General features: G+C 44.3%; 6 protein-coding genes across 8 annotated transcripts in view; 3 read left to right on the top strand and 3 right to left on the bottom strand.

The window, feature by feature from the left end:
- Pex5 (peroxisomal biogenesis factor 5) overlaps positions 1-26745 on the bottom strand; it is a 27289-nt gene extending 544 nt beyond the window's left edge. Inside the window, exons 1-15 of one of the 3 annotated variants that reach the window (XM_075684801.1) lie at positions 26572-26745; positions 26126-26378; positions 25955-25996; positions 25476-25493; positions 25063-25186; positions 23374-23578; positions 19255-19351; positions 17964-18086; positions 14260-14384; positions 11455-11515; positions 11202-11345; positions 10575-10645; positions 9190-9387; positions 6112-6277; positions 2202-2359 (exon numbers count right to left, since the gene is read on the bottom strand). In XM_075684801.1, the coding sequence (XP_075540916.1) occupies positions 2202-2359; positions 6112-6277; positions 9190-9387; positions 10575-10645; positions 11202-11345; positions 11455-11515; positions 14260-14384; positions 17964-18086; positions 19255-19351; positions 23374-23578; positions 25063-25186; positions 25476-25493; positions 25955-25996; positions 26126-26221 (1628 nt within the window). In that variant the 5' untranslated portion in view covers positions 26222-26378; positions 26572-26745. The remainder of the gene's footprint in view (positions 1-2201; positions 2360-6111; positions 6278-9189; positions 9388-10574; positions 10646-11201; positions 11346-11454; positions 11516-14259; positions 14385-17963; positions 18087-19254; positions 19352-23373; positions 23579-25062; positions 25187-25475; positions 25494-25954; positions 25997-26125; positions 26379-26571) is intronic. The other 2 variants (XM_075684802.1, XM_075684803.1) reach the window with 2 other exon arrangements.
- A 153-nt stretch (positions 26746-26898) lies between these two features.
- PrBP (Prenyl-binding protein) lies at positions 26899-34960 on the top strand. The gene is made up of 6 exons (XM_075684805.1): positions 26899-27061; positions 27281-27343; positions 27428-27453; positions 27603-27728; positions 30048-30153; positions 30633-34960. The coding sequence occupies exons 1-6, from the start codon at positions 27021-27023 to the stop codon at positions 30712-30714; spliced, it is 444 nt and encodes a 147-aa protein (XP_075540920.1). The 5' UTR covers positions 26899-27020; the 3' UTR covers positions 30715-34960.
- Positions 34961-40461: 5501 nt separating this feature from the next.
- On the bottom strand, positions 40462-47964 carry ND-SGDH (NADH dehydrogenase (ubiquinone) SGDH subunit). Its single transcript, XM_075684800.1, has 4 exons — positions 47806-47964; positions 45473-45672; positions 43126-43232; positions 40462-40737 (listed from the first exon to the last, which is right to left on the bottom strand). Exons 1-4 carry the CDS (start codon positions 47891-47893, stop codon positions 40596-40598), a joined length of 537 nt encoding a protein of 178 aa, XP_075540915.1. The 5' UTR covers positions 47894-47964; the 3' UTR covers positions 40462-40595.
- Positions 47965-48093: 129 nt separating this feature from the next.
- LOC142575429 (sperm-associated antigen 7) lies at positions 48094-54139 on the top strand. The gene is made up of 7 exons (XM_075684799.1): positions 48094-48245; positions 48327-48394; positions 48749-48837; positions 49101-49185; positions 49347-49436; positions 50017-50173; positions 52660-54139. Exons 1-7 carry the CDS (start codon positions 48164-48166, stop codon positions 52773-52775), a joined length of 687 nt encoding a protein of 228 aa, XP_075540914.1. The 5' UTR covers positions 48094-48163; the 3' UTR covers positions 52776-54139.
- A 2572-nt stretch (positions 54140-56711) lies between these two features.
- LOC142574477 (protein brambleberry-like) lies at positions 56712-78269 on the top strand. Its single transcript, XM_075683541.1, has 12 exons — positions 56712-57079; positions 58250-58378; positions 60395-60556; positions 61610-61856; positions 63701-63817; positions 64451-64630; positions 66111-66317; positions 67038-67326; positions 69140-69234; positions 69829-69980; positions 72763-72848; positions 77027-78269. Exons 1-12 carry the CDS (start codon positions 56840-56842, stop codon positions 77151-77153), a joined length of 2031 nt encoding a protein of 676 aa, XP_075539656.1. The 5' UTR covers positions 56712-56839; the 3' UTR covers positions 77154-78269.
- Positions 78270-83635: 5366 nt separating this feature from the next.
- On the bottom strand, positions 83636-129728 carry LOC142574476 (paired box protein Pax-7-like). Its single transcript, XM_075683540.1, has 10 exons — positions 129689-129728; positions 118584-118756; positions 117594-117734; positions 116682-116844; positions 92875-93080; positions 90192-90387; positions 89859-90057; positions 86182-86356; positions 84214-84446; positions 83636-83660 (listed from the first exon to the last, which is right to left on the bottom strand). Exons 1-10 carry the CDS (start codon positions 129726-129728, stop codon positions 83636-83638), a joined length of 1551 nt encoding a protein of 516 aa, XP_075539655.1.
- Positions 129729-144179: the final 14451 nt, after the last annotated feature.

Raw genomic sequence — 144179 nt, 5'->3', positions numbered from 1 at the left:
TGGTGATTAAGGGCTCAAAGTAAGTTTCTGCCAAAATTCACACACTGGTAAACATACAATACAGTAGAACCCACATATAATGATACCGGTTTTAACAATATATCGGTTATAACAATGAAAAGCTGCTGCACCGTCAACTTTTGTATGTTTTCTATGGGAAAATAACCCGCTTACTACAGTGCCCCCATGCCGCATTATCGGTTATCACGATGAAGTCTGGCTGCTGGTTGTCCGTGCCGAAAGGAAGTGGAATGTGAAATCCTTGAAAAGAAAAAGTGAAATGTGAGCAGCTGTATGATCGCCCGCCACCCCAACTGCCGCCACGTGCTTCTCTCCATGAGAGATGCACACCAGCCTCGCACATATCTTTCCCGTCACCCTTCTACCCATCCGAACATGAATGGACTGCGCCCACAGCTCTGTGCCACGCCACCCTCCAAAAGACGAATGGATCGCGCCAACTGTGCTGTCAGAGTGCTCGCTCTCGGCCCGCTCAGCCCTCGCAGTTGGGTTTATTCTCTGGCTCTCATTCTGCGCATTTCTGCTAACAGATTAAGTCGCTCATGCTTGTCTTGGTTCGTCGCGTCTAAGTCGTTGCTCCCGGCCACATTGTTTCGCAGCTTTGTTTGACTTGCCGCCAAACCGGAAGATTGCTGATCAGCCCGCTGATCATCGGCAATGCACGACGTTGCCAGTGAAAAGAAAGCGCACTGCTATACATTTGGGAACGAAATGCTTCTAACCGAGGAGGTGATCGTCGGGAACATGCTCGCATCAGATAGCGGCAGCCACGACGGCAGCGCTGACACTGTAGGGCAGGCTGCCTCAACATTGTCCCCGCGGGAGGTCCCGTAGATGATTCAGTCCCTTGTGGGCTTGTTTTCGCAAGGGACCTTCCACGTCACTGCATGGAGCACCTGTACGCCTTGGAGAAGGATGTCGGCAAGCTTCGCGTAAAGCAAGCAAGGCTGACAGAAATGCGGTTCTCTCGTGCAAGCCAGTGGAAAGTACGTGGCGAGATGCTTGTGGTGATCTCGCTAAACATTTCTTCTGTATTTCTCAAGCTGATATGTTGCCGCGGCAATCTTCCCGCATTTTTTAAAAGGCGCCCTTTGGGGCCACCAAAGCGATGCCTCAGCGGAGCTCGTATGTCAATTGCCGCTCGTGACCCTTTTTCGCAGTTGTTATAGCAGTGCCATTTTTGAACGCCAACAGCTGCAGCTTGATTAACAACACGCGATCGGAGCGTGCAGGAAGCAGAGTTAAACAGTTAAACGAGTCAGCACAATCAGAAGCCGTATGGAGGAAGGTGGTGGGGAGAACTTACATCCCCGCCAATATAGTTTTCTCAGAACATCTACGCCATCCCCTATATTAATTTATTTTTTCATGCAACCCCGTTATAACAATTATCAGTTATAACAATGGAATTTCCGTGGCACTTGAATATCGTTATAAGTGGCTTCGACTGTATAAATAAAGCCAACAGATGCCGAAGCGAAGAAAGCGATAGGAACATGAACTTCTAACAAAACGCAGCTGGACTTACCTATGAAGCATCGACTGCATTTTTTCCATGACTGGATTTCATTTAACCCCAACACATTGCCAAAGGGCAAAACATGAGAACCGCGATCCCTAGTATACTTATTTAGTGATGTGTTAGGATGCGAACTAAAGGAGAAAAAATTACAGGAACAAAGAAGAGTGTCAACGACATTATTTTCTTGTGTTTGTGTCCTAAACACCGCTGTGATCACTGGTACAGTTCTTTGACTCAGTGGAGTAATTTACAACACAATATAGCTGTATCTAACCCACCAGCAATACTTTGCTAGCTGGTGTGCCCCCATATCACAGTTGCATCCCCTTTTCATATGAATTTTCTGCTTTTGATGAGTTTCTTCTCTACAACAACCAGTGCAATAATATCTGCAAAAATGTGTCTCTATCTTCTCCTTGTAAACAGTTCAGGAGCCAACATTTTTACAGCGTAAACTGGCAGAACTCGTAAAAAGATCTTTGTTCATCAATATGTTCACTATTTCACACTTTTCACTAGGCCTGTGGTGGTATTTGCTCCGAATGCAAAGAGGTGGCGGCAAGCAAGCATTTCACATGTTGCAAGACACCAAATGATGTCACTGCAGTCACAGAATACCTGGCTGTGTGATGCAGCACAATTTTGAGCAGGCATGTACCTGTATGATCCTAAGTTGATACAGCTGATGCCGAGGTTGAATCTAGATCGAATAAAACCAGGCGAAAGCTGCAATGCCTGGCGGTAAGCGTCAACAGCCTCCTCAGACCTGCTGCCATTGGCAAGGGTGGCACCAAGCTTGTTCCACAACAGGCTGTCCTGCAAGCACAAACCAACAAGGTTAAGCTAGCAGTTCGAGAATTGCTTCGTTTAGTTCACTAGGCATCCTCAGTTTGCTAGTGTTGCGTTGTAGGGATGGTGAAGAAGCAAGTGTTTCCAAAAGTATTAAAATATCCAACCCCCTTTTGGGTGAACTTGTGCCTGAAAAGACACGCAGCACTCAAATCACAATGATAGTGGTGAGCACAGTTGTCGAACCTAAATTCATAAATCAAGATCATCCATTATTTATGCATGTATTACTGTACATTCCAGAGTAACTGTTGGTGTTCGCTTACATTTAAGAGTGTGCAGCATTATTCGCACTGTGCACATAATCTACCGTATTTACTCGCATAATGATCGCACTCACATAATGATCACACCCCTGAATTTTGTTGTCAAAATTAGATTTTTTTATTTCTCGTGTAATGATCGCACCCTGAACTTGTCGCAGTGATATGGGGTGTGCCAAGTCTAGCTAATGACGACCGCGCTTACCATCTGTCGAATGCTACGCAAACGATTCTTGAAGACATACCAAGCGGTCTGCATGCACCCAACATTATTAAGCAGATGCCCCATTTCATTCCTTTTATCACTTTCCGCACTTCCATGAAAAAAAAAGCTACAACCAAACTTGCCTCGGCTTTATTATTTGTAGGCTTCATAATGGTTTGGTCAACGACAACAACATAAAGAGCACCTTTCAATTCCTCTCATCTGCACTCGTGGGCACGCAACAAATCGCAAGTGGCAATGATAATGGCCACGTTTACACTGATGTGTTAGAAGTGTACCCTATTCATATGCCGATGCTTGTAACGCAGGTAAGATATTCGCCCACCTTTAGCGGAAACGTGCCGTATTAGGATAGTGGTGAAGACATATGCTGCAGTTTCCGCAGCATGCCAACCATGTTTTTCTATGTCACTGGCAGCCAAGCGTGCCTATCTCTGTTTCTGTCCCCTCAAAGTGGACATAGCTACATTATTGTTGTAAACTTGCCAATATTAACGGTATCATTCATTACTGATATGGAAGAAACTGTTTCAATGCGTGTAATGTACTCATGAGAAGAAAAATAATAGTGTTCAGCGCGTTCGGCTTGCTCCACAGGCCGCCATTCTTGTTTTGCCATCCCGCAGCAAATGCGGGATGAAAAGAGAGAATGTTTCTTTTCGTGGGAAATTTAACCCGTGCAATGATCGCACCCCTGAATTTGCGTCAATTTTTTTTTTACAGAAAAGTGCAATCATTATGTGAGTAAATATGGTAATTCCACAATATTCGTTCGCTATAGAATCGGCAACAACATTGAAAAAATTTATGATACAGTAGGGACATTTTGCACCTACCAATAACAAAAGAACAGTGATGCTAATCTGCTGAAAACCAGTCACTGCCATAAACCAAACAATGTACATGTGAGACTATCATAACAAATTAATGACCACATTTTGCATTCATGAAAACATAATTACTTGAAGTGTTATGGAGAAGCTATAGCTCAGGGCCAAATCTGGATTCAAGTTCAGAAATGCTCTCGTAAGAAACTACTAAATTAGCTAAAAAATAGCTTGCTGTACATCAGGAAGAAAATTAAATTATAAATTATGGCAAATCGGTTTTGCAGAAGCCTAAAGGTGGCAGAAGATTCATGAAAGGGAAAATTGTCATCCACCTGATTGTCAGACCCCCTGACTCATGATAAAAATAAGAATAAACAGTTAAACCTTGATATAACAAACTTCAATATAATGAAATTCTCGATATAACGAAGTACATATTTAACTTTTCATAACTTCTTGTCTATAGAACGCCATGTATTTAGAGCCTCAATATAACGAAGTGTGTTTGTATACGATCTCAGTATAACAAAATTTCACTGCCGCCGCAAAGGAATGCCGAGGGAATAAATGGAAACTTCTGCGGACACAAATGATCAAGTGGTCATATGATTGAACTACAAACGGCTGGTTGCAATCACTCCTCTGAAATCACGCGCCACACGACAAAGCGACCATGTTCGCGCGCCACACGACAAAGCCACATCATGTTCCGTATAAAGTCCAAGTGCAATAAGATTCTATCGGGCCTCGCGCACTGCGCTTTAGGTGCGAGTGAAAGTGTGCGAGGGTGAGACAAGAAAGATGGTGGCTTCATGAGCGCCGCCTTCCCGCACCAGCAAAGAGGGAGAGGGAAGCAAGCTCGCGGTAATGTTATCAAGCGCGTGCGAGGGGGTGGGGGCAAGTTGGCATGCGTCTCAATTTCTGGCGCATCTCCACCGTGGCTGATCATGGCTGTAAGTGCGGCTCATCGCACACACAGCCACACAACCTGCTTTAGAAGTAATCTGCTGCGTGCACAAAGTGCGTGCCGAGAGGGCATGGCACTTTGTCAGTTGTCTACCATGCATTTAGTATTGGAGGTTGCATAATTTTGTGTTACTATGACCCATTGGAGCGAGAGGCAGATGAAGTATTCGCTTCCCGCTGCCAGCTCTTTTCCTGATAATGTCATCCCAGTGCGGGCGACGCTATCAGCCGTGGGGGTGGAGTGCACGCGAACATGGCTGGCTTCGCTTAATTCGTACTGCCAATGTAAGGATATCATTGACGTATGTGGCATGAAACCATATTATTCACCGCTGGCTCCTTAATTTATTAAAACAAATTGTTTTCTCATTCAAATTTGCTTTTTTTCGATTGCCCGATAACTTGGAAAATTCTGCAGCCCCATTCCGTGCAAGAAAGATTGATGATTATTTCCTTAATATGTCGAATTTCAATACAACAAAATTTCGATGTAACGAAGCAAACTGCCGATTTTACCGACTTCATTATATCGAGGTTTAACTGTACAAAAAATTCAGGACCATTGAAAACGGAGCACTATTTTAAAAGGTATCGGCATTTTAGAGATCCCTATAAGCCAACATCATATGTGCAAGTTTTACGTCGTGATATATTGCTTGTTTATCGCAGAACAGAGGTGTGCTGACTGCCACTTACTTTTGTCGGTCAACGCTCAGTGCTATATAAACCAGTTTATCATCATTGTCATCAGCCTATTTTATGCCCATTACAGGACAAAGGCCTCTCCCAGCAATCTCTAATTACCCGTGTCTTACTCTAGCCAATTTCAAGTTATGCCTGCAAATTTCCTAATTTCATCAAACCACTCAATTCTCTGCTGCTTTATATACACTCACAAATACATCCAGCAAAACACTGATGGACTGAGCAAAAAGCGTGAAATCATGGTGGGCTATGCAAAGAAAGCTTCACTTTAATAATCGTGACCCAGTGACACAATGAGACATCTTATGCACTGTCTGGAACCACCCAGACTGAAATACACCAGCATTCTTGAACTGCAAAGTTCAGTCATAACTACGAATAACTGGATTCCGCAAAAAGGGACCTTGTCCACCAAGAGCCTTTTACTATGACAGGCTGTTCTCTACCATCAAAGAGCAATGCATTCGATTAGTTTCGACGCTGTCCACCGAAAATTTCAGGGGTCTTGCCTTTTCTTTTGTCAACTAAACATTTCGTCATCTCTCTCTCACTAAAAAGAATATACAGACAGGTAACAACACACGTCATTTACTCAATGTCTTCTAAGTGCACATGAGTAACACAGCAGATGTAAACATTGTGCTTTCCCGAGAAGAGGGCTGAAAGCGCACAAGCATGAAATAGAGCGTGCCCATGGCACCCCCATGACATGCTTGGAGAACTACTTGCATTTGGCCGCACAGTAAGTGCTGCTCGGAAGCAGTCAGCTGCTTTGTCGTACTCGCCAACCAGGTTGAACAGCACACCCAGGGCACACTGGACATCTGGGTCAGGGTCATTGGGGGACATCCTGGCTGCCTCAATGAACAGATCTCGTGTCTTGCTATGCTGTTCACTGCAACACCAACAAAATATATATATGCAAAGAAAAGTGACAAACAGTCGCACTTGTGTTCGTTGGGGTGCACCCTCCTGTACGTTCTTTTTTTTTTTTTCAATACCAGCTTAGTGATGCCAAAACTTGGAGTCGCATAGAAGGCACCTCTTCCCAGCGGTTGGTCTCGATTTACAGGGCATGGTTGCGATCATGTCCAGTGCAGGATGAAGGCCTCTTCCAGCAATCTCAATTACCTGTCTTCCACCAGCTGACCCCCATCTCATGCCTGCAAATTTCCTAATTTCATCGCACCATCTAACTATCCATCGTCCTCGACTGTGCTTTACTTCTCTTGGCACCTACTCTCAAACCCTATTAGACCACTGGTTAATTGTTCATCATGCGGAGACAAAGGAGAGGGCATGGAGCAGTGCTAGCACCCGGCTAAAGTTCTCCATCCTCCAACAACAACATGCTTAAAAATGGCTGGGAATGTAGTGCTACTGCAGTGGACCAGCGGCCCCCATACATTGTGGTGTAACTGGGCAGCCGCTATAGAAATACAGGAGGCTATGGTTGGGTTGACAAGTCAACTCTCCTAGTCAAAACATTGGCTTCTGCCTGAGGCTTCCCTCGTTTAGTCATTGTTAGTCACTATTGACCGGTGTCACTACTGCCACCGGTCAGCACCAACACCAGTCAGCAAACGATAAAGCTGTCACTGGAAGGTGACAAAGACATCTGTAGTGCGACCTACGACCGAAAGCCAAATACCTCAGGGAAGAGTGCAATGCAAACGTTAGCACTCATTTGTCTGGAATAAAGGCCATTCAGAATTCCATAAGATGTGCATATTTCTGTCAGCAGCTTGCTGTCAACATGGAGTGATGGCCACATCGCTCAAACAGTCAGTGTGCTGAGCTATCCCAAGCAGACTGGCAGAGCGCAGACAGTGGTCTTTGAGACCGGTTCATTGCACTACTTGATCTTGAAGGTCATAATGTCAGTGCAGTGGTAGTGTTCATCACCAGATGGCACCGCCTTCTTATGCTTCATAAGATTTCATTTTAGTCCTGCCATAGCTGATGCCTAGTCATGACTTATATAAAGAAATCCAGTCAATAGCTACATATTGTGTTTATTCTCGCATCACAGAAAACACAGAACCTGGCGCAAGTATTTCTGGAAGTTGACAGGCACATGGTATCTTAAGCAAAACTTCCAAGTTGCCTGCTGTGTTACAGGAATTATATTTGACTCAAGTGTTAACGAGAGCACTGCCTGGCAACTGGACTGGCATGAGATTACGCCAGCACCTTGCTTTCCAAACATTCGCCTACTCTCTCGCAAATCATCGGGCAGCACACTTTCATCTGCAAATGTCAGCGAGGCAGGAGCATGGCACCTTGCGAATCACGAAAGGGCAAGTGAACGTTCAAAAAGCGGGATGCTTCGCAATCTCATCTGTGGTTTATTTACCATATTCGATGAGTGTTGCAAGGCTTGTTTAATTTGCTCAAGACTAAACTTGGCATTTTCCTCATTTCAAACGCAAGTTTCACAACTATTGAGACGCACAAGAAGCAAGTGAGTAATGTGGCGAATCGAGCGTGTTGGTACATATTTGAAAAGGTGGCAGCACAACAAAAGACATGGGCAGAGACGTGATGACAACAACAAGCACTTGTGATTATCGTCCCGTTTGTGTCTTTTTTTTTGCACTGCCGCCTTTTCAAGTAAGTGAGCCATCGTCACTGCAGGACAGACAGCAACGGACATTATAAAACCCAACAAAAAAATATCTTGTCCAGTGCCACACTGCATTCTCAAAATAATTTCTTTGCCTTTGTGTTTCTTAGACAAAACATATAAATTAATAATCAACTTTACACGCTTTCACTGCCCCCGCAGTCAGTCTCATCCAAGTTACGAATTTAGAAATGCAAGAACAGAGCATACACTCGTAAAAGAATGCGTTTCACCTGATATTGCCCTGATATTGCTGGCCACGAAGGCTCGAACAACCTTTCTTCTTTCACTTTTGTTTTCGCACAACCTACACGTAATGAACTTTGGTTTAACTTCACAGGTGTTTCATATAGGTATATCAAACTAGAGTGCATATCAATTAAATCTTGCCCACTGCTTTACTGCTTCAGCAAAGTTTAGTGGCCAAGTCCAGCATCCTTCCTGTCTGTTCGCTTTCATTCACGAAGCTTTTTACCACTGGAAATAATGGTTCATTACTCATGGTGCATTCGACTGGTCATTTTTAAGTGCTCCAGAGTGCTCCGACGGTGCACTTTACATTCAGTTGATCAAAACCAAGTGCACTGAGCACATTTGCCCAATTCCTTCAGAGTGCTGTACTACAGCTCAAGAGATCTCAATTTTGACCCGGAAGCGCAGCCAAGATTTGGCACAGTTCTGGCGATGTGGCGGCTGCAGCGGCAAGTCTGCGCTGTTAGCCTGTCGATGCTTGTTTATAACAAAGGAAGCACTGACATGTTTCTACCTCTGGCCTCCGGCATGTGGTGTTCAAATCCACACCTCAGCAACATCTTTTTATGAGCGACAAAAGCTGATCTCAAAGGCCATGCTTTTGCTAATTGTAAGAACTGGAAGTGATTGCGGAGCCAGACACATGTGATAGAAGCCGTATTTTCGACATCACCTATTGCTCTGGCAAGCGGCTGGGCTGCACCTGGGCACGCATTCTATGGCTCCAATCTGCGGTGGGCTCAGCTCAGCTTCGTTGCAATCAGAGTCGAAGCACGATAGGAAACGGCTGAATGTATCACCAGTCAACAACTAGCCCAGCTTTCTTCAAATAAATTTTTGCACATGATACAGTTTGTTACAAGCGAGTTTTATGGCTGTAAAGCCCTGTTTACATTTCACTCGAATACGCTGAGCAAGTGGCTACATACGTGGTCATTATGGTAAATGCAGGGTGAGACGCCTTCCGATACGTTATGTTGGTTGACGACCGCAGAGCCTCGTATCGGGGATTGCACTTGAGCCATTCCAGCAGGGATTCGCATGCCTGCATCTGCAGGGCCTCATTGGTGTAGCTCACAGCTAAGGCCATGTGAGCAGTCAGGTTCTGGGGGCTCAGCTGCAGGCATCTGCAGAGGGAATCAAGCACTGCTTAAGCGATGAAGGCTAGTGAGACTGCTATTAGAAAGGCAGTGGCCAGAGAGACAAACTCTAGAGTCTGTGACAACCTCAGACTGCAGAGGCAAGCACAGCCACCATCTTATATTTCACAGAGATGTGACCACAAAATAAATGTTGACAAGTTTTCTTTTAGGAGTGATCTCTACAGATATCTTTTTTTTCCTATATCATTTGCCGATCTACGGGAGAATAGAATGATCTTTCGCCTGACCTCTTATTACTACTGAAAGTAATAATGGTTTTTACTGCTCTATGGTTTGGGATTGCTGTTGAGTATTCACAGCATGTAGCTAATAAATAAATAAGTAGACGCAGTCTAACCTCATCATAACTAGTATGTCTCGCCCGACGTGAACACCCTTCCTATATTCATGTTATAAGCGTACACGCCGATTTTGGCAAAAAACAAAACAAAATTGGGATCATGCCTATTCGAATGAAAGGAGAGCTTTTGATGGGCCAGCAAGGGTCTCCTGTTAGCTTTGATGGCCCATTGGTGGCTTGCCATTCTGGTATGCATCCGTGTGGTCTGTTTAATCACACAGGATCGGTGCATTCGGCTTAATGGCTGTGAGACAGCCAAGGCCAAGTGGCTGGACCAAATAAGCATGCATGTCCAGAATATGCAATTTCAATTTACTCTTGCTGAGTATGTGGCATTTTCACTACCAGAATACATACTTCAAGCTGCAAGTGAACAGATATCCACTTGAGCAACCAATATTGTTCTGGACTTTCGAATTCAAAAGCGTCCAACACAACCCTAGGCTTCACCCTTCAGTGGACTTGAAGAAGGCTCGATCAACTGAATCTCATTTCAATCTTAAATTGACATTTCAGCCCCAACATTGAAGCCTTATTCACAATCTGATGGGTTGGTCATATGCCTTACGAACATTGATGAAGTCAAAAGTCTAGTGAAATCTCATCTGCGGAAAAAATCACAAAAAACCATTAAAATGGTGAAAAAAGCTCTCATGTATGGATCCAAATGGCAAGTTAAATCATTTCTTCATCTTGGTCTGCGTCTGTGTTGTTAGTTCACTTTCCTTTTTGAAGAAGGCATATGATTGTGATAATTGCAATAACAATGAATAAAGCCTCGTAACTAGCATACAGAGTAAGATAAGCTTACTTTCTCAGGGCTGCAATAGCTGCTGTATCCTGCTCATTTTCAGCTTGCGTTGTCCCCAAATATTGCCATGCCTGCACCAACAAAGAGACACAAGAAAGGCAAAGGTGTCAGTAAACTTCTCCCATGACCCCTCATAAAGAGTCGCATTGTAAAAAGACTACATGATTGCAGCAAATGAGTGGCTTGCCATCACCACAATTACGTTAAATTGCTACATTCATCAAACAAAAATACTTTTACAGTAAGCTTTCATTTTAAAACTAAAATTTCTATGTTGTCCAGAACTTGCCCACAACTTTTCAAAGTATTCTACCCTGTGTGTCATCGTAATGGCACAACTAACGGTAACCATCCACTACGGCACGCAAAGTGGAAAAATCTACTTTATTATTTTATATTTACACAAAATAGATGCCAAGTTCACAAAAGTTCTGTAATAGCCTCAGTTACAAATACTAGCACATATTAAAGCAATTATAGTACATATATTTCGTCCATTTTGGGTGCTCAAACAGGTGCAGTTTATTCTTCAATGAGCATATGAACTGGGAAGACCAAACTTGAAGCTTTCGCTAGCTCGAACGGCACTCGCACATACTTCAAGCCAAGCAGCGCAAGTTTGATTACCTCAACATGCTGTGGATTTTTCTGGACAGCTGCTTCAAAGAGCAGAACTGCGCTGGGAATGTCGTTTTCTTGAAGCTTCTTAAGGCCTTCTTCAAAGGGATTCTCAACGTTTTCCAGTGGATTCACGTCAGCGAACTTGTACTCCTAATTTAGAAAACATCAAAACATAATGGCTCCATAAGAATGAGAGATTCTTCAAAGCTGCAAGGCTGGGTATCAAACAGAAGCAGTTCAGTACTGATTGTAAACTTACACGATATGGCTCAGGAAGACTTTCGTACTCCGAGAGCCATGGATGAGAATTAGGCGCCTCCCTGTAGGAGTTACAGTAAATAAAAATGTTTAAGAATTACAAGAAGACATGGCCATAAATATCATGCTTCAAATTAAAGAAATAAGCATATAAAAGTGACTAGAAAAATACCAGGTGGGTCAGGAAATATTTTAAGCGATTATGAAACACAGCACAGCATGCATCATTCCTCATTGCAGATGTCAAACTTTATGTCATAATCACTAAAGAACTGATTATGTATCTGAATTTAATCGTTTTATTGGCACATTTAAAAGTGCATGTTGCAAAAGCAAAACTGAAGTCAGCCTGTACATAAGGAATGCACATATTCTCAAAATCCCGTGCCTTGCAACGATGTCAAGAAACACGGACTTGACTCAAAACTGCTATTCCAGTTAACAATTTTCTGCATTGTATCAGAGTTGTTTGGCTGCATGCAGAAGGCATCTTACATGGTGTACAACTTAAGCACAGCAACCCAGCACAATCAATGTTATAATGAATTCGCATCGGACACAAAAATGCCTTCATTGCATCCCGCATGCATTATAAGCGTACACCCTAAAATATTCACACTATCGTATCTATGTGAAAGAAATCCCATTGATGGGCCAGTTTCGATGGCCAATCTGCAGCCTGCCAATCAATGCATGGCATGTAAACGATGCTAAATTACAAATGAAGCCTTTGCATAAACTTTAATACATGAGCATGTAATTGGAATGATTACACAAGATAGGCTTGTTGCCTTGCTGAGTGCGAGCCAGTCAAGCCAAGCTCAAGCCAAGCCACTGCCCAAGAAACCACCCACCTCCAGAATGTGCCATTTGAAGATGATCTTGTTGCATATTTCACATTCTCTACAGCTATACTACCATATTTACTGGACTATAGTCCACACCCGGTGTATAGTCTCCAGGGGCCAATCTCGGCCTAACGTGAAAAGTCTTCTTTAGATAGTTTGTAACCGCTGCATAGTCTACAAAGATAGACTTACTAAAAATAGTTTGTTTAGCTTGTCTGTAACCAGTATATAATAGGTAAGCATATGTTTTATTTTCAACCAGTAAAAAATTTGGGTCCTTTATTAGACTGCATGTGGGAGTCAATTTCAAAACCTGCAAAAATCACTCTCGTCGGGCCTATCAGAACAAAACAGGCCAAGCATGTTGAATTTGGCAAATGGTGTTACGATCCTAACTGTCCTTGTGTCTTGCGCATATATGAAACTCCGTATAAATGCGTCGTGCATTTTGTAACTATGTTTTGTGCATGTGCTCACAAATCAAATGCTGAAAAGCAGCCACTTTAAGTATTGCAAGAAGCATTCGCTTGCATATGACAAGTTGCCAGTATGAGCTAGAAATACTGCTAAAGCACCGCAACAGTTATTGCAGCGCTGGTTTTGCAATGTGATTTAAGGCAGGCAAAAATGTAAGGAGCAGTCTGGCCTCGTTTTCTTCAAGCACGCTTCAGGTCTTGAAAAATAATATTATGTATGGCCTGCACCCATTGATAGTTCATACCCTGTGAAATTTCAACTTTTAAACTAGGGTAGTCCACGGACTATAGAAAGGAAACTACAGTAAATATTTTGAGGTGCATGAGAACAAAAATCTTTGGTATAACCGATACTGTCTAAGATCTGTATAGCAGTAGAATAATCACTGAAATAAAGCTTGGCCCACAAAATTTTAGATTTTCTTATATGTATATGGTACTGCTTCGAATCCATGTTGATTGTATTGAGGCCCAGCTATAATCTATAAATGTTAACCCACATACAGAAAGAAATATGGCTATGATGTTTGTATTTTCTGAGTTCATAATTAGACAGTTTTAGTTTATTGTTAGCGTAATAGTGGGGTTAAGGAAAATAGCGTTACTGTTTCACAAACAAACTTTGCAGAAAAGCATAGTTTAAGTGTGCGATGCTATTCCATTACATTTTGAATTTCGCATACATAGTGCACCTAAGTGATTCTATCTATTCGCCAAGCTTTGTGTGTGCATCCAAAAAGTGTGAAAGACAGTGCTATGAAGGCCAGGAGCACCTTGTATTGTACCTTCTACGTCTGCTGATCAGCAGCGAAATCAGTACAAGCAGTAAATGCTGTCAGCCACAGCCTCTGAAATATCCCTATCTCAGAGGCCATATGCCGTGGCGCCTATCTCCCGACTTCACCGATAGGTGGCTCTGTCATCTCGAAAGTTTATCTCATTAGGCCTCGATGCGTTTGAAACAAGAAGCGATGTCATAATACTCCGTCGTCAACGCTGCTTGAGACTAAGCAAAAGCCGTGTACACAGTCATCTGCTACGGACGAAGTGAATACTACAAAAGCAACGCCAAATTCAGATGGCAGCGGGCGGCTGGGACCGCCGTCATGTCTTACGTAAACAACATAAAGCGCGCAAAGACGGCAATGTTAAATCTGAGAAAGAGCGTGCATACACTAAATGATACGGGTTGTTTAGGATTCTGCGCATGTGCGTTTCAAACCAGCTATTCCACTAAGCCCGCTATTGCGCTAAGCTAAAGCTGTCTATTGCTGTACAAATAAACTACACTGTCTCAACATGTTTTTCCCCCTTTTTTTTTAAATGCACACCTCTTCCCAAGCTTCCTGCAGCCCTTGTCTCGAATATAGTACAATAACAATATTCTGCACCAATAAGTTTCGTCTGTACGACAAGCAGTACCCTCAAGCTTTCACAATGTTACAAAGGAAAAAAGGGTACACTAGACTGGAAATTTCCAACCTCGTCACTTGGTCCCACTCTTTCTGCAAATTTTCCCAGAAGTCGGTGTCGTTTCCCTTTTCTCTGTCCTCTGCTGCAAATGCTTTTGCCCACTCAGTTGCCATTCCTTCAGGGGAAGTAGGGTCCTAGCAAAACAATAATTGCACATGTAATGCACTAGATACCATAGACAATTCAAAGGCACAAAATTGTTTTTATTTTTTAAAACTTGGGAACACCTTCAAAAGGAAAACAATATGACAATTCTGCGTAATTCGCTTTACACTCAACCGTACAGCCCCCAACGCTTATGTCTAAATATCAGCGTGCTAGGGTCAAAGAAATCGATGTTTAGGGAAAAATAATGGGTTTCAGGCAAAGTGCTTCCCAACTGCAAAAGTATTAGAGCACAGAACATGCAGGAGAAGATAAATAAATTTGTCATGATGATGCATCCTCCAGAGAAATAAGAAGTTTGGTGTACTCATGTAACCATTACACGGCACCTCTGAATTCATTCCAGTGGCAAATACACCGAAAAATTCTATGCTCTGAGAATTTTAGCAGTCGGCTGTACATTTTTCAAGCTTTTACATACAATATCTGCATATTGTCCTAAATTTTTTCTGCTTAAACTTATTAACTACAGCGAAATATTGCTTTCTTTACATCGCAGCACACAGCATCTGAGCTCCGACAAGTGTGCCGGGGGCCATACAGGCCAGAGCAATGTGAAAGAGAAAGCCTGAGGCCGTATCTTATAACATTTCATTTTCCTCCCTTATTACCATCCACCATGCTTAATGCCAGATCCTGGTGATGACAGCCACACTGCTTCATTTGAGCCAATCGTGAAAAGTGAAGAAGATGAAAAACTAAATGGATTGCTTGAAAATAGAACCCGTAATATTAGCATTCCAGTGCATCAAATGTCCTCGCTTTCTGCTTTGACATTTTCTTGAATGCAAGGACAACTTAGCAAGCACAAGCAGGAGATGTTGTGAATTGTACATCTCCAATAATTATTTCCTTTAATAATTCAACCCCCTGTCCAGATTACTTTGGGGGTCATTGGTATCAACATATACAGTTGACATTCTGGATGTCGACAGAGGAACTTAATTTGGACAAATCTCAAGGTACCTTGAGAAACTGTTTGCTTAAATGAAAGTTCATTTTAGTGAAACATCAGCACGTGGGTTTGATACCAATGTGGGGATGTTGCAATGGTTCATTTGTAACAGAATGGACTAATAGGCTACTTGGTTTACTTGCATCTTGAAACTATAAAAGCGCGCAAAAACGAGAACGAAGAGAAAAGACAGGACGAGACGCTTACCCACAATTGAAAAATTTTATTGAAAGGAAACAATTATATGTACGCAAAAAACACCTTCGAAAGCTTTAACCCATGATCTTTTACATGCATGTGCAACCCTCCTACTCTGTTTTTTGCTTGCACATATTTGTTTCCTTTCAATAAAATTTTTCAGTTGTAGTAGGCGCCTCGTCCTGTTTTCTCTCTTCGTTCTTGCCTTTGTGCGCTTTCAGTTTCAGAACAGGTAATTCCACAGTGCTCAATCAAGCGACTTTTGAACAAATATAATTTGCATTTGGTTGTGGCACAGGGCGCCAAAAACAGCTCTCTTTCTCTTCAAACCCTTGCATACTGAACAAGATAAGCAGGGTGTCAATAAGCATGTTTATTTGTCTATGCATCCTTCTTTTTGGCACTGTGATATTTTCATTACACAAGTGAATGAAATGCAAATCATTCACTTTGGTTGCGTACTATATTTTTAAAAAAGCATCATGGGGCCAAAGAGAAACTAAAGCAATGTGAAATTGGAACATAGTGGAGCAGACCTCCTTTAGTTGTCACTATTTCAACTCGCAGCAAATGACGGATTAAGAGCAAGCTTTAGCTCGAGGTCAATCTCAACTTGCTTTTCCAAATATGTGTGAAATGCAAGAATGTTCTCATTAAAAACACCCACTTAAACCAATTTGAATGAAATTTGTTGCATTTGAAAGAAAATGTTATGTACTAGCGACTGTCAAGAGCAGATATTTTACTTAGTACCCTTAATGTTTTTACAATAAACTGTTGAAAACCGCCAAACTGCAAGAAGTTCCAAGTTTATAATGCCATAACTCCACACCAAAAGCAAATATGTATTGCATGTCTGTAAACGGCACCTATTAGAGCATCCCAAACAAACACACAAAAAAAACATAAGCCAGAATAATTTACACTTTATGCAACATAGCTTACAAGAATTTTGTAAAAGTCCTATACACAGAGTATTGGTACATTGCATAGCAATTAACAGTAAATCAATCTTTTTGTCTACATGAGATACAGTTTAGAAACTGAGGTACATATGTCTTTAGTGCCCAATTACAGAACCGTGAACTTGGTGCTTCTTTTTTCTCTTCTTCTCTTCATACTGCTCAATATTGATAGTTTCAGCAAGACATTTGATATTCCAAGTCAGCAATTTCCTTCCAGAAGTCATTAGAACATCGCTTTTTTTTCTTTTGAACACAACAAATTTAATTAACTCAGTTCAGTAGCTGCTAAGTGAAAGCACTTTTCCATTTTTCATGAACAAGAGTTTAAGCTTCCTCGAAAGAGACAAACTCTAACTCTGTTTAAACTGACAAAATATTTTTTCAAAATTTTATTTTCGTTAATTTCGCAGCAATATGTTGACATTGACAAAATAAATGTCAAAGTTTCATTTCTTTATTTTCTTGCGGAAACCCCTGTGCCAATGAGCCAGTGTGATGGCATAAATTTCGAAGTAGTATTTCTTCATATTTTGGCAGTTGTACTTTAGCAAGCGTTTCTGGAATTTTATAAGTTAATGTTTGGCTCTTTTGTAATACAATATAGTCCATCTTTGCCAACAAAAATTTAGCTAGGCTCAAGCAGGTGCCATCAAAATGTGTGGCGTCACAGCAAGTTGGTACAGGAACTTCCAGGGCAGCATCACCACCCGCATTTAGTTTCTGCACCTTCTTCAGCTTACGAAGCCACTTGGCACGGTAAGGGTGGATTTCTTGGTACTGCTGAAGTGTAATTAACTAATACAACTCAAGTTATTCCCTTTAGTCTCTAATTAAGAGGAAGCTTCAGCTCAAGACCAACTCCAATTTCCTTATTTAAATACGCGTGAAGTGCAAACAGGTTTTCTTTAAACAGCCACTAAACCAATTTGAACAAAATCTATCGCAGTTAAGAGGGAGGGTGAGCTGTATTGTACTGACTGTAGCGAGCAAAATTTTTATGCAGGGCCTCAACTTCTTTTTAACAAAAATTGCCAAAGAGCGGTAAATTCTTTAATCAACAAAGCACAAGCTAAACAAGTCCTATCAACTCTGTTCACCTCTGATGTCTCATTAGGCACAGTTTACAGACATGTGATATCGTCTCATTGCTGAGTTATATAGAGTTGCCAACTTGATGCTTTAGTTGCTGTTGTTTCTTTCTCGCAATTTTCAAAGACTTTTGGAAGAAAATTGATTTCTTAGATAAAAGGCCTGCTGCCTGTAGACGGTAGATTCTGACTTTCCCTTTTAAATGCAACAAACCACGTAAATTCAGTGCAGTGGACATCGAGCAAAAGAACTTCTTGGCTCCCATGCATTTAGATGGAAGCTCCAAAGACAAAGCTTCCTCTTAAGGTCCCAGTGCTTCAACATGGCTCTGCATCAATTACCTTCGGCCACGACTCCTGCTGCTGCAGCCGACCGTATTGTCGAGCAAAGTCTTCAGCCCAGCTCGCAGCCCGATCCCCTAAGTCTGCGTGGTCGTCTCTTAGCCTCTTCACAAACTGCATAAACTAGCGCGTGGAGCAAGCGCCAGGGACAGCTCCATATACATGACTGCAGAAAAGCTTAGCTCCTTATTTACTATTCTTTACTGAACCAAACTATTAATGGAGCCAGAAACCTTAGCCTTAAATAGTTAGAAAGCGGAAAGAGAGATAGAGTTCGGCTTCTATGAGGACAATGTCTTTGGGCCACCCCTGGGTTCAAATCAATGAAAACTTTGGTGTTTCTCAGAGCATGCTAATCTCATGCAGTAGTGTTTCTCAAAGCTTTAGCGATCATGTGCCCCATGGCTGGCTTATAGGTCACTGACAGACTTTCTTGCACTTAGGAGTGTCTACTCTTTTTTAACTACAAAGCATGCAGAGAAAACAGACATCATGTTAAGGCCACGATAAATACACTCAGTTTCACCCATATCAGGCAACGCTATGAAGACTTGAAAGATTTCTCTCACTGCTCACATAAATTCATCACCCAAAGACTATGCATCACGTGTTAAAGAATGATACTATAGGTATACCTCATGTAATTCAGCATAACAATAATTTCATACTTCTGTGTCGCAAAATGCAACATAGTTGTCATATGAAAGGCATTACAAATGTGAACCTGTTTTCCATCGAACAAGTGGAGCAGTAGGCAGCGGCCACACGGCACCAGTTGCGCTCATCACAAAAAAGCATAATACATTGAATACTTCAAGCACAAGTGCGCACAAATAAAATACAATTTGACGTGACCTTACGTCAACAAGCTGTAGCTGTAAAATAAGAACTACAGCAGGTACTCCATACAAGGCGTCAAAGATCAAAAACAACTGCACTGCAAAAGACACAGAGTGAGACCTCTATGAACATTTCAATTGCATAGCTTCCACAGGATTGCCTGCTAACTATAAAACGAAGTATAAAAGGATACTATCTTTACTATCTCCTAAGATTAGTATGTCCTCAACATTCTTGACCATATAAGGAAGAAGGCAGAGCAGAGGGCGCTGAGTTTAAACTAATGTTTTGTTGTTTATTCTTGCAGCATTTTCACATAGAATACCAAAAAGCAAAACAATATAAGCATAAGCATAAGCAAAATGATCCCATAACTGCATCAATAAAAGGAGAGAAATGTACCAAATAAGAAAGAAGGGTAACAAATAATAGGCAGAAGAGAGTGCAGTACCTCTGTTTCCATCAATGCATCATCGTTGACACTCTTCAGGAGATCGTCAGCCACCTGAGCCATGCCTTGACTGCCTTCTGTTGCTGAACCTTGTGCACTGCATACATTTTGCCCCAATCAGTGGTGTCTCGCTGGGCGAGCAGTCTTTTAAAACCTCACAAAGCCTGCCACAATTCACAGAGGAACCACAGCGATGACTGAAGAATCTTGTGCTGCTTCTTGGAAAATGTTTAGTGTATGTACCACTCATTTCCAGAGTACAGCCCAGTAGCACACATCCTCGGGCGACTCTCTGTACATTATAATATTAATGACTTTCAATCCTTTTCAAAGCTGGAAGCGATTATGTAAAATATTCGACTCGGATATAAATTCTAATGCACGTGCAACTATACAGAAGTGGTTTAAGCGTATTGTTGCTGTTAGCTATGGTGAAAATTGACACCAATTTGCTTTAGACCACTGTGTTGTCACATATGATAAAAAGCCTAAAGGAAAAGTGTTTTTAATACCGCAAATTGAGATGAAAATCCAGGATACAGCATCAACATGTCAACCCACCATTAGGGGTGTGCGAATAACATTCACAAATTTCAAATATTGTCAACTACTAGATTTTTCATATTCATATTCGATTCAGAAGCTATGTATTCGAAAATTTTTAAATGTGCGGTAGGATATGAATACTCAAAACAAATGGAACATATTGGTAGCTGTGTGGGAGTAAACACGGTTCCTAGCGTTTGTTTCTACCTAATATAAGTGCATGTGTCTTGATGTGCTGAATTTTGTGCTGCTGAAGAAAGTTCGCCTGTACTTAGTGATTGGACGTCTATGATATGTGGAAAAGCAAGTTTCTCGATCGCAAAAGGCACAGGTTTGTGGATAGTGAGGAGGCATTCTTCTGCAGCGCCACCCCCATTTCTGAGCTTATTGCTTGACAGCAAATGCAATGAGCGACGGCTGGCACAAGGTCAAATGCTTCCGAGTTTACCGGCATCTGACATATAATAAGACAGAGGTTGGCGAGAAAAGACAGCTAGTAGGAATTACTCAATTTTTCCATGTTAACATGACCTACATACACAATATTTAAGTACTATAACTGCTCACTAGTCTAGTTAGTAACAATTGGCAATGTAATTGCAATGTTCCAACGTGTTAAAATAACCAAACTTGCTAATAAATGCATGTGCATATCATTATTCAATATTTGATTCAATATTTGAAGCTAAGTATTCTTATTCGATTCATATTAGAAAGTTTTGACATTGATGCCCCCCTACCTACCACCTACCATGCAATGTTACACTTTCAACTCTATGTTTAGGCCACGAGAAGAGGTTTTAAAGGGCCCCTCACCAGGTCTGGGCATTTTGTGCTGACAAGCGCAGTGCATACAATGTACACAAACGATCATGTCTGATAAGTATTACACCACTACGCACCACAGAAAGAGCTGAAATTTCAGACCAAATGCTGTTTGCCCTTGTCCTTGCGGGCACTGTGCTCCAAGCTGGAGGGTTGATGTATATGTGCAAGTGCACCAACGTACATGTGTCCGTACTATGACGTCGCTCATAGTGACACATGATTTTAAGAATTATTCAAGGCAGCATCTGTTATTTTTGTGGTCTGTTGCTTGAACTCATGAATTAAATTTTGGTGACATAATTTAACACACAAACCGAATGTCTGCATGTTTTTGTTTTACTTCGCACCGTAGCAAGCGAGATGTACTTTTGTTTCATCAGCTTGTTTCCAGGTCGTATAGTCGCACGCGCAGACACCAAAACTATGTCATTTTCTATTGTGTTCCACCGCACAATCATGCTCTGTGATCTGCTTGTGTCTGCCTCAATATTCGTGTAATATCGACTTATAGCGCTAGTCAGGTGTCCTCGTGCACAGCACACAAAATCACGAGCTAAAAGAAGTGAGACAAATGCAACAGCTCACACGCAACACCATCAGTGGAAGTGCGCTGCGCAGCAGAAAACCGAGGAAAACAAAATGAAGGCTGAACCTGCGACGTATGCATCACGCAATCCTCGAGCTCCGATATGGGAGAACACAGGGAAGGAATTTCACTTGTGGAGACTATACGGGGCAAGTAGATAGAGCATCTATGTTGGTGGTAAAGCTCGCCTCTTGATATCATGGGTTTGCTGCACTGAAATATTTCTATCTCGGCTAATATCTAACCAATTTGAAAAATTCTTGCAGCAGAACGCTTCCTAGAGGGCACATAACAGCATCCAGCGTATAACCGAAAATTTCTACATGGCCTGGTGAGGGTTCCTTTAATGACAAAAAACACGAGGAGATGGTTATTTTCTCTATATACAATGACGTGATGCCTTCAGCACGTAACTATGATACTTAAGCAAAACATATTTTTTTCATGTTCATTTCATGTCCCTGAGCTGTCTTTTGTGTCCGACGTGAATACTATAAGTGTCTGCAAGGCTCATTCCAGCTAAAAACTAAAGTTTTCTTTTAAGCTGTCCACATATAGCGCACAAGTGGTTTTGGTCCACATGGTTCTAACCTTGTATGCAAGGAAAATTGGCACAACATTCGAAAACGAAAAAAAAAAAAACTTTTTATTTGAGCTTGTCCGAAACTCTGCTAAGGTTCCACACTGTCATTAAAAACAAGAACTGTCTGGTCCTACTGTTCTTTCTTCACAAGGAAGACGAACAGTAGCAATCACAACCATAATTAGAAATCCCAAAAGTAAAAGAAGCGATCACAAGAATAGCTTCTTTCTGCTATTCTTGTGATTATTATGATTTGATTTGAAAACATATACACACGTGACAGGAAAGGAAAAGCAAGGAGCAGGCTGGCAACTGCCATGTAGTATACCATGCACACAACTTCTAAATAAAGATTTCTTGGGCATAAGTAGTGGGTGCGTCCATTTTGTTTTTCTATCCATGTCTTTCTGGGCAGTTCAAACATGAGAGAGAAAAAAGAAATCTTCAGGCTCATGCACAAGTATTCAGCACATTAACCTTATTACTCTGATAAACATTCCGAAGCACAATCTTAAAGGGGCACCAATAAGTATTTTTAAAGCTACAAAAATCCTACAACGTGCTTGTCACATCTAAAAAATTAACACTTATCAATTATAAAGTATGGAAAACACAACACGGCATACTTGTTGCAGTACGAGAAGATGCAGACATAGATGACGCACACAGGATGAGCACTGACTCACAACTGAAGCTTTTATTGGAGAAGATATACATATATACGCGGTTGACTCTCATTATAACGGACCCTGATAACTCAGCAAAAAACATCCATTTTATCCAAAGTCCGTAATATCCGAAACGCCTCACTGCTGAAACTTTGGTCGCGATGTCTAACAATGATACTGCAAAGAATGAGTGACGAACATCCAAAATAACTTTTTTTTAAAAATCGCAGCCTCGCTCAAAAGGCGAAGCATCGATTGCGACAGCAAATTAGTAGACAGCTATACGAAGTAAGGATAAGTACTAGTTTTATCAGTGGTATAAACTCACAAACATTCACTTACTAACTAAACTAACAAGCACGTTTTCATGTGCGGGTAGGTAAACATGGACGCATCTCGCTCAATGACAGCAAAAAGGCGCTGTCAAAATGTTGGAGTGAGAAGCACGGGAGCAGCAACAAGCGAATTGACCTTCGTGCTATCTCTCGCCTCAACATGAACTAAGCGTCGAAAGCACAGCACATACGAAGCTGGGTGCACTTTGTCCACATCGCAAACTGCTTTCAAGATACAGCAGCTGCGCGCTAAGCAGCAGCAGCCAGGAACCCCCCTCTCCCTCGCCTCACCCACCCTCCTCGTGCCTGATGCGTAAAAGAAGACAGAGTTTCTGCCCCACCTTCACTGGGACCAATGAAAGGACCAATGAAAGACAAAACAACACAGGCTCTGACCACCAACTACAGGTTTATTCATAAGAACGACTTGTATATTTACACGGTGGAAAGACATTAAAAGATAACCAATGTCACATCTGTGTGACCCCAAAGAAAAGAAAATAAAGAATGAAAGAAGGACTGACCGGCAACAGTGGTCAAGTGAAGTTCTACTCAAACATCTCTACAACTCACCTCGCACGCTGTTCACCTTCCAAAAGGTATTCTTCAGCCCACTTGATGGGGGCTTCCTGTGGCAGCATGGCCGCAGAAGTGCCTGCAAACTCCCGGGACCAAACGGCTGCGACTAGGCCAGGCTCTTCCTTCACCTCTGGCATGGAGGGAACAAACTCGTCAGCCCAAGCCTTGGAGACACCTGCATCAGCGATGCCCGGTCGCACTGGAACAAACAAGACAAAGAGCTTAAACAAGTCTTCCGACACATTCCACGCATTTCTTGAGCAGCAGTAGCCTCATCCAAGTAGAAACATTTTCGAACTTGCATTTTCCAGAAGTCCTCACGATAATACTCAATAAAGTTTCATTTGGCAATTTCCTCATTCCTCTTACCTACAATATATGTACGGCAAAAGTTGCTATGCTCTTTGCCAATGTGTAATAGAGGCTCCAAATGTAAGCTGCAAGCTCAGAGCTTCTTATCTTTCTTATGCAGAAATGGAAGAATGGAAGTAGATACAGATGTACAAATTCTTGTGGTTTCAGGAAATCAATTCCTATGATTTTGCTTCTATAAATTTCCACAAGCAGCTTGGATAGTTGATGTAGTACCCTGTTAATTGCTTATTACAATGTGTAGTTATGCCTCTATGTGAAGAAAGCCTGTACTAGTTGGCTTTGACCAGAAGTGCAGGTTCGCACTACAATTCTTTTCTACTTTATTTCATTTTTTTTTTTGCTTACTGTGTCTAGTAAAAGCATGCAAGTCAGCTTTTTCCTGTTTGTTTGTGCACAGATCTGTTACTACCCGCAGGCTGAAGATATAGACATTACTGTCTGTATAATGAGTAAACAAAAAAAATGATAAAGGCAATTATGAATCCTAAGCCACTTTAGGCTCTGCATATAAAATTGTATACCCTACCACACAAAAAAATAAAAGAGGGCAAGCTGCCCGTTGCTGACTGGCTTTAACTTTTTTCTGTGATAAGCTGCACACGCCAATGGCTCAGAATCGCAAGTATCAGTAAGAATAACAATGTTTAAAACAAGTTCATGTTGTGTACATCTTTGGACACTTCTGATCAGATCTGTGCTGCAATAAAGGTGAAATGTTTTAATTTTGTTAGAAAAATTCATTCCATACAATGCCTCGGTGGCTTGATGTCATTGCCAGTTTGTAGTCATATATACCAGTTTTGATTCTTTCAATGTAATGACAGCAATAATTGACATTAGGCAAATTTATTAAAGGGCTCAGTGTTTTTTTAATACTACACTGCACAATTGAAATGTCCAATGTTATTCCTGAACCTGGCATGTTCCTAGTAATCGAGGCAGAGGGTCCACATTTGTAGATGCACAAAGGCTCACTAAAAATTTTAAATCTTCAAGACGAATTTAATAGATACCTAAGGGGCCATGCTGGCACCAATGGCATCACAAATGATTAGCAGAGTGTTAGCCACATAACCTAGGATTCCTGGGCTTGACTCCTGGCTAAACCAGTAGTGAAGAACTTTTTCTGCTTTGTTACATTATAACAACTGACAATGGTATTGGGGTGACTATACAAGGTCAGTGGAATTCAATACGCCAATGAGGCTCTACACTAAATACATCACTTTGTGTAGCCTCGTTTTATGAAGGCATGCTGGCTGACGTCATCGACAAGCTTTTCGGGCTTGAAATCATAAACATGGTTACCTGACACTGGTGGCTGGTACATCTTCTCAATATCGTGCATTTCCCGGAGTAGGCCAGCCATGTGAAAAGTCTGTGGGGCCATCCTTTCTGGTCCATGCCTCTCAGCCAGAAATTCATCAACAAGCTGTTTTGGGCGAAAAGGTGGAGTCACAACAAAGGATCACTGTAGTCCTATTAGGTCTGATGTACATGTATCTTAACCACAAACTGCAGCAGTGGACAAGTCTTTCAGTATTTTTTGTGTTCTCGATGCTTTCGCAAACGGCTGAACATCTCTGCCATCCTCCTGTACACCAAGCACACTGAATGGCAAGTTAACAGCCACTATTCATTTTTGTCAGGCACATATCAAAGCATTAGCTTGCTATTTATAGCAACACAAATTTGCTTTCAAATATTTTTGTCATACTCACCCCTGCAGAAGTTCCAGCCTGAAAGTAAAATGGAAAGACACTGTTATTGGGGGTGCAAATTCATTGCTAAATAGCACGTAGATAGGATTACACATTTCTGAACATATGTATTGAGGGCTTGGTAAACAAGCAACGAGCTGTTCATGGATACTCAAAAAGTTACATCGGCATATCAAAAAGTCAAGCGTACAGACGATGATCGTAATGTGTGATGATTGCATGAAACATACAATCTTTCACACAGTGAAATCATTGCACTACCATTTGCTCTAAAAGCCAGAAATCTGGGCAAAAGCAAAGGGGGAAAACAACAAAATTAAGGCCGTCAGCCCATCAAAAAAACGTAAATGGTACATTTGTATACAATCTCGAGCTCAACAGAATGAACAACAGAAAGTCTGATTTCTTCAGATCCATCGGACGAGGAGAGTTCCATGAGAATGTCCTAAACACAATTATAAAACTAAGTTTGGTCTTACTGCTCCGAGCTGTCCATGGTGTCTTTGCCTCAGAAGCCCTTCCTGTAAAAAAGAAATATATAATAATAATAAATAAATAATAAAACCAAAAAGAAACGCACGGACATGAGATTTACTGAAGATGATGCTAACCAAGACTTTAAACAGAAAACTGGACTCGGGGAAACTTACTTGCTGTCGCGCTGCGTCCTGGATCGCATGACTTGAAAGTTTGACGAGAGGATTTGGCGCGCCGCACTCGGCTTCTACTAGGTTCCGGATAGACATATTGCGTACAGAAGTACACGAATGACTGAGCTACTGCTGGGCGAATTTGAGTTTCAATTTTTAAGGAGCTAAAATATTAGCCTGTTGGTCGATGAACCATGTCACGAGCACCACCTTTGTTCGAAAACGACGTCTTCATCTTCACATATAAATCAAGCTGCGGAAGAAAGAAAAAAATAAGAAACAGTGAAGCTCTTGGAGACAGAAAGCTTATCTGGCAGCAGCTAGAGTTGCTCAAACATATTAATCACTCAGTTACAAAGACCCGCATATGTAGAAGGAAATCGGCCAACAAAAGATGAGCAGCTGCGAGCGACGTTGTGCAGAATCGTGATCAAACGACTACCAACCGTGTCGAGTCGGGTCAACGTGTCCGAACGAATTAGATGTTTATTTGTAAACAACGACGCTCTCCTTTTTGCTAGACTCATGCGATCGAATCCAATAGTTTTTTTTATGGTGCATTGACTTCTTCAGCATGCCTCAGCTGATTCGCTTCGCATGGCTTATAACCTCAAACCAGACACTTGTGTCTTTATTTAAAATGATAGACTTATATACAAACGTAACGTGCTTAAAACCTGTTGACTGTATACAAAACCTAAAATACTTGCGCAAAGTACACGTTATGTGACAAAAAAGTTCTATACAACGTTTACAATCACTGCGTTCGTAGCTAAGGTTGTAAACATCGGCCGAAGCCAGAAGTTTCTCTGGCGCCGGTGGTGCTGTGAGGTTTTCGCTCGTCCGTGGCGTTAATTGTGAGGTGATTGGTTACTGTGCGAAACGGTGCTCTTAAATGCCTTCGAAAGGCGAAGATATACTAAATGGATTTAAGCTGTATCCTTCTTTTTCACAGCCTGCAGCGCATGTTAGGTGCACGCACGCAGCGTGCGTATGATTATGATTTCATTGATTGTTTCCATTTATGTGGCCTTGCAGTGCATTCTCTGGGCATAATGCCTTGATCATTGCTTTTTCTACTCGGATACTACTACTACTGCGTATCGCTCGTGAATTGTAGTTGTTTCATTTTCCTTAACCATTCCGCTTCCTTAGGAATTGGATGAATTTGAGAGATGCTGACACCGGCAAAATGCTTTGGCAAGGGACCGACGATCTGTAAGCGCACGCGCTAGAAGCAGTTTACTTAGGTCTCAATGTATTTTTAGTGCGTTATTATAAAAACTTCTCTTTTGGTTACAGGTCTAAACCGGACGTTGAACACGAAGGTAAAACCACACTAATTCGATCCGTTCAGTCATTTATTTATTTTTTTTCCACCATTGTTAATGTCCTAGGTTTGGGACGCTCGGCGGTCAGATTACGATCTTTTTTGTGTGATAACCTTTTGTACTCTTTTCTTTCCCTATTTCTGCAGCTAGAGTTCCTAAGAAGATATTAAAATGCCGTGCCGTGTCCCGAGAGATCAACTTCTCATCTGTCGAGTCGATGGAAAAATTTCGACTCGAGCAAAAGGTTCTTTTCAAAGGGCGGTGCCTGGAAGGTAGGCCGATGTCGATACTCTATTGCATGTTTTTCACATTTTTTCGCAAGTTATGTTCCGGCACGATTTGTGCACTTCGTTGCTGAATCACAAATACACATGAATGGCTTATTTATGTTATAAGCATGACACTTCTAGCTCAACTGACCTTCGTTTGAAAAATCGTGTTCTCGCCACGAGGTTTTAAAAATACACGGAGCACAGAAGTAATTCAACATCCGGCCGATTTGCATGTACTAGGCGCTATGGTCTTTAATAAAATATTGCATTTTCGAAGCCATTCATTGGGAGTGCCTTATTGCTCTGTATTTCCACACACCATGCAAAACTTAATTTCACTTTTGTAGCCATAACGGTTTCCTTATACGGAGCAGATACAGGGACAAGGATTTGCAAGTAAGATCTATTTCTATCGTATGGGAAAACTTCCAAAAATTAAACAGTTAGGGTTGAGCAGTTCTGTATGTGAGCAATGGCTGTTGTACAAAATGGTGCAGACTGATGAAAGTACTGAAAGGACAGTAAAATGAAGGCATGTGGCATCTTCTTTTCGAATAATACAAACAGCGTTTTCTGTAAGGGGTGACTGAAAGACCGTTGGTGTAGCAAAAAAAGGACATTTAGAAAATTGAAGTGATGTAACATATTTCATTATAACACTCATTTCACAAAGCACTTTTGCTATTACAATTGATGTTATAATATATTCCTTATTTATTGTTTTATTGTTTATTGTTATTGTTAGTTTTATTGTTAACGTAGTATTCATGTGTCTGTATTGTTTAACCTTATTTTCTGTAGGCCCTTTGAAGTCTTCTGTATCAGCTGAAAATCAAAAAATAGAATAGTTGAGCTGTGATTACATAACTTCACCTGAAAGAAAGATAACCACCCAAAACCATGAATCAATGCTCAGTAGAAGCTAGTAACATCGAGCTTTGCCTTTCACCACTTCCTGTTCACTAAATTCGACATGCTCTCACTCCTAAGAAGTTCACACGGTGTCACTCAACAAAAATCTGCTTTTTAAGGATGATGTCTTGCTCAATTTCTTACTGTGGATGGGTGCCAGCTCCACTACAATTTATCTTCAAATGGAAACAGCGACAGCAGAATAAGCACCAATAATCTCCCACCTCACATAACTGGTTTTGCCTTCACACAGGAGTGTGATAACATAAGGTTACCATAGCAACAGTTCACAGTGACTAGCCATAAGAACAATTAAGGCTCTCCAAAACTGTAGCAAATGAACGACTACTGCTCATAACAATGACACAAAGGTTTCAGTGGGTGGGGCGAAATGGTATCATAGGTTTCTTTTGTGTCTGGCTGCCTTGAAGGAGGGCATACAATGAGCAAATGGCTTTACTCTTACTATCCGAGGGGTCGCAGAGAGAAAGTTCAAAAGAAGAGTTGAGGCATGTTCACCATATAGGAAGCTCCTGCTTCCTAAATAATGATGCAGCTCACACACAAATGATTCCCATGACAACAGTCCATACCAGCAGCTTTCAACATTGTTCTTTGCCAAGCCTATTTGCCATAAACCTCTTAGATAAGTTTTTCTTTAGAAGCTAAGTAGTGGCAGCCCTTGAAGCATTTCCCTCAGCCCTATTCTTCCTTGAATGTTCAGATATGTGGATATGGTCAGATAGGGAATTCAGTCAAGTGAATCCAATGTTTTTTAATAGCTAGCACTTGTCACGTTGGACTTTCACCTCCTTACCCATTTGAAGAGAGCTGTTGCCAGCAAATGTTTTTTGGATGGCGGTTATGTTACTATGCCGTAGAGGCACTGTTAGATTAACAGTCCAAGGAGATTTCCACCAATGAGAAAAGACAGCGTCAGCATTGCTGTAGTAATTTCATTCTCTTTGTCAAGTTTATGCATAAAAATAAAAGCATACAGGTTTTGTGCTCTGTTCGATTTTCTTGGGGCTCAGTATTCGACACACTTTACAAAATCAAGTTGAAATATGACAGGACCCAAAAAATATGAATATGACTCAATATTTCTTTTATACATTCTGTATACTGAGCAAATTTTTAATATTTATCTAATACTGTTATAGCAGTGACTGTTATAGCTGGAGGCTTCTGAACTGACTCTTGGAACTCCTTTAGGATGATGACCTCTTGTCTGAAGCCTGTGCGTGTTTAGGGTGCACTTAGCTGAAATTTTGTAAGAGTTGGTGTGCAAAGATGCCAGTAAGTCATTCTGTATGACAGTATTTGTATGAAAGATGACAGACATATTTTAATAACTTCACAGAATCAATCCGTTCTTATTAATAACTTTGTGCATTCCTATTGCAGAGTGGTTTTTTGAGTTTGGCTTCGTCATCCCCAATTCCACCAATACGTGGCAGTCATTAATAGAGGCAGCGCCCGAATCTCAGATGATGCCTGCCAACGTATTGAAGTAAGTACCACATATAGTTTGTGTCGTCACAATGTTATGAATATGCTAGTAATTGTTGAAGCCTAAAAGGTAAGAGCTCATTCCTAGCATTCATATACAAGATGTTAAGTGAGATGTCTTTGTATAACACTTCTCTCAAACCACTCCTGATAATCATAGCAGTAATAATCAGTGATAATCATTGCAAATATATTTTCATAGATATTATTTTCCAGAGCAAATATTATGCAGTGCTTTGCAAGAACATTTCACCCGTGAGGCTGATCCATAGGGGCGAGGGCTCTGTATTGTAGTGGACATAAAATACAATCTTATGACAGGTGATCTCAATACTGCCGGATGGTAGCATAAGACAGCTGTTACTATATTTAAAAAAATGTAATGAGTGGACTGCTTTCAATGTTCACTTACATTATTGATCTTCCATGTGCCATGATATTGATTTTACACCCTTTATTGCGCTCTTATGCTTTTTGCAGTGGGAATGTTGTAATAGAGACGAAGTTTTTCGATGACAACCTTCTTGTGAGCACGTCTAAGGTCCGCCTGTATTACATCTGAGCCCCAAGCACGATGTTCGGCATGGCACTTGGAAATCCTGCAGCGACACCTTCATCACCGCTGCCTCTCCCTGAGCTCACATCTGTGGCGTCTCGAACAAACAATAGTGTCTCTATTGCTTGCATTTTTATTCCCAGATTGCCAAACAGCTTCCGCTTTTTATGCATTTTTTTTTCTTTTTTTTTTCCTCCACCTTTTATCATTTTTTTCTGACCATTTCTGGAACCACTGATGAAAGTCATTTTTTATACTAAGCTTTGTTGCATTGGTGACCACTTTGCTACATTTTTTTTCCTCCATCATTTGTACATAGTATTTTGTTGATGAGCCACGAGTTGTGTGGCTGATGAGTATTTAAGATCTTGTCTGTTTCGTTTCGTCGGTTCTTGTTGTCCGAGTGTTTGTTGTTGATTGTGCTGAAAGCCCATGCCAGTGCAGAGTGAGAGATAGTAATGAGCAGCTGCAACGGGCATGTTATGTTCACCTTGTGCTATTCCAATTTATGTAGCTGCCGTTATGGAAACTTGTAGTGTCCACTTTATTTTGGGTTCCTCCAAACCCTCATGTTGTGGTTTCGCAGCTGCACTAGTCCAGACAAGAGTGTTAAACAAGGCAGGATGACCGTGATGCAAAAAAATGTTGCCTCCTGAAGCTTTCTCGCACATTTATGATGCTTATTATGCTGCTGCTTGTTTCTGCAACACAGGAAGTAAAATTCAAATGTGTGGTCCTCTGGCTTCGGGGAGCAACCAGTGCAGAGTGCATTTCATGTGAAGTTTTACCAGTTCAACCTTCAAATTTTAAAATGTTCTTTCTAACCCTGTGACTCCCAGCATCATTGAAAAAGTGCGCAAGAAAATGCCTAAAGATTATTGTTTTTTATGTTCTGCCAATTCTTTCTTTATTTTTATACCTGAGATTCACAAGATACCATACACATACTCCAATAACCAAGCTTTGCCATCAGCACTTGTGATGCTTCAAATACATTGATCTGAACAGATAAGAAAATCTATTATGTGAAGCGCCAGATATATTTCACAAGTACTGGGACTCGAGTGCAGACCCGGAACAATTTTTATACAGCTAGGTTCGTCATTGGTAAGCAAAACAAACGACCAAGGTGAAAAGCTGCAGCCTGGTTCAGTAGGACTTGCAGTGGTATTGCTATAAACTGCTAGGAAAAGTACACTTCAGGCTTGGGAGTTCAAAGGTTTCAAAACACTTCAGTGAGTATGCTGGGTCCAAAACAGTGGTTGGCACACCAGTGTTGATGCTTTTTACCTGTAAATGTGTGGTTAGGCGTCTTTCCTTCGAAGCCTCATTGCCTGAGACATGGTGCCTCGCGCGTCGTTGAAATTCTGGATTATGCATGCTGCTCAAGCATTTTCCCTCATTCTCTGTGTGTGTGTGGCACTTGAAATAGACCTGTATGCACTTGGCATGTTGTTAGGACGCTGAAGGTGAAACAAGATTGGTCAAGTGCATTGTATAGGATAAAAAATCAGTCCATCTTTATGGAAGCAGAGGCTCAGCAAGTTGTAAAGGATACAAAAATATAACATGTGGCAACATCTCCTTCTGGTTCCTGAAACCTTAGCTGCCCTGTGTGATGATTTTTGACAGATCATCTTGTGGCTACGTGGTTGTTCATACCAGTGAATATTGCATAAATTAAGCAAAGGAAAGCTTTTCTGACACTCCTCCTTCCTCACTATACACATATATATTGAATGGCTCCGACGTGTGCAAATTCCACGGCATCCTTGATGTCGTCTATGGTTTAGACGTGAAGTGCGAAGTGAAATTTGACCTTCTGCGTTCTGAACTGCTAAATTACTTTTTTTTCTTTCTTCCTTTCTTCTCCCTCGCCAGGAAAATGCACAGTTACTGCATAGGCTCGTGTAAGGGCCGCACGTCCAACTTGGCTGCCCAAAATTTCGAGAAAAACATTGCAGTGGAGAAGTAATTGCATTCGGTAACCTGATGCCGCGTGCGCACATCTGCGAATTTTCACTTGCTGCATACTTCCGCATGCCGGTAATAGATGGCGAGAGCTGCGCGTTGACCTCTCATGCAATTGGGTACATCTGGGCATCCGGGGTGTGCACAAGCCAAGGCTGTGCCGGCACCATTTTGACGAAAAGGTTCGGTCCCATGTAAGGGGGTGCACATCACCAAAAGTGTGAAAAAAAAAAAGTGCGGCCCTTAAGCGAGTCTATACAGTAGTTCTGAAAAAACTGCCACACTATTTTAAAGTGAGCTGGTGTTTGCCTTCAGCGTCCCTTTAACACTTGCCGCTCACTTCATTGATGAGCATTGTCATCACTGTTTGAGGAGTGCATCAAAGCCATAGAGACAATGTTTCGGAAAGGGCCCTGCCTGTTGCAAACCATGTGTGAAGTTTTGTCAACCAGTTTTGAGAAGGCTTCAATCCTGTGATAACCTAAGTTTACCATGCTGATCCAGCGGCTAACAAACAGTGCCAGCTCCACGCATCGCTTGCCACCTTCACGAAATAATTAAATCTGCGTGTATAACTGGTCATTGAAAGCAAGAGGCATCATGTATATAGATATTGTTCTTTGTGTTGAGCCCACTGTGTGTTCTGTAGCAGTTGTAACACAGGCTGTCACTACTTTTAACGTGGTATCCGTAACCATGTTATGACTCTCCAGAAGAAAAAAAAAATTATTTTCATGTTTGCAAGCAGATTGTGGTGTACTGAGATCCACCATCTACTTAGAAGAGCACATTCCAGTTAGACTGCACTTAGGCTTGTCTGTTTGTACTGCTCTCATCATGTCACGAGCCTCACAGCTTTTTTTTGCACCATGTGCTGTCCACAGGGTTTGTTATAGCTACATAGAGGGAAAACTAGCGCTGATGTGCCATTGTATGCATGGGAACGCTGGAACCTCAGATTGCCGCCTTTCTCGGAAAGCCAAGACACTTTAAAGACATGTAGACACTGTTCCATAGACTCAGTGGCCCATTCTTTGCTAAACCAGCATGTAATGTGTTCATTTTTCCTTATATACATAAAAAAATTATGCTTTGTTCTAATTAAATCATGGGAACTCATGCTGATTGGAGCTAATGTATTGAATGCGAACAGTACCAGCGGCTGTTAAATTTGTGTAATAATTAAAATCTGTTCGTGTTTCCTAATGAATAACGAAAAGTGCATTATGGTAAAACAAGCACTGCTGATTATTTGAAAAAAGCATTATTTCTGTGGAAATGACCATGCTTTAAGCCAAGCCACATTCAAGATGAGTCTCACACACCCACTTCTGAACACTTCCATGGTGGCACACTGGAAACTCACACAAATGGTAGTGCCAGATTTTCCTCTAGGTAATATATGAAACTCTAAGGTGCTTGCTGTCTACACCTCGACATGCCACATTGAGGTCAGCGTAAGTCTTTTCCACGTTTGATGGCCCCAGCTGTTGTGAGAATATACATAGTTGCTTCTTCCCCCCCCCCCCCCCCCCATTTTTATTAGTTATCGTGGTACAAATTTCTAGTGTATTTTTGGCACAGCATCATGTCTCTGCTTTTAATGCTGTGTAGTGATCGCAGCCAAAGATTCCTTTCATGGAACCACCCATTTATGCAGGCATCTCATGGCACAATTTTTCGGCCCTGATGATGGCATGGTTTGCTCATGGCATGAAATAGGCACACAGATGCCATGGCGAGACGTGTTCTGTTCAGTTACCACGTGATGTTTGATCTGTAGATTCCAGTCATAAATCATGTTTTAAACAGGCTGGCTACATCTGTATTAGTAAGACAATTTGTTCTTTCCATTCAAAAATTTAAATGAGAGTTAACCAGCTGTCAAGCAACAGCAGTTTGCTGCTGCTACTTTTTTTCCCCTCTGTTTTCTTTAACTTTGATAAAGCATGCAGGCATTTAGGTGCCAGGTTTTTCTAGGAAATTTCAATACGGAATGCTCTTAAGAATTTTGGCTGCTGCTTAATGTCTGGCCAGTTTGTTTTAAATGGGCTATATTAGCTGGTATTGCAAAAAGAAATATAATGTCATCAGACTAGCTGCAAATGCTACAAAGAAAATATACAGTGGGAACATTCATTACTGTGCAGGAAAAGTCATCCCATTGGTATACTTGAGGCGAACATCAGGTTTTTGTTGCAGGTTTATATACAAGGCTTGAAAGTGTGGACCGTGACAATTGGTGCACAAAAGAGAGCAATAAATTTGGTTTTCAACAATACTGCCTTGATTTGTTTCACTGCCACACTACATGTGAAGAATTTCTGATATGGTCAGGCAATGAATACAGCACAGCTTTTATGGTCAAAACTGCACAACAAACACTGACGTGACGAGGTCAATCTAAAATTTGGTTGGTCATGCTTTATTTGAATGAGTATTCTGTAGCTGAAGCAAAAAATGCAAATGCGAGACAGTTAAGAATACATCTCTTGGTATCAAAAATGTTAACTACAGTAGACACATTAATTCATCTCCGGTTAATTCGATCCCAGCCAGCGCCCATGCATTTCTATGGGTGCTTTTGCTATTTTGATGCTAAAATTAGCCTTCGCCGGATACACATGCGCCTGATCCCTGTGGTGAACCCAATAGTGACCTTTATAGTGGCAGCAATCTGTCTTGGCAGAAATTGGGGGACAGTGTATAAAAAATCAGTCCATATTTATGGAAGCAGAGGCTAAGCAAGCTGTAAAGGATGCAAAAATATAACATGTGGCAACATCTCCTTCCGGTTCCTGAAACCTTAGCTGCCCTGTGTGATGATTTTTGGCAGATCATCTTGTGGCTACGTGGTTGTTCATACCAGTGAATATTGTGCCATCTTGTGCCAAATCATCGAGCTGCGCCAACCTGCACCGATACACTAATTTCGAAATAAGTTATCAAATTCAGCAAAATGTGCTTGTAAGCACACAGCCACAACCACACAGCCATACAACATGCGTTGGTTAGCACTTAGCCCTGCAATCCAAGCCTAAGCAGTCTGTTTCAGTGTCTGCGTCCTTGGAGTGTGGGTGTATTTGGTGGCACAATTGTAAGTAGGCTACAATAACATGAAAACTGTTTTGTGCTATAGAATGTACTACGAATGTTCTATAAAAGTAGTGCATGTTTGCATATATGCGGACCAGCTAAAGATGACTTGAGCTGGTGCGTACCTCACGGGGGCCATCGGGAAGAGAAGCCACACTGAATGAATGAGGTCGTACAGCCTGCTCAGCGTGTAGCTCATCAGTTTCGTTAATACATTTTAGCACGATTTTGCACCATATTGGTACATCTGAGTCAATTAATCAGCGAACACCATGCATGTAAAATTATAAATCTATTTCGCCCATGTACAATGTGCGGTTACCGGGTTGATGGTGCGGCACACCTACAAACGACCTGCCTGCTTTCGTGAAACTTCTTTGTCACAAACATTCAATGGCAACCACAATCTTCACTCGGGCTACACTATCTTCTGCAGGGCCACGTCACACAAGATCAGGCTTTTGCCGCCACAGAAGGGAAGCCAAGTTTCATATTTAGTCAACCTTGGCAGCCAAATGGTGCTCTTTATTAAAAGTTCTGCGAAAATGCAAGCCTCCTAAATTGCATTCGTGGCAACGATGCTCACGATGTATCCTACACTGACCGAGTCCAAAAATTTTAATATACCATCTTTCGGCGTATGAAATATTGGTTGCCGTTTTACACTGGCTTTATGGCGCCTGTGGCTCAACCGCCAATAAGCCGAAATAACTGATCTTATTGAAAATATTGGTCGACTACACAGACTGGAAAGCCAGTGAACATTTTTATCCATTTATTGTTTTCAAAAATACCTTGGAGCTCTTTCTCCGCAAGCGATGTTGAATACTGCCAAACGTGCATTGACCACTATGTCACTTCATATTTGTTCTGCTACCCTAACTGCAGGTCGCCAAAAATTACAAATTACCGAAGGGCACCACTCGAACAGCGTTCACTGTACTTTGATCGGTGTTGTTCATGGTGACTACTGCAAATATTTCTCGTTCGTTGTGCACGGGTACATTTAATTAGTTAAATTTGTAGATTTACCTAATTGAGGAGATGGCAATTAAAAAGTTTTGTAAGATGGTGACAATTAAATGACCAATAACGGCATTTAAAACAACGTGGGATTTGTGAACACATTTTTTTAACGAGAAAGAAAGCACATGAAATAAATAGGTAAAAAATAAAGCGCTTTGACCGTGACAGTGTTTCTGCGCACCAAATATTATATCAATCCTTAGGGAAACTGTAAGATAGGGGCACTAGAAACAAGCGAGCGCTTTTTTTTTTTCTCGACGTGTCAGCAGTTCTTGGCGCGCGTCTTCGGTCGCTACCAAACGCGAAGTAGCATGATCTTGCAGCTGTTCAGAAAGCGAACAGTTACAAGACAGCGCCCCAGGTTTGCGTGTTCGTGGTATACACAGAGCACCGATGGCGACGTTTACACCTGAGACCACTTATATTGTCACGAGCATTTAAAAAAAATTTTTGCATGCATTTTTTTTTCCGGTAAACAGGACCACACATGACTAAGTCTCTATAGGTGCTGTTATCAGTCATTTCTCGACGTATTAAATATTAGTTGCTTATTCACACCGAAACAATTGGCTGCGGCTTAGCGAATTCGAATTCTCCTTGTATACATTTATTTACATAGGAGCACCTGAGCTAAAGCCACAGAACACCTATATCTAAAGCTTCCTCTTAAGCCAGGTTGTGCTTCGATCGGTGGCTAGACATGACTGATTAGGCTTGGGTAGACACGCATTGTTCGACGGTGCGATGTCTGGTGCCGCAGGGGAAGCGCAATTGCTAGACATAAAAAGAGACGCCGCGAACATGCACAGCGTCGAAACACAAACGGACAGGACGCGAACGCGGTCACTATATTTCGACGGTGCGGACGCCTATTGCATTCCGGATCTTCTCCAGTGAAGCAGCTCGCCGGGCGATATCCGCTGGGTGGTCAGACACCGCTTGGCGACGACGGCTCAAAGCCTCCCGCTCCCGCAAAACGCTCAGAGAAGACAGCCCAGACTCGCTCACATCCATGGCCAAGCTCGCACTAACTAGACGAGCTTGGCCATGGCGCCTGACCACGCGGCGAGCTTGGCCATGGCGCCTGACCACGCGGCGAGCTTGGCCATGGCGCCTGACCACGCGGCGAGTCACGTGGTCAGGCGGCAACCCAGCTGCGGAGAGCGCATGCGCCAAGTCGGCGGCGAAGCTCGGCCCGGCGAGTCACGGGATGCGTTACCAAGGCTACGGCGCAGCTGCGGTCAAATGATGGTCAAATTGCTGCAGGCGACGGCGAAACTCGGCTCAGCGCGGTTAGACAAGCTTTCGCTTTAAGAAAACTAGACTAGCATTAACATAAGCCTAGCTATCAACAGGGCGCTGCTCACAGAAAGCCCTCGTTTATTTCTTTCTGGCCACAGCTAGTATAGGCACATGCGATATGTAATTTAATGGTGGTTTCTGAGAAACCCGTAAGGGCTTTCATTGTAGCTTCATGCTACAGTCGGTTGGATGACAATTAATCCCCGTCATGAATTTTACTCGCCTCTTTTTACTTGCCATCTTTTTTTCATATGCCTGTATTTCACTCATATTGACCTTTACCAAGCTGCTCCAAAACGGACAATTCATGCGCTAAACCTGCTCAAATGTGTCAAATTCACGGCTCCCAAACTTCATTCGCCGCTTTTATCCCTGATACATCTCTCGTCGAAAACGCCTATTTTCGGCCCGCCATTGGGAATATATTTAGTCAATAACCGTAGCTGGCAATGTATGATTACGGTATTTACCAGATTCTAGCACGCGCCTTTTCTTAAAAAGAAATATGGGCCGAAAACTGCCTGTTTGCTTGGTGCACCGGACACAAAACCAAAACCGCCTTCGCCACGTTTGCATGCTTTGCCCCATAACTCAGGTGTATTGTGGTGAAGCGAACTATAAATGAACCGTGTGGCAAAACTGATCGGAAACCGGCCGCCAGTGTGCCATTTTTCTTGCTAAACAATCGGGTGCGCGTAAGATTTCTACATTGTTCGGGGGCTTTGATGCAATTTCTATGCTAGTTAACTAGTTTGCACACATAGAAAGTGGGCGCGCGTTTTATTCGGAGGCGTGTTAGAATCTGATAACTACAGCCAAATGAATTGGTGTAATTTGACACTTTTCCCGCATCTTAATTCGATCCACCGGATAATTCGATCCATTTCGTCGGTTCCGTCAGGGTAAGCATATTTGTAATTAAGTGTTCTTCACATGCCACGTATCAACACGGCAAGTCACCACTAGCCCTATTGGAGGCACCATGTTGTTTTTCGTTTCTTCTTAAGCGCAAAAGCACTGGATTTTACCTGTCTGTGTGAAGCCTCTTCATACGTGTGTTTTGGTGGCCCAGCCTCTCCTTTCACACATACCACATGCGTATTTGTGAAATAAATATGGAAAATGAATCGGGATTGTTGTTGGAAATGTCAAAAGAGATTCATCGCGCGAAGCGCAGTGAACGAGCCCGCTGACAGAGGCAGCGGTAGTTGACTGAGGAAGATGATGTGACCAAGCGATTGCGACTTTAGCAACAAAGACGACAATTGCATTGAAATATGCCAGCGAAACCTTTTTTCTTGTTGCAGTTTATTAGCTTAAAGAAACAAACCTTATAAATACCACTCCACCTTCTTGGATTAGATTTAACAGTCCAAAATGCACGACCTTTGGGTGCCCCTACAGTTGGGTATAGCAACGGGAAAGTTTGCGCTGCCATCCACGATTTTCTTTTAGGATCAATGAGATTTAAACTCTTAATACAAGACTTTAAGCCTCATTTTGTTCTATCCAAATTCAATTTGAATTGTCTTATTTTTTATGGTAATGGTAGAATTTTGATTTTCATAATATCATTCAAGCTCTACACTCTCAATCTTCCTATTCTAACTTGCCTATTATAAAACTCTGACCTTTTATTTTGCACTTTGACCAACCCGATTCTTTGCCAATCCCCCCGAGTGGGTATGTACCAGTATATCAGAAGGATTTACATCCATGAACTGCCGAAGAACAACAGAAGTAATTGGAGAATGACAGATTGCACAACCGTGCCACGCGCGCTGCCGAAACGTTTGAATAGCGACAAGCCCGACTAGTTGCAGACGTTCCATACCAGCATCGTTGAATGACAATTTGTGCTTCTGTCACTTACATAACAAGAACATTCCGCACATATTGCGCAAAAATATTGCACCGGAGGGCAATATATTATCAGTTAATACCAGTCAGCAGGTTTTATTAGCACACAATTGCTGAAATCACCAGTAGCAAAGTGCCTCTGTGTATATTTTGATGTGTGTTGCCGATTGCCTATCCATACTAATACGATGATGGTGCTACCACCTGTTGCTCAATCTTGCAGCAAATACAGAGGCTTCACAAAGGCACATAGTCATTACATCTTGCACAAGTTCACCATGCCATTTCAATCTACACCTTTGTGTTGAAATTTGCAACTTAAGGGGCTTTCTTACAACCTTAGAAGCAAGAGCCATCATTCACCACGTGCACACCAGATGGTGCCACAGCATAGCACAGCAGCACACAGAGAGGCTTTGCCAAGGTGTGTAGTACCTGCCCCTTGCTAACAAGTGCTTCACTGTGGCAAGCGAGAATATGTACGTCAGCGACACTGTGTGAAAACGAAACCTGAACCTGCTATTGCAAATTCTTTGAATTGCAATTTTATGTGAAGTTTTATTTTTATTTTTCTCTACTATACAAGCCATGTTTTTCTCTCGGGGAGTGCAATTGACAAAAAATGTTGGCAACTAAATCGTCTTGCAGTAGAAGTCCTGCTCCTGAGTTTGCTTCTGGTACTTCTTGGTGTACTTGCTGTCGTATGGCACATAGTACCATGCCTGGAAATCGCCACGCTCCTTTATCAACTTCTCGACTTTCCACTCAATTTCTCTGCAGAAAGGAGAGACGTCCAACATTATTACTGTATCCCTAACCTGGTGCTAAAAGGTGGGCTGAAAGAGACTGCTTTTTTGGACTGAGTGGAAGGAAATTAAACAAGAATAAAATATTTACATGACCCATGTTTCAAACTGATAATTGCAAAGTACAAGAATATCTAAACAGAATAAAATGTGACTGCTAGGAAGAAAAAAATGCTTCAAATGTGAAGTATACACAGTGTATAAATAACCCTTTCCATACTGCAGGAAATGAAAAATAAATTTGTCATGTTTCCCAGAAATGTGGCGTGCTGGTAAGCCATACTACCAGCGAAAGCATTCAAGCACCTGAATATGGAAAGTAAAAACAACAGAAGGCCATCCACTGTCAAAAACAGCAACTAGAAGTAAGTTGACAGATGTAACCATCATTTGTTCACAGTGAAGGTACTTCTGCTTATGACTGTACTGGCTATGCTTGTTTGTGGTACTGAAAAGGTTAAGTTTGAAGTCGTACTGACAGAACAATTATCTTCTTCTTTTTAAGTTCAAGTTTAAACTGTCAAACGGCCCGAAAAACTACTGGCCAGCATCAGAGCACACTAAATATTTTACTAAAATACTTCTTTCTTTGAACCTGTTACAGTCTTGGTAATCGCGAAGTGGGTGCTTCATGTCATTGTACACTGACTCACAGCATTCCTGTAACAGGTGCAGCTGGATGCCACAAACACGCAAGTGCAACCAGAAGAAATGCATGCAGCACTCTTATTTTCTGGGCAGCATCATCATACCTAGTCTTATCACTATCCAACTTCGTCAAATCTTCATTTGTGTCATGATGCCATGATAATTGCGATGACATCAGGTCATGCATTTCAAGACCGACTTTGCTTTCCAGCTTATACTTCCTAAGCTTAATCCCTTTACGTGCTAGTTAAGCGATTATTAACAAGGAAGCATTAGAAAATGACAAAATGACTTGACCTCTTAAATTTTCATGATGTTTTCCTGCACAATGCAGATGAAAAAAAAAGGGAGAGAAAGCGGTGGCACCAACATTGCTGCCACTAAAGTAAAAAAATTAGGTTTGGTCTTTGCTTTTTTTTGGTAAAATAACTTCTCATTCATTCAAGGAATTAAATAACAGTACTCTATCACTCTAATCCAATTTTTTTTCCTCATGCCCCCTTAAAGGGAAATTAAAGAATAACACTAAATTAACTTAGGCTGGTGACATATTTCATCAAGATTCAACTTGAATGTTATTTGGCTGGGAAGTTTACTAGTGGACAAATCATGAGCCAACATTTCCCTTATTGACCTCTGCACCTCAGCTACATAGCATTCTAACATTATTATGGTGTCACAGACTTCAAACTATTTTTGCATGCTCGGGTTGTTATTGTTTACAAAATGTTCTCCGAACTTGCAGGGCTCAACCATTGGTTCCTACAGAATGCAATGTAGGAGACCTCCTTTACCGATAAAATGCCGCAATTAGTCCCAAACAGATGCTGTCCAAATCTGATGACATCACAAGGAGCTAGTGTGGGAAGCCCGCCTTTCATTTTTGCATCTTTCCTGGCATACCTAAATTTCGCTCTTGGCAAGGTTGACTTTTCTGAAATTGAGGAACTTTAATTTGATAATCCCCATTTCGCCATTTCTCCCCATCACAGCAAAGATACTAGGGGGAGTTCTGCTACAGTTTTCGTGTGGCAGTGGAGGTCTACATGTAATGGCATGGTAAATATCAAACATAAATGCAATGCAACCTATGTCATAGCGCTGAATCTGCTCTGACACGTAATGACGAAACGTAATTACAAAATAAAAGTTACCTTGCATATATTTCACTGGAACAGACAGCAACTTAGGCATATGTGTGGTGTTTTTAATGAGTAATACATAACTTTTGTTTCCCACGTCGCATTATACTGACTCCACGTTGGAGGTCAGCTTGGAGTTTGTACAGCTGTGACAGTGAAAGCTGACAGCATGTTGCTGCAGTGCAGCCTGAATGGAAGCCGTCACAAAGAACAACCAACCACAAGTGCACTGGAACTTAGCCGGTAACTGCTGCTGCATTTGAGCAAGGCCTTGAGCAAGCAAACAGACCACTAGTACTTCCGAAGGATGTGAGAACTCACTTATTCAGCTTCACTGTATCAGTTGTCAGATTGGCATACATCTGAAGGACTTTTTTGTTTTTTCTCTCTCTAACAGCACTTTCTTCACACCAAGCCTGAGTCAAATGCACGAACGGGGTCACTCCAAGCACATCAGTGCCGATATGTAGCAGACACATGCACCCGCACATGACACGTGTAAAGCCACAGTTATGATGAAAAACTGGGCAAACAAAGCCTGCAGAAAGACACAACTGCTCATTTACCTCAGCTGAACCTTCTCATACTCTTGCTGCAGTATCTCCATCTTCTTTTCGTACTTCATCTGAGGATTATCCATAAACCATTTAGCAAGGAACTGCTTGATAGGGTGCTGTTCAATAAAATGAAAACAAGAAAGCACAAATTAGCAGTGCAATGCTAGCAAAGGTGATCACAGGAAAGAAAATATCAATATGTGTTGTTTCACTTGTGGTACAGACAACAGCTTGGAACAAAGGCAATGTTAGTATGCACACACTATCAGTGCGAGTAAGATGCAGATGCTATATTCAACAAACTTTGGCAACTCTGCTTTGTTCATTTATCAATTCGTCAGCACTTCGGCTTTGAGCTTGTTTCATTGGTGTCTTACTAGCCTGCTTCAGCATTTCATTTTCTTTTTGTTGTGCTTGGAATGACAAAAATGTGAGAAAAAAAAAAGGAAGAAATCGGTGGATCCCACGCACATGCGGAAATTGGAGATGAGCTAAGCTTTCCTTGATGTCTACTAAAATGCCGTCACTTCACTTCTTATTCACTTCTGTCTACTCTCGTCACTTCTGTCAATGCACACACTGGTCTTATTCTGTTCATTATACTTATTTCTCCACACTCGACTGCTTGTGATACCAACTTCTTCACTTTTTTCCTCTTGTTCTGCTTGTCTATTTGGGCACTCACCCAGCGCAACATGTCCACTTACACATACCCAGTGTGCCCAGTATACACAGTGCCCGAGCTGTCATATATTCAGCAACAAGCAACACAGTAGCAGTCAGATCCGCAAAGTGGAGAGCAGAGGCAATAAAGGCTTTGCTTTAAATCAAGGCAAACGCTGAAAGAGATGAAGAAATTATAAAGTAAGAACTTTGTGTTTTGGCCCTTACGTAGGAGCTTTGTCCACAATATTTTATAAATAAGACTCCTGTGTGAGGGTCGAACTGTCAAGTTTTTAAGAATTTCTTCCATCTCGGTCTACGTCTGTTTTGTTTTTCTTCACTATTCTTCCCAACCAGACGAGATTTTGTCAGATTCTCTATTTCATTATAAAAATGTTGCTGCTACTAATCATGCTGCAGAGAGTGAACATCTATGAACATACAGAAGACACTTTTTCAATATTTAGAAGACATTTCTACCATGCATAAACACACACAACCAGAAACACACGTGCATGCACATGTTATAATATAATATATAAAAAGAAGGAAAGGAAATTAAGGTGGTGCAATGACCAAAACAATAGAGCGAGACACCATAGGCATCAAACACTAAGAGGTAGGAAGACTGCAGTACGTGTTAGAGAGGAAAATTGCCGGTACAGCTATTATACTAGTTGAGATTTAAAAAAAAAGGGAGGAAGTTCAATTGGGAAAGCCATGTAATGCATTGGACCGGTAACCAGTGTTCTATAAAAATAACAGAATGGGTGCAAAGAGCAAGGAAACACAGTCGATGCATATAGCACGATGGTATTAAGAAATTTGCAGGTCATGTAGCTGGAAATGACTGGAAAAAGCCTTCATGCTGCCATGGACTTGGAAAAACTTCCAGGGACACTAAAAAGAGAAAGGCGCAACAACAAAATACGAGTGGCGACAATGCCTTGAAGTTCTTACACCAGCTTGCTGTGACGTCACAGATTTTGACAGCATCTGCTGGAGCCTAGTTAATTCTTTTTATCTGTAAAGGAGGGCTACATTGTGCTCTTAAGGAGCCAAGGACTGAACCTGGAGAATTTTGAGAAGTCTCATTGTGCCTCAATGCATGGCCCATATACAAGAAGATAATTTGGAATCCATGGTGTCGCAGTAGTGTATTGGCACTGGAGTTTCGAATGAAACTCTAAAGAAAGAAATGGAAATGTCGCTTTTCTTTTTCTAGTAATGAACATATTGGGGTGAAATTAACAAAAAAAGGTTTTTAACACAGTGGCTGCAACGTGGGTATCCGTTAAGTCATCGCAGTTTTTTCACCTATGCATGGCTTTCTAGCAGTGTGCAAGCCATCCTAAAAATTAACGGAAAGAAAAAGATACTTGTTTCTGATCTGGTGGTGCCATCTTACTGCATACTGAGGATGTTTCAAAGGAGAACAACTCCCTGGTGACTCACAGGGCTCACAGGCAGGTCATAACACACAAGAGCAACATGACGAGTGACCCACCAGTGGATCACACCACACAGGAATCGAAATCACAAAAAATGCTGCCACAGCAAGCAGGTTAAAGAATACTTTATCTCAACTGTTTTAGTGTTTTGTTTTAGTGTTTCTTTAATTATGATGATGAAAGAAAAAATACAACTTCCTTTTGCTCTGGTTCAATGTAAGAAATCTCATTAAATCACTCACGTCATAGTACTCCCAGTACTCTGGTTCATAGCCTTCTGGTATTTCTGCAAGTTTCGGCGGCCCAATGAAGACGTTGATGTACGTGACAAGGAGGCCCAAGGGAATAGCACCCAGGAGGATATAGAAGTGCACACTATCCTTGAACTGGTTCCAAGCAAACCTTGAAGGTGTAATCACCATGTGGTTGGACGACTGCCTCACTAGAAACACAGAGCAAACATGGCAATGTTCAACTTGGGCAACGCACCTGTGCCACACAAAGCAATGTTACTATGCTAAGGTTACTCTTATAGTATACACTGTGCACATCATGCACCCAGAAGCATAACTTTGTGGGAACACTGACACATATTTTTGAAGTTGTAGAAACACTACCACAAGCATACATAAAAGGATGACACTTAGCAAATATGAAGGATGGAAAACACCTGTGATACTGTAGATAAGACGGACAAGGCGGAGACGAGAACCAAGAATTGACGTTAAACATTTATTTTTTACTATGCCTTTGCTACCTTGCTTGTGTGTGTGTTCTGTACCACCACACTTTTCATTTTAAGCCACTACATACTCCACCACCCCTCTCCCCTAATGCCAGTTAGTAGATCAAATGCTATTAAGGGAACTATGAATATTATACTTGGTGCGGGCTGCACTTGTCGGTTCGTCATCTTTGTCCAAGTCTCAAAGGAACCAACTTCTGCATTCTCACTGAACACATCCGGGTCACCGCTGCAGCTATGATGGGGTGAGGCAGCGACGAGAACAGATAATCGATAGTAAATATCTCTCTTTACTGAACCTTTGCTATTTTGCCGTGCATGCCATTCTGCACCACTGCACTTCTTTCTCTTCATCTTCGGTTACCGCCTAGCAGTGACCACTAAAATACTTTGATACTAAAGGTTGTCTCTAAACGCCAAACCCGGCATTACTGACTTTATCAAGATGTCATGATGCACAGCAGAAGTGCTGACGAAGGGTAGCTCAAAGGCAAAGTATGACGACGTTGCAAATGAGTGTGTGCCAGGCATTACTTCTGGCAGCTGCAGCAATCACTGAGACGGAGCAAGACAGTGTATTGTCGTGGTGCACTCAGCCTCTGGGTACTACAAACCGGAAATAGTGTGTAGAAACAAGTATTATAGTAAATTATTCAGAGAAATCTGGCGCCTGTAGAATTTCTCATTTCTAGGGTTTACAGTGTTTGGATCTTTGTCCAACACAAAAAATTACAAGTGGAAAACATCACGTCAGAAGTCCTTCCAGAGAGCATATGTATACTGCACTTTTTTGTACAATTTCAATTTTGCTTTTGTAGCTTCAATTTCAGCCACGTCATCTGCCCCATTTTTCTATTTAGTGATACCGAGTCTCCACCCCGACATGGGAAGGAGCTTTGCCGTCCTCGTGAGTTATTCGTCGGCAGAGCCCTTTCAGGATACAGTCAGATCTGTAGCTCATGTCCTCAAAGAAGCACCAGTTATCTACGTCATTGAATTTTAATTTGTGTAATTTTACGTCGTTGCGAACGCAGAGGTTGCCATAATGTGTCTCAAGTACAAGTTATGAAATTGGAGATTAATTTCTAATGGATAATTTGTAATTACGTTACCATTTCAAGAAGCACACAAGTGCATCTACAGAATGCGCAGTTTCGCTGTGACACAAATGAGCAGCCTCGTTCCCGACCAAGAAGCCTCTTTCAATGCTGTTTCGGAGTATGTGCCCCCGACTGCGAGCTTTACAGCGTCATCAGTTGTACACCTCAGTCACACAGGGCATTTACGATCGCGATCGATCACAATCGGAACCGAATTTCTTGGTCTCGACTGGGCCCTTGCGCAAACTGCAGAAGGTGAATTTGATCCCGATAGCGCTCCATCGCGATCTGTGACTTGGGTATTGAGCTGCAGTGTCCCGGGTAATGACACTCGCGTAGATTACGGAAAATAAGAAAGAAAATCAGTATTAACTTCGCGGAAAAGAGTGAAAGGTCAGACAAAAGACGCTTCCGAAAGTTTGAGCAGCGCAGCTGCCAAGCGAGGCGATATTGAAAGCCTACAAGCTCGGCAGCCGCCTAAATACGGCCTTTTTTGTCATCACGCCTTTCACTTTTTACGAAAAGTGCTGCGCCTCAGACACATCGCAATATACTGAGCACTACGGCTAGCGCGAAGCGCCAAAGCCATTCATATTCTCAGCCGTGCATCATCACGCGCAGCGAAAGCTGCCGGCACTGCAACATTGAGCGACGTGGCAACCTTTCGGCATGCTCGAATCACTGCAAGTTACTGAAGACATTTTCACACGTTTGAAAGAAGCATAATTGCCTGAGCATAGCTGTCCTGGTTGCGGTGGCCTTCTTGCTAAAATCGGGGCAACACTTCTCGCAGCTCGTAAAATGCTCAACACTGCCATTTTTCCCAAAGGGCAAACAGAACGCACAGAGTTCCTTGCTTACTTAACTTTTGCGGACAAATTCAGAAAACCTAATAAACGCTACTTCAAGCCAGAACCACACTAAATAATTTGCAAAAATTATTAAAGCAAACAAATTTTTTTAGTTCGAGCAGTGTTTGTGTAAACGCGTAGTACTGTGTAAGACGTTATGCTTTCGTTTTCTTCGAGTTTACCCAGTTTACCTTTATGTGACTTCAGACGGCGTTGTTGTGCGAAAGAGAAATAATAATGGCGGATCTTCTAGGTTCGATTTTAAACTCTATGGACAAACCACCAACTGTTGGTGACAAACAGAAGAAATTACTACAAAGTAAGTAGCCGTGCAGCAACCGTGACATTGTCAGCGCAACTGTTTACGCGTTTTTATGTAAGCATTGCCCTTGTCACGCAGAACAACGTGACGAACACCAGAAGCGCGAAGCGGAGGAGAAAGAGAAGTTGAGAAAGTTCAGAGATCAGGTGAGTCGTTGTGTGATGCCAACTGTGTGTCACCTCTACTGACGATGGCGTCAGAATGAAACCGCCTTGATCATGTTTTTTTTCTTCTTGTTAAATTCACCGTGAATGTCGATGGCTGGCTTATTGCGCTGCGGCGCAGTGCCTGTGCCATCTCCTGGCGCAAGGAGCTTTTTTTGTTTGAACTCATCTAGTTCCGGTATTGTTCTCACCTGTTGACCGTGTAATCAGTACAATTTGTTCCTGTCGTTCCACTTGTGCCAACAGATCATTTGCGTGTGTCTGTGTGACTAATAAGAAGTAGGCCATCTTTATCACCGTAATGCTAGCTGCTGTTTCCGTCGTTATCTCTTTCAGGTTGAGGACAAAATCAACAAGTTTATCCAAGACCCGGAAAAGCAAAAATACAAGTTTGCGCCCATGGCAAAGGTCCACCGCACGATTATGTAAGTACAGCACGTGCGAGCGATAGGCGCACGCGAGGAGAAAGAGAGAGAGATGGTGTTGTACAAACTCAGAGATCAAAGTGTTTTCTTGGGCTTGCCACTAATTGGTGAGAAAATTCTTTGTTTAAGATTATCAATAAAATTAAAACGTGTTTGCTTTTGTTTTTGCAGACAGAAAAAAGAAAGTTTGAAAGCTATAACCTCAGTCATGCATAATTATTAACAGCAAACACCATGTGTTACATTCCTTATCTTATTTTCAGCCATGATGTTGCAGACATTGCTGGCCTCACTGCTTTTTCCTTTGGAGAGGAGGAAGTAGATCGCTATGTCATGATCTTCAAAAAGGTAATAAATACAGAGTAATATATGGAGCTTGGCATGCTGGAATCTACACCTGGGCTGTCGATTAACTTCAATGTGCATGATCAAATAGGTGACATACCATGTGATGACAGTGGATCAATCCTCTTCATAACTATTGTTTATATCTTCACCTGCCTCTGAAGGAGTTTGCGCCTTCAGATGATGAACTGGCTGCCTACCGGAAAGGAGAGGAGTGGGATCCTGAGAAAGCCAAGGCTGCTGCCCGAGAAAGGGTAAAGCTTTTTATTGTTTATTTATAAACATGCTGTTGCTGCCTTTTCCTGTATTTAGAATTTATTACTGAAAAAGTCCTCTTGAAAAACAAGCAAAACAAATCAACTTAGTGGTGTTAAAAAGTTTTACCAAGAAACAGCAGTATGGCTCTAACAGTGCAAAAAGCAGCAAAGGCGATGCAAGATCGATGTGTTGAGATGACAAGCCTTGCCCAACTTTCCCTGCGTAAATTGAGCCCTAGCTCTTTATATGTGATGGTAATTTCACATTATCTTTAATTGAGATAACTTGTTCGACACAGTGCCTTTGATAGCTGCATGTAGGAAGCAAGGGTGAGCGAAGGATGAGCACTTCTCATGAAAGTATTGTGTAAGTTGCGCACATAAGCATTTAACCAGTAGTCGAGGCCTAAGAATTGCAATTGCAGGGAGAGGTACACGATCATTGTTATATTTATTTCTGCTGCATTGACATGCTCAACTATGCAAATTACTTGTTGAAGTCTCTCCATGACATCATAGAATGAAAGGAGCAAGAAAGCAGTTGCTGTGCTGGTACAACCTTGCTGCTTGCTTGCAGGAACTTGCGGCTGCAGCACTGGCGGAACAGGCAAAGCAGTCGAGCCAAGATAGTGCACCACAGACCGACTACCACGAGAAATACGAGAAACTGCTGGGTCGGGAAAGTGGGAAGGATGCAGCCAAGATCACCACACCCAACAAACAGTTTGGCTTTGGTACTGCACTTCAACAGATAGTTATTGCTTTGTACTATGTCTGTGCAGTGTTGGGTCAAAGAAACAAAAGAATCAAGTTAAGAACCCATGTCTTTCACAGAACAAACATGGAGCTCGTTGCCAATAGTACACTCCATTTAAAACTAGGAGGTGCAGGTGCTCTCCCCACTAGTCGTAAGGCAAATCACAAGACTGCAGCTGCTAATTCCAGGCTGTGTAGCAAAGCTTGGGATGTTTCGGGAATTCTCTTTTCCAAAAGATTTTTATCTCATGTCCGTCTTTATGGCTTTCCTCTATTATCATTCTTGGGGCTCCATGTTGGAGTTGTTTTCAGCCTTCTCATAATCTGTCTCTCTTTTAGAAAAGTGTTGCTGACAGTATTACTAAAGGGACACTAAATGGAAAATTTAAAGGGCCCTGAAACACTTTTTGAGCATAAAAGAAAATGTTGCCAATCTGTAGACAAGGCTCCTGTGAACATGTGAGCCAACTATTATTCGACTGCATGTAGCAGGAAATTTACAATTTCGTATCAAGAACAGTAAAAAATTGCTTATTGTCTCCTTTGCAATGTTGTCAGAAGCTACGTCGCAAGCAGTCAACCAACCGGTATTGGTAGATTTCGTGATCGCAAGAACATTCTCAGTGATACTATTATTGCTCATTTTGAATTAAATAAATGAAAAATATATATTTCGGTGGTTTCAAAAAAGCCAAAGAGAAGTATTTCATTTTGGCACTTCTGTTCTACACACGACAGTTGTGCATTGCATGTTGATACCCCCTTGAAATTCCCACGCCAGTTTTCCGTGACTATTGAATTTGATGGCACCTGCTCAGGGCTAGTTTTTCTTAATTGATGAAGATTGACTACATTGTGTTTTATTAAGAGAGCCAAAGACTGAAGCAAGCAAACTCCAAGAACTTTTACTATGCCACAATGACACAAATGCAAGAAAATACTTTGAAATACTTGACATCTCACTGTTGTATTGGCACTGGAATTTGGTGCAAAAATCTTTCTTAAACGAAAGTTTAGCCTTCGCGTTCTTTCCCAGTAAGCAACCTCTTGCCATGAAATTAACAAAAGCAAAGTTTTGAAAGATACATTATCACTTGTGTTTTTGTTATTTGATGTTTCTCTTTAGCGTCTATTTAATATTTTGGGTTATCACAGTATCCAGGCACATGGCTATGCATGCTGTTGTCATGATGCATTGTGATGGAGGGTTGTGAAATAGCTAGTGTAAGCAGTTGCTAATGTAAAAAAAACCTGGAATGGGAAGAAAATATCATATCTGCTAAAGTGTTCTTTGTGTTCTAACACTAGGTTGTTTGAATGTTTGTAGGGGTGTGAATTTTAATGCGTTTAGCATTCCTTGCCTACTTCAAGCATTTTGAGCCTCCCTATCCATCTATCTAACCTCTTACACTGGCATAGTGACCCAAGTTGTCTATCACCTTGGGTCACTGGATTTGTGCTCGTGGTTGCATCATTGTCATTACAGCTTTGTCATCCGACTCTTCATGTCGTCATGTTCATGCCATCGTTATCATACAGTCATTCGTTGTCACACCATTGCCAGAATGTCGTCATGATCATTTCATTGTCATCACTCCAGCTTCGTCATCCAGCTCTTGTCATGCCATCGTTGTCACGCCATCATCACTATACAGGCTTCATGATGCAGTATTCATCATGCCATTGTCCATGCCAGTCATGCCATTGTTGTCATTGTGTTGTCTTCATGCATTCATTTTTCATACCGTTGTTGCGATGCCATAGCAGTCATTCCACCACAGTGATTCTAGCTTTATTACGCCACTCTCGTCCTCCTGTTGTTGTCACACCATCGTCGTCATAGCGTTATCACCGTGATACCATTGTCTATACCGTTACCATCATTGTCATCACTGTCATACCACCTCCTTTGTTTCACTGACATCAAGCCTTTTTCACCGTTCTATCATGATCAAGCTGTCCGTCACTTAATCTTGATTATGCTGCCATTGTCGCCCAATCATCGTCATTGCGTCATTGTCAGACAGTCGGTATGCACCTTTTGCCATACTCTCATCATGCCGTCATGGCTGTGCCATCGTCATATGCTCATCATTATCCCATTGCCCGCAAGTCGGTGTCAAGGTGTCGTCATTATACAATTGCCATCTCATTGTCATCATGCCGTCGTCATACCGCCTTTCTCGTTCCATCAACGTCATTCCTTCTTCGTCATCCCCCCATGCTCATGGGTAAGCTTGACAAGAAAGTACTATAGCAAAGCGGAAAGATACTGGAGTATGTCGCATATAGCCGAAGCAATGAAAGTGCCAGAATGACCACTACAGGTGTCAAATAAACATGACTTCAGAAATATGGTATGTCATTACATAGCTTGTATGCCAATTGCACTCCCATTGACAGTCATTCTGAGATGAGTACTGCCATAATTTTTTGTTCATGTCTTGTTTGTCTCTTGTTTCAGTACCCAGTCAGAACAAAAAGGACGTCCGGACGATCGAACAAGCGCTTGCCGACATTCGTGCCAAGAAGAAGCAGAAAACCGATGGCCCTAGTTCAGAAAAATCAGAGCATGACTGACATTCTGTGAACAAAAAGAAAACAATGCATGCTTGTAAATCTAGGCTAGATAAGTTTGAACATCCCTGCTTTCATCGCACTGCTGAGCTCCCATGGCCCACTACGTGTCCATCTAAAGGCTGTGTTTCGCACTTGTCATTACTGCGAAGAGGTGGATTGTTAAGTTTGTTCATCACATTTTCTTTTTAATAGCTGCAATTAAATGAGCTGCATGCTGTTTGTAGTGTAGTCTCTCTCTAGCGGAGGGACGGTGTTATAAAGTGCTCAAGACTACATTGACCCCTAATTAATATATGGAAAATTAGGGCTCCACCCGCATTTTTTTTTTTTTTCTGGCTGTAAAAGCAGTTTGCCTTTTTCAGCCACTTGCCTACATTTTGCAGAAAATATTTAATTTCAGGTTGGTAGCCTAACACTTCAGGCTTCAGCCAGTTGCGTACATGTTGCAGAACATGTCTTATTTCAGATTGTTGGCTGGATACACGCAGAATTTCTCGTCATTCGTACAATTTTATGTTGTGCTAGTCCTGCCTTATAGTTTGGTAACTGTACGAGCTTAAGGTAAAGAAGCGCAGGAAAAGTGGATGTCAAGCGTACCCGCTGGATGTACAAAGACCTATGCCTATGATTATGAGCTCAGTTTTTACTACGTGGTCAGTTTATGAGGACCTTGTATGGGTAGCATCACCACCTGTGTGTGTGCCATCACCATAAATTGAAATGCAAACCAACTGGAAATCAGCTGAAACATGCCTTTATATATGAAGTTCGTTGATGGCATTCATGGGGTTCATTGCATCTAGCTTTGGGACTACACATGAAATGAAGCCGAGTATTGCGATTTGGGCTTGTTGGTTGTTCGAGGCATAAAGTGAGGCACGGCACTGTATCATTGTGCCTCAGCTTATCTTTGTCGTATTCATGCACTGTTTTCGCATAGGGTTGGGGCTACACTATAGTATAGAGACTGGTCACTCATTCATTGCGCATTGCATTCGGGAGTATAATCATGTGCAAGTGGCATTCCAATTCCAAGTTTTAGCTTTTGCACATGATACGTACAGCACACTGTAAAAGTAATGCTGCTTTTACAAACTCTACTTTTGACCATACTGATAAAAACAACGCTAATTTTTTGAAATTTTTTTAAACCTCTGTGTAGTCTGCGATGATGGAGTTTGCCAAGAACTGTAAATATTCATGATAAACTGGGACATTTTCATTGGTGTTGCTTCTGTAATTTTGGCAAGCATTGCAAGTGTAGAATAAATTGTGTGATGTGCTTTTTATGGCGCATTTTCGTGAAGCCAGTTGCGGAAAAGTGCTTCCAAAAATGTCACAATAAAATTGTTTCTTTTGTTTGACTTTCCCTTTTTGCCATGCTGATTGGCCGTTCACGGTGGCATCGTTTCATGGACAATGCGAAATGGAATAAGAACATTGGACCCAGAGAACTATGTTTCAGGAGGTGGTCCAAGACAACTATGTGCAGTGTTCAGCTCAAGTTGCAAGTGTAGATCATGGAACATGTCATTTACTTCAATGTCGCGACATTTGTGCCATCCGTCAACAACTTTCATCCCAACCAGCATGGGTTCCGGAAAGGCCACTCATGTGAAACACAATTAGCTTTGTACCTGCATGACATTCATTACAATCTTGACTGCAATATCCCAACCGTTGCACTGTTCCTAGACTACGAGAGAGCAATCGGCAAGGTACCCCATTACCACCTTTTAGTCGAACTTTCTTTTTTAAACCTTCATTCACATGTCCTTAACTAGATTAGAAACTTTTCAACCGACTGCATGCAATTTGTTTCCACTAATGGCTTTTCGTCTCCTTACTCATGTTCTTTCAGGAGTACCCCAAGGCACAGTTCTTGGCCTTTTGCTCTTTCTAATATAGCCTTCCATAATAACATCTACAATCCATCTTTTCGCTGATGACTGCATAATCTACTGCCCTGTTACTAACGCTGACGATTCTTCTGTCCTCCAACATGACCTGAATAACACAGAAATGGTGCACTACATGGCTAATGCTCCTGAATACTCCAATAACTACTAATTTCTTTTCACCGCTGCCAAAATTATACTCGACCTATTTATAAAATCAAGGATACCACCATTATTTCCACTAGCTCCATTAGATACCATGGCGTTTACATCACTAGTGATTTATCATGGTCTTAGTTGCCACATTAACCACATAATTCATCTAATCGAACAATTGGGTACCTCTGCCGTGACCTGCGCATAGCACCTTAAAATTACTGACTTACAAAGCACCTAAACTTGAATACACTAGCACAGTCTTTGATCCACATCAGTCTAACCTTATTTCAGCTCTCGAATCAGTTCAGAATCGTGCTACACGTTTCATTCTTCCAAACTACTGGCAATACTGTAGTATATCGGGTCTAAACATTTAGTTACAACTGCCTTCTCTCGCTTCCCGTCGCCATATTTCACGCCTCTGCCTTTATCGCAAGTTTTTCCATTCGCCCCGAGACAGCCAGCTCATCCAACCAGTACGTCGAACACCACGCTCAGGCCATCCTGCGTCATCCCGCATCGTGCCCGCACTACTACGTAACAGGTCATTTTTTGTGCACACAGCTCACGACTGGAATGACCTTCCCGGCAGCCAAGCTCTTGTCCCTGATCCCGCTGATTTCAAGAATGCCATCGAAGAAGCTATGTACTCTTCATATACTATGCGACAATCATTGTTATCCCCATTCTTGCGCCCACCCGTCAGTAAAGTCCCGTCTGGGGACCCTTGAGGTTCAAATAAAGATAAAATAAAATTGAAAATGCTCTTCGAAAACCTATTCGCTAAGAAGTAGCGTAAGTGTGCATAAAAAAAAGACCAGCTCGTAGAATAAAGACCATTTAGGGTGGTGCTAACTGGTGGCATGACGAAGACGAACTTGTGTAGTGCTCGAGCTGTGTCATGGCGTGCATGCAAAGCTTGTGCATGTCTACGTGAAGACGAGTGTTTTTATTGGAAAAATTTAAAAGCGAGAAAGTTTATATTCAGCGGTGTACTAACAACCACAAACTCATCCAGGTTGACATGTGTTGCGTGACCAAGCGAGTTGTACAAAACACTGATCATGTCATCTCACAAAATACAGAGACGCGCATATTTCGGTTTAAAAAAAATCCTGCAAAATATTTTGCGCTTACTGCTGTATATGTAGCCATATGACATTGCATAGAGCAAAATGTTGCTCCCTACATATACTAGCCAATTGCGAGGAGCCGGCCTCTCCAAGGAGCAAAAGATACCGGTACGAAGCAGTGCTTTCGTCGGCAACGAAAGCGAATTGTTATTATCTCCTCGTGTTAGAAGGCGCAGATGAAGGTGAATTCGAACTTTTTTTTCTTGACAAACCAGACAAGTAACAGTGCCAATCTGAATTCCAATCTGATTGTTCAGTGCTAACACTGAACAATCTGTGTCATAAAACGCCACCATTTTGTGATATTTTCCATGCTGTAAGCAAAAGCATGGCCTTCGAGCTTGGACTTTGTTACTCGGTGGTTGGTGGGGGGGAGCCGTCGCTAGGCGTATTTTTGCTTGCAACTACATCTTACCGCACAATCAAGAATTACTTGGCAACAATTTTTTCAGGCAGAAAGTTTTAAGATGCACAATGCGGATGAAGCAAAAGCGGGCCATGGAAGCGTGCGGTCCTAAGAGCGCCCCGAAACAAGAACCATGCACGAGCTTACAGTTTAGATTGGTAAAAGGTCCTTAAAAGCGTACACCTAGATTAAAGCACTAGCTTTCAATTTTAATGCGAGTGTAAATGAATTGACGAAGAACAAGCTGGATAAAAATTATTTTTAAATGTTTTTATGAAGCATATATCATCATCAAGAAGTCAACCAATCACCTGCTTCCGGGACCTTTAAAAGCTGTAAAAGCTGCTTGAAGTTTTGTTCTGATTAGAATGCTTGCTGGTACTTGACAGGAAACCCCTGACGTAGACACTGACACGTTAAGACCTGCTAAGCGGCGTTGCATTACCAACAAGGCCCAATTCGTACACCATGCGCCCTTCTGCGGTATTGTTTTTTTTAACGGCCTTGGCTCCTGCCAACTGCTTCTTTGGTTGGTTTGCGACCAAGCCTGTGCCTGTGACTAACTCGGAAGCCGACGCGAAGGACTTTACCAAGGACGGGACGGTCGCCGTTGTTCCTTTTGAAATGAAAACGGCTGATGAAGAATTCCTTAAGGAAGGAAAAAAGTATGGCCTTCAACTGTCGACATTGGACGTATGCCACCACAAGGTGAGTCACGTTTACAATATGTCTTTAAGTCTTAGTTTTCCGTTCCGTATAACCTGTAGAGCAGTATTGTAATGTGGTGCTTTTAAATTTTGTGTCCTCATCAAAGTCATTTGCTGTGTACTCGTAAGAAAACACCATAAACGGTTAGCGGTAACCAGTCGGATTCCTCCGAAGCAGCCAGTGAAAGATAAATTCTGATCGGGATACTCTATGCTACCCTCTTGCGACTGTCTAGTTTGCTTGCATTTTCTTCACGCCGGATAAAAGTGACGCGACGAAGAGATCAGGAAATTTCGCTGTGAGCAGCCAGCACTGAGGCTTTGCGTGCCAACAGCAGCGCCGAAACGAAGGTTAGCATGTGAAGGGAATAGTTTTCACAACCCCAAGTTGCTATTTCGTGTCGGCAAATTAACCGCTCAGCTTGAGGCACATTTGTCCAGCTTCTCACCTGACTGGGCACTGGTGCGCTAAAATTTAGGAGCGCATGCGCTCCTCACAACACGTATGGCCATGGATAGAGCTTGGTTGGCACAAATATGATCCTATTGCCAAGAACACGTGGTTGTTGGCATGATCACGTATCTGGTTATGATGTGGCATTGACAGTAGTTTATTTGTGGACAGGGGCTCAGGGAGATATGAACAATAACGTGTGTGTTTGAGACTGGACATTCAGAAACTTAAGCAGCACTTTGAAAAGCTCATTGTGGGAGATTTCAGTGAGGAAATGGAGGAAATTGGTGAGAAAAGTAATGCCAATAGGTTTCTTTTTTTTTTGCGCGGGTTTTTTTTTTCTTCGTGTGTGTGTGTGTTGTGGCTATGCTATGCTGTGCTCTCCACGTTTGGCGACCTGATATAAAGAGGAAAGCTTAATCATCATTGTTATATTTGACAAATGTCAAATATAAATGTACTAGTGCCAGGAACTGACTAATGCAAACAAGCGTTATATATGTTGGTATATCACTTCGCTAATCAACACATGTTACGTACAGCACATTAACATCTACTAAGTTCTGTCTGCTTCTAGTCTGATAGGTCTATTTGTATTTGACAAGAAAAGCTAAGGCTGATACTAAATTTCACTCTACTTATAAAAAGGTGTATTGAACAAGCAAGGATAATTGTTATTGGATCAGTACACATTTGTTTCAATCTTGTTCATTACAGGTGCTGCTTGGTTTGACATCATCATGCTCGCAGCTCAACGAGGAGGACCTTGGGAAGCTGAGTGTAAAGCTGCTGAACTGTCAGTCAGCTGTTGAAGGGCGGCCTACATTTCCTTGTACGGACGAAATGGTAAGAGTATTTCCTTTGGCGCAATCAATTGCTTTAAATGATAACATTGCGCTATTAGCATATAATTTTCAAGTTATAAATATAGCTGGTTGTCTATGAATTAGCCAACTGTCCGGTGTTAGAGAATATGAAGATTTCTTACAGCAATGAAACCTATAATGACAAAGCCGCACTTTGTCAGTGTCAGGCAAATTGAAACTAGAAATTTCGTGGCTTGTGCTTTGAATAGTCCCTTGACAGGTTAAATGGAGCTGACTGCTTTTATTGTTGTGTCTACTTCCTAGCTGACAAGAGGTTTTTGAAAACAATGCATTATGGGCCTTGGTGAGTTGCGGCTGTTTTTCCGTATCATGTATGTCACTTTTTAACCTTTTTCATGGGCCTATCCTGGAGATGGTGAAGCGTAAAGCCATTTTCGTGGGCACGTGCAGTTAAAAAAAATATGGGTCGATCACAAAGATAAAAAGTTTAGGCAGTCTCGTACTCTTCCTACTCCCTTCATGCTAGGAGTGACTTGATAGTGCCATGTGCTGCGACTCCACCCCATTCTCACCCACGACTCGCCCAGTTGTCTTTCATCGACTACAGCTAGAGGTTAAATCACCTTCCATTTTTTTTATCCTTGTTTCTCTAACGATAGTCCAATTTTACAAAATATAGGCTTGTGATAGTATTTGGTCTGTCGCAAAACATTGTTTTGACATCGCACCCATTCTCCTTAATTTTAAAATGTTTTTTATCAGGCTGATGGCACTAATCAAAGTTGTCTAACTTGCACATCCAAAAGAATCCACTGTTCGCTAGGAATACTTCCAATTGAGAAAGTTTATTGATGTAATCCTGTTGGATTACAAAATGATAGACCTGATACACTGATAAAACAAATAACTGGTATTGGTCTATGAAACAGTAGACCTGATATATTGACAGCCTGAATTGTTCTATTAGCCTATGAGTGTATTGGTGTAGGTGCTGTGTACCAACAAAGGTGCATTAACTGTTCATTTTACTTTGCTGACTGTATTTTCTGCTGCTGTCTTGCAAGATAGCTCATGCACAGGATGGCACTCGTATAATGGATTGTGGCCTATATATAGCCACATCTATATTACCCCTACATATGTGCTGGCAGCCAGCTCGGTTCTCTATGAAGTGATGCAGTGCAACAACAAACTGTACCTAAATTTCCTCAGTGCAAGAAATATACAGCTTAGCATGCATAATTCCTTTATTAAAGTGAAGCCTTCTGTGCTTTCATTCTCAATGTTTTGGTGCGTCTGCTCGGCTGGGTTTTTGCCGAGCAATGGAAGTTTATATCATGATAACTACTTTATTGCATTTATTGGGACCTATAAAGCATTTTATTTGTCTTGTAGAACATTGTATTGCCCTGTATCAGAAGCTACAGGACTGGCAGAAATCTGAGACCTGTACGTCTTGCTGTTGGACCTATAATTCTTGTATATTTACAATAGAAACTTCTGTTGGAATTTTCCCTAGAGTTGCACTACCAAAGCACTGTTTAACTGCTGAAGGCATAATCTAGAATTTATTCAATGCTCTTCCACAGTCTTTCTTGTGTGTGCAATTTATTAATTATAACGTGCTCCACCTGTTCATGTCATCTTTTCACTTTTGCTTCTTTTGTAAAAATAACATAGATCTGACCTCCCACATTTAGCCTCCTTTCCCTCTTTTCTAGGCTTGTGATAGTTGTGAACATGAGGGAGAAAACAGTCGCTCAGTTCTGCACTGCAGTTCAAGATGGTATGGGTTAAAATTTCAATAAAATAGGGCAGGGACAGCTGTGGTAATTGGGCTGTGTTCACTTCAGCTTTACGGTAGGTTCAACTCTTCAAACATGACAGCTGTACATTTCATTCTTTGGGTACCCGTCTTGCAAAAGCGAGTGTTAAGGCACACCATCTATGCACCTGCTTAGTTCTATAATGCGTTAAAACTGCTATATGCAATCAACAAAAGTAGTTTTGCAGGAGCAATGCATTCCTTTTTCAGTCTTTACGGCAATGCACACAAGGCATGGATCAGCACACTTGGAACACCTACCACCTGATCAGCAACCGTGCCAGGGCAGTCTGCTACAGCACCCGGCAGCAGCAGTTTTACGCCAAGACTGAAATGACTGTCAACAAGTTGGTTTGGACCACTGACCAACAGGTATGAACTGTTGTATTCATTAGATGGATGCTGCCGTGTTGACAACTCTGGGCTGCAAGTAAAGACATTTGTAAAGCTGTTTGCACATGCTTCTGTGACACCCTGGTGCAGGGTCAAACGATTTGATTTGCTGTGTAAATGTGTCCAGGGTGAGTTTTCACACTGTCCTAATGATAACTGACTGTAATGATAATACAAGGTTAGGTAACACCTAACATTGTAATCGGTAGTCTTCAATCCAAAGTTGCAGCGATTGACATTACTTTGAGTGATTGCTCAGGCAAGAATGTGTTTTTGGTAGCTACGCCTTGTTATTTTGATAATGCTGCATTTGCAAACAAACGTTTGGTAGGGGTGCACAAAAGATTTGAATATCTTGGGTATGAATATGATACTCGCATAATAATTTGCAGTATTCACTGTTTGAAGTTTCTGTTCCTGTCAGAATATAGGTGACAACAATATTTGTTGGAGTCTACATGGAGGGAGACTAATGCAAGAGGGGAGCTGCAGAGTTGCTAACTTCTGCTCCATAATTCCCGGTCATTCAATAAAAAATCTGGCCCTGCTTTAGGCAGCTTATGAATGTGTTTTCTAAATTCAGGTAAATATTTTTACTTGGACCTTCTCAACGTGTTTGGATCCCTTTAAACTGATCTGCACTGCTGTAGCATATTGCACTTTCCTTCAACAACTAAAGCACTTTAAGTGCATTTCGGTGTATGCTGCTCCAAGTGTTTCATTGTCATTGTAATGGTATGCTGGGTACAATCGCATTTCAATTGTAATTTATAAGTTCATCAGCTGACCAAACGTCAAGATGTATCAAATGTAGGCCTTGTACTAAACAAATGCCACACAATTTCTATATTTCACTTTGCTTAGAAAATAGATAATAATATTCAATATTTCATTTAATATATGAAGCTCGCTTTTCTCAAATATGCAATTTGTTCAGGAAATTTTTTTATTCAAACGCACCAAGAGTTTGGTCAAAGCGAGCAGAATGAAGGGACCTACTGTTCTTTTCTCTGCACTTTTGTCCTTCAAAAGGTGAAAGCAATGGATCAGCTGGAGCAGGAGCAGAAGAAAGTGAGTGCTTTGACGAGCCAGACGCTGGAGACCATGTCCTCGGGCCAGAAAGCTCTGATGCAGCAACAGGAGAAGCTGAAGACCTCACAGCAGAGTGTGCAGCACTTTGTGGCAGAAAACCTGAAGGAACTGATGCTTGAGAAAGCTCTCATTGCTGCTGGCCAAAGGGAGCTTGCTCAGATGACCAACACCATTCGCAAGAAGCTCGGTGAGACAGCTTTTAACATGACAATGTTAAGGGCTCCGTGTCGCAGAAAATCCGATGTCGGCATCCCGCGTCAACCATCGTTTCAGCAAAAATCGGTGTACCAAGCAAACCCACCCACGCTTACCCAACCACGTAGGCTGTCCATGTAGCACAAGGAAGTTACTGAACTAATAGAATATCTCAAAGTAAAATACATCTGAAAAATCGTAAAGTACGACTTATGCATGACCTACAGACATGATAGCATTGGATTGTAATTTGAATATGTGAGAAAACGTAACTCTGTTACACAGAAACTCAAACCCCTTTCCAGCGTTTGTACCATTCATAGACCGGCCACAATGTTCGCGATTTGTGTGCGCCGGATCTTCGAGGCCACGGAGCAGCATGACCAGTTCCTTGCAAAACCTCTGGATGGTACTCGCTTCCGCCGCATTGTGGCCCACGGAAAAGGCTGCATTTCTACGAGAAAGCTCTCCTTCGTGCATAGTGTTCGGTGCCATCGTTTCTCAGTAAACATTACGGTTACATCAGCTGAAGTTGGCAGGAAGTGTGAGAAACACTCGGCGATCTTGGTATACTATAGAGTTCCACTCTTAAAGGCGAAGCTTAAGCATCCTCCAAATTTCCTTTCTAATATTATTGTCATAGCACTGTGGTTCCTAGCCATGAGTTTATATATACTGCATACCCAGTGTTGAACCAAAACCTTTGCCGTTTTGGTTCAGCTAAAATGGTTAATTTCTGGTTTAACTCTGGGGCAATAAATACAATTTGAACCAGTTTGTTTTGAGAACTTATAATTACAAGAAAACAGCACAAATTTATTCTGAAAAAACTTGGTGGTGCTCCTGAGCTGCATGGAAAGAAAATTAATGCTTGCTGTTCTTCATGCATCAAGCACTTGGAAAAAGATATGAAGTCATTGTGTAACCGCATGTCAGAAGGAATGTTTTAAAAAGTAATTTCAGTTTCCCTTAATGAATTTCATTTCTATTGCTACTACTTCAGTTGTTGTAACAGTGCGACCAAATGTAACTGCTCAGCTAGGAAGCACTTATTCATCTCGACCATTATATAGACCTCCCGCTACTGAAGAACTATTTGACGTTCATTCATTTCAAAGTCTCGCTAGTGTATTATACCACTAACAACCCTGGCTCCCAGAGACCCTCATTGGAAACTGGAAGTGCTGCTGCTTGTAAAATGACAGTATGCCTACATGTATATTGGCAAATTGGGTAGCCTTGTTGAGTGCAAGAAGTGCAAGCAGTACATAGATGAAACATTCTACATTCTAGTTTCCAAATGAAAACTTCTTATGTTCCAGTTCATGCAAAGTAATGTTTTAGCTTAGTTTTGGTTCGACATCTTGCTACATCTGTTCGACCTTAACTCCGCATCACACTGCATTTATCAACTACAAGCAGAACAAACATCACTCAGTTATTTTTGGTCTGAACAACTATTACAGAACGTCAAGTGTAACAGAAATGAACTTTTGAAACTTAATGTCTCTCTCACCTTGCTCAAAACATTCCTGTCTGAACGTGTTTCACAACATATCGCCATAATCCTGCACTACACTCGCAAGGATTTGTGCTACCACCTTTCATGCCCCCTATTCTCTACCATTATCATAAAGCTAGCATTTCACTCTGTAACACTCCTTCCTGCATTAATATTTTCCTCAAGCAATCTACTATTGTCGTGTGCTTAATTTTATATAGTTAAAATCTTATACTTTAACTTTTCAACTTCAGAAACAAAATAAAGCCTACAGCGGATGCTTCTTTACTTTTCATATTTCTGACATGCCTATCTTACATTGATTTTTGAAATAGATGCTGCTAGCACTATGATGCTCTCCAATGAACAGCAGCGGCAAGTGAATCATCGAGAACTGCTGAAAGACTTATCAGCTGTCCAGAATTATGCCAAGTTCTTGCAAGAAAGACTAGGTATGCATTACTTTACTACCGCTAGTATATTTTTGTGTGCCGATTTCAGTGATGCATGCAACAATCTACCCTTATGGAATTGCTTCATTTTCATGGATTGAGATCTTCGTTTGGTGTTACTTGCTCTGTCATGGCACAGCATGTCCTGTAAAAGATGTCAACAAGTATTGCCAGCACAATAGTGTGCATTGAAGAGGGCCATGCCTGTTCATTTAAATTTTCTGTGGCGGCCCCACGGATATGGCGTTGTGCAATTGAGCACAAAGTCATGGGGGCTATTTCCAGCTGTGGCATTCGCATTTCATAGGGTGCCAAATGCAAATATGCTCAGTTATTCTGCCTCTTATTCAGAATATGCAGACCTCCACTGCAAGATTTTCGTTAGCCTGTGCATTTCGCTTTGAAATGTTTGAAATGTTAAGCCGCATGAATCAATCTTCTTTTTTTTTTTTTTCTGAATGGAGGGCTTAAAGAAAAGCATGGTGTTAGCTTCAGAGTCCTAATGCTAGCATGTTTGTGCAGCTCACATCAGCAATTTGTGGAAAACATTGTTGCTTTTTTGCTAGTGCAATACATTTACATTCTGCTGGTATTGTACCAGCGTCATGTAGCCAGCTTTTTTGTACATTTCAGAACAAACAGCTCAAGTGGTGCTTAGTCGACAAGAAACTGCTGCCGTGCGCTTTGAGGAGACTCTGAGCAATCTTGGCAAGATCAACGCCAGCATTGGTTATGTCCAGGAAGTGATAGACACGATGCGAAAAGATGTCGACAGCAAATTTGGTTGGTTGGTGCGGCTCCTGCACAGCACAGGTTGGCATTTTTATTTCCTTCCCATTGTTCTTTACTGTTCGATACGGATTGAGTCTAGGTGCTCCGATGATAAAACATAAGTTTGTTGTACTTACATTTGAACCACACTGGAGGACCACATGTTGTTGAAATTGAGAGCCTTCCAACCAAAAAGTTCAATCGAGAACCAAAAAGTTAATCGTAGATAAGTTCACATATTTTTTTTAGCAATAAAGAAGTTAAATGCATTTGCTCAGCTGGTCTTGCACTGACCAGTTTGATGCCATTCTCCTGAAGTTTTCTGGGGATGTTGGTGGAAATGCTTTGGACTGTGCAGACCTGAGATCTGATAACCTTGAACAAACAGATGTCTAGCAATGCAGTGCTTTTTTCAGGCAGATGAGCATTATCGGCAAGGTTACGTGCTGGGAGCAGCGTGGCTCAGCCCACATCGTATATAAATTTAGAAGAAATGTGCTGCCTGACCAATGCTGTTTTCTATATGAAATAAAGTTTTCAACATAGGTACCTGGCAAACATTATTTTTCAGTAGGGCAAGCGGTCAAGAACAGCAGTAGAAGTGTAAATGTAGTCTTCTGCTCTTTTTTCTAGTAATTATGCCTATTTCTTTACAAACGTTAAGCTTCTCTATTGTTTTAGCACGTTAGCATTCATTGTAAATGCCCACAGTGCAAATTTCACGGTTTATTAATGCAAAGCTTTCTTTGTAGTGTCCAACTGATCTGAATGATGTGGTCAATGGTATAGGTTGAATTGTGGAGAACTTTTAAGTAGGAACATTATACAACGATGGAAGAGATACCACACGACCTGTCCTTTCGTCCTTGTATAATTTTCATGCTGAAAAGTTCTACATGAATACATACCAACTCACTCAGTTTACCTTATTTCTAAGACCGCAGAGAGTGGTTACCCTTACAAGATATTGCAAATTATTGGTAGAATGTTGTTACTGTAACTGGCTTGTGGTGTCTGTGTGTTTATCTCCACGAGGCATTATATTATATGTACATACAACTTGTATTGTGTGTATGCATGTGTATGTGTTATGTTCAGTTGCATTCGGTAGTGAAGTGTGCTTGTATTCTCACATTTAACAGATTTAGTGCTGCACTTCGTGCGAGGTGACCAGGTTCTCGTCAAGCTGCCTAGTCTTCCTTGCAACTTTTCGTCACAAAATACAAATGGCACTTCTGTTCAATAAGGGTGTGGGTTTTGAGGAGGTGGAGAGGGGGGGGGGGGGGCAGGAGGGTAACGTGTAGCACTGAGAGAAGCAAGGAGAGGTGCTGGCTGCCCATACCCATCGGTTGGCACATGCAGCGATGTAATCGGCCCATGGTAGTGGAGGGCAGACATTGAAGTTGATGTGATGCAGCAAAGCTCGGATGGCTGCAGTGGTGCAGTGTGTGCAAAAGTTCTGCTTGTACCACTCCTATTGTTTGTGGGATCTGCGCGATGTTTCGTTTTTCTTTCTCTATAGGTGACCAGCTAAGTGCCATATACTGCTGCGTCCTGCATTGTGGCTACCTTCTGGTGGCCATGTTTCTCGCTGCGTTCCTCCAGTTCCCGATGGCGTCGCGAGTGTTCCTACTCTTCAGCGTGCCTGTCAACGCGGTTGCCAGCATTCGGGAAAGTTGTGGCCTAGACTTTGGGCCTCTCACTGTCTTGCTGGCCATCTTCCTCGCAGGTGCGTGCATTGCACCATGCTCTTCTGTTTTTTTATGTGCTGACACCTTTTGAACTGCTACTGGACCAGTATGGCTAATAACATCCCAAATTAAGAGACACCAAGTCGAGCTAGCTGCCTGCCATTGTGGCTCAGTCACTGCGGCTTTGTGCTGCTCAGTATGAGGTTGGACTTGCAGCTGTGGCAATCACACTCCAATGGGGGTGGAACGAAAAATTTCTTGTGCATTGTGCTTTGCAAGGAATGTCGAAGCAAAGACCCATTTGTCAAAATAATTCATAGCCACCCACTCAGGCGTCCCAAGTAGCAGCGCCTGGCAAAATGAAGACTGCTATGCACTTTTGGAACATTAAACCCTATAATGAATTTATAAGTTAATTTATAAATTTATGAAATTAATGAATTTAATTGTAGATCATTCTATAAACTGAAATATATTATGTGCCCCCTGTCACATAGGCACTTTCATGCACATTTCAGCTAAGGTGGATTGAGTGCTGTTAACATGTTCAACTGTGTTAGTGTTTATGGTTGTCTTAGCTGCAGAATTATTTCACCTAACCTTTATATTGTACATTGCCACGTGATAATGAAAAAAGGAAAAGGCGACAACAGGTATTTCATTAAAAAAGAAAGAAAGACGCTACCTGGTGTTTGTTGCAGAGCAGTGTCAATATACACTTAATTCTGGAGCCTCCGCCTAATTTATACGTTGACCAGGGGACATGGCATGCCATGCCATTCGAGGGTTCTGTCGGCGCCGCTCCTCTTGGCTTCCTGCTCTGGATGCAAGGCCTGATGAGAATTTGTCCAGGACTGCAAATGGCTTTACCATGTCCAGGCAAGTCTTTTTCTACAGTGTACCATCTTTCCTCTATCTGTGGCACTGTTTCCTTTTTTCTTTTCTTTTTTGCAAAGCTGATATTTATGGGTATCAACGCCATTCTCACTGTTGCATAGTGTTATATGTTAACTTCAGAGTACTTAGCGTATTTTGTGCGTATAATCTGCAACAAAATTTCAACAAACTTAACGCTAAAGTTGCAGCGCAGATTATATGCGAATTTCGCCATGAAGTGTGTCTTCACGGCAGTGTGGCATGCGCTGCCGTGAAGACGCACCTCAAGGCAAGGTTCTTCACCATACAAAGTTTCATTATCTCCTAGGGAACCCCGCATCTTCCCCACCCCTGCATGTTGAAGATCCCCTCTCACCTCTTTCACGTTTGCCCATTCTCCTCCCCTTTACGAGTCGCCATTTTGCGTTTAGTAGTTGGTGAATATAGCGTATGCCATGCCGGCAAACTCGTATGTCATCATTCCCGCGGCCCTCCCTCAGTCTGCACAAAGGGCTTCGCGATACAGCAGTGAGCCAGAACACCATTCGGATTTTCGGCTTGGTTGCGTTTGCTCCCGTGTTGATGTGAGAGCTTCACCGTCCATGCTGTCATCCGCTGTCATCCGCTGTCGTGCGAGTGCTAGCTGCGAAGTGATCCGATTCACGTCGGATATTATGTGACTGATAACGACCGCGATAACGTCATACATATGAATCCAGCTTTGTCATCATCGCCGAAGAATGGCACAACAGAGTCGCTGGCCGAAGATATGACGTAGACGAGTCGTGCATCTGTGAATGGAGACTGTTCTTGGAAAGATTTGAGGAGTGTTGTATGCAGTTACTTCCACGTATTATAAGCGGGGATATGTTTTTTTATTCTTTTCGAGCTGTTGTAATTAGGGGTGTGGATTATAAATGTGAAAATATGGTATGTGACATTTGTTTGCTGCTTGTAATATTTTAAAGTGAAGGTTGAAGCCCTCTACACCCTAGAATATACTGGTAAGTGTCGAAGCATCTTGTATAATGCAAATCACTAGTGCCCTCTCTATCTTCGTTTGTACTTTGAATAAGCAAGCCTACATTTTACTGGTAGGTGCATAGTTAGTATAACCAACTCGCAGGTGAAGCCCATGCATGGATTTGGCAACTGCGCGAGTGCCACCGTGACACCTCAATGTGGTACTTCCATTTAACTCTAGCTAAAACTAAAAAGCAGTAACAGTATACAACTTATCGTCTCCTCTCATCTTGACCTTCGCTCACCTTATCAGTATTTTGATATCATGCCGCTGGAACGCTGCAAGTCCCTTCTTTCCTACAATTCCGGTTGGTGGATGCAAGTGAACAGAGACATTGCAGAAAAGTAGAGGCTTGCAGGGCTCTGGCGGCATGGAATGCAACGATAAGGTGAGCCAAGATAAAGATGGGATTGGGACGCAAAGTTGTGCACACCATAAGTCAGCTGCAGATGTGCAGAGCTTATAGTGGCCATGGTTACATGGTGCAACATGTACAGACAGCCTCACTGTCTCTGTTCATGTTTCACTCCATCGTGATAGTACACTCTCTCCCATCATCTTCTCAGGTAGATGCTTTTATTGCAAAATATTAAGATTCACTTGACTTTACCCATGCGAGAGACGGGGCTTTGCATTGTGGATTTTTTATTCGTACAGTTGAACTTCATTAAAACAACATTGAGTTTGACACAAAAATGCATTCATTATATTCGATATTCTTTATAAGTGTATGCTTGCTGCACACTGATGTCGGGTAGAAATATTTATTCACTTTATATTTGATAATTCATTATATTGGGGTTCCAGTACAAGACACTCTGTAAAGTGCAAAGTTTCAATGCATTCATGCAAACAATGTCCTGTGTACTTGTGACCAAGACTTTACATGTGACTGCTACATTTCTGTGCAGCATTGAGAGTATGCATTCTGCAACCTGTCGCCTTCTTTCGTGCTTTTAGAAGTGAGGCAATGTATACCAAGGACAGTACAAGGCATGAAGACAAGTGCCGCGTGTCAGGTGCCGCGACACCACTGAACGATGGTGTGCAGAGAAGTAAGTCAATTTGCTGTAACTGACAATTGTTGATAAACTTCACATTGCTTACAATTATGCACATGGCAGTTGAGAAATCGTTTAGCTTTCTCAATATAACAAGGTGTTTAACAGCTCATCCTGATATGGGGCAGGAGTTAGTGTGAATATAGTTAGGAAATGGTCACCATGTCTTGCTAGATATATGAAAGAAGTTGCAGTCATAACTATAAATGATGTTCTACTAGCATGCGATCAGCTAAAAAAAAAAAGTCAGTTATGCTTCAAATATCTGTTGAAGCCATTTCACATTGTTGTTTAAATATGAAAACAATTTACATTTGAAACTCAGACCTCTCGTCAAAAAATTATAAATTGTAATTAAGGTATCACCACCCTTGGCATGAATTTTGACTGTTGTACAGCGCAGTTTGCTTGTAGAAATGTTAAGTGAATTGTTTAGTCATTAGAATTGTATATTGGTGTATTAGACTTTTACTGCCTATACTGTGTACTACATAAAGGCTACTCTCGTAGCTAACTCGTATATGCATACCTTGATTCAGAATCCAGACAGCACTAGTTGTAATCTTCTCTCATTCAACCCTTCAACAGGTTCCTCAAGACATTGCAGCCGAGTGTCTGCTACAGGGTCGCGAAGCAGCACGCCACTGCTCGAAGAACGGCAGTCGACGCCTCCTGTCAGCGACACTGAGGAAGACAGCAGCAGTGCCAATGTGTCACGCTGGCTGCTGAGAAATGCTGAGGTTGGTACTATGCCAGACATAGTTCCCGCCACTTCAACTCCCGTGGCCAGCCCAGTAGACCCCTTGTTGCAGACATCCAGAAAGGCGAGTTTTATGCCTTCATCAGTATGCTTGATCACTCAGCTGATTTGTCTTTCGTTAAAGAAGTACAACACATATTTTCAATGTTATATACATGTATTGTGACGTCATAGTTAAGGGTCGACCTTTATTGAGCCTGAGAGATGCAGCGAAGGACCCTCGGCCCAGTCCACTATGATGATGCGAATACCCGCACAATGAAGAAGAGGAGCATACACATGATGATGATAATGTACGGATGATGAAGTGCACAATAAATGCCCACAGTATCGACTGTCAATGGTGGGAGGTGCGCTTGCAAGATATCTCGAGACTGGCCTCAGTATCAAATTGAAATATTGGACTTGGCTTTAAAATTATCAAGCTGTGACACAACAAAACTTGCGAATGTCTTGTAGCTACAAGGCTAGTTAAGATTTTGGTAATAAAAGAAAATATTTTGATATACTTACTCATGAGCACTCATGCTCACTACAAACTCATTTCACAGGCTTGAGATGGAGTGTTAGTGAGGGACTAAGGATATGAATAGGACGCGAGTGTGAACAGGAATAAATGTTGGTTAATGTAGGTGAGGTAAGTATGAAAGAAAGTCATTATACTACTAATAATAATAAAACATACTAATCCACAAAAAGGGAGGCATTGAAAAATTCCAAAACTATAGGCCCATTAGCTTCCAATATTATATAAAATATTGATCAAGATAATCTCCAATAGAATAAGGGCAACACTGGACTTTAGTCAATAAAGGGAACAGGCTGGCTTCAGGAAGGGATACCTTACAATGGATCACATCCATGTCATCAATCAGGTTATCGAGCAATCCGCAGATTACAATAAGCCTCTCTATATGGCTTTCATAGATTGCGAAAAGGGCATTAGACTCTGCACAGATACTAGCAGTCATAGAGGCATTATGTAATCAAGGAGTACAAAATGCTTATGTAAAGACCTTGGAAAATATCTACAGAGGTTCTGCAGCTACCTTAATTCTACACAAGAAAAGCAGGAAGGTACCTATAAAGAAAGGGGTCAGACAGGGAGACACAATCTCTCCAATAATGCTATTCACTGCATGCTTAGAAGAAGTATTCAAGCTATTAAACTGGGAAGGCTTAGGAGTAAAGATCGACGGCGAATATCTCGGCAACCTCCGGTTCGCCGATTGCATTGTTCTATTCAGCAACACTGGGGACAAGTTACAACAAATGATTGAGGACCTTAACAGAGAGAATGCAAGAGTGGGGTTGAAGATTAATATGCAGAAGACAAAAATAATGATGAATAGCCGGGTAAAGAAACAAGAGTTCAGGATCACCAGTCAGCCTCTAGAGTCTGTGAAGGAGTATGTTTACCTATGTCAATTACTCGCAGGGGACCCTAATCATGAGAAGGAAACTTACAGAAGAATAAAAATGAGTTGGAGCGCATTCAGTAGACTGTCAGCTCCTGAGTGGAAGCTTACCATTATCATTAAAAAAAAGGTGTACAATCAATGCATTCTACTGGTGCTGACATATGAGGCAGAAATTTGGAGACTGACGAAGAAGCTCAAAAACAAGTTAAGGACTGGCAAAGAGCGATGGAAAGAAGAATGTTAGGCATAACTAAGAGACAGGGAGAGAGCAGTGTAGATCAGAGAGAAAACTGGGATAGCCGAAATTCAATTGACATTAAGAGAAAGAAATAGAGCTGGGCAGGTCATGTAATGCATAGGTTAGATAACCGGTGGTCCATTATGGTTACTGAATGGGTGCCAAGATAAGGGAAGCGCAGTTGTGAACGGCAGAAGACTAGGCGGGGCGAATGAACTTTGGAAGTTCGTGGGCACTAGTTGGAATCTGTTGGTGCAGGACAGGGGTAATTGGAGATCGCAGGGAGAGGCCTTCATCCTCCAGTGGACATAAAATAGGCTGCTGCTACTGATGATGATGAAAGAAAGTCTGCGACCATGATTTTGAGTGGACATGAGTGACTGTCGGCAAGTGTGAGTGGCGTATGCATGTGAGCGAGTACACAGCCTCCAAAAATATTGGTGACAAGTGAGTATTTCTGCTGACCTATGCAAAGAACAATTGAAGACCGTATGTGTTTCTTCTGGCTGTGCTGGTGCATGGCAATTGCAGGTGTGGAGCAAGCCAATGTGCCATGATGCATCTACCTTCTGGGTACCAAACTTTTAATTGGTTTATAAAACGTATTCAGTACTAAATTATCTTGGTCATTCTAACTGTTGGCCATTATTCTTTTTGGGGCATAGAGGGGCTGAGTGACGAAAATGTCATATCTACACTCCTTTAATGCTGTATAAATAATGTGCATATAGCTCTTCACTTGCTGCATTAGCTGTGTGCTGTCTAATTTAGCAACGACAGCAGCAGGTGCATCCTACATGAGCTTAAATGCTTGAGCTTGTTTTTAGTATGGCACAATTCACTGTACAGTGCAGGAGATAGAGGACAAAGGCAGAAAGGACAATGCATAACATTGTGTGTCGTTCAATCTGCCTCAGCATTGTTCTTTCTGCATTTAACAGTAAGTTATGCATCGTACAGCTGCTGAAATTTCATGCAACCAGCGACAGTGCTGTTACCATTGTTACTGCATCCTCAAGTTCAGTTGTATTAACTTTGCCAAGAAATTGTACCGGGTTGATCAATGTTGGCATCTTTTTTTTTTTTTTTTTTACTTGTTCCAGGAGAATGGACACTTGGCAAAGCAACATCTGTTCTCCAGCTTTGATAAGGGGTCTCGTGCCAGCTTTCGGGATTCACCAGACAGAAGGTGAGTTGCAGTACGAGTTGCAGCTCAAGTTCTTTTTTTTTTTGTACAGTTTTAACATATTTGAGATATGCTACTTTGATTGGGCTGGAAGCGCTGTAGTGGACTGTACCCTGTAGTCAAAGGCGGTCACGTATGAGACGTTCAAGAGATGCAGAACAGACATTCTTGTAGTGGGGCTTGTCACCAGAAGTGGGCAGTTCTGAAGTAAGTGCTGAATGTGAACTGTCATGGCCATGCTAGCAAAATGTCTAATACAAAAATTAATAGCCCATTCATTTGTTAACACTTGCATTGGAGTGTCATTATCAGGCTAGGAGGGTCAGGCTAGACCAATATAGCATGTAGTATTGGTCAGGTACGCATATTAGTGCTGGCATTGTTAGGTGTATTAGGCTGCATTCGTCAACATGGGGGTGCTGGGCAATCCGCCTTTTTCATGGTGCAATAGTGCATGTACCCTGTTCTAGCAGATTAGTCGCGAAACGTTTTGGAAGGGTCGTGCGCACCAAAAAGTCCCCCGAAAATTTTTTTAAAAATAAGCGCTCGGGCGCGTGCTGTGGCAAACACTCGTGCCATGTAGTGTGTTGAAACTTCACCGGTAGCTCGACATCGTCGTGGTGCTGAAACCGTGACACTTGCTCACTTGCTGGTGGTGGCAGCGCGTGCCTGACTTCACATATTCATTTAAGGCGCGGTAACACTGGGTCGATATGAAACCAACAAGACAAGTGTCGAAGATTGACCGACTATTCCGTACGGTGTCTCATTGAAAGCATTTTATCATACCAGGCTGACAACAATGCAACCGACGAGCGCGAGTTTTCGCGCTGCAACAGGCTTTCTTGTCGACGGCACCGACAAAATCAGCACGCTCGGCCATCAAACGGACAACGCGATAGCGACAGTGCCTTCGCTTGTATATATAATTAACCTCGCTTACAGTGAGTCAAAACTTGCCTACAAAGTTGAAGTGCACAAGCTTCAATCCTATCAAGCCGTGCACATGAAGTTTGAGCCAATGTTGATCCTGTTCAGCGAAGGTTAAGCCTGGTGCCACCGTGTTCGTGCACCTGCAACTGGTGGACATGAACTTAAACATAAGCAGTTAGGATGAAGGAAGCTGTTTTGATAGTTCAGTTCTGTCCTTAGTGAATCAAAATCTGCTACACTTCACTTTGCACGGTGCCTACACAATAAGTGGCAAGTGGCGACACGGCATTGTGCTAAAATCTGTACATCTCCATACCCAGCTGCCGGTCGCATTCGCTACGTAGATGGGTGGATCTGTACGTGTTGATATGCTGACACATTTCTCAATTCCAGAGATATACTGTTTACCTCTGCGTCAAACAGGAAACAATAGATGGTGCATTCGGTATACAGCAGCATAAACAACTGTCTTGCTCAGTTTTCACGAAAGAACAACACGGCCTAAAAATGTGCAAAATGTCCAAATAATATTTTAATGCTTAAAAAGAATACAAAAAGCGAGCTCCAAGTGCAGGAATCGGTGACAACAAACTCAAAGGCATCCGTGCCAGCAAAGGGAGCTCCACGTGGCTTCAGTGGCCTCACTGTTTGCACAACAGTGCACTCAGGCCTGCTCAACCAGTAGTTATTGAATGCTTCATGGCTTCCAGCAATGACATTCTGCCCCGGAGAATCCATTAATTGTTTCGTGATCCATGAAACGAAAAACGTATGCGCACTCAATGTGGGCGCAGGTACACAAATCAACAGGTGAGAGCCCCAGGACCCTTCCAAAACGTTTTCTTGGCAGAGGGAAGCACAGGAAAATGAAAAGGCGGATTGTACTATTTCGTCAACTGTGTGCAGTGCAACTAAGACTAGATGGCGACAACAAATGAGAGAAAAATTTATGCTGCTGCATTTCGATTGGGGCGAACCGCAGAAACGCCTCTGGTACCGTGCACTGTGTTGAAGGTAAAGATCCCCAGGTGGTAAAAATTAAACAGGAGTCCTAGACTATGACGTGTCTCGTAACCATGTCGTGGTTTTGGTACATAAAACCTCAAAATATATAGAATATATATATATAAAAATTTTCGCTCCTGTGTTCCTGGGCTACAGCAACGGTCTGCGAGGCATACAAGGCGGGTGAAGGAAGGGCTTAAATTGCCACAATAATGGAACATACAGCTCTGAATAGCTGCCAGTATAGTTAGATGTTTTGGCACCCATACTGTGACCGAAGACTGACTGACTGACTGACTGACTGACTGTGCGCGTGCGTGTGTGCGCGTGCGTGTGTGTGATTAAGGAATGCATACTAGACACTGATACAGTGCACGAGGCGTGCAAGGCATGTGAAGGAACGGCTCAAATCACCACACTAACGTTAGAAACAGCTCTGAATGGCTGCCACTGCACTTATTAGAAGTCTCGGTGCTCATACAGTGACTGGAGGCAGCGCACGCACACACGTGTAATTAAGAAACACTTGCTTTATGTCCTATGACAGTGGGGCCTCTTTCTACGCTTAATGTTTCAATGCATAACACAGCTGTAATACGACGAAGCTTACTTAAGGAAACTGGCCATTACGCGTCGCATATTTTACCTTTGCCTCACGTGTACTCTTTGATGCATGTCTGAATTAGTTCTACAGTACCTGCACAGAAATGGTTGATTTAAACCTGACTTCGCCTAGCCACCTAGTGCTTAATCGCAATTATGATGCAGCTTTACTACATGACATATATTCTTTTTTTCCCAGTGGGGTTGGGGCAGTTTCTCAGATTTATTGCCATGTTCACATAATTGAAAGGATAGGATGAAATCGGGGGGTCTCTTGGACAAATCGGGCGAGTTGGCATGTATGTCCATCAATTCAGTACAAAACATGCAGTTTTCACGCGTTTGTCATTCTAAAAAGGTTGACATGCCAATTGGTAGTGCTTGCACTATGTCGTTGTTAGTACACAAGTCTGAGCTTGGCGTCAAGCTGGTTGAATAGAAGCATGATAAAGGTTGGCAAACTAACACACAACCTGATATGTTAGTTGTTCTTCAGCAAATGTATTTGCCCAAAGTTGTTCTGTGGGTCACGTCAGCACATTTGCAAAATAATGTATTTCGTGTATTCCTGTTCAACTATTTCCCTAGCTGCTTGTGTATTATTTTACTTGGCCTGGAACACTTGTGCATGTTATGGCTAATCAGTGAAGTCACTAAATAAGCAGATTGCAATGCTTTGTTAAATGTCCTGTGCTATGACATCCACATTTTGATGGAAGCAAATTCACAAGTGCTTGTGTGCTTATTTATATGCACACTAAAAATCTCCAGGGGGTCAGAATTTTTTGTTGAAATGCTTTCACGACTATACCATAGACACCATAGATACTGTATCGACATAACTTGCACAAGCAATAAAGGTGTAATTAAGATGTAATTATTTGACAACTAAACTGCAATTGATCAAGGGTAGAATGGTAAATCTAAAGCGACATATTTTAGGACACTGTTTCTTGCTGCATGCACTCTTAAAAATTGTAATGCGTAAAAGCATGTCGTGTTGTACAATTCAGCCCTTGGCAACTACTGGCAGGCAGTCAACATTATTTGTGTGCAGGCAGACCGATAGGATTCAGTCAGCTTTTTTTTTTTTACTACTGTTTGCCAAACTGCACTGCTGGTTTCGCTGGGTAATACTTTGCATTAAACAACCATAAGTCTTGATGCTGCCGAAACCTTTGTACTTTGACTTACAATAGCGCGGGACTTTTTTGCATTCATTCAGTGCTTCTACAGCTAGGAAAGCTTGCACATTCATTTTCCTTAGCTTGCCATGTTTTAACAAACGCACCAAGCTATGCTATCGGCCAGCGGTACAAATACTGTGTGCATCTGCTGCTTGCACTGCAATTTGGCCTCGCCCAAGGCCACCAATGGATGCATATAAGAAGCAGACTGACACCATACGGTTTCAGTGGCAGGAACTGCTTGCAGCAACGTATCTCCACGGTACATTGTTGTTCAACCAACCCCCTGCCTCGAACACTCTATAACTGTTCACTTCAAGCAAGATGGTGGTCTCCACCATGAGGGAATGGTGCTGTAGTAAATGAGTTCATTTGAAGGAATGGCTGAAGTATTGTTTTCTTTTATAACCTGACTTGCCTCTGCATAGCTAACAATGTCTTATTCCCTTCCAGCTTTGCTTCGAATGCATCAGTGTTATCCAGTGGGTCTCGTCGCCGTTGTAGTGGTTTCAACAAATCCGGCGTGCCCTGTAAAGGGACTTGCCTCAAGGGACAAGATTACTGTCATCACCACTGCTAGTCAAGTGTATGGTCTACATTTACCGTACGAGCATTCGTCATGTTGTTCAGCTTTGCTGTACATGTCACTCCTTTTCCTGTCGCTGACTGTCATTGGCCCTAAAATCATTGAAAGCATGGTAGTACTCTATGGTTTTCATTTACAATATTGCGTGGTCACAGTTTATGCTATTGCTTTTAAAATGACCATTGTTCTTTTATCACTGCGCATGTACAAAAATGCCGTCGGATGGATATTTAAACAAGTGTATTGTATCCATGCATCTGTGCAAAGGCGTCCATGCAGGGGCATTTTTCTATTGCTATTGCAAAGGAATTTTTACTTTATCATGAATGGGCATTGTTCTGGGTCCCGTCAAATAATTCTTTTGCCCAATTTTATGTCCTTCACACAAAGCACTGTTGTCCTGCTGCTTTTAGAATGAACTACAGTTAAACCTCGATACAATGAAATTCAATATAATGAAATTGCCGCTATAACAAAAGTTTTAGTAACCTCTTGTCCATAGAACCCTATGCATGTAGAACCTCAATATACCGAAGTGTGTTTATATGCCATTTCAATATGACGAAATTTCACTGCCGTCTCAAAGGAATGCCGAGGCAATAAATGGAAACTTCCGCAGACGCAGATGGTCAAATTATTGAATTACAAGCGACTGTTTGCAAACGTACTCGCCAACGGGGCAGAAGCCTGGAGGCTTACGAAAAGGGTTCTACTTAAATTGAGGACGACGCAACGAGCTATGGAAAGAAGAATGATGGCTGTAACGTTAAGGGATAAGAAAAGAGCAGATTGGGTGAGGGTACAAACGCAAGTTAATGACATCTTAGTTGAAATCAAAACAAAGAAATGGGGGAGGGGGGGCATGGGCAGGACATGTAATGAGGGAAGATAACCGATGGTCATTAAGGGTTACGGACTGGATTCCAAGGTAAGGGAAGCGTAGCAGGGGGTGGCAGAAAGTTAGGTGGGCGGATGAGATTAAGAAGTTTGCAGGGACAACATGGCCACAATTAGTTCATGACCGGGGTAGTTGGAGAAGTATGGGAGGGGCCTTTGCACTGCAGTGGGCATAACCAGGCTGCTGCTGATGATGATGATAAAGGGTGCGAGGTTTAGAGATGTTGGGGGAGGGGGGGAGGGTCATGAGGGCCACGTTCCCGCGCGACAATTGGGAAAAAGTTGTAGGGGAGCGAAATCGCGGTAACTCGATCAAGCGGGCGCGAAGGGGTGAAGGTGTAAGTCTTGGCTGTGGCTGCCCATGGCTGTAAGCGCGGTTGGGTGCATACTCAGCCGCTAGTGTTGTCTAGTACATTCTAGCAGCTGCGCACCCTGCTTTAGAGGAAATCTGTCGCGTATGCAAAGAGCGGGCGTGTCAAGATGGCGTGCATCAGCTGTCTTATCGGACGTTTACTATTCGATATTGCGTGATCTCCAATTTCGGTGACCTGCTGGATCGAGATGCATACGAGGCATTCGCTCGCTGCTGCTGGCACTTTTCCTGATAGCGTCGCATCATTGCGGGTGATGCTATCGACGCCAAGAATGTATCGTTGATGTATGTGGCTTGAAACCGGATCATTCATCGCCAACTCATAAATTTGTCAAAATGAATTGTTTTCTCTCTCAAATTCACTTTTTTTTTTTTATTTCCCGATAATTTGGAAAATTCTGCGGCCCCTTTCCGTGTAGAAAAAATTGATCGGCAACTGCACTTATTTGCATAATAAAAGGTCGAAATTCAACAGAACAAAATTTCGATATAACGAAGCAAATTGCTAATTTTACCGACTTCATTGTATTGAAGTTTAACTGTCTTTGTATTTGACCACAGCTTTTTGCAAACGAAGGCATATTGTTGTTATTCTTTATGCATTTCTTTCACATTCCATGTAAATGATTTTCAGTTGCTTTGAGTGATTCTGGTCTTGTTTGGGTACTGTTGTTCTACATGACACAAGCAAAAGCTAGGGACAGACATACACAAGTATCGTGTTAGCAAGCATATGATGTGCGATCATTTCATGAAATCACCAGTTTGAGGATGGAAATAGTTACGCTTCTTGTAAAGCTTCGCATATTGCATTCTGTACTAGAAAATTACAAGGTTATGCTTATTGGATTACACATGTCATGGTTGCAACGCAAACTAAAGCATTTTCTGGCATGTAGGAGGTCCCCCTCGCATCATGTCAAGAACCTATGCCTTTTGCATTTCTTCAAAGGGTCACTTTAGCACTTGCTGGTCATGTAGTATTTGTAATTTTGTTGAATCTTTATTTTTAGTTAATAAATTGTTATTGCCATTTACCAGCGCAGCTCTTCCAGTGCATCCGACTGTTCTTTCTTTACCCTTGGTGGTTGCTTAGTGGCTGTGGTGTTGGGCTGCTAAGCACAAGGTCGTGGGATTGAATCCCAGCCACGGCGGCCGCATTTCGATGGGGGCGAAATGCGAAAACACCCATGTACTTAGATTTAGGTGCATGTTCAAGGACCCCAGGTGGTCTGAATGTCCGGAGTCCCCCCCCCCCCCCCACTACAGCGTGCCTCATAATCAGATCATTGTTTTGGCATGCAAAACACCATAATTTAATTTTTTTTAACTGTTCTTTCTTCAGAAATTCAGTTTATAGAATGGAATGAATGACTATATATAATAATCTACTCAAGTGTGGTACATTAGCCTGTGTGGCATTCAAGCATGCTGGGGAAAGGGGGTTGTCATTTACAAGTCAAATTAGTAGCAACACTCAAAACTTGCATGCAAATACAAGCAGGGCCTGCAACAAAGTGGTGCATAGACAAGCTTGTTACAGACCTTGTTACACTGACGTCTCATTTGACACAAATATCTTGATTATATATGATATTTATGTCAATATTGCACTGTCAAGAGAAAGCTCTATGTATTGAAATGCAGAGAATTCTGCCTGTGGATACATAGTACCTACTTGCTACTGTGCATGGGGAAGGGGATCAGGGACAGAAAGGCCCTAGGAGGATGATTGCAGGAAAAAAGATATGGTAAGCACAGGTTAGACAAAGGTGATGGTGTTGTCTTCAAAGATAATATAAAGAATTTTAAAGCTTGCCTGATGTGCATTTTGTTGGAATGTGCAGGCTGCAGATACCGGTGATCTTTTTATTTCGGTAGAATGGGCTTTGTTCCGAAAACCATTTTATTTACGAAGAATACTAGGCCTTATTGCCTTCTCAGCAGACTAGTTTCTAACACACCAGTTATCACAATATGGGTTGATGGTCAGTCCTAGGCAGTAGAGATAGTTATTGGTGAGTGCAGGGTTCAGACGAAATCATTGATATACGTATCATCACAAGGTGACCCGGAAGCTGATGTGGAAATCTAGATATTAGGACAGGTTCTATTGAGTGGAGAAGGGAAGTTGAAATTAAGACTACACATGCGATTCCTTTCCCTGTAGGCATGTTTCTTTACCATTGCCAATGCATCAAACTTGAAATATATACAAGTGCCTACAATACTATTGAGTTTCAGCGCTGCATTTGTGCAGGTCAAGTGTATAGTCTGTTGTGGAATCCAACCTGGTGACCTTGTGGTCCCCAGATCGTAGTGGGGCTGGCCAGGGCTATTCATTTGAATAATCATAAATGTTCAGTAAAATTTACTTGATTTAGGTACCAGGCACAAACTACTGATTACAAGCAATTAGTAGCAATCTTAAATCTGAGCACATCGAGCAGCAGGGGTAGTGTCCTGTAGGAGTCATTTCTAATTGCATGCAAAATAATTCTCTCTCCAGGGCTCTAATTGAGAAGCGATTCTGCAAAGCACCATTGTGGGTCTGTTCAGTGTACGCTATTGTTGTTGCTGTTTCTACAACTAAACAAAAACAGAAAAGTTCAAAGTTTATCTTTTATTTTCATGTCATCCACTTGCATATAATGGTTTTTATTTAACAAAAAAGTACTGTACATGTTAATGGATGAATACAGCAGGTGACATACACGTATGAGCAAAACGAAGAAGCTTTCGTGAAACTATTTGGCACATTTTCTTGACAATATTGCCCAGTGACCAAGCAAGTTTATTTACCACATTTAAAAAGCGTTGCACAGCCTCTTTACAAGATTGTCTTTTCATGCAACACAGTCATACATAAAGATAGAGTGCACTGTACTATTTGGAAGACGAAGAAAACGCAAAATGGGAAAGCACCCGTGTACTTAGATTTACGTGCACGTTAAAGAACCCCCAGGTGGTCGAAATTTCTGGAGTCCCCCACTACGGCGTGCCTCATAATCAGGAAGTGGTTTTGGCACGTAAAGCCCCATAATTTCATTTTTTTAAGACGAAAAAAAGTACAAACATGCGCAACAAACAAATGAGTTTTTGAATGTAGATGTGTGGAAATGTATGCCTTTGTACAGGAGTGACATTTGTGTTCCTAAATGAGCAGAGCTGAAGCACATAGTTTTAGAGAAGTCCTAGTGCAACGGCATGTTCCCGAGACCTCTGTCGCAGACTTGCTAGAGCCGTGGCTGGCATTTCGAATTCCTTGCACATTTGATTGGCACTTGCTCCTGCAGAAGAGAGGGGACAAACAAAAAACCTTATTATAAAAAATATTAAAATGTCAACTAAGATTACAGCGCAAGGCTGCATCATAAACTGCACACAAAGCATTCAAAGGGCCACTAAACACTAATATTCAATTTGTTTATATTGCTGAAGTATTCTTTGAAAACCCTATTTTCGCTCATTTGGTGTAAAAAGATTGATCACGCGAGCTCAAGTATGTCATTGTGACATCATAAATTTTAATATGTCTAGTCATCTGACTGTTTTGACTTGGAACTTGTTCGTTTGAATGTTTAGTTCGTTTAGAATGTTTGTTCGTTTGAATGTTTAGTTTGATAAAAAGGCCCTCACCAAGTTTGGACATTGCAAACAGACAAGCATGTCACTCTGATCATGTGGCAGCAAATGCATGTCTGAAAAGAATAAAGTAGCTGCGTGTAACGAAAATGTCTGAAATTTCAAATAGAAACCCGCACACTCTTAATTATTTGGCTGAAAACGGGGCTACCTCGAGATTAAGGTCACATTCACAAATGCCTCTACATAGAATACACTGCCTGCAGTGTCGCAGATTCCGGCAAATGACCTCATTCAATAATTCAATGCAACAAAGAAGAAAGAGGTGTGGTGCATGATGTAAACTTGATGTGGTTGCTCAGTTCTGGTATGGGAGAAGGCAGGGGAGAAATGTCGCTTGTAGATGCTAGTCAAGGCAGGAGGAGTGTATCTGCCTTAATAATTCATCTATCTGAAAAATTTCAGTAAAATGCTCCCTACATGATGCTTCACAACTTGTAGTGTATAACCAAAATTTGCAGTGGCATCTAATGAGGGGGCCCTTTAAAAATAAACCAGTATCCATGACATCACAGAGAGCTGGTGTGAGCTTCACTGCAGTGCCCACTAGTCTTTTGTTATGTCATTTCTGGGTAATCAAGCCTCAATTTGCAGTAAAAGTGTCTGTTTATGCTTCTGTGATAGCAAATTTGGTAAATATGATTTACTTTTGCTTTAAAGGCTTGCAACTAGTACATGCTTTGCACAATACTTTGTTTCAGCATTCAATTTGTAAGGAAGTCAAGGCCTATGCGATAATCTTTTCAGTGCTAAGATCTTTTACCGACTTACCAGCAGCAAACTGACTTCCGTATGGAAATGTTGGCTTCACATCCATTCCCATTGCGCTGTGAGAGCTGTTGAGGTTGTTGAATGTGCTTGAAATAAACCCTTCTGTGTTTCCAATCATCCCACTGCAAAGGAAATCAATACACATATTAATTTCTTTTTTTCATAAATGTTCACTGACAAACATTGAACTGCTATAGCTAGCTACTTACTACATGTGAAATTGATGAGCCAGGATTGGTAGGGATGTAGGATCATAGGGATGTCAATAAAGTAAGTACATAGTATAATGCTAGCACACCTCTATTGCAGATGTGATCACGTGAGCTGCAGTTGCATAATATGTGCAGCTCCATGCTCTCTGTCACTGGGTCTACTGAAGTTCAGAAATGACTTCAATGCCAATCCATCTTGTCACTGACATTGGGAATGTTTATCTAAAAACTGGTGTCATTCTAGGAATTTGTTCCAAGTGGATATCACTTTCAAAGCCACCAGCTACAATTCGTAAATTGCAATCTGTGCTGTGGAGTAATTTGTTCAAATAATTAGTGAAACTTAATTAGGCCAATTTATTTTGATTTCTAATGAAAAATAATTTCCACCTGTGGAAATAAACCAGCTCAACATTCTGCTGCATGTCACGTGCTATTCGTTCCCATTTGTTTAACGATTTAAAAAATGTATACATGTTTCTGTTGACACTTTATTCCCTTCAATATAAACGATGCAGCATGATTGAAATGAGGACACCTAGAAAAACACGCACCACAAGAGAAATGCTGGCCCTCACTCACCACTGCGAGACATTTCCAGTGCTTCAGAAGAAAAAGAAATGCCATAGAAAAACGACAGGCCAGGAAGGGCAGTAGGCATCTTTTGTTTTTTTACGTGTCTTTCATTTTCCCATGAAGTTGGATGTGTAAGCTCAAACTACCTCGGCTGTCTGCATTTAGTACGAATAACCCTCACCAAGATGTCATTACTATAAATTTATGCCAGCGGCTAAGTAGCTCATGTCCGTCATTTAAGTATTTCTGTGCCCTCTGGTTAAACTCGGCGACACAAGATGGCGCCACCAATAGTGCTACTCACGCTTACATCGTCGTTTCATGGTTTCTTTTTTTTTATTTGTAAGACCCTCAAAGGAAGTAATGGTACATTGCAGAGGGGAAGGGCAAGACTACAGTGCAAGAGTAAAGAACACATGTATATAGAAAAGCCAACTCTCTTATCCGCGGGCTGGCTGCAACCTTTAGGACCTGGAAAATTTCGCGGCAGACAGTACGTGTCGCCGAGAATTAAAAAGAGGAAGAAAGAAAAGCCCCATACTACGCCGTCATTGGGTTCGTATATTGTCGTGGTACATACCCGAAGTTGTCCGACGCGGCCGCAGCTCCGAACGCCCCGTGGTGTCCGAAGACGCTGGTGGCGGCCGGCGCGTCGGCCCTGGCCGACAGCGCTGCTGCCGAGCTGACGAGACTGGGCGACCAGGCGGCCATGTCGTTGGCCGCACTCAGAGCCGGTATGTGGAAATCCGGCACGCTCAACGAGGACGGGCCTCCCGCAGTTCCGCTTCCGTTGCCGGCGAGCAGGCCATACACCTGCGTACGATGCGGCCGAAGGGGCTTAGTTAGCAATTAATAGCTACTGGTTGTCAAAGAAGAAAAATCTGTCGACTGTGCCGTACAAGTAAGTACCAGGCTGGCACCTGACTATCGGTCAGCAGCATGAAGAAGGAGGGTGAAGATGGCAGAGAAGATGTAAAGAGAGCTATAAAAACAGCGAACGCAAGTGACTTAGACCGTGTATCACGAGAAGCCAACAAACAAAGACACGAAGGAAAACAGGGGAAATTACTTGTACTTAATTGAATTAAGTAAATGATAAATTAATGGCAATTAATGTGGATGAAAAAAAACTTGCCGCAGGTGGGGAACGATCCCACATCTTCACATTACGCGTGCCATGCTCTACCAATTGTATAGGGCGCCCTGTTTCACATGCTGCAATTAGAGCGAAAAATTGAAGCAGTCGCAGATTGTGCGAGTTGGGCGCGGATGCGAGTTAAATTACATTTTCCTTCCGTCTATCGCCGAGCGCCGTTAAAGACGTCAAATGTTCCGCCGCGCTGCAGAGTAGCCGACTTCACGGACGCGACGCCGACGTTTCGTTCCCTTCATTGCCATCAAGCGTGACATCTGAATGACGTGACGTGAACGGCATGCACGCATGACATGTGATAAATGATATGACATGAATGACATTAAATGTAATGTTACGGGACGCGTGACATTGCGCGCATGGCATGAAATGCTGACATGACGTCATCTGGTCATGACATGTCAAAACATACATGCGTGACATGACGGATTACGTATATCATGCAACAAACTAAGGACATGCACGCGTGGCAATACACGCAAGACGTGAATGGCACGTCATGAATTACATGTATGACGTGTAGCGTGACTTCACATGAATAACATTTTATGACATGTGCTACCACATGCACATACAGCTAGTTACCCAAGCTAGCAAATCATGACATGATCTTATAATGAAGTGGCATAAATAACATGATAAAAGGCATGCCATAATATACATGCTATGTCGTGCATCTATGCATCGCAAAATTTCATGCATGTCATTCATGTCACTCAACGTGCCTAAAGTGGGTAAAAAATGCTTCTGTTCCAAGTTCGGTTCTTGCGCGCGTGGTGAGTGGCTTTACCGCACAGCGTGGCAACAAAATGGCGGAAGTATGCGCAACTCTTCCTTTGGGAGCATATACACGGCCACTGATTCGGAGAAAGCGTCAGCGCCACCACATTCGAACACCGGCGAGCTAGCTTTTCTCGCCAGGCTCGCTTCCGAGTCGTGTGCGTCATCGACGCCATCGCACTTGCACACCTCTGGAGAGTTAGGGACTCGCCGAACCACAGGGACGGTGACCCGTCTCCTTACCTCGTAACTGCATGGCACAGTAAAAACAGCCGGCTCAAGCGACATCCGTATACAGAGATATTTCGCTTCTGCTTCCAGTGCAGGCGAAATGCAAACGCGCTTGTGTACTGTGATTCTGTTGCGCGATAAAGAATGCTAGGCGATCGAAATTAATCCGGAGACCGCCCAACTAAAGAATACCCATAGCCTATGCGTGATTTTACGACGTTAAGTACTGAAATTTAAGGTAAAACATGGCAATACACTCGATTCCCGGTAAGTCAAATGGACAATAGCTTCATTTGATTGCTGGTTCTGAAGACCTATGTATAACTATAAGCTACATATGGAACAGACCAAGTGGAGCAACGATCTCGCGTAATAGTATCTTACCTGTTGAGGCAAAGGGTCTCCGTTGATGCAGGACTCTGTCGCGTACGAGCCGTACCCTGGCTGCAACACAGTGTTCGACGATGCCAGAGACTGATGCGAGCGGTGCCATGCTGCGGTGTCTGCGATAAATAAATATGCCAGTTTATAACGCTGGAGTCCCCAGTTTTCAATATAACTGGCATATCATTCTCTAAAATAAATAAACAAACAAGCAAACAGACAAGTAAAACAAACAAACAAAGAAAGTCAACATTTCCTTATTTCTTTCGTTTAAACGTAACAAAATGCAACTATCCTAAGCCTTTGAAGCAACAAGGTTAAAATATAGGGGACGCCGGAATTAAAGGTTGTGCGACGCCACTGCCTAATTATCTATATCGCAAAAATTTATATAACAGCCTCAAACCAAGAAGGCAGAAAAGAGGCTGTTGCTAACTGCTTTTTTTGAGACCGGTTCAACATTTTCCAGCTCCTCTCGCGGTTATGTTTGCCATCCCTTTTTCTGCGTCTTGCGTTGGAATGATTTTTTTTTTTTTAGAGAAAACATGCTAGGTGGGCTGTATGGCTGATACTGTGGCGACGACGAGGTCAGTACACTAGAGCGGGCGAGAAAATTGAAAATGATGAAAGACATTGTGATTGAAAAAATAAAAAAAAAGCTCGCAGTTTCGCCCCAAAGTCGAAGCATTGATAGTGATAGCAATGTACTAAACAGCTACACGACGTAAGATTCGTGATTTTATCACCTGTTTAATTTCAGTAAGCATTCACTTACCAAGTAAATTAACAAGCACAATGTCACCTGCGCACGAGCAAACATGGAACAGATCTCGATGGATGAATGCGAACATTCGCCGTCACAATGCTGGCGCGATGAGAAACGCCGGCCTCGGGGAGTGATCGCATCGCGCTGCCTCTCGCTTCAACGTGTGTCCGCCACTTGCGCGATTCGGAACTGCACTGCTTCTAAAAACAGCGATTCGCGTTCCCTCACTATTGAATAATAGCTAGGTACTACTTTCCTCATCACGGAAGGAGATGCCAGCGTTCAGTCGAGCGTATGCCTGTAAATGTAGCTTTGCTGCACAATGAGTGTTTGTGCTGGAAAGCCAAATAATCCACCCTCTATTCCATTGCCCCCTTCCCTTTAAAGAGGGATAAATAAAGTTTTTCATCGGTGCAGACTTCGATTTTGGTGGCGAACGGCACACTATATGCAATGCCTGAAAATTTCAATGGGTACCGTGTAAAAGGGTAACTTGGTTAAAACACGCTGGCGGGCTAGTTGGTGTGTCTGTGTATCTGTTTCTTTCTTCGTCCTCGTCCAGTCGCGCTTATACACTCTACCATGGAAAAGGGTAACGCCGTCAGTTTTTGTTTGTAAAATTGAATGTACAATAACACTGCGCAAACTCGTTTGATTTCTCGCTTCCAACGCTATAGGAAAGAGTATGAGACGCCCACTGGGACAGATCTCTTAATTGCCCCAATTGAAGACGCACGGCATCTTTATGACCAATAAAATAACCTCCGACACGAAGGTTTCTTTTTTTCTCGTTGCGTTTTTAACACGGCGCAAAGATATAATGTGCAGAAACTAGTAAAGCGACTGGAACACAATTATGCAATAGCTCTGAATAAGCCATGTGACCCCGGCGTCGGTGAAAAGCCTATACCTTTGATCACGAACACAAAACACCAAGAATCAAAGCAAACCATCTCAATAATATGGTAAACTCATAGTGCGAAAACTTATCAGCACCATTTTACTCTAAGGTTTGAGCCCATGATGGGCAAGTCGATCTTCTAAGATGGCCGTTCGGATGTGCATTGCAGAATAGTTAATATACGTTTACTACTATACGTTACTATACGTTTACTAGTTTTTCGACTCTTCTGCGAGGCCCAGCTAATACGGAGAAGAGGGCGACAACCGTAGCATTAAGGCTTAGCAGGATTTAATTTCTAACTCGCAATTATTGGTTGTCACTGCCAACAAATTTAGGTATAGTACACGAATGTATCTGCAGATATTTCTAATAACTCCTCACATGCGTCCGCAGATCGCCCGTGCCCGCGAATACCCTAATCTGTTCACTCCATCTAAATTACATTCGCCGCACTCGACCACGATTATCTTTCCATGTCATTTATTCCGTTGCTCTATTAGAGTGCGAAGTTACTGATACTACGCTTTTCATGTGTGACTTACCTATAAATTACCTATAATAACAACTACGCTCTTTCAGCCATGCAACTGACAGTGCCGTCTCTCTGCTTGTTAAAGGGTGACTAAAGAGAAACATTATATCAGTTTACACGGATAAAGTTTGTTGGGGTACGCTCTGTGTGAGGCTGGGGGAGCGTAAATGGAGCTTAAATGTTGTCATTTCGAATGCCAGAATCCAGCTACATCGACAGGATACGGTCCTCGAAATCCTTGGCATGGCGAAGCACAAGGCCACTAAAATGCGACATCAAAATTATGGCCGTACCCCGGCAGCCCGACTCGCCATAGCTCCAAAAAAACCTGTGACGAAAATTCCTATCAAAGTGGCTGATCTGACCTAATTTGCGAACATAAGTTCCTTGGAGTATTAAAATATATCCCTTATTTGAACTAGCCATGTTGACAGCCTCTGCCCACTTTGAAGCTCGAGACGAACTTCTACAGTTGAACGTAGCTATAGTAAGAGAAATTTTGCCGGAATAGAAAAGAAACTGGAAGGGAAAAAGGCCATTGTAAGGGCTAGTATCGAGCAATACCAGTCAGAAAAAAAAACAAGCGACGAATGCCTGTGAGGAAGTCTCTGAATCTGAAAACCCCGCGGTCGTGGAACAGTATACGAATTATCTGACATTTTGGAGCAGTCGCATTCAAAAGCCTTACAAAAAATTGGCAAGGAGACGTCTCCTCACCTTTCGAACGATTGTCAGTGTACGATTCTGATGCCACGTTAGACACTGCCACAGCAATGCGTTTGAGATCAGAGGGACCAGCCTCTGAGATGTAGGAGCTACCGTCCGAGCCCGAGGACGCCCGCCGCGCGGCCACATCCCTGGCAGCCGATTCAAACCGCTTGCCACGCTACTTGCGCGGCCATTGCAGCGGGCGCCGCAGTTGCCGCGAGGACCACAGCGACAGCCGCAGTATCCTCCTCGCCACTTTCACCCTCGCGTGCCACCGCGTCAGACAAGGGAGAGGACGCGTTGGAATGCGTGGAATCTCCATCGTCTCTGGCTTCATGGAGGACCCCACCTCGCTGTCCAGTACTCTACTATAGGGGTCTGCTGCTACCCACTCCTAGCCGGTCCTGCTATGGGACGCCACCTTCCCCCTCTAATCTTTACCTCAGTCTTCCAACCCCCTTTCTTCCCACACACTGAGGCGCAGGTACCTGCTGCTCTGGGCGCACGGGTACCGACGAATGGGTGTGGACGGTGCATGCCAAGACCGCATGGTCTCTGCCACATTGCACGCACACTACTTCGCAGGCCACGTGTCCAAACTGCTCACAGCGCGCGCACTTCGGCGTGTCAAATGCGGCCGCGTGGTGACCTTCCAAGTTGCGTCTGCGACACACACGCACAACTCCCTCATACTAGCAATGCAGCATACAATCTCGCCTACGCGAAGAAGGTTAGGAACGGCCCGCGTCATCACCATGCGGATGCACCGGTTGCCTGAACCAATGTCAGGAAGCCCTGGCATGTGCTCGTACGAGATCCCCTGGACCTTGCCAAAGGCTTGCAGCTCGTTGACAAGAGCCTCGTCCGGAAGGTCCAGAGGGTAGCCAAATACTCTGACAAACTTCCAACGAACACTACGATATTCGACGCCAACTTGCACATCGCGAACCTTCAAAGCGTGATCAGCTAAGAAACGATCAAACGCGGCCTTATTCTTGAACGTAATCTCGAAGCGACCCGCTCCGAAATCCTAAAGTATAAGCTAGACATCTGCAACTGTTGATGTCAACTAAAACTTTATGTGATTTGACTTTGCTCACCGTGGTGCTGGAGCCCCGCGGATGCCATGCCGGAGTCCAGATGCGGGTGATGGTGTGTCGTCGCTGCTGCGGTGACAACTGGAGCAGCGGCTGCCGCCTGGGCGTAGCCCTGTAGCAGCTGGCTGCTGAACGCGGCGCCTGCGGGTTGGCTGCCCACCTGTTTGCGCCAGCGGGCGCGTCGGTTGCTGAACCATACCTGCAGTGCGCGCAGCGTCGAGTGAACGGTTAGAAAGGAATGCAATAAGCGCTCGTCATAACGAAGTAATCGGGACAATAAATTGTTTACGTTATAAGCGCTGTTTCCTTAAAGGCGGATTGTCTGGTAAATAGTCATGGCAATGCGAGAGCTCTTATAAAACGTACACTGAAACAGAGCTGTACTCGATACGTGGCACACGACAGTTGCAAAATTCTGCTGACGCCCGTAAACAGTGCCCTGTTTTGTCGGTTATCATCATGTGATGCAATTAGTGTGAAGAAGCTGCCGCCGCATGGTGGAGTGGCTTTCGCAGCGTTTTCTTTTTTGCTTCGGCAGGTTGGCGCGAAGAAATGCGAATGTATGCGATACCGAGTAGTCTCGTGCTGATAAACTGCTTCGTACTTTATATTAAGTGGTATCTGACGCTACCTCACTTCAAATAATCTGGTATAAAATGCATGTACTGAGGTCGGGACTACGCGAGACTTCGAATAAAGAGATATTTCGAATAAATCAGTTAAATGTATTATTTTTGGTTTACTGCTACTTTTGCACACAAAACAGCAGGTTTGTTCTAATTGGCAAAGTGGGAGAACCATACTTTGAAATCCGTGACGTCACCCTGATGTATACCGGAGCTGAAGTTTCGGTGCTAAATTTACATCCATTAAAGACACCCGCAGCCGTAGCACAGTGTCCATGGCGTTGCGGTGCCAAGCTCGAGGTCATGGTTCCAATCCCGGCCGCGGCGGCCGCATTCCGATGGGGGCTAAATGCCAAAAATCCTCGGGTACTAATGGTTCAGGTGCACGTTCAAAAGCCACAAGTGGTCGAAATTAATCAAGAGACCTTCACTATACGGCGTGCTTCATAACCAGATCGTGGTTATGTCACGTACCGTTACGATTGGCGTTTAGTACTGTTGTTCCCGGTGGTCTTCTCGACAAAGAGTGCGTCAACCGCAAACCTGCAGCTATGGATGCTGTTGTACAGTCGCGATCAATTTGAAGGTGATCGCTCGAGCGGCGACCGAAACTAGGAGCAGCGCCACGTTACGTCATCACCGTCACTCGAGAGGGAAACGTCACAGCTTCCCTCTCTCTCTTTTGCTGTTCCCTGATCAGCTGTCACTCCCATCTAGCAACTTGCAGCTTTTCGTTATTTTTTTATGCCCCAAGAAACAGGCAGTGGTACAGAGCGCGTGTCGTGTTTTGCACAGAGGCGTCATTGTTGGCCAAGATATGCGTTAGACAGCGACGCACGCACATCATTGCCATGAAACGGAAACAAACAAAAATGTGGTGAGTTTGTCATGGGGGTGACGGGTGCAGCCTGGAAGAGCATAAAAGGGGAAGAAGGCAGCGCAATCTTTATCTTCGCAGTTCCGAAATCGGCCGCTGTGCTGCTTGGAAGGCCCGCCGGTCGATGCTCGCGCGATCACCTTCAAATTGATTGTGACTGTACCTGTCGAGCCTTCTTTAATAAGGATGCACACCGGCGAGCGTGCAGCTATGAAGGGCCATTCACGCTGCTACGTCTTTTCAACGCCACAGAGCTGGCGAAGAAATCTGCGTCATGTCAAGATGACTGACAAGCGATTACGTGTCGCGTGTTCGTGTGGTCAAAGCTCTGGAGCTGATGAACGAAACGAGTCCTGGGTCCCCAAACCGTGAAGTGATTATGGACCTTGTGCAACATGCCAATTGCTGCGGAGAGCCTAGGGTGACCACTTAGAATTCGTTGGAACAGCGTCGACCCAGGCGTCCCATGAAATTGTACCTACATTGCATCGAGGGGGGCTTGGGCGCCTGCGGCGAAGCAAGATCCACCATGGGTGGGATATTGCAGACTGAGACAGTTTCGATTGGCCGAGACGACGGACATTGAATTACCTCGATGAGAGAAAGCGGGTATTGAAGTGCTTAAAAAGTGGAGCTTGAGTGTTGAACACTGTGCTCGTATACATGTAAAACATCATCATGTAAATAAACCCTTTTTCTCATCTCTTGGACGTCGTCCCGGTCCTCTCGATCGCCCGGCACCTGGCACGTCACCAGCCACGGTACCTTAATGGCCGCTCGGACCCCGACATCGCAACAATACCGAGAACTTTATTTCTATCTCTCATAGTTTCATCTGCTTCTAAAGGAATGTATCACTCGAAGACCTACATATGCATCCATACAATTTGTACAAGGTAACTCAATCCTCTCAGCGAAACAAATTTGGCAACAGGCACCCTTGAGTCGCAATAAATTGAAACAAACCAAAGCGAGCAGTGAGACATTCGCGATCGCATGACGGTCACGCTGAGAGTCGAACAAATTGGAAAAATTTGGCGTCCACTAACAATTTTCCGCCAAGTGAATGGAAACAGAGGTTTGATTGATATGCTTTGCCATACTATAAGCCGGTTTACACTTGCTCGTTACGTTTATTTAACGCGCGGGAAAAAAAAAAAAAGGGAGGGCAAGGAGTGCTTGCCTGAACCCTGTTCTCCGTGAGCTTGGTCCTCTGCGCGAGCTCCTCGCGCGTGTACACGTCCGGGTACTGAGTGCGCTCGAAGGCCCGCTCCAGGGCGTCCAGCTGTTCGGAGGTGAAGGTGGTGCGCGAACGGCGCGTCTTTCGCTTGAGCAACAGGCCCGGCTCCGAGTCGCAGTCGGAGTCGTCGTCCAGACCGCTGAGCCGACCTGCGTGCACCGAACAAGAAAAAAGGAGCTTTACGTATAATAGTTTTGCGGAAACACGCAAGGTGGAGAGAAGTAATTAATCGAGGGAAAATCAGACATCCCACCCGATCGTAGCGATTGCTACAAAGGAAACGCAAACGGGTTCCTCGAAAGAAAAGCCTCGCAGTTGAAGAAAAATTCGTCCCGGTCCGGGACTCGAACCCGGCACCACCGCCTTTCCGAGGCAGCCGCTCTCTACCATCTGAACTAACCAGGCGGCTAGCGGATGGCAGGGCGAAGTCGAATTTGTCGACAACACGGAGCAAAGGCAAGAGTTTGACGTAATAGTTCTCCGGAAAGCCGCAAGGGGAAGTGAAGTAATTAATCGAGGGAAAATCAGACATCCACACGATCGTGTGGATGTCTAATTTTCCCTACACGATCGGGTGGATGTCTGATTTTCCCTTGATTATAAAAAAAAAAGCTTTAGAAAAAAAGAAATGTGCGAGGAATGTGGTACAATTATTTATTGTTGTATCACGTTGTGTCCGACTGCGTATCATCATAGCTGCCAACTCTCCCCAATTTCTCGTAATACTTACGAATTTTCGCCAGTTCTATGCGTGTACACGACGGAGAAGGTTGATTTAAACGTGTTCGCTTATGTAGGGCCAGGTGCCTACAGGTTCCATATACTGAAAACAACAAAAGTCGCAGACGACACCACGGATGTGCTGACTGATAAGGCTTTATTCTGAGCATGGCAAAATAGTGCGCGAGTTCATTTCTTTTTTGTGTGTGCGTTAGCTTCTTTCCGTAGGCCTCGCTGTACTGCTGCAGTTTGTCGCTGGCATGTTTTAAAAGTGCGAGTGTCCTCTTGGCTGCGTGCACTTGCGTACAACGAAAGCTCATTATGTGGTACCATTCAATGGTCATTCAGCCCGCATACAAGCAGTGACGGTTGCGCGGGCTGGTACTTTCGCTATACAGGCTGGTGTACGCAATTGAAGAGCGTAATTTTTTTCCTTTGCTTAAAGGCTGATGGGTATAGCGCACGTGAATTTGTTTCCGTTCATCCAAGACGAACGGGCTGCCCAGTCCCGCGCTAAAGCGTTGGTGCTTGAGCCAGGCGGATGTGGTATTTTGTAAATATATGTAAAATACGATGTGAATAAATGAATGAAGAAATAAATTTCACCGTATCGATCACTCACTTTCACTGTGTGGCTTTGTTGTCACGTTGAGATCGTCGCGTGATAAACGCGCTCGCGACATCAGGTACTCCTCGTGGATCACTCTCGCGAGATATCTTGTGATTGGGCACACGAGGCGTCACATAGCGTTGCGCCTAAGTTTCTAAGCGTTGTAATGCATGATTGCGGCGCGTTGTAAAAGACAACACAACACAACACACACAACACAACACAACACAACACAACACAACACAACACAACACAACACAACACAACACAACACACACACACACACACACACACACACACACACACACACACACACACACCACACAACACAACACACACACAGGGGGACAGCTATCTTTGTCAATGCCTCCGCCCCGTTGTCAGACTAAACGCCGCACACAACAGCCGCGTCACATCAGAGAGGCGCTTTGCGCCGATCCTAACTCTTACATGCGCACGCATGCGAACGGCAATTAAAGTTTGGAGTCGCATATCTCGGAGCACAGACACGCTAGAAGAATTCCTCCAACTGATACTGTTGTTACTGTTTATACTGACCATATAAACACGACTGCCTCTAAATTTTCAGTACAAACATACCCACTTACTGCAGTCAACAAAAAGTTAATTTTTCAATTCTAGTTAATTGGGCTGCTGACAGCGATAATTATAATCTCACTGTGTGTGTCCCTGGCCACATAACGTATTTGCACAGGCGGTCTTCGCGTGCCTCCCAGTGCGTAATTTTAAGAAAACCATAAAGCTTAATTTTGAACACCCGGTATGTCCCATAGGCATTGTGCACACTTCAACTTTGGGCCGCATAAAGAGGCCATACGTGAACACAATTTCCTATAAAGATTGACACTTTTAGTAAATAGTCAATACATGGGGGAAAAATCAGTGCCTTGTAAAATTTCATCTCGTAGCTCGCAATCTGAACAGTGAACATTAAACCTACGAAATTCAAGTGTAAAATAAGTGAAAAGAATCAAGAGAACAAGGGGCTCGATTTCTTGGAGGTGGTGGGTTCGGCACCCGCTGGAGGCAAGTTCTCTTTTGTTCGAGTTTACTCTTGCTCTATTACTCACTATTTCTATATTTAACTTTAAAAAAATCACTCATTTAATTTACCTTAAGCTTTCGTTGACTCCATTGCCTGCCTGTTAGCTTCACATGGTCGAAGTAGAAAAGTTCTTATGCATTGTATATATCTGGCGCCCTAAAGAATTCTGACGCACCGATTTAAAATAATAATAATATTTGGGGTTTTACGTGCCAAAACCACTTTCTGATTATGAGGCACGCCGTAGTGGAGGACTCCGGAAATTTTACCACCTGGGGTTCTTTAACGTGCGCCTAAATCTAAGCACACGGGTGTTTTCGCATTTCGCCTCCATCGAAATGCGGCCGCCGTGGCCGGGATTCGATCCCGCGACCTCGTGCTCAGCAGCCCAACACCATAGCCACTGAGCAACCACGGCGGGTACCGATTTAAAAGGAAAAGAAGCGTAGGAAATACTTATCACTGGAGTTTTTTTTTTTTTTGGGATACTTGGAAAATCCACCCCCATCTCATCGTTTAACAAAAGAAAAGATAAAAGCAATGATAAAACGATCAGTAAGAGTTCGCACAATTACGACAATTGATTTCTTAGCCAAGCAAAACGCAGAAGACAAAGTCCTGTCATGAACACCTGTGAATTGTATTACCATTCAAGTGACAGCTTTATAGCGCTAAACTACAATAACAAAATGCGACGACGACGCTGAAAAAATGCTGCCGCACATATATGCGGAAACGCTCATTTTGCTTGCCATGCGAAAAGACGGAGCGCGTTCCTTCCCGATCGACGTTGTCGCGCGCGCGCGCTCACACGCGCCGGTTTCCGCGTATAATGTCGCTATATGGGACGTCCCACAATGGGAAAGGAGGGAGTGAGGCGAGCCCGAGTCCGAACTCGGCGGGGCGTTCCGGGCGACCGACCAATGAGCGTGTTTCCTGTTTACGCCCTGGTTTCCCCGCATTGTGCGAGCTTCCCGTCGCCGGGATTATCGCGTGTGTCGTTGGCCTCCCCTCCCCCGTGATTTGTTCCTTCCTCCCTTTCCCTGTTGGCGGCGTCAAAACGCTGGCATTATGCGCTGCGGGACAGGTTGAGTGATGAGCCCCTTTTCAATAAGGGTTGGGGAGGAAACCATGGCCTGGCTCGAGATCGTCTTTTGTGTTTACTTTTGTTAGTTCTTTTTCCTGTAAGGGCAATTTGAATACTATACTTTATAGAACAGCACTCTTTTTTTCTTCTTCGCACCGGTTACACCCACGGTTCACAGCGATATGGCATTGTCATAGGCTAAGCTCGAGCCATTTGGTCAATCTCGCAGCGTTCACTAACCTGCTAAGCTTTAAGTTACTTCACGCATATCTTTTATGACCGCCAGAAAACTCCGTCATGACTATAAATGACGAGGATTCACTGCCGACTGGAATGCTTTTATAGCTTTAAAACTTAGATCAACTTAGATCACCTGTTGTTCGTGCGGAGAAGATTGGCTGAGTTGCTACAGTGGTTCATTCCGAATGAATTCACAGCGCACGAATGGCTAAGGGACAGAGACAGAGTGAAAGAACGGTGCTTCACTCTGTCGCTTATTTCTTAAGCAATCGGAAGAGCTTTGGTGTCTTTGCGGGATCGGGTGTGCCAGAAGGCCTGGGAAGTTAAAGGACGAGCATTAAAAAAAGAAAAAAAAAGGATTAGATTCTGGGGTTTTACGTGCCAAAACCACGACCAGATTATGAAGTCGTAGTGAGGTACTCCGGAAATTTTGTCCACATGGGTGTCTAACGAGAACACAATGGGCGTTCTGACATTTAGTCTCCATCGAAATGCGCCGCCGTGGCCGGGATTTGATCCCTAGACCTAGCAGCACAAAAATGACGACCATATTGGATTCAATGGCAAAGCTTCATTCCCTATAGTAGCCTACACACGTGTTCTTTGAAGAATGCCTACTTACCAAAAAGCCATACCGTTCCTCGACCCGGGAAGAGCCATATTTCTCCTAGCTCGTTGTTTACTCTGGCATTTTAACGTCCATCCGCATGAACTAAATCTTTCAATTTCGTTGTTGGCGAGTCGCAGCTCTCGAGAAGAAGTTCGGGGAACCCGACAGGAGTCCATACATGCTTTCAATCAGCAAATTCTCCACGCCGTTCGCGTGCGCAGCGTGCAGTTTTTGGGAGAGCACAATTGACGCGTGTAGAGAGCCCAGACATCTGCAGGGTGGTCAGACAAGTGGACGACGACGCGTCGTCGGCGGGGCGCAGCCGCCGTGTCGCAAGGACCTCACGCGACGACTCCAGCGAGGAATCGCTCGCCCCCTGCTGACGTCAGTGACCACTAAGTGACTCCCGCCGCGAAGCGCTCCGCACGGGGTTCTTGTTGCCGTTGAAGAGGAAACGACTTCCAGTGTGCTTAGACAAAGCCCGTCGGCCGGAGACGCGCGATGAGGAAGTCGAAGTTCGTTAGGCGCGGAGTTCGGAGAAATCCGGAAGGGAGGGCGCTTCTGCGGCAGTCGGGGGGAGTCCTGACCGATTCGTCTCACCTATCGCGTAGCAGTGGCCGCCATACATTAAGAAATGGGGTTGTCTGTTAGCTCTAGCGGTTTGGTTAAAGGCGTTAACGTGTTCTTCAGAACGCTTGATGGCATGAACCACGACTTTTCTTGTTTTTCTTTGTGCATTTCCGCGCGTGCGGTGTACAATCCTTAATTAAATTAAATTATGGGGTTTAACGTGCCAAAACCACTTTCTGATTATGAGGCACGCCGTAGTGGAGGACTCCGGAAATTTTGACCACCTGGGGTTCTTTAACGCGCTCCTAAATCTAAGTACACGGGTGTTTTCGCATTTCGCCCCCACCGAAATGCGGCCGCCGTGGCCCGGATTCGATCCCGTGACCTCGCGCTCCTTACACACGGTACATACTTACTAACTACCATAAATGTTAGTCAGGCGTCGCGTGCCAAATCGGTGGTGTTGAAGACACCAGCAGCTTCTGAAATCAATGATCGAGTGAATGTGTTTCCAGAGGTAGCGAAATAGGTGCGCAAATACGGCGACTGAAACGTGGGAATCGTTCCAACTTTCGCTTCGTTCAGAATCAAAGGTTCGAGGCTGTTCACGCGACGACTACTAAATGCGCAACCACACACACAAATTGTTAGCGGCAGTACCTCGGTGTTCAGATGCAAACAAATCGAACTTGCACAGTAATCCTGTTTGTGGAACTCAAATAATTTCGCTCGAAATATAAAAATAAATAAAGAATAAGGAGTGAGCTCGTCCCTGTGACACGAGTCATAATTGCTGTTTACGATCCACAAGTAGGAAGCGTATTATTATTTTTTTTTTACCATCTTGCTCCGTAAGTACCGTAACATATATTGCTCGAGCAAGACGCAGAAAGATGTAAGTATACAAAGAAGCCAGAAATGTATGGTATATATATACCGAAAGTAAAACAGTCAGGCTCTATAGAGAGAGCTTCATTGACCTCCTGTCGGCTCTTGGCGGCCGGCGTGTATGCGTTAGAGTCGTTCAACCAAATTGGGTGAGGAGAATTACCAGCGCGAAACGTCGTTTAAGTTCGCACGCGCATGAAAAAAAAAAAAAAAAAAAAGAAGAGCACGCGGAACAAGAGCTTCGCGGCGTTGTAATGCGCGAAGCTCTAACTTCAGTTCCCCCCGCCACTTTGAAGAAAGGAAACAACCGGTCGAAGTCGAGCGCGCGCGGCAAAGCGGTGTTGCTCGGCCCATTTTTCACGGGGATCAACACCACGGCACCTTAAACGCGACCACGGCGGGGCGGCGCACCGTGCAGAGACCGCACCGGGTGCAGAAAAACGAGCGGAACCTGCGAAGAAAAGCGGCAACGGAACACGGTGATTAGCGGTCCCATTACGGCTTACCCGCGGGCGTCTTCCTCAAAGGTGGGGGAGGCGCAGGTACACGCGGACTCGCCCCCTTTGAAACTTGCCGCCGAACACACTCGCCCGAGCATATGCTTCAGCTGTGGCCTGGCTGCAGCCTTTATCCACCGCGGCAACGCGCCGCGTGTACCTCCCCCTTCGCTGTGCCGAAAGGAATTCCCACCACACTGCTCGGAAGGAGTGTGACGGTCGCACGTCGCCCCGCTCTCGAGACTGCATGCGTTCCGAGTGAGTGTGGTGCTCCTACATGCAGGGTTAAGCCTCGCCGGGTGCAGCCGTTATCGATGCTCCTAACGCCGGATATGTTGCGCGTATGCGGTCATTTATGAAACTACGAAGTCCACCGCAATGTCCGACAGATTGCGTAATATGCTCCACAGGTCCTCGCTTGTCTCGATCGTTATGAGTAAAACACTATAGACATGCCAGAATGCTCACGGGTTAATCCTTGAATGCACACATGCCGTACGCTGTACAGGATCGTTGTGATCAGCGAGACGTTCGGACGGCATATGCGTGATCACGTGTTCTGTTTTGTTGTAGTGCAAGCTGAACGACAGGGACAACAGAAAGGCACATTTGACAACCACACGGTTGTCCCTGTCGTTCAGCTTACGCTACAACAAAATATACAAAATCCCATATGGCTACTCTCATTGATCACGCGTGAATGCACCGGCTCACTCACATGTAGGAATGAAAAGCGAGCTAGATGTGTTAATCGACAAAAACCTCGCACTCGTTTTGTATCTGCGAAAGAAAGGTTCGCGTTCGCAGCCTCCGTAATTATCGCCCACATCTTAAGACAGCGAAGATGACAGGACAACATCAAGAAGTTGCCGTCGAGCTGTTTGTCAGGGGCCGGCCACCGCCGCTAGTAGCAACTTTGCTATCGCCGACTGTCTTGTGAATGCAGGCACGGAGCTATCCGTCAGCGCACCTTGTTCTGTTTAGTCTTCACTTCCTCGGCACAGTTTGCCTTTCTCTCTCTCCATCCCGCTCCCATGTGTAGGGTAGCAAACCGGTTGAGCTAAACTGGTTAACCTCCCTGCCTTTCCTTCTCCACTTTTTCCTTCCTTCGTTTGTGTTGCTTACTGGCTCCTCTTGCGAGTAAACTTGTAGCGGATAGCGAGAAATGTTCCCGCCTTTCATATTGCACTTTCGCCCAGCGTCAGCTGTAACTAGCTGTCGTTCATGGTTGTAAACACACTGGTGCAATTGCCATTCACAGACCATCATCATCATCATCATCAGCCTGGTTACGCCCACTGCAGGGCAAAGGCCTCTCCCATACTTCTCCAACAACCCCGGTCATGTACTAATTGTGGCCATGCCGTCCCTGCAAACTTCTTAATCTCATCCGCCCACCTAACTTTCTGCCGCCCCCTGCTACGCTTCCCTTCCCTTGGGATCCAGTCCGTAACCCTTAATGACCATCGGTTATCTTCCCTCCTCATTACATGTCCTGCCCATGCCCATTTCTTTTTCTTGATTTCAACTAAGATGTCATTAACTCGCGTTTGTTCCCTCACCCAATCTGCTCTTTTCTTATCCCTTAACGTTACACCTATCATTCTTCTTTCCATAGCTCGTTGTGTCGTCCTCAATTTGAGTAGAACCCTTTTAGTAAGCCTCCAGGTTTCTGCCCCGTAGGTGAGTACTGGTAAGACACAGCTATTATATACTTTTCTCTTGAGGGATAATGGCAACCTGCTGTTCATGATTTGGGAATGCCTGCCAAACGCACCCCAGCCCATTCTTATTCTTCGGATTATTTCCGTCTCATGATCCGGATCCGCCGTCACTACCTGCCCTAAGTAGATGTATTCCCTTACGACTTCCAGTGCCTCGCTGCCTATTGTAAATTGCTGTTCTCTCCCAAGACTGTTAAGCATTACTTTAGTTTTCTGCAGATTAATTTTTAGACCCACTCTTCTGCTTTGCCTCTCCAGGTCAGTGAGCATGCATTGTAATTGGTCCCCTGAGTTACTAAGCAAGGCAATATCATCAGCGAATCGCAAGTTACTAAGGTATTCTCCATTAACTTTTATCCCCAATTCTTTCCAATCCAGGTCTCTGAATACCTCCTGTAAACACGCTGTGAATAGCATTGGAGATATCGTATCTCCCTGCCTGACGCCTTTCTTTATTGGGATTTTGTTGCTTGCTTTATGGAGGACTACGGTGGCTGTGGAGCCGCTATAGATATCTTCCAGTATTTTTACATATGGCTCATCTACACCCTGATTCCGTAATGCCTCCATGACTGCTGAGGTTTCGACTGAATCAAACGCTTTCTCGTAATCAATGAAAGCTATATATAAGGGTTGGTTATATTCTGCACATTTCTCTATCACTTGATTGATAGTGTGAATATGGTCTATTGTTGAGTAGCCTTTACGGAATCCTGCCTGGTCCTTTGGTTGACAGAAGTCTAAGGTGTTCCTGATTCTATTTGCAATTACCTTAGTAAATACTTTGTAGGCAACGGACAGTAAGCTGATCGGTCTATAATTTTTCAAGTCTTTGGCGTCCCCTTTCTTATGGATTAGGATTATGTTAGCGTTCTTCCAAGATTCTGGTACGCTCGAGGTCATGAGGCATTGCGTATACAGGGTGGCCAGTTTCTCTAGAACAATCTGTCCACCATCCTTCAACAAATCTGCTGTTACCTGATCCTCCCCAGCTGCCTTCCCCCTTTGCATGTCTCCTAAGGCTTTCTTTATTTCTTCCGGCGTTACCTTCGGGATTTCGAATTCCTCTAGACTATTTTCTCTTCCATTATCGTTGTGGATGCCACTGGTACTGTATAAATCTCTATAGAACTCCTCAGCCACTTGAACTATCTCATCCATATTAGTAATGATATTGCCGGCTTTGTCTCTTAACGCATACATCTGATTCTTGCCAATTCCTAGTTTCTTCTTCACTGTTTTTAGGCTTCCTCCGTTCCTGAGAGCATGTTCAATTCTATCCATATTATACTTCCTTATGTCAGCTGTCTTACGCTTGTTGATTAACTTCGAAAGTTCTGCAAGTTCTATTCTAGCTGTAGGGTTAGATGCTTTCATACATTGGCGTTTCTTGATCAGATCTTTCGTCTCCTGCGATAGTTTGCTGGTATCCTGCCTAACGGAGTTACCACCGACTTCCATTGCACACTCCTTAATGATGCCCACAAGATTGTCGTTTATTGCTTCAACACTAAGGTCCTCTTCCTGAGTTAAAGCTGAATACCTGTTCTGTAGCTTGATCTGGAATTCCTCTATTTTCCCTCTTACCGCTAACTCATTGATCGGCTTCTTATGTACCAGTTTCATCCGTTCCCTCCTCAGGTCTAGGCTAATTCGAGTTCTTACCATCCTGTGGTCACTGCAGCGCACCTTGCCGAGCACGTCCACATCTTGTATGATGCCAGGGTTAGCGCAGAGTATGAAGTCTACTTCATTTCTAGTCTCGCCGTTCGGGCTCCTCCACGTCCACTTTCGACTATCCCGCTTGCGGAAGAAGGTATTCATTATCCTCATATTATTCTGTTCCGCAAACTCTACTAATAACTCTCCCCTGTTATTCCTAGTGCCTATGCCATATTCACCCACTGCCTTGTCTCCAGCCTGCTTCTTGCCTACCTTGGCATTAAAGTCGCCCATTAGTATAGTGTATTTAGTTTTCACTCTGCCCATCGCCGATTCCACGTCTTCATAGAAGCTTTCGACTTCCTGGTCATCATGACTGGATGTAGGGGCGTAGACCTGTACAATCTTCATTTTGTACCTCTTATTAAGTTTCACAACAAGACCTGCCACCCTCTCGTTAATGCTATAGAATTCCTGTATGTTACCAGCTATATTCTTATTAACCAGGAATCCGACTCCTAGTTCTCTTCTCTCCGCTAAGCCCCGGTAGCACAGGACGTGCCCGCTATTTAGCACTGTATATGCTTCTTTTGGCCTCCTAACTTCACTGAGCCCTATTATTCACAGACCACTATACGGATAATGCAATAAGCTGTAGTGCAGTGCACATAAATGCGCAACGAACCTATTATCGAGCAGGACTGAAAGGATAACTGCATGCAAAAATAGATACTGAAATAGACACATTAAATTATTATTGAGTTTTATAAAGCTAAAGGAAACCGAATTTCAGTCATCAAGGAGACTTATCAATATGATCTCAATATAACTCGCGTTGAATCAACACCATACGAACTGACTCGAGTTAATAGAATTTTAATGGAGCTACTATCGAAAGACCAGTGTCGAAGCCACCTTCAGGTGAGCATAAGGTAACGTGAAAATTATGTCATGAATTCTGTGATTAAAATTAGTTTTATTTGTTTCTTTGGCATCCTCAAGTAATAATTGTGTGCAGCTTCACCGCCTACGTATATGTGTAGGCAGACATGTTGCATATGCGAAATCCAATTCGTCTTTATTTCTGAGAACAAACAAGAACAATGCAGCTGCTCACTGTTCAGTGTTACTCAGAGCATGACTATATATACTGATATAGAGTCGATGGTTGGAACTACCGCGTAGTGTCTGATATTGTATTGCTTTTGATGTGTTCTATGTAGAATGGTCATATTTCATTTACTTAACCGTTAAGGGCCTGAGTGCATTACATAAGGAGGGGATACAATTCGTGTAGAACGACGCATAATATAAATACTAGCACAATCAACAGAAACATTGCAAACGTAGAGGGCTTAGTAGGAGAATGGGATTAGGAGGAGAATGGCAATGTACAGAAAACAATGCACGTGCGGCAGTGTGTACAGATCAAGAGTCAGTGTGTGATACATGCTGAAGTTGGCGAAATATTCACGCGTTCCGAAGATGAGTGTCGAGCTTTGCGCGAAATGATTTCTGATCGCTGCACAAAACTATGTCGCTTGGTAGGGCATTCTAGGGGATAATCGCGTCGGGGGAAAATGAAATGCTCATTGCCGGAGTACGGGTTTTGATGCTTGTGCCCAATATATTAAGTAAGGAAACGATAAATGGATTGAAATGAAAGTGGATGAAAAACAACTTGCCGCAGGTTGGGAACGATCCCACACAACATGCGAAGGGTTGTAGGGTCGCTCCCCATCCGCGGCAAGTTGTTTTTTCATCCACTTTCATTTACATTAATTTATAGTCTCTTTATTTCATTTATTAAGCACAAGTAACTTCCCCTATGTTGTCCTTGGGTCAATGTTTGTTGGCTTCTTATGATATGACAAATAAAAATCGGGCACCTTGGTTAACCCCCTTTCTTCTCGTTTATCGCGTAAAAGAGTGAATGATGCGACAATTGTTTTCTGTAAAATGATGCAAGAAATCGTCAACAGAAATAGAAACTACACTGAAAGTGAGGAACAATACAGAAGAAAACATAAAAGTTATCCGACTAAAGATGCCTTGTACTCTTTCCGTCTCTTTCTCAACTTTTTTGTGTGTGGTCTAAGAGGCACCTCAATAAACCGAAACAGAACATACCAAGTCTACTCATAAGAGTTCTATTGGAAGGCTAATTACGAGTTTTAATATAAGGTATGTGGCCAGTTTGCTATGAAAATTCAAAAGGAATGCTCAAAGAACACTTAATTGCTCTGTGTGATCCATGTTTCATTTGTGGCACCGAAAATATAGACGGCTGCCGTCGCATGTTCATCTCGTCAATAAATGCGAACTTTACAGAAATCTAATCGGCCCTATACACAAGTCGCCTGTGTTGAGAAACGCCGGGCCAATAATTAATTATTCCTAGTATTCCACTACACTCGGAATTATGTCGACGATGTCGAACCGACGTTGTCGTTCGCTGGTTTCAAAACAGCAGCGGAGACATGTTCAGTACCTTCATTGCTGTATGCTAAATCCGAATTTAGTCCCTCCTGGCCACTCCACACGTTTCATGTCAGCATCCTCACTTCGGTCACGTGCTTCTTTTGAACGTTATAGTTTTCTTCACTAGGACGCGAAAACTGGCGCGAGAATTTATGCACGGTAAGGCCACCTCTCATTTTTTTTTTTTTTCGTGGTGTGAAATCGACGTCGTTTTTCGTCAGCACTAAGATGACCGTTGCAATCCGAAAGGCGCTGAGCCAGCTTACGTTCCAAGCGTGCCGAAACCCACATACTTTCACACCGATGTTCCATTTCAGCCGAACGCCGCGCTTCGAATCCTCCAGAGGCTACGAAGAACACGGCTTTTCGCGAGCATCTACAAGCAAGGCGCGTGTTTGTTGTTCGCGGCCGATTCGACTGTGCGTGCATTGCGCCAAAAGAGAAAAGGGGCGATCGGATTTTTAGCGTGCCTTCGGTGGCGTGTGTGTGTCTGCTCGCGCGCGCGGTGGTGGTGTGCTGTGTGTGCTCATGTGTCGGGCATTGTCGCGGCCGCCACTTCAAAGGAAGCCGCTGCAAACAGGAGCCTCGGGCCACCCGGACACCCGAGAGGGACCTCCCAAAGAGGTCGGTGACGCCCCCTCCACCTCTCGGTGCCAACGCCGCCGAGGCGACATTGTGCGTCCTTCGCCGGTCAGCGGCGACGGCGACTGACTGACCAACGCTTTGAGAGTGCCGGCGGCGAACATCAGAGGCGAGCCCGTGACAATGGCTGCCACGAGTGCGCGCTGAAGGGAGCCCGTTTTGTTGGCCCGGCTTGGCCGCCGCCAGCGTAGCACCGAAGAAAAAAAAGGGAGAGACGCACACACCCCTCTCCCCCGTTTTGACTTCTTCGCGCCTTCGTGCCTGTCGTTGATTCCTCTGTGCCTCGAGGTAGTCCGTGTGCGTGCGTGAGTGCTTTTATGGCTTATAAGCAGGGGCGCGCTGATCATGTTTCTTTTTGTTCACTCCCACCCCTCTCACCACTTTTTTTTTTCTTTCTGCGCACAGCGGTTCGAGAAGCGCTTCTGGTTTCTTCGCGATTCTCGTCTCCTTCGCGTCCGTCGTTCGCACCTCTTTTGTGAGTTAACTGAGGGCGTATTTCGCACTTTCTCAAAGGTAGGGAAAACGATTGCCGCCGCTGAAGAAGGCACTGGAGGTGGTGGAAAGGAAAAAAAAAAAACGGCACAGGGAGGGGTGACTTCTTCTAATGACTCCATGCACGTGGCTGCCGACTGCCTTCTTTATTATTATTTTTTTCTTCTCTCGGCCGTTCTCTGTAGTGCGCTGCGGAGAAGGCACCGCTGACGAATACTGCCACGACATGACGTCCCCCTGGAGGTGGCGCGTCCCCCTGGAACTGCGCGTGCGAAGCTCTCTGTATACGAGAAGATTATACGAGCAGTTAGACAAAAACCGCGTGTCGTTAAGTGCGCCGTTGGTGCCCTTACGCGACTTTACGCGTCCATTTGCGTGAATGCGACTGTGGCGTGTTTGACTACGATTCCGGACGGAAACGTCTCGGTTCTTCGACGCGAGCGCGTTCGCAACGGCGCGTAAAAGCGGGCGACGTCACCCACGTGTGAGCGAGAAATGTTTGGGTGCCCGGCCGTCACTGTCTCCGGGGCATAGCGGTCGTAAAAACGACTGGGTGCTCCGTTCCGAGAAGTTTCGGCACCCCCTCCCTAAGCCGCAGTTTGCACCTTCGCGTAAGGTGCCTGGGAGGTATTTTTAGTTTGCGGCGTTGGGGGAAGGACAGGAGGAGCAGTAAAATTTGAACTGTTTTCCTTCGCGGTTACATGGTTCGCTCGGACACAACGGAAAGAGGATGCCTTTCGTTTCACCATGCATGGCTTGGGCGGCACGGTGTTACCTTATAGGTAAAAAGCTGTTATACGGGCTTACAGCTTGCACGCCTGTCAAGCGAGGCGGTCGATTTTATTGGACTGTTCGCTGAACACCGCGCCAATTGTGTGGGCGTTCGTGCGGCTTCGCGAGAAGTTTTACGCTGTTCTGAAGTCATTATATTGAATAGGAGTGTGAACGGTGTGAAAAGTGATATAAGCACAAAAATACGACAAAACGTGCATTCAGCAGCACCGCGAGCGCAAGTGCGGTGCTTTCCTTGCCTTTGTCATCGAACTTGCGGTGTTTGTGCAATACGTTTTGAAGCCTTATCCGATTGAAGTGTCGAAATGCCTGATCAAGTAGTTTGTTCTAGCTTATTTTTCTTCTTGTGTATGGTGTATATGTGGATGACCCATCTACAAGTGGTTTCTAAAGAAAGCGTAGGTGTCACTTAATTGCTCGGCTTCGTCACGATTTGGAGCGGCGATCAATTATTTAGGACTAAGTGAAATCTGCCTTGCTGAAACGGGCCGTGTTTGACTTGCCGCGGTTCTTGTCCTCACGCAAGTAGACCGTGCTTTGAGCACGAACGTGTCGGGCCTCCACCTAGTATCATTCAGCAGTGCAGGGTTATTATAACTTTGGCTACAGCAGGACAAAGCGCGCAAGAAAGACGTCGCTGTTATCTTACAGTGGTAGAGATCTCTTCAAAAGGCTGGGCTAGCTCATAACGCTGTCCCCCGAGACTCGCGCATATGTCGAAGTGTAGACCAGGCAAATACTATATAGTTGCGAGCAGCAAAATTATAAACAAGCCTGATAAAAGAATTAAAGAAACCGAAAAGCATCCCTCTCTTCCGATTATAAAGCGGTGGAATATATGTGTCGCTTTTTTTTTCCCCCTTCTTACTTCTTTTAAATAGTTCTTGAATTTATAACCCACAGTAACCATGCCACGCTGCAGGCGGTGTGCTTGCATTTCAATAGGCAGAGCAAGGCTACCTTGCTGTCATTGCTCGCCGTACCAAGACGAAATGAGCCAAAGAGGAATGAAGTGCGCAAAGCCACAGACCGCGTTGCTGAATACGTACGGCTCCTTAAACGATTGTATAGCAGTCGGACGACGTGAACATGCGGATTCCTGCGGCAAACTGCATGAAATAAATTAAAAAAAGAAAAAAAAAACCTCGTAGCCTAACTGCTTCCTTTCACTTCAATCTTCTGATCCCGACGAACGACTTCGCAAACGATCGCCGCGGATTACGCGCCCGCCAAGGCAGTCATTTCGGCACGGCCCCCGCAACCGCGAAGAGTGCGCACAAAAGTCATGCGTCCGCGGCAAACCTCACGCTCGGCCGAGCCAAGTCGACCGTAAAAAAACTCGCGAAATCCGCAGGGATGACTTCCAGGTGGCGACCGACATGTGTGTGCCAATACACATACGAGCGAAGAGACGACGGAAAAGTGGATTCGCCTCCCTGCCGTGGGCCCACCACAGAAGGGGACATTACTGTTTACGTTGAGGTCGCGGACTCCAGGAACGCCGCCACGTTATGTACTTTATGCGACGCCGGCGTGGTGCTTCGATTGTCGGGGCAAGCATACGTGAATGGGCGAGGAAGCGGCAGAGCGCGGAATTAATCCTGCCAGCTGATGCTGCTCCTATAACGCGGGATTAGCGTTTTCTAAAGAAACGAAATAACATTTTCCGGCGACATTGTGGTCGCGCCGGCATGTGGTCGCGCCGGCGTTGTGTTAAAGAGGCGAGAACGTTGTAAAACACGACTTTATACGGAAGTGCCGCAGGTTCAGAGGCTTACGGATGGCCGTCCTTCTCTACATACCGGGGTTTCTTCACGTGTGCACGTTCACTTGCGCGCGTTTCGGAAGGTTCTTCAGTGGGGGAACAGCCTCGTGTAACACGAGCCCGCGCTTCGCGTTACGCGTTGTTTCGTCGGGAACGCACACTCCGGTGTGCGTTGCTCGGCGGCAGCGCGCGCCTGCTGTTGTCACATGTGTACATGCATGCGTTCTTGTGGGACCGTCGAAGGCTTTGGCTCTCAGGGAGGCGTCAGTGCCAAACCAATTTGGAAGGGAGTCCTCGCAACACGAATGTGACATTAATTAAATATGCCGGGCCACACAAAGACGCTGCTTGCACTTATAGATATCACTCGAGCATAGTTTAGATGCCAGCACAACAGCAGTTTTGCTTGCGCCTTTTATCTTTTTGATACTTGCAGACCTTTATATACAGGCATGTTAACCAGCGTCTGTGTGTGCGCGTGTGCCAGCTTCCAGTTTTCCTAATCCTCAGTTCCAGACGCGGAACTTATCGGTCTCGAATTTTGTGCAGCCTTTTATGGCGATACATTATATCGAAACTCGAGGCGCGAGAAGGATATGAAGGTTTCCATGAGATGCACAGCTAGCGTATTTGGCTGCAAAAACGACGAAGCCAAGTGGACGCGCACCGTCACGCTGCACTGACAACCGGCTCTCCCAGAGCGGCGTGGCTCACGTGTGTCTTGTGGGTCTTCTTCGTGGTGGTACCCTTGCACTATACGTTATCTATTTAAGCAAGCATGCACCAACTCGCCTAACATGCCCTTTTGCTAAGGAGCGTGCTGTGTGCATACCATTTTGTAAATTGCAATATGTGGCATAAGACAATTAGTAAAAGCTGTATTAGTGAATGTGTTAATTAGTCCATTATGCATTTCACTTTGTTGTGCAAGCAATGTCCGCCTTTTCGAGTAGACCAGCTCATGGAATAGAATTGTGTTATCTGCCACAGGGAATTTCAAGAACATTTTTTAATGTGCTCGCTGGCACACCCGGTAGATATAGGGTGTCCCGGCTAACATTAGCCAAGCTGTTCAGAGAGAGAGAGAGAGTAAAGGGGGATTTAAAAAACATGGTCCCAGATACGATTGTAAGACCTATACTGCGTTCGGTCGCCAGGGGACTGACGAAAGAACACCGTATCTCGCAGCGTATCTTGCACCATGATTTTCAAACTTTTTTTCTTGAACAGCTTGGCTAATGTTAGAAGGGACGCGCTGTATAGTATAGTTACAGTGTATACTTTAACAGTATTCTACAAAACTTGAAGCAACTGTTTCCTTCATTTCATAAAGGTCTTCTTGAAGTTCCATCTGGTCAACTCAGATCGGATACCACACTATGAGCCGGAGTTGTAATTAATCACGTATAATCGAGATGCCAAAAAAGATACAAATGTGGAAGATATGTATCTTACTTTACTATCATACCTCTACTTGCCGTCATGGGTAGTGGAGGATCCGAACGCCAGAATTTCGCAACAAAACGAGAGAAAAACGAGCCACAAAAGTGCTCGCTATTAACAATTAACGCGTGCAAAGGTATAACAACATGTCACCGAGCGCGATAAGATTAAACGGACTATCGCATTAACATAGATGCTCATTGGAATGTAATCTGGGCTAGCTTTTTCTTCTTTTTCTAATTTTTGTTATTACTATGCATCGCCTCAGATCCAGCTGGCACACTTGCCGCCTTTACATCTTTACCGGGGCGTTGCTAGGGAAGAAAGCAACCACGGAGTTTCTAGAGTACTTCAAGTTCGACAAGTCTGCGACCCTTTATAGACGTAACTGGTGTGCACCTTCAGGTATGCGCGCAACTAGTCATCTCTCTCCCCATTTCTCTCTTTTCGCCATTTCACCCTCTTCCGCTGTGGAGGGTAGCAAACCCGACGTGCACCTGGTTAACGTTCCTGCCTTTCCTTGCTGCTTTATCTTTCCTAATTGGAATGGACAACCATGCGGCGTGCAACTCGTGCGGGTGCGACAAGACTAAGCTTCTTCTGTGTCACAGCGCATCGATCTTTTGACGCTGAACGACGTACCCCACAAGCTAAACTCAGCCTGTTAGATAATAGAAGGCTCTGGGAGGAAAAGGTCCTGGGATCATGGTCTATGCATTCTTGCGTGTGAAAGGCCACAAAAGCCTTTCTGCAATTCTTGAAAGCTATATACTGAACTGTACGAGCGCTTGTGACAATAGACATTCCTCCGCGACGGACACGGCGAATGACAGACTTATTTTCCCTCTCTCTCTCCTTATCTGTTCTTCCCATTTTCCCCCTAATAAAGTGTACGGTAGCCAACGGGCACTTCCTTGGTTAACCTTTCTCTTTTCGTTTCTCTTCCTATCGTTATATCTGGGGAAGTTCTATTGAATTCCATATCGCGCTACTCTTGTTGAAAGCGCAGACCAGCAAGTTCGGAAGTGCGTTGGCTGGAGCTGTCAATTGGTCAGTCCCAGTAGGTGGTCCCGAGGGTTCGTTTCCAAGTCGACCCATCCTAACGCGATGGACTTTCCACAACTTTTGTGATTGTTGTAAGTATTGAAATTACCCCACTTTTTACTTTTCTTCTCCTGGCTATTCTGTTCCTCGGTATACTTTCCCCTATTCGGCCTCACTATTTTTTTGAAACTAACAAATGCTCTTGCCCTTACTGGCCGATGTTCAACCATCGGAGCCATCTACCGGCTGCTACTGTAATAGAAATTTCCATCTGCCTCCTTCTATCAACCACAAACAAATAAGATAACGCTATGGGTTAGGCAACCCACCTCGTAAGTCGTTGACTCTCGGGCTCGTATGGCATTCCGGCCTCAGCCGCCACCATCACCGCCACCGTAACGCAACCATATAGTGAGGAGGACGCTCCACGAACACGTGCAAAAGAAGCGACGTCACGACGCAGGCGAGAAAGAGGCCCGTATACAGATGCGTACATTACGGCCTTCAGGTCGTTCCGTACACATACGGGACGGCAACAGAGTAGCGTGGCCCGGCGCCGCGAGATTCTTTTATACGATCCACTCGGCCATCCCCGCAGCACGCGCGTTTTGCGCAGTCAGTCAGTCAACCAGTCCGTTCGTTCGTTCCCTTGGGCAACGTAACAGAGGGTCCTCCTTCCTCCCCGAGCGGCAACCGTGGCGGACTCGCGCCATAATCCCATATCGCGCGCCGGGGTGCAGATATTTTACGAGCCGCAGCCGAGCGCGACGGCTTCACCTGGTGGCGGCGCGGGCTCTCGGCGAATCCCTTTGAAGCCGATGCGCCCTGACGTACGGCCCATTACCGGCACGCACGCGAGAGTATATATACGTTGCGCCCAGCGTGAATTCTATCTGCTTCGTGCCGTAAACAACGCCGCGCGACAACCGGCGATGCTCGAACCGGCACCGGGCGATCCGCGCTTCCTCGGGCGCGAATTAACGCGCGAATCGCTGTCACCGCATGTTTTACCATTCGGGACTCCCGCGTGTCGAAGCTTTTGCAGTGGCGAGGTAGGTGCTGAAGGTGAGAATTATTCTTGTTTCGAGCACGTCACCGCGGCGTTAAAGAGGCACCTAGGCCACTGAAGCTTATTTGACTGCGACCGAGAGGCGCTTGACCGGAGAGAAGCAGCTGGGCTGGTATAAGATGCAGGGATTCCTTTCTCTCGATTTTATACCTTTGTTATCAGCTAACTATACCGTTCACGACCCGCCGCTCTCGGTGATATATTGCCGGTCGGGCCAGTGTAGAAGCGCTAAAAGGAGTAGCCACTGGAATGAGAGAGAGAGAGAGAGAGAGAGAGAGAGAGAGAGAGAGAGAGAGAGAGAGAGAGAGAGAGAGAGAGAGAGAGAGAGAGAGAGAGCAAAAGAGGAAAGTCAGGGAGTTCGATTGCATTATATGCTTTCGGAAATCCAGTTTCGGTATACGTCGGCCTGAGGCCCAATGCGTGGGAACGAATGGCGTGCTTGATAAGGAATCGAGGAGCCGCGTCAACCACTAATGCCGGCTGGATATGACATTGCAGTGAAAAGAGAAAAAAGAAATGGGATGCGGGGGGTGGGTGGGGAGGCTGTTGAACAACCTACGATACAGCCGAACCTTTCCCAGACGCAGCTCCATCAGGCCGTAGGGTCGTTACAGACGCCGCCCAAATTCAGTCATCTTCCCTTTCCTCGTTACGCGCGGGTGGCTTGTCCCTCAAACGGGATCGAGCAAAGGAAACAAAGCGGTGCCGTGGATAACCGGCGCTGTGGGATCGTTTGGCCATGCGGCTCACGGCGGACTGGCTCCGCGGCTTTGCACGCTTCGTCAGCCTCGCGCGCGGGCGAGGCCGCACTTCGACGTGCTGGTAGGATGAGCGTAACACCAGGGGCCTGTGCCGCTGCCGTCAATACACGCCAGCGTGGCCTTTCTTCTCAGCGAAGGTGTGGGGGGTCCGCCAACATCGTGAAAACGTGTCGTGTAACAAAAAATGGCGCTAGCGCGGACAGATCGCAGAGGTGTGGCGTCGTCTGCTCTGTGTGGCTGCTGCCGTGTGCAACGCGCTCAATGTTCCAGCAGACGGCCCCCCATGCGCTATAGCGTTTATTTTTGGTCTTGGCAGGGGGGGGGGGAGGGGGGGGTCCTCGGTCCTTTGATTCGGACGTCTGCTGAGCGTGGCTAGACGTCGGCTCCACGGTCTACGACGCCGCCGTTGCCACCGCGGTAACACTGGGCTCCCTTCGCGCTCATAATCAGGCGGAACAACCCTCCCTAGCCGCCGCTCTTATTTCGCGCGTGCCCTCTCCTCTTTCCTTCTTCCACCTTCTACCCTTCTTTCCCTCGATTCCCCACGATTTCACCGGGACTCGCAGGGATATCCCATGCCCTTTCCACTCTTTCCTCTCTTTCTCTCTCTCGCTATACCGAGCCAACGAACGCTGTTATTCACGCGATTCGCAGGGGGAGCGCGCGATTCGCTATAGCCGATTGCGCTCCGGGCGCCCCCTCTCTGAATTCAGTGGAGATGGTGTGTGCCGAATTTCGCAGATGTGCCCGCCACGGCCAGCCATGTACGATCGCGTAGTCTTGTCTCTTTCCCTCTTTCTAGCCACCCCTTCTTTCGCCCTCTCTCTCTCTCGTGTACATCCACGGCTTGACTCCATGGCTCGACTTCACGCTGCCATAGGGCTACACGCAGAGTCACCACTGACTGCTGCATGGCTATTTTTTTTTTCGTTCTTTCTCTTTTACTTTATTTATCGTTTTCCATCACGTCCATCGTTAACGCTTCCTTCTTCTCCCCTCTTCATTTTTGCTCCTTATAATACGAAGCCTCGTGTACCTCTGTACGCGCCATCCGCACCGGGGGTGCGTACTGCAGCATCTGTTCGGCCGTGCCCGAACGCTGTGTCTGATATGAGACATTCAAGCGCTTCCTGCACGGACGACGCTCGGCTTCTCTGCAGTTCTTTTGTTGTTAGATCACGACTGGTGCGGCCTTTGCCACGCGGCTTTCTGTTCCGTTCGGTTACAGCTAGCGTCCCGGCCTTTTTTGGCGCGCCATTTAGGCGCGTCCAATCTTCTATTTACGGCCGATCTCTCCGCGAAGCATCTTTCTATGCTTTCTAGATGCCTATATGCGCTCCCGTATAGCCGAGCCAAGCCAAGCCAAGCCGACAGGCCGAGCACAACCGTAGCAGAGACGATCCCTTTTTTCTGCGCTCCCATCGTTTCCAACGTATTGTCTCCTCGCGTTAAGCACCTAGTTCCCCAGCGTTGTTGCCAAGTGACATGCCTGGTTCTCTCTCTCTCTCTAAGGCTGCTTGGTTGTCCTTTCGTTTTCTTTATAGCTTATTTTGCTCCTTTGAAGGCTCTCCCTTTGTAAAGGTCGGGACCGTATAGGCTTTGGAACATTATGCTCGCCGTATCTGCATATACAGAGAATGATTCCTTTCCTCCTCTCCCGACCGGCGCGAGCGCGAATGTGGGAGATGCGGCGAGACCTACAAATCCGTTTGGAGACGCTTCAAGCGCGATTCGGACACGGCAGCACGTTCGAGGCGCAACTGCGGCATGCCCAACTGGATTTCTTCGCTCCGGAGTTTCCGGTGTTCGCGGCGCGATTTTAGAGTCGTTCGGCGCGCATTCGAGATCCCGACGAAGAAGGACTCTTTCCGGTTGATTTGGCGACTCGCGTCGTGTGTCGTCGTCCCCGGGCGCGCGTGTATAGAGCGCATCGGCGCTGGTTCCTTGTCATGGTCCTTGCGATTACGTGCAGCGCGGGGTGGTTCACATAGGAAACAAGCGCGAAGACGACGGGAGTGCACGATACCGCCTCCACCCCCCTTTCTTTTTTCATGAGTCGTTATCCTCGTGATTAGATACGTTCAACGCTTCCTTCTGTACGCCCGTCATGCTTTGAGATTGAAAGGGGGAGAGCGTTGTCAGGCGCATTCGTGTTAGGCTTTTGAGCGACGTTACAATCTCCGATTATTACGCGATCGGAATCTATCTGAAGACGCGGGCGATTTTTACGGCGTGAAGAGGCGATGGGACTGTGACGATTGATTAAAGCGTAGCCGCCGTGAGATGCGCAGTTTATTAGGGTAAGATTACATACGCATTAGTGCTTTGAAAATAGAAGCCGCACCCGACTTTGCGTACGCAAGAAATATGAGTGGCCCAGCGCGTGCAACGACCCAGAGCTGCGTTTCGCCCGCGTCGGTTCTTTTGTTTTGCACGGCTGATAACGTCCGCTAACGTCACGTTCGGTGTTTATGAGCATCTGCACGTCGCAGGCGATGTTATGCCATCGTACCTCTTTTTGTACAAATACGTCTAAGTATCATTTAAAGCATGCAAGTACTTGAATAATAATGGCAATGAGAAAGCTGTTATAACCGTAGTATTCGTTTGCCGAATTAGTATATATAGTCGATAATTCTACAAATTATACTTGCAGAAAAGAAAGATGTACTACCGGAAAATGGAGTTGTGTAGGGACGCATTTAATTTCTTAGGAAGAAAGTACTTGGGTATAAGATATTACTGGCACAATTTAAAAGAAATAAAAGAAAACGTTGCAGCAGCATCGAAGAATTCATTCCCGATTTGATAGCTCACTTGGAGATGTAGATGAAAAGCTTTCTGTAAGCTCTTGACGAGAACCGCCAAAAGGAAACATTTTTGGTTTCACGACTTAAAAAGCGGTGACGGGCACTAGGGTGCATGCGCAAAATGGGGACACGGAGACGGCAGTATTAGCTGAATAAGTAATATTGTATATAATCGACACCCATAATGTAAATCGGTCTGTTTGCGCTCTTTAAGTGCATCGCTTTTTTCCGTAACGTACCAAACCAAGCGACTATAGTGAATGAACTTGAAAATTGTATTATTATTATCGTTATTATTACGTAGTATAAAAACATACATACATTGGGCTGAGAGAGAAATACGGGAGCAGGCTAGCAACTGAGAGGAGCACAATGGCTGCCTACCCTTTAGGAAAGAGGGGACAGAAGCAAGGTTAAGATAAGACAAGGAAAGAGAAAAAAAAAAGAAAGAACAAGATGACAGATCGCAACGACGAATGTAAATCAACGACAAAGAATACAGTGCTACAGTAAAGTAACAGAAAAAAAAAGGCCCCGCAGGTCGCATTAATACCACGAAAGAATACAAAAGAGACGACAGTCTTCTCGATCACGCTTGTGGTTCCTGCGAGACTATTAGCCCACTTAATGCTACGGCATTCAACGGGCACGCATACTAAGCCTTCTGCAAAGTGTTCTGAGCACTAACGCAAGTGGTTTTACCCTCTTGTTATGTCGCGTGGCCAAACAACTATATGCGTAGCGAATTCACGGAGCATGGGCGGTGCGTGCACTGACCTCCGAGGATGCCGTCGATGCTGTGGTCGGCCTTCTTGGCGCATTCGCCGTCACTGCCGCCACGTTGCGGCGAGTCGTCGGGGCTGCCGGTGTATCGGCTTCCCCGCAGCACACGGCTGATGGAGCTCACACTCGGCGCCGAAGTCTTGTCGCACACGCCGTCCTGCGGTGGCGACCACGCTAAGCTGTTACACACGAACACAAGCTTGCGGGGGGGTAGAATTGTAGCGGCGTATATAGAATCATTCTATACACTTTATCGCGTTTGCATTTCCAGTTGCGCCTTCACGAGCGAGTGCCAATTGATTCATTTATTCGTAGGTTAATTCGCTCTTTCATTCAATGATTGATGTGCATATTTATTCACTCATTCATCAACTGAACGATAAGAAAGTGAGATCTGCATACAAAAGCCCGAAAGCCCATGCACCGCCGTCCTATTGCTTTCATAAAAAAGAAGTATGAAAGCGTGACGTCGGTTATCTTAACTACAGAGCACAAGGCGTTTTCTTCTTTTTCTTGTTAGCCAGATTCACAGTCATTGATATTTTCTTCGCATCTTCCTTTCCCTTGCTTTTTAGGTGCGCGTCAACTTTGGTTATATCGACAAATCACGCGGCATTTATTACGCATGATAATTTTTTGTTTCGAACGAAAACAGTTGGATGTTAGTGCTATACTTGCTTGTCACTTCTCGCCTTCTAGTCCCTCGCCCTGTGTTTCACAAGACAGTGCGAGTCCGTGCTCCTGATAAGCAAATTATTGTCGAAACAGGTCAGTATAATAAACTTTGCTGTGGCTACAATAACTTGCAGTCGAGCGTCGAGGTGGAACGGCATGACTGAAGGTTGGCGATAACGCGACTGGTATATAGACGAGACGCGTATAGCAACTTGCTGTACTCACACGTACCTTGATGAGCCTGTCGCGGATCTCCCACGAGAAGATGCTCGGGTTTTCCTTTTTGTACTGCTCGATCCTCTGCTCGACGTCGGGGGTCGCCACACGGGGCTTGCTGCCGCCTATCACCCCGGGACGGATGCTGCCCGTTTCCTGCGGTACACAGGTGACACGTGGGTAATATATACCATATGACGACGGACTTGGCATGTTACTCCACGCGTAATAGAGAGATGAAAGAAAGAAAGAAAGAAAGAAAGGAAGAAAGAAAGACGAGAAAGCACGCATACAAACACACGTACGCGAGACGCACTATAGCACAATGGGAGTTCGAGTTGTACAATTTCCGATTCGAATCGCGAACATTCGAATATTCGAGAAACACGACCTCCGAATATCGAATCGAATATTTACTTATTTCTAATCGAAGTAAAAAGAAAGAAATACTGCATGCGTGGAGTCGACTGGTGAATGGGAGAGGGGTATTAATATTATTGATTACACGGTTGTAATGTAAGAAACGACACCTTCCTTGGTGCCATTGTTTGTTGGCTTCTTAGGATATGAATAAAAATCGGGCCCTTTAGTTTCCTTTCTTCTCATTAATTACATAGCGAGGGCCTCGAATATGCGGCAGCTTTGATGCTTTCACGTAGCATGTGGGGGTTGGTGGACCAGTTGCCTCCACCCAAAAAGTTCACGTAGACGTGACGCCTGCAGCAGAAAGGTTGTTCCACATCCGCCGCCAAGGCCATGAGAGGTGGCGCTGGCTAACACTCCCGGGGTTAGTTGTATATAAACATAGTATACCTCGGGAAGTGGACGGGAAAATGGCGCCGCGGTATCTCCATTGGTAAGAGATTGGCATATACACGCTCTTCTAAGCTCTCTCGTCCCCTTTCTACCTATACCACGTGACTGGCTTCCCACACCTCACACACATACAGTATTTCCCCGCTTTGACATTCCCTATTCTTACTCAATAAAAGCGGTTACACTCACCTGGTAACGGTTGAGTATCTTGGAGACGCACCCGTGTGACACCCTGAGTTGCCTGGAGATTACGCAAGGCCTGACCCCGGCAGCGGCCATTTCGACGATCTTGAGCCGAATGTGGTTTGGCAGCGGCCGGCCGTTGATGAACACGCCACCCAGCTGGTTCACGCGTCCCTGACCTGTACCAATGCGAGCGGAAAAAAGAAAATAAAGGAAAGGAAAGGCGTTTGAGCGTCTAAGGTCATTTTCACGGCTTGGCTTAAGTCTTCGCTGTTTATGTCGATACTGATATTTTACAGTGTAATCAAGAGCATTTTCAGCAAAAGGCTGACCTACTCATGCACGCACGCGTGCTCAAGCGGTTCGTGAAAGCGTCAGCTGTTAAACAAGGACCGTGGGGCTGTTTTCCAACGAGCGCCACGGTTGCCGAGAAAAACGTGTGGAGGTGAAACTTTGCGGCATGAGGCAAGGGAATCTTATGTACACAATGGCGAGACTCCCAAAGAGTCATGTTAAATCCATAAAACCTGCGACTACCAATGTTGTGATAAACGAAGAGCGGGCGGGCGCAGTGTCAGCCAGCGAAGAGCTCTTTTCAAAGTTTATGCAAGTTTCGTGTAAGCTTCTGCAAGACTTGAGTGATCTCTGCGAAGGCTCCGGGATGGACGAAAGACTGCATACGGCAATGGCTGCGGGTCTTCAGGATCCATACTTAGCTAATGGTGTTCTCTGTGCTGCCTAATAAGAGTTGGCGAAGATCTGCTAAATCTTTTTCGATTATACAGTTCAAATATCTTTTTTTTAAAGTCCTGTTTTCGGTTTTGAGACGTCCAACGAGCCCACGGAATGGCGACAGTGGATTGTATAGACCATGGTATAGACTGAGTGCAGGAGCGCTTCACGCGCCCTCACGGGTCAGACGCAAGCACTATCCGCCACGAGATCCGTGCGCGGTCGCTGAACCGGTCCCTGGGTCGCGTGCGTGCGTGCGGGCGCCTCGCGCTGACATCGCGGCGGTATTTATCAAACGGCAGCGTTCGCTTTCTCGCGATCATCAATCTACGGCGAGCTTCCACGGCCTGGCTGGCTGTTTGGTGCCTTGCTCGCGTCCATGTATAGTAGATTCGCGCGAGCGGGACTGTGACAATAACCGGAGGACAGACACAACAGAGATGGGTGCGACTGGCATGTTTGGCCCCCTTTCAAATGGTTCCGAAATTCTCTCTCGGGTTGCCCTGTGGGACGTCGCCGGTATTTCTCCTTTCGCACAGCGGCGAGGTTTTCGAGCTGTCTGGTAGATGTTACGAGACGTGCTTGCGTTCGCTTTGTTTGTTCGTTTGAAGCTGCCATTGAGCTCCTTGAGTGGGCGCATTTATCACGACGCAACCCTTACGGCAGCGCTGTGCTTTATTTGTGACAACCCCGGCAGTGCTATGGAGGCTTTTAAATTGCCATTTTCGTATCTCGTCATCAATACGATGTGCGTCTTCCGGCGGTGCCGACTTCCTGGTTTTCCTCTTGAGTCCCCCCCTCCCCCCCCTCTTCTATAGTCAGGGACGAGAGCAACGTTACCAAGTGATCCCAGTCCTGAGGCCTGTATACTGTTTGTCTTTCTATTCGTATATGCTTACGCCATATACGTCCCTGCTTTCCTACGTGATACCTGTACCATGACCTCAGAGATATTCTCGCGCGTGCCACCCAATCTCGGAGACCATGCTTGTAGTAGTCGGATTTGAAATAGCAGCATATGGGCGCCTGCCACGTGTATTTAGTCAGAGGTTTCCACTTCTGGGTCCTTGCAATGCCTCCTGACGTTCCATCTCAAAGGCTTCACTGCTTTGCGACACGTCGGAGCCTACAAAAGTGACGCGGCAAGCCACGTGACCCTGCCAGTGGCCGACATAAAATAGAGCGCTGGAGGAGCAGATAGTGGCGTTCCACATTTTGTTCGTATATATCCACCTCCACATCGCACGGGGTTGTGTGTTCCCATATGCCTTCCACCACAGAGGGCTACAAACCCTCCATCGCTGCCGCGCCGATTGCCTATAGTTATACACTGAACCGCGTAACGCCCTCCATCGTCACGTGCTATAGTTGCAAGGTCCTGCATGCGTGAGATATGTGGCGCATTCTCTATTGCGTGCATTCCCATCCATGGGACAAGGATGAGCATGCAATGTATTGCATACATTGGCATGCAATATGGTAAGGGGGAACACGTTGCAAAGTATTGGAACGGCATGGTGTTCCGACGTGGTTATAGATTGGACATGCTTGTAGTGAAACGTGCACTTAAGTTTACTATTACGCCGTTTTTTTTTTATTTGTGAGTGGCAAGAGTCACAGGAGGGAAATACGAAACTTAGACGCTGCGAACTTGTTTGCTACAGCAGACTGACCGACAAAGCTGTGCAAGCAAATCTTAATCCATTGTCGCATCTTTCTTTTTGTTCATAAAGCCTCTTTCATATATATATATATATATATATATATATGCATCCCTACGACAATGCGCATCACAAGAAAGTCTAACACGATTGTCAAGATTGGATCGAACGAGGGACAGTATACGTTTCCTAAGGCTTGTGCTCCTCCTCTTTTTAAATTATAGATTACATTACACTTTCCCCCCCCCCCCCCCCCCTTGACCGTCTCATTAACGCTCGCCGATATTGGGTTGCATCGGGTGGTCAAACAAAGGCCACTTCATAACGCCAACGAAAGATGACTGAAATGAGCTTTATTCGTCGTGATGAAAGGCAGCTTGCTGCCGTGAGCAAATAAAATGCAGATTGATGTGATGATTGAAGCCGGATGTTCGCCTGTGGGCGCATATAGGTTAGGCCTAACAGCTTCCCTGCTGGGCATTGGCCTTGACCAGACAGTCAACCACACGCAGACCTCGCCGCGTACGATGTGAAAGTAGATTGGAAGAAAAGAAAAACATATATTGCAGTGGTTCACTGCACCACCATGTCTAGCACTTTTCCACCGCTACCTGACCTTAATTGCTTACTTTGTTTACCCGTGTTTATGAGCCGTTCATCTTTTAACTCTCAAGACCGCGGCAACTTCACAGCGGAACTCCGCAGCGGCCTGTCGACATAGGGGGAGAAAGTAGAAGTAAGGAGAAAGACGGAATCGGTGCGCGAAGTCATCCTTCACTTTTGAAAAGCGGAAATCTGCGCGTGGAAAACACTCTTCCGCGCAGAGTTTTGGCACTCGTCGAGAAAAAACAAAAGAAAACTGTCACGGAACTATCCATAACACCATCTCCGCTATGCCATTCCGTGTTCTCGCGCGCGCTCTTCTGCAAGTTCTTCGTCTTTGGAGTACCTTACAGGAGACTGCGGGGTTCATCGCTCGGCAGCGGCAGTGGCGCACCGTGAAATATGGCGGCACGCGCGCGCAAGAGAGAGAGAAAAGCGGCCAGGCTTATGCAGCTGCAGCGAGGGGCTGCGAGGGTGTGCGCGCGCGCGTCTCTCCGGGAGCTCCACGCGCCTCAAGGGGTCAACCGGGCGTCGATTCTCGCACCAACCGCTGTCGGCGGCGGCGGCTGCGGCAGCAAGGGTCGGTCAGCTCTCTCCGCACGCCGTTGAGTTCGCCTACAATGAACCTCCGTCGTTGCTTCGAGACAGGAGGCGTGCTATCCATTCTTTTTGCCGGAACCCCCACTGCGGGGCCCGACAGGCGCAAAGGCTAGCTTGTTTCCCCTTCCGATGGCGTTCTCTGCGCGGATGAGTGCCGTCGTATCCCTTCCTTCTCTTCGCGAATGTATCCATTTCGTCAACTGTACGTTTCGGGGCGAATTTGGGCGAAAAACTATGGACGGACCAAATGGGTCCCGATCAATTCCATGCGCTTACGATACGATAAGAACATTACTAGCCATATAGCAGTGGGTGCTCTTCGAAAACTTTGAACGTCTTCTGCATGGTGAAAAGAATGCTGGCTCTCCCGTAATCGAGAGTAAATGTGAGCATGAAATGGCTACCTACAAAGCAGATTGGTTGGAGCAATTACGACGATTACTCGCAACCATCACAACCATCTCCGGTGCACTGGACTCTGCCGGCCTGGAAACGCAGCGTGGTGCCATCTCTCGAAGGAGGCGACGCAAAAACCGCGCCGCTGAACTCACGGACCGTTGGCGTTGAAAAGAGAACAGGCAACCCTGTCTCAGCGCCAAAAGATGACATTGAAGTTTATCCATGGTGCCCTATATCTACCGTTTGAACGTCGCTATTGGAAATTACAAACTACAGCGTACTAGACGTTACAGCTTCAGCGATATTGTGAACAAACATTCGAAAAAACTCGGAAGCAACATTTTTTGTAACTTGTTTACATGGGCAGTAACTAGCATTTGCAATGCGCTCCTGTACAAATGGCTGGGCGCCAGAGACCGCATTTTCTGAAGTTTTGACTGGTTGCCCGGACGTTCTCGCTTGAGTGCCCGGATAACGGCTCTGGCTTTTGGCTCAAGGTCACTTGAAGATCGCCGACAACGGGAGCTAAAAGCATTTCAAGCTTAAAAATGTTGACCATTAGCGGCGATAATGAGCGCCTTAATCTGTAGTCTGGCAAAAGCTAAGATAACCAAGCCAAGAAGCCATTCATTTCTTATACACAGCGCACGTGACCGGCGGATCCTCGTGATAACGTAGCCGGAGTGGTGTTTCGGCTACGTTACAGGTACGCAATAGATAAGGTACATCGTTGTGTGTCTTTCAGTGCTTGAGTCTAAGTATATATACAAGTACGAACTTATTTAGTGCGACATGGCAAGAAAGCTGTGCAGATTTGCAGGTACCCGCGTTTTCGTTATAATTTTAAAGACCTAGCACCTTACCCCTGCTCTATCTTCACCTAGAGTTCGCACCAAGCGATAAATTTTCGGTCCGAATCGTTCAGTACAATACTTGGAATCGTTATCTGCCTGGTTCGAACTCGACTGACGGCGAAACGCCGCGTCCCCGCAGAAGCTCGTTTCCGCGATGGCAAGGCGAGCTTACAACGGCGCTTTTTTTAAAATTTTCTTTATGCGTCGGACAGGCACATATGTCGAGTGCTTTATTGAATGATGCTGACTCGAAAAACTCAATATTACTGCGGAACTTGAGCAAACACAAGACAGCGGTGTGCGCCAAGTAATCCTTTAAATTTCCTGGAGTAGAAACGAACATCACAGTGTATTTTAATGCAACTTTTTTACCAGTGAAACAGCTTAATGACACAGCCATGTTGTAGTGACACGTAGGAAGAAGTTCATAGTGAAACATTTTCTTATTTGTCAGCCGTTGCCCTGTTTCAGGAGACCTCGACAAGGAAATCCAACAAGGACTGCGGCTAGCGAAAGCGTGTATAGCCGGTGCGATCAAAGGTCTCCAAACACGATGGCGGCTCATCACCCGGTTAGAACTCGCGCATGCGACTGGGACCCGCCGACACAGACACACACACACAAACTCCGAGTTCTACTGAAATTAATCTCAAGTTTCGACGATGGTGATAGTCAATAACGAATTCGAGTGCACCCATTGTTTTTTTTTTTTAATACGAGCAAGCGCCGGAAGATGGGGTATTCAGTATACACTCTAGCCGGAAGCAATGGTGACAAAATGCCATGCGTGTAGTGGACACCCACCTACTTTTTTTTTTTCAAATCCTCGTTCTAAGGAAGACTCGCGATTTCCCTTGCAATATGGTAGCGGGTGTTATAGTACCGGAAGTATAGTGCAGCCAAGCACGTGCCTTTTTCTTCAGTTCACACGCGCGCGCACGCAGTACGCTCCAGCAGCTGGATGCAGCAGTGTTCAATTTGTCCGGCGCCGTCCGGGCGGGAATGGAAAGGAAGTGACGTCCCGAGCCTTGCCACTGCCGAGGTGGTGGGAGCGGCGCTTTCTCGCAACTCGTTCGTCATGCCGTGCACGGAAGGAGCTGTTTGCACTTAGCGACGGGGTCTGCGGTTCCCGCGGTTAAGAGTTTTCCACCGAACCGAATTTTTTCACGGCCTTTTCGAATCGACGGAAAGAAGGCGCCTGCAGGATCGGCGCGACGCGTCACCTCTCGCTTGAAGTCTTTCATTTCTATAAAGCGCTTTCGAATGTCGATGACCGCGCATCTAAACCTATAATCGAGTAAATTAAGCGACTATTAAACAAACTGTTAGAACGGTAATAAAATCCCAGTGCCCTCTCTTTGCGAGTGATAAGCATAAAAAGAATTTTGTGAACTTTTATGCACATCTGCCAACGCTCGCACCAAGGAACAATACGCTGAAAATCCAAGGACGCCGCCTAGTCCGATTGACTGTTCACCTCCGTGAGCAGAAGACAGTCGTCTGCGCAAACTTTTACTTTAACACATGTACTTTACGATATAATTTGTACATATGAGAAAAATAAACGGTCCGCGAACCGAGCCCTGCGGGACGCCTGATTTCACTGATAGTTGGTCCGCGATTGTTGGCTTTTTAATTGAACAAAGAGGTGGCGATTATTAGTTAACGATGTGGGAATTTCTAAGCCAAGTATTTGTTTAAATGTTAGTTTACTGTAGTGGCACTTTGTCGAGAGCTTTTGAAAAACACGAAAAATCGCATCAATTCGTTTTACTTTATTTATGGATATGGCAAACTCGATACGGTTTCGAGGCTTAGACGAATCATAAATAAACTTTTGTTGGCGGTTTGGTGAAACATAACCCGATTTTATTTTTTCACCTCTTCATCGGCGTTTACATACCAGGAAATACAGGGGTTCCTGCTATTTCTTTTTCTCTTAACAATAGTTGATTCAAACTGCTCAACGCTCTCGTGAACAACAAAGACACCTGAGAGCGCTCCCACATAGCTCATGCACGTCTACGGTACTTTCTGGAAATAAATCGAAAGTATGTCTACAATCGAGAAGTCCTCGGCACGGGAGTAGTTGAAGAAACGAATTGCATCACAGTTATCTTTCGAATGATTTATTAGCAATACAGGCGTGATTTGATGCGCGGGAAATACGTCACACCTGGTTTGACTAGTATTGCCCCACTTACAAAGAAGTGGTACAGGATTGTTTTAGAGTAACCCTGAATTCTAACATACACATTAAAAAAAAATAAGTTATGGGGTTTGACGTGCCAAAACCACTTTCTGATTATGAGGCGCGCCGTATGGTGGCAGAATCCGGCAATTTGGACCACCTGGGGGGGGGGGGGGGGTTCTTTAACGTGCACTTAAATCTAATACACAGGTGCTTTCGCATTTCGCCCCCATCGAAATGCGGCCGTCGCGGCCGGTATTCAATCCCGCGACCTCGTGCGACATACGTATCCACTAAGTGTAATAAATAAATGAAATGATAATGTTTAGCATGATCTTACCTAAAATATTATGGTCACTTTCGAGCGACACGGTTTTCCAATCAAAAGTTGGTAAATTAAAATATTTTGAAAGGATAATGCGGCCATAGGGTTTCACATGCTCCCTCATGTATACTGTTTAAAATCGTCCAAAACATCAACACGAGTACTATGAGGTCTGCACAGGGCAACTAAAATATATCCGACGTCTTCACGGCGGACCTGTCTTTTCTAAATACGTGCACTGTGGTCAATTGGAATGAATTCGCTATCACATATTTCGTCACTTGGCCATGTCTGGGTTAAAACAACAATGCCTCGATTATATGATAGAAAAATTCCCTCCAAATAAGTACACTTGTGAACGACACTCACACAATCCATATTACGTATTCCTAAAGTTCCAGGCTTGCGCTGACGTTGTCAATGTTGAAAACTGAATTTATTGAGCTTATCACGGCATTTTGTTTATCAGCTTACCCGCCATGCAAAGGCCCGTCAATGCTCAGATTGTCTTAAACCGTCTTTACACTTTCATACCCTTCTGAAGCCTCTGTTCTACACTGAACTCTCTCTCACAAAAGCTTCCGTCGCAATGTACACGCCTTGAAAAGTCTTCAGAGAGTGAAAAGTCACTACGGTTTAGTTTATGTGACGCTTTGAACAAGGAGTTTGTTTTATTTTGTTTCTTTCCTGCGCCGGTCTAGGAACTTTGGGATCACCACACGGGTTTTATTTTCATTTTTTTCCTTCCCAGTCTGTGACACCTCTCGATGGCACTTACTTTAATGCCTATAGTTTCTTTCTTAAACACCTCGTCTTATAATTTTTGTTCTAAATTAAAATGAATTAAAATTTAACTATCGGGTCTTACGTGTCAAAACCATTTTCTGATTGTGAGGCACGCCGTAGTGGGGGACTCCGGAAATTTGGACCACCTGGGGTTCCTTAATGTGCACCTAAATCTAAGTACACGGCGTTTTCGCATTTCGCCCCCATCGAAATGGGGCCGCCGTGGGTGGGATTCGATCCCGCGACGTCGCGCACTCTTTCTTCTATATTTCTTCTTAAGTCTGAACTTTGGGCTCACGTAAACCATAAATTATTGTGTTGTTTTTCCTGCTTCAGTTTTTCGTAGGGCATCAACCTATTCTGCAATGTTCTCGAGTTCTGTCTCGTAGTTTGTTATTATTGCTTCGATAACCGTCTACTTTAATGGTCAGAATTTTTAGACTACCCAACCGCCGCTCAATGTCATCGATTATTTCTGTCAACTTGGACAGATTATTTTGCATTTCATTTTTGTGCCAACTGCATGTTCCGTATAGTTGATAGGATTTTGCTTTGTCCATTTGACAGTTGTAACAGAAGTTCTTTTTCAGAGGGACCTGGGTTTTCTTCCCACACTCCGCAAACCAGAATATTTCTAACGAACGCTCTAATACTACTCGAAATACAATAACACGCACATAACCACGCACGCAAATAACCACGCACGAGTTGGCATATGTCTACTAACCTGTATGCGTGAACCAAAAGGGACTGTCACAGTGCACCGGTGAAGCCGGGCTCGTCGGGTGTCTTACTACAGCTGTCCGAACAGGCACATTACTAGACGTCGCTGATGTCCAGGAACCTGGTCTAATGGTGGATGGAAGGTCCGGTCGGTACATGACGTCGCATTCACCACGTGCCAATGAATGCACGCCAAATGCGTAGATCACGTGGGCAGTCGTTGCAGTGCATGCGGTAGTTCAAATCCCTACTGAGTACGATGGCCGTGAACTGTAGTATGAGGCAAAAATAAAGGACTGCTGAGCGTGCATGTTGCAAGGGTGGCTGCTGCCGTGCTCACTGGTGAAGCAGTGCTCGTCAGTGCTCGTTTATAGGTGTCTTAAAGGTCACGTGACGACGTCACTGATGTCGAGGCGATATCTGGACCCGCTACGCGTGGAAAGACCGGGCGGTCCTTGATCCATGATGCCGCACTCACCACATGTCGACAAATGCGCGCCAACTTCGTATACCTCGCATCCACCATCGTTGTCGATGTAGCGCAAGTGATATAGTTGAAGCTTGGTTTCGGAGAAGAAAGCGCTTTACCTGTAGCATGATGCAAAACGGACTGCTCAGCATGTTGCCGGGATTGCTGCTGCTACGCCCACTCTGTGTTGCATACCGTACCTGCTATGTATGAAAAGTGGCTCGTGAATATATGAGGGCTGTAAGTCAACCAGCCAATATGGTGCTAAGTCACCATTTGCCTATGTTGAATGGGCTTCCAAAAATATCGCGTGTGTCGAAAAAATAAACTAAACCTTTTTTCTCTTTCTTTTTTGTTCCGCTGTTCCTCAAAATGTTTATTTTTCTTGGACGCTAAGAAGAATTAGTATTCGGCCTTAGATTCGACATTCGAAACCCGTGTGCATTTCGAATATTCGAATGCGGCCTGAAACTATCGCTATATTCGAGTGCCCTTATATAGTAACAACGGCGCTGAAGGCGTCCTCGAAGCTTGCACATCGTCCATATAGTTTGAGGGTATGTCGAATGCCGCGAAATTACACCTAAGATTGCGTTATTGTTAAAAAAAATTATGGGGTTTTATGGGCCAAAACTTCGATCTGACTACGAGGCACGCCGTAGTGGGGGACTCCGGAAATTCGGACCAGCTGGGGTTCTTTAAGGTGCACCTAAATCTATGTTCACGGGTGTTTTCGCATTTCGCCCCCATCGAAATGCTGCCGCCATGACCGGGATTAGGTTACGTTATCGCTACTAGCTGGCAGTGAATGCATGCGGCATGACACATGTTTGTTATTACCAAGGCGCGTTGAAGTATACGTTGTAGTTATCGACAGATTTTTAAAATATGCAATTTATAGTTCACAAAGTTCAAACTATAGTTTCAAAGTTCACATTATATAGTTCCGTGATGAACTACGCAGATTGATGGTATTCTCTTTCTTTCCTTTATTATTTTTTTAGCTGTTGGCAACTCATTTGTTCCGACTTCTGAAAGCACGTAACAACCACGCTGATTGATTTTAAACACACATTGGTTTTAATTACACGCCTTGCAACATGAGTCATGTAATGCGCGCCATACCAGTTCAGTGTCTATATAGCCTGCAGGAGCCTGCTGCTTTCATTTGCATTACTGAATTTTATATAATTTTTTGCCATCGCTTACTTGTTCAACGCATGTCATATGTGTAATAATCAATATTCATGCAGCTGCACAAAAGTAGTTCAACAAAACACCTGAATGACGGCTTTACGCAAGTTCCATTTTAGGCAGGTACCAAAATAAAAACTATTTTATTGCCTTATATCTTCCCTTAGCTTTAAAAAGTCAACATCGGCGGTTTCTTTACGTGTTCACATGTCATTAAAGTATGTATCTCTTGTTCTTAAATGCATTTGATTATGTGAACCAAACAGCGCGATAGTTCTATATATATTTAAATAAATAAATGGGGTTAGAGCGGGGGCCTAATTAATGGCGTGCACACTGTGTGTTGGGACGCCCTCGAAGGGATGATTTCTTCAATTAACATGAACGCTACGTTTGCCGTTCCCAACTTGCATTCTACCTTCTTCCGACCTTTCTAAGGCTCATAGCACAGTCCTGTGAAGGGCTACACGGATTCATGATAAGTTGGAAACGCTTGCAAGAACTGCAACTATAGTCCGACTTCTGATGCTTCTGTGAACATTAGAAAGGTCAAACGAAGTATAGAATGACTTACATTGCGGCACAGGGGCTGCTACGTTGGTGCCAACATGCATCTTGCGGACCTGCCTTGTGCGAAAAGTGTAGATGTCTGTTTTCGCCACGTGTGTTTGCGTTCAACTTATCCGCTGGTATAGATGTTGCGGCAGCAACGTCATATTCATCGCTCACTCTAGGAAAAATCGTCTGGTAGAACAACGCCCACTCGCCGTGGTTGCTTCATGGCTATGCATGGTGGGCTGCTAAGCACGAGGTCGCGCGACCGAATCCCGGCCACGGCGGCTGCATTTCGATGGGGGCCAAATGCGAAAAACACCTGTGTACTTAGATTTCGGTGCACGTTAAAGAACCCTAGGTGGTCCAAATTTCCCGATCGAGTCCCCCACTACGGCGTGCCTCGTAATCAAATCGAGGTTTGGCACGTTAAACCACAGAATTTAATAATGTTAATTTAGAATACGCTTAGAATATGGCATATAGGTTGGCACGTTGTTTATATACGATATGTAGCCACCGTGTCTATATGCAACATCTCAAATGTCGAAAAAAATTGTTATTTTCGATTTGACAAGTCACAACTGTAGCGCTCTTGTTGCATTTCAGAAGAGCGCTAATTAAGCCTGGTTGGTACATGTCAAAGCTAAATGGAGTAACAGCGCACATATATGTAGGACAGGACGTCCGTTCAATTAGTTTGTCCAGTTTTATGCGCAATTACTCTATGTAGTTTCTCCATTTGCGTGCCTGCTTTAACGTCACCAGTGTCGTCACGATAAGCAGGTTGGGCTTGTCACTCATAAAATTATTTCTACATCTTTGTGCAGACTGAATTATGTAACGCGTGACAGCAAGTGCATAACAAATCTGTAACAACCATCTTCGCTTTAATCTTGTAACCAAAAGGCCGAGAGGCAATCATTCCAACCGGCTATCGGATTTGCTCAACTGGGCTCGTAAACCACATTCCTGCTCTTTTTAGAACTTTTCCTTTCTTTTTTTCTTTCTTGAGACAGGGCTTCGCAACCATTCGCAGCAAATTTATGATATCGAAAAACAAGAAATATCGTTCAAAAAATTTCCCTGATGTTTTTTTGGAATCGCCGGAGAAGCCTTTCAAGGGGATGGGGAGGATCACACGCGTGACCTCATGCACTTGTCTCAGCAAAGAGTCAGCATGTTCAAGTTTGTGGCAGATAATTTACGCGTGCACGCCGCAAAAATATATCACGTATACAAAATTGATTCGACTTCCGTGGCTAACGCCGCGTATGTAAAAATGCGAGCTTGAAAAGGCTCGGCTATGAAATACGGCCAATTGTGCACTCCAGCATGTCAACTGTTCGATAAAAGTATTAAATCAACGGCGAGAATTTTTTTAAAAAAGCTTTCTCCTGCGCAGCGTGATGCTGCTGATGGCCTGTTTTGCCGGCTTATATAGTTTTACCTGGTACCGCGTGTAGCAATGAAACGTTCGAATTCATTTTCAAATGATCTGTTTCACGCTTACTGCATGGTGTATTACGAAAAGAGGTGAGTGAGTCTACTGCAGGGGAAAAATATGGGGTGGAGGAGGGAGGGAGAGGGAACTCGACTTGTTCCTTGGTCCAAATTAGGTTACTGTACTTTTCTTCTATGAACATCTTCCAGAGCAACACGGACGTTCTATGCTTTTGTATAACACCTTACAAAGTGTTAACCTTTTAGGACACTGTAGGTTCCGCAAAGAAGCTCGAGAACAAGTTAAGGACGGCGCAAAGAGCGATGGAACGAAGAATGCGCCTAACGTTAAAAGACAGGAAGAGCGATGGGTATCAGAGATCAAACTGGTATAGCCGGTATTCTAATTGACATTAAAAGAAAAGAAAAGGAGCTGGGCAGGCCATGTAATGCTTAGGATAGGTAACCGGTGGACCATTAAGAGTTACGGAATGGGTGTCAAGAGAAGGGAAGCGCAATCAACGACGGCAGAAAACTAGGTGGGGTGATGAAATTAGGAAATTTGCAGTCGCAAGTCGGAATCGGTTGGCGCAGGACAGCGGTAATTGGAGATCGCAGGAAAAGGCCTTCGTCCTGCAGTGGACATAAAATAGGCTGATGATGATCATAATGAGGTGCCGCAGAAGTCAAACATCAAAGTAATTAAAAGGTATCATTAAAATGTTCGCTTTCTTAAATGTAACCAACGAAGGAGCTTTAAACGACGCAGAAAACAGGCGACGGGATATAGTGAGGTGTTGAGCGAACTGGAAGGGCCTGGACGATATACCGGAAGTATCGACGTTCTCTCTGCACCGACGGTCTCCCGAGTTTCACGCGTGGTGCGGCGTTGAGGCTGAGAAAATTCCTTGAAATGACGCCTTCGGTGAGAAAAACTTAGCTGAACGTTTATTTACATGTTAAAGAGACACTAAGGAACAATACTAACTTATTTTAGACAGGTGTGTGTTCTTCTTCCAAAACTCTAATTTCATTAACTTCACGGAAAGGAAGTGGTTACTTCGGCTGTGTTCCAATACCCGCCGTAAACGCCAAAACAGACAGCAAAGCAGACAGAGGTCCCATTTTCAATTCTGACAGAGCCAGGAAAAAAGACACTGCAGCTTCACCGACACAGCATCGAAGTCAAGGACACGTCAAGAACGATGCAGGCTGTGGACGAGATGACGGCTGAAAGGTGGGCGGAACGTTCGCTTGCACATAAGAAAGGGCAGTCAGGGTATACGCCCTTAAAGTAGGCCACGTTGTGTTTTCTTGAGTTCGCACAAAGTGTTAATGTTGATATTGACTATATATCATAGATTTCCTTTTTTGACCATCGACGCGAGGTGGATGTCAACTCGCAGAAACCCCTCGAAATCCATTCCAATGCTTGCGTGGGATCAAACCTGTCCTCTTAGCTGTCAACGCAAACAGCGGAAAGCTGAGAAAGTTAGTAAAGATATGAATTCATGAATGGTACACAGAAACGTGGGCGCACAAAGCATGTATTAAGGGGATAACGGGAATTTAGTCGGCATTTGTGCAGTTGTCCTTCTCGTGTCCGTGTAGTATATAGCACTCCCGTCTTTTTGTGCTACGAATCGATCACTATGTCACTTTATTGAACTTCTGGCCTGTAAGCCAGTGTGACGTAAAGTATTTCAATGATATTTCTCGTATCATTACGCCCGCGTTGGCCCAGGAAACGTTCTCAAAATTTCCTGGGTTTTCTTCTTTTGGTTTCCTTATAAAATGCAGCGCAGTACGACGCTTTACCGATAAAAAATTATTTAGACCCGAACTGACAGCGAAAATTGATGAAATTATGGCGAGATAATGCGGGAAAGCTTCAAGGCGGTGTCACCATCCGTCTTTAGTTCATATTTTTCCCCCTGTTTTCTTTATTTGTCTTCCATATATCGACACATAACGTCCCTAATCGCATGGTCATCAAGGATGTCATTCTTTCATCGAAAACGTGCAGGGTGACTCTGTAACGTAGCCCACCGTTCCACACACATCGCTTTGATGTAGCACGTAGATCGCACGGTCCTCCTCGTTTGTCACTCTCAAATACGGGCTCGAACCTTAGGGTTTGAAATTTATCAAAGAAGCTGTTTGCAGGCGACTTCAGAAGTCGGAGGGCCAAACCCTGACCAAACAATGATGAAGACAAGACCACCTTGTCGAAACGTTGTCTTCAGAAACATTCGTTTTTCGGTCTCTGTTTATCACGTGCATGTACAACGTTGCGTGCCAAAACGAAACCAACATATTTTCTTTCACATCACCTGCGATTCACGCTTTACACGGCATATATTATGTGTACGTAAGGAGTTGAGAGTATATACTGACTGATTAGACAAAGGTAAGGAAACATATAGGTGTCGCTTATTGCGGTCTCTTAAATAAAGGAAGTTTAAAGCGACGTAACATATCGTTAGCCTCGGTTCACCGATGAGGGAGGGACATACACCTCTCACTGAAGACGGCACTTGAATAAGGAAATTTATTTGTATTCTTAAGTTAGGACACTTGATTTGAATGATTTCTTTTGTATTCGTATACCTTATTTCACGCAGTTGCTAACACCTCTTATTGTATAGAATGGTCGTGAAAGTCACAAAGGGCAACAGTCTTCTTTGAGAGAAAAAGAACATAATGCCAGTGCTAGGAGACGGAAAGCCCAAAAATTTATTAGTATCATTGATTCGTATGTCCAAGTTCCTTATTTGAAACTGAGAGGAAAGAAGCATCAACTCCACTTGGCACTGCCGTTATTGGTGTCACGTGCAATGCAAGTTATCGCGTACTGTCGCGAAAGCTAGCCATGTTTACAGAAAGATGAAATGAAGGGCGACAGAATGTGATGGCTTGACAATAAGGTGTAGCACAGCCGCTACTGCTAGACACTGTTACACTACCCTCTCGGCTATACTTATCAGATCGGCATGCGCCAGCTAAAAGCCTCTCTGCACATGCATCTGATCTTCAGAGCTGGCGACGTCAGTGTTACGCCATAAAGCTGCCTAATGCTGATACGACTGCGTCTCTTAATTTTGTACGCACTGACACTCGTACAAGAGACGGAGGCTATTCACCTTGGAAAGGGTACGTGTACAGCTGCCGCATGTTCAGCGTCCCGGCCATCGCCGCGTTCAGCTCCAGGGCCAGCTCCAGCGTCAGCTTGTTGAAAGAGGTCCCGTATTCAGCGTTCTCCCCGCCGCCAAAGTGTCCCGCTCGGGCCGAACTGCTCGAGTGACCACCACAACCACCAACACCCACCGACACCACGCGTATATGGAACGGACACACACGGACGCGCGCGCACCTCCTCCGCTTGGCAAAAGACCACGGCCGTTGTAGTCCGCCTGCCGCGGATTCATTCAATGAACCGCATGCTTCTCCAGTACGGTTCACCCAAGGACGGAGGTAGTGGGGAGGCTGAAAGTCGAAGAGGGGGGGGGGGGCAGGCGGAGGGGGTGAAAGACTGAGGCACCCTTCTCGTCTCTCTGGTTCGCAGTAGCGTACTTGTCCCCCCTCTTCCGCGGCGGGGGGACCCGTTTCCGTGGAGGTGAGAGATGTGGGGGCCGCCGCGATTCTCCCTCCCCGCCCGCTCGGTCGCGATTCGTCCCGGAACCGGCAACGGGACGTCCCCGGACCGGACCACGGGGGAGGAGCCACACATGCCTTAATGCGGGACTACCAACTCCAAGCACCCCACCCCGGCAACGTACGTCACTGCTACCGCTCGCCTCCGTTTGATTCCCTGCCCCGTGCGCAGATCCACAATCGCCACCCGCAGAAGCTTTGCAAGTGAGCGGGGGAGAAGCCCGTGTTTGAGGGCTCCCGAAATCCGCATGCATACGCAAAGGGCGCACGCGGTACTGGCTTGAGCCAGGAGGGGAGGACGAATCGCGTGGAGCTCCGCGTTGAACACTGAGACAGATGCATCTGGCACGGCTACGCGATGCTTGGCTTTCGCATTTGTGAGCGCGGCATGTATTCGAAAGATGGCAGATTTCGTCTGGACTTCGCGCCTTGCATTCGTCCTTGTGGACATGCTCGCACGCCGGTCGAAGTTGCGCATTATGGAGACGTCTATATCAAGAAGGAGAGAACGGGCTAGAGTTGACTTAGGCAGCGCGGCAAGAGGACAAAGAAGGAGTGAACTGACAGGGTGTAATCCGTTCTCACAACTTTATCCTCGTCTTGTTTTGACCTAAAAGAGCTATGAATCCACTTGAGCTCGAACACTTAACAGTCTTATTGCAATAGAGGAATAGACGTGTCCATCAAACGAGGGGATGACATAGAATACCTTACCATTTGCCAAGAAGATTCGTGAGGCGCTGCTCACTCCATGAAAAGGGCCGGATGTCCTTTCACGAAGTGCTCTAGAGTGTACAGCTTGTATAGATAGATATGCTTATACTGTACAATGCTTCGAATACATGCCCGAGCTGAAAATAGCTTTGTCTTTGTGTTACTTTCAAGGCGCGAAAACGCGCGTGTGTGTGAGGGGGGGGGGGGTCGGTGCTGTTTGCAGCATCAAATCTGCAGCAGAATGCATTGCTTTCGCAGGTAACATATTTCCGCACTGAGCAAAAGTGCTGTATGAAAAAAGAAGAGTTAATGGGACTTTAACTAATTTCATGTGCATATTCAAACCCTATTTCTAGAAACTGGTGATTCAGGGAAGAATGGACCTTTTTCCAGTAAGCGACCCCTCTAGCCGCCGCCACTCAACTAAATTTGACAGGCAACACACGTGCGCTCTCACGCCTTCTCGCCTCTATGCAGTGGTAGCGTTTTACTAAGGAGGCTCTCGCAACGGCCGCCTCTGCTTATATTTTTATTTTTTTTGTGTCGCTTGCGTTGCTGAAGTAGCTTCTCATCGTCCCGCTCTACCGCGCGGATTCGCTCACGTGTAACAACTCAAGAGATAAGATAGAATTCGCGGAACTATCAAAACTGATCAACAAAGCGAAAATAAGTTATATTCGAAACTATAACGTGAAAAAGATGGAAGAAGCCGTAAAAAATGGACGCAGCCTGAAACCAGTGAGAAAGGAACTTGGCATAGGACAAACAAAAATGTACGCACTGAAAGATAAGCAGGGTAATATCATCAGCAGTCTTGAAGATATAGTAATAGAAGCGGAAGAATTCTATACCGACATGTACAATACCCAGAGGAGTCAGGATACCTACATTAGAAAACAGTAATGAACAGGATACAGAAACTCCTCCTACAACTAGCGACGAAGTGAGAAGGGCCTAGCAACACATGTAACGAGGAAGAGCGGCAAGAGAAGATGGACTAACAGTAGATTTAATCAAAGATGAAGGAGACATAATGCTTGGAAAACTGGCGGCTCCTTATACGAAGTGTCTATCGACTGCAAGGGTCCCAGAAAACTGGAAGAATGCAAACATTATACTAATCCACAAAAAAGGAGGCGTTAAAGAATTGAAAAATTACAGGCCCATTAGCTTATTCCCAGTATTACATAAAATATTTACCAAAATAATCTCCAATAGAATAAGGGAAACACTGGAGTTTAGTCAACCAAGGGAACAAGCTGGCTTCAGGGAGGGATACTCTACAATGGATCACATCCATGTCATTAATCAGGTTATCGATAAATCCGCAGAGTACAACAAGCCTCTCTATATTGCTTTCATAGACTACGAAAAGGCATTTGATTCAGTAGAAATACCAGCAGTCATAGAGGCATTACGTAATCAAGGAGTACAAACCGCCTACGTAAGTATACTTTGGAAAATATCTACAGACGTTCCACAGCTACCTTAATTCTACATAATAAAAGCAGGAAAATACCCCTAAAGAAAGGGGTCAGACAGGGAGACACAATCTCTACAATGCTATTCACTGCGTGCTTGGAAGAAGTGTTCAAGCTATTAAACTGGGGAAAGGCTTAGGTGTAAGGATCGACGGCGAATATTTCAGCAGCCTTCGGTTTGCCGATGACATTGTTCTATTCAGCAACAATACAGACGAGTTACAACAAATGATTGAGGACCTTAACAGAGAGAGTGTAAGAGTGGAGGTGAAGATTAATATGCAGAATACAAAGATAATGATGAATAGCCGGGCAAGGTAACAACAGTTCAAGATAGCCAGTCAGCCTCTAGAGTCTGTGAAGGAGTACGTTTGTTTAGGAACAAAAATGGGTTGGATCGCATATGGCAGACATTATCAGCTCATGACTGGAAGCTTACTATTAACATGGAAAAGGAAGGTGTACAATCAGTGCATGTTGCCAATGCTGACATATGGGGCAGAGACTAGGAGAGACAAAGAGGCTTGAGAACAAGTTAAGGACCGCGCATAGAGCCGATGGAACGAAGATTGCTAGGCATAACGTTAAGAGAGGGAAAGAACCGCCGTGGTTGCTCAGTGGCTATGGTGTTGGGCTGCTGAGCACGAGGTCGCGGGATCGAAACCCGGCCACGGCGGCCGCATTCCGATGGGGGCGAAATGCGAAAACACCCGTGTACTTATGTTGAATTCCAATGGCGGAGTCGGAGCAAGTTTTTCTGCTCGTTTCGGAGCAGGTCTGTTCCAATGGCAGAGTGAGGGCAGGAGTAAGGTGTTCCAATGAGAGAGTCGGAGGGGATTCAGAGCGGGAGTCACTCCGTGGAGCAGAAAAAGATGCTCCGCCAAAATCGGCGGAGTGGACCGGAACTCTGCGTGACGTATTTCCTTTACCACGTTTGTCTGCTGGGAGGCGCTACCGGTCACGACTCGCGAGGAAGCAAAAGCTGCTGCGCGCTTGGCGAGATATCCATTCCGCACTTAAAAAAATAACAGGTGAGCGGCGCTGAATAGACAAGTGACCGGTGCGGCGGTGCTGGGAGCAAACAGCGGAAGGAAATGACAACACGCAAGGTATCCTGGGTAACTCTGTGATAGAACTTCCGCCTCGCTCCGGCGGCACAGGTTGTGTTCCACTCGCGGATCCGGAGGCGTTGCTCTGCGCCAGAGTCGAGTGCTCCGACTCCGCCATTGGAATTCAACACTAGATTTAGATGGACGTTAAAGAACTCCAGGTGGTCGAAATTTCTGGAGTCCTCCACTACGGTGTGCCTCATAATCAGAAAGCGGTTTTGGCACGTAAAACCCCATAATTTAAGAGAAAGAAAGAGAGCGGCTTGGATCAGACAGCGTACGGGTATAGACGATATCCTAATTGACATCAAGAGAAAAAAATGGAGCCGGGCAGGTCATGTAATGCGGCGGTTAGATAACCGGTGGTCCATTAGGCTTACAGAATGGGTGCCAAAAGAAGGGAAGTGCAGTCGAGGACGGCAGAAGACTAGGTGGTGCGAACGAAATTAGGAAATCCGTGGACGCAAGGCGGAATCGGTTGGCGCAGGACAGGGGTAATTAGAGATCGCAAGGAGAGGCTTTCGGCCTGCAGTGGACATGAAACAGGATGATGGTGATAATGATGATGAACAATAACACATTCTCCATTTAGCGACGCGAAGACAACATGCCGATGCGATGTGCAGGCCGTTTGTAACCAAGATTTGAGAGACGCGCCAGCCTTGATTCTTCAACAGCTTGGCCAGTACTTTGAACTGGCAAAGACATGTGTGAGCGTCGAATGCTTAGCGGCAGGACTTTCTTCAGGATAAACTCGACCGTCGTTTGGAGTGGGTCGACTTGAACGAGGCGGTCAACGTATGCATGCACGTGCTTGCTATAGAGTGGTAAGTGCAAGCAGCTCATCATGACGAACAAACAACGCGCAAAACTTCTGCGCACGTACTGCGAGTGCAGGGCAAGTTTTATCTCGAGACATGTATCAGAGGCATGGCATGGTACGGATGGCAGAAGTAGACGCAACACGTTGTTTTATCAAGCGCGTAATTCCATTTGCCTGCAAAAAAAGTAGGACTCGCGAGTTGTGTATAATGCGGCGCCGCGAGTGCGTCGTTCTGGTCTCGTATACGATGCATTCCAATGGGCCGTGTGGCGACATTCCTCTTATTGTTCAACCCCACGTAACCGCATAGCTAGTTCCACCTGCATGCACTAACGCGTTCTTCAGCCAATAGTAAAAGCCTTGAGATATACATACCTGTAGACGAAACCATCGCCGAGACTCCCGAATCAGTCGTTGGGCGGCAAGCGCAGTTCAAATGTTCACAGCGCTGGTGTCGTGCTTTTACCAGAAGACCGGCTTGCCTCACTCCGCAAGAATCGTGTGATGGCTCACTGATAACGCGGCGCACTTTTTTTTTTTAGTAAACTGACCGTGCGCGACGCACCAACACTTTCAACATTCCCAGGTGGTTTGTGCAATGAGCAGTACAGCAAGTGTCCGACATGAAACTCGTCGTTAGCGACGAGTCTCACGAGCATATATCGCTCGAGCGCTAGTCCACGGAGCCGCTTTCGTCGACAAAACTGCTCGCAGTCTCTCGCACGATCTGCTGAAGTGTTTCCTTCAACTAATATTCTCGCCCAGAAACACGACAAAAAACCACTGCTCAGTCCTTCAAGCTCAGGAAATTGCCGCGGATTAATGCAAGGGTTCACGCACTCAAACCGCACACCTGCACTACGGTAATGGCGGCGCTGCTTGGAATGCTGCTGCGGGGAAGGCACGCGCATGCGAAAAAAGGAATTGCAAAAAGGTCCATTCAAGACGATGAGCAAAACGAGAACAAAGTAAAAGCGAGAGCCAAAGTTTCGACAAGGGGACATACACATTCCTCGGAACAGTACATTTAGGTAGGGATCTTCTACAAAGGAGAGGGGCTAGGGCGGGTGGGCGAGGGCGCGTTAGCGGCGAGGATCCAGAATGAAAAGAAAGGCTGACACACGGCCGGTGGCACAGCCGTGTGTTTTTTCGTGGAATACGCCTGGACGACGACGGGGCGGAAGGGTGGGGGAGGTCGGCTCTGCAGAAGGGCAATAAGGTATCGTCGCGCTTGCATACATGTCGCCTTGAAAAAACAAGTCCGATTGTCGAAACGGTGACCCTCGCTTTCGCTTCGTTCTCGTTCTGCTTATATAGTAACTGGTGAGGCACAAAGCATCCAGCTAATTTGTTTGCGTTGAGTCTACCAGCTGGCACTAGTTTTGCAGATACATGCATGCCACGTACGGTCATTATAGAGAAGGTAAATATTTATCGCGCGAATTCGGATATCCACTGTACTGCTACGAAGCTTGGTCTTTAGGGAAATATGTATAATCACCAACCCGCAGATGCTAAACAGAGTTTCTTCACACCGTAGTAGTCTAGGCGGCAGACAGATCTAAGTACGCATATTAGGGGCCAGTGAATGTATAGCGAGGTGAACCGAGATACGTGTAACACTTTACATGCCATAGATTGCAGAATTTGCAAGTTGCCGTTGACTTATGCACGTGACTGCGACATGCAGACGTCACCGGCGCCATCGCCAGTTTCAAATGTTAGGCACTTTCTTTATTATATCTCCACGTTCCAAACCTGGTTGCAAAGCGGCCATGACATGTGTGCGGGCATTTGTCGCGCATTGAAGGATACAAGAAGTTCCAGAAATTGTGAATAAGCCTAAAGGAAACAGTCGCCTGTTTCAGAAAAGAAAGAAATAAAAGGACAAAAAATATGTGACATCGAAACACATTTGTCAGAACTTCACTTTTTTCAATTATTAGAGATAATAAACAAAAATGCTTCGTTTCGCAATATATAATGGAACAAGGTGTTCTTATTTCTTAAGCGAAACAAGAAAATACGACCGTTAGCGAGAGGTCACTCAGCGTCGGAGTCGATATAATGCTGGATACATCAACATTCGCGGAACAGAGAGCGTCATATCTACTGAAGATTTCTCCACAATAAATTTTAATTTACTGTGGACATCTCAAAATAGATAACAAAGGGATTACCGATGTTTGGCCGCGCGGAAAAAATTGAGGGACTCCCTAAATAGTTACCAACCAGGGAGCATATACGCGAATATTCCCATAAGACAATGACGGTAACTATTATGAATCATAAGACATTTAGAATTGCGGTCCCAAGCGTCTTGGGACTCCAAGAAGATAGCGGGCCAGAACTGAGAATACGCAGAACGTAAGGCAGCGTTGGTTCTTTGCGTTAGGGTCGACCGAAAGACCCTAAACTCGAAAAGTATAGCGTGGTTTCCCAAGACGCCTTGGGTGGCTCGCGCCGACGATGAGCAGTCGCGTGACATACAAGAGAGGCATACAAGCCGCAGCCATCCAGAGCTCGGATCACTACGTCAAGTTATGGCACCAAGCATGACTGGCCAATTGAGCAGGCTAGGCACTACATCTGCAGCCTTGGAGTGACGCCTGACACCGGCAAAAGATGTCGAGAGAGAGAGTGGGGCTATACTAATCCAGGTACAACCAAATTTGGAAGGCCCACTAAGATTCAACAGACACCCCCTCAGTAGAACAGGAATTGGCCTCCCTAGTGCAGTATTCGGCCACTGCCTCCCAAATGATTCCTTTAATATGCATATGGCCCTCTGTCCCACGCAGATGCGAAGCACCTGACCAAGGCGGCGGTCAGACCTGTAACGCAGCACAGGGTCAAACTTTAATTGCCGAACTCTGTCGAGTGAGGTTATAGCTTAGTAGGACTCTTTGAAGAACTATCAGAGATTGTTTGGGATATCATCGGCCATAGTGAGATTAGAAGAACTGGTTAGAAGTGGTTAGGATTAGAAGAACTATGCTGATCCCAGTATAGTGCAGGATGTAGAAGTGATAGGTAGGGTAAAGTGATCATAGGTTAGTGAAGGCTAGGATTCACCTCAATTTGAAGAGAGAAAGAGCAAAATTGGTCAAGAAGAAACAGGTCAACCTAGAGGCAGTAAGGGTAAAAGCAGACAAATTCAGGCTGGTATTTGCAAACAAATATGCAGCCTTAGAACACAGAGATGAAGATGACATAATGAATGAAACCGTAACTATAGGCTGGCTTCAGAGGCAGCAATTGAAATGAGAGGCAAGGCACCAAGGCAACCAGTAGGCAAGCTCTCTCAAGTAACAAAGGACCTAATAAAGAAACGACAAAGAATGGAAGTGTCCAACTAAAGAGATAAGATAAAATTTGCGAAACTATCAAAACTGATCAAAGAGGCGAAAATAAGTGATATTCGAAACTATAACGTGTGAAAGACTGAAGAAGCCGTAAAAAATGGACGCAGCCTGAAATCAGTGAGAAAGGAACTTGGCATAGGTCAAACCAAGATGTACGCACTGAAAGACAAGCAGGGTAATGTCATCAGCAGTCTCGAAGATATAGTAATAGAAGCGGAAGAATTCTATACTGACTTGTACAGTACCTGCAGAGGAGTCAGGTTACCTTCATTAGAAAACAGTAATGAACAAGATACAGAAACTCCTCCTACAACTAGCGACGAGGTGAGAAGGGCCTTGCAAGACATGTAATGAGGAAGAGCGGCAAGACAAGATAGAACAACAGTAGATTTAATCAAAGATGGAGGAGACATAATGCTTGGAAAACTGGCGGCTCTTTATACGAAGCGTCTATCGACTGCAAGGCTCCCAGAAAACTGGAAAAATGCAAACATTATACTAATCCACAAAAAGGGAGACGTTAAATAATTGAAAAAGTACAGGCCCATTAGCTTGTTCCCAGTAATATATAAAATATTCACCAAAATCATCTCCAATAGTATAAGGGCAACACTGGACTTTAGTCAACCAAGGGAACAGGCTGGCTTCAGGAAGGGATACTCTATAATGGATCACATCCATGTCATTAATCAGGTTATGGAGAAATCCGCAGAGTACAACATGCCTTTCTATATGGCTTTCATGGATTACGAGAAGGCATTTGATTCTGTAGAGATACCAGCAGTCATAGAGGCATTACGTAATCAATGAGTACAGAATGCTTACGTAAATACCTTGAAAAATATCTACAGAGGTGCTACAGCTACCTTAATTCTACACAAGAAAAACAGGAACATAACAGAGAGTGTGAGAGTGGGGTAGAAGATTAATATGTAGAAGACAAAGATAATTATGAATAGCTGGGTAAGGGAACAAGAGTTCAAGATAGCCAGTCAGTCTCTACATGCTGTGAAGGAGTACGTTTACCTAGGTCAAGTAATCGCAGGGAACCCTGATCATGAGAAGTCAATTCATAGAAGAAGAAAAATGGATTGAATCGCATACGGCAGACATTGTCAAAGTAATCGCAGGGAACCCTGATCATGAGAAGTCAATTCATAGAAGAAGAAAAATGGATTGAATCGCATACGGCAGACATTGTCAGCTCCTGACTGGAAGCTTACCATTATCATTGAAAAGGAAGGTGTACAATCAGTGCATTTTACATATGGGGCAGAGACTTGGAGACTGACAAAGAAGCTTGAGAACAAGTTAAGGACCGCGCATAGAGCCGATGGAACGAAGATTGCTAGGCATGACGTTAAGATACAGAAATAGAGCGGTTTGGGATCAGAGAGCAAACGGGTATAGACGATATTCTAATTGACATCAAGAGAAAAAACATGGAGCCGGGCAGGTCATGTAATGCGCCGGTTAGATAACCGTTGGACCACTATAGGGTTACAGAATGGGTACCAAGAGAAGGAAAACGCGATCGAGGACGACAGCAGACGAGGTGGAGCGATGAAATTAGGAAATCCGCGGGAGCTATAGTTGGAATCGGTTGGCGCAGGACAGGGACAATTGGAGATCGCAGGGAGAGGCCTTCGCCCTGTATAGTGGACATAAAACAGGTTCATGATGATGGGGTGACTATTTGTCGCTGCGTCGTTTCAAAAGGGACGCCATTACATCATCATCACAAAGCTTCGTATGCGTGGTCGCGTTTCACTCCAACTTAAATCGGCGCACAACATTTGGTCGCAGAGCAAACTTGCCGTGTTCTGGATGACTTTCGGCATATATAGAGGCAAGATAGGCAGAGCAACACAAGACGACGCTGACTGAGGCGGGGTCGGCGTCCTTCGACCTCCTCCCCCCCCGT

Source organism: Dermacentor variabilis, chromosome 3 (assembly GCF_050947875.1).
Source record: "Dermacentor variabilis isolate Ectoservices chromosome 3, ASM5094787v1, whole genome shotgun sequence".
Taxonomy (NCBI): domain Eukaryota; kingdom Metazoa; phylum Arthropoda; class Arachnida; order Ixodida; family Ixodidae; genus Dermacentor; species Dermacentor variabilis.
Note: the sequence above shows the minus strand (reverse complement) of the source record. Positions and strands in the feature narration are given on the sequence as shown.

Bases quoted from the DNA above. Each gene is read 5' to 3' on its own strand.
- LOC142574477 (XM_075683541.1), top strand. From the start codon at position 56,840: ATGCGCCCTTCTGCGGTATTGTTTTTTTTAACGGCCTTGGCTCCTGCC. The intron at 61,857-63,700 runs GTGAGACAGCTT...TTTTTGAAATAG, and splicing joins CACCATTCGCAAGAAGCTCG to ATGCTGCTAGCACTATGATG. The intron at 66,318-67,037 runs GTGCGTGCATTG...TACGTTGACCAG, and splicing joins GCTGGCCATCTTCCTCGCAG to GGGACATGGCATGCCATGCC.
- LOC142575429 (XM_075684799.1), top strand. From the start codon at position 48,164: ATGGCGGATCTTCTAGGTTCGATTTTAAACTCTATGGACAAACCACCA. The intron at 48,395-48,748 runs GTGAGTCGTTGT...TATCTCTTTCAG, and splicing joins TGAGAAAGTTCAGAGATCAG to GTTGAGGACAAAATCAACAA. The intron at 49,186-49,346 runs GTAATAAATACA...CTGCCTCTGAAG, and splicing joins ATGTCATGATCTTCAAAAAG to GAGTTTGCGCCTTCAGATGA.
- ND-SGDH (XM_075684800.1), bottom strand. From the start codon at position 47,893: ATGGCAGTGTTGAGCATTTTACGAGCTGCGAGAAGTGTTGCCCCGATT. The intron at 45,673-47,805 runs GCAATTATGCTT...CTGTGTTTCTAG, and splicing joins ACCAGGACAGCTATGCTCAG to TGAGGCAGTCGTCCAACCAC. The intron at 40,738-43,125 runs GTAAATGAGCAG...TCCTTTCTGCAG, and splicing joins TATGAGAAGGTTCAGCTGAG to AGAAATTGAGTGGAAAGTCG.
- LOC142574476 (XM_075683540.1), bottom strand. From the start codon at position 129,728: ATGCATGTTGGCACCAACGTAGCAGCCCCTGTGCCGCAAT. The intron at 117,735-118,583 runs GTGAGTGTAACC...TGTGTACCGCAG, and splicing joins AGATACTCAACCGTTACCAG to GAAACGGGCAGCATCCGTCC. The intron at 90,388-92,874 runs GCAAGCACTCCT...CGCGCACTGCAG, and splicing joins TCACGGAGAACAGGGTTCAG to GTATGGTTCAGCAACCGACG.
- PrBP (XM_075684805.1), top strand. From the start codon at position 27,021: ATGCCTTCGAAAGGCGAAGATATACTAAATGGATTTAAGCT. The intron at 27,454-27,602 runs GTAAAACCACAC...CTATTTCTGCAG, and splicing joins ACCGGACGTTGAACACGAAG to CTAGAGTTCCTAAGAAGATA. The intron at 27,729-30,047 runs GTAGGCCGATGT...TTCCTATTGCAG, and splicing joins CAAAGGGCGGTGCCTGGAAG to AGTGGTTTTTTGAGTTTGGC.